A 144,179-nucleotide genomic window follows, 5' to 3' on the forward strand; every position below is an offset into this window, starting at 1 on the left:
TCATCTTTGCCATTTTTCTTTGTTAGATTTTTTTTTATTATTAGCCTTTCTGAGTCCAGAGTACTTTGATTCAACTTTCTGTTCTGAGCCTAAGCCTTCAGGGAGATTAGGGGGAGGGATGTTTGCTAGATTTTGTACCCATTTCTTCTTACCTAGTTCCAGAAGTCTCTGCAGTAGAGCTTCTAAATATAGTTTTTATTTCATCTTTTTGGGGGAGGTGGGTTCCTATTGTCTCCAACTGGTTTACTATATAGGATTTATGCTGTTGGGAATGTGAAAGTCTTTTGGGGGTGACTGCTCTCCCTTATTTATTTTTGGTAGAGGGACCACATACCTCAGTGCTCAGGGTTTCTTCTGGATCTGCACTCTGAAATTACTCCAAGCAGGCTCAGGGACCATATGGGATGCCAGAAATTGAACACAGCTTGGATGCATGCAAGAAAAAGCCCTACCCACTGTGCTCTGGCCCAGGCTTAACTTTGTTATTGGTTCACAACTTACAACTTGGTTGGTTCACAATTTACAAAAACTAAGGTCTTTTCTGATCTCTTTGTATCCAGCTTGTTTACAACTTGGTTTCACCCCAAACAGAAATTTCCGTACTTACTATCTTGTTTTTTAAGACTTAAGCTGGGCTGGCTTAGGATAGGCCTTTTATCCTTACTCCCCCACCTGGGAGTGTTCTCTGTGCTCAAGGAAAACTGCAGTTGCAGTTCTGGTAGGCAGCTCACTCTCTCATTCTACAAGGCAAAAAGTTACCTGACCATTTGTTTTCCACCACCTCAGTCTGGTTTTCATTATTTCCTGTGGCCACCTCTGCTCCTGCTCTTTTCAACTCTCTACACCCCACTCACTCCAGTATCAATAAGTATTTTCTAATTCATTTAGTCACTGATGATGTTTTAACAGTAGATTTCTAACACTGTCATCAGTGTTTTGTATTTTTCTTTCTCCTTCAGAACTTATTTGCTCTTTCTTTTCTATTAATTTTTGCTTCCAACTGTTAGTAACTGGGTTCAACTAGCTTGGCCCTACTTCTTATTAAGTGGCAAATTTGACTGAGGTACAAAACTAAGAAAAGACCATCACTGTAATATCAGGTAGAATGTGTGGTGGTGTGTGGTAGTGAAACAAAAGGGTAGGTTCTAACTGCATGAAAAATTGTTTCTGTAATGTCCTGGGAATCATGTTTTACAGGCAATTAAGAAGTTTTAAAAACAGAAAGTAATGAAATGTGTATCCTAAGCAATGTCAAGGAAAACTGTTTCTGCCTTAAAATAAAATATAAAACTATAAGTATGGAAAGAAAGCAAGATATTAAACTCCAGAATGCTTAGAGCTACAGAAGAAAAGTAGGATCTGAAAGACAAGGGAAAATATGAAGGTACAATTGAAGCAAAATAATAATGTATAGGTATGTAAACCAGGTACACAGCAGACATTTTTAATTATGATGTCATAGTTCAATTCTTTTATCATATCTGGATAAAAATAAAACACATGGTTCAGATAATAAAATGAAAATTATATATAAAAATAGGGGAGATTATATGCCCTTTCAAGATGAATAAAGTCAAGTACAAAAACCCTTTTTAGTACAAGTCTGGTATGGATGTGAACGGATGTCTCAGTAACATTTTCTCTCCCTCTGAAACTTTTTCTCATTTTCTTTAAGAAATTTCTGCTTCTCTTCCCCAGTACAATTTGTATATGTCTTCATTATAACACTCACCACCGGTCACTTCCATTTTAGTCAGACATGTGTCCTCAGTAGGTCAGCTCCATGGGGGCAGAAATAAATGTGATTAATATTGAGTAATTAGCATGTAGGCGGCACATGGCATGAAGGAGGTTCTTAACATAAAAATGTTAACTACATAAACTACTCGCTTCTGTAACATATTCACAATTGGTTGATTCCTTGCTTTTAGGAATGCTTCTAAAGATTGGGTTCTTTTAAGTACAAAATGACTCAGTATGGATAGACCTATTTTTTTTTTGTTTTTGGGCCACACCCATTTGACGCTCAGGGGTTACTCGTGGCTATGTGCTCAGAAATCGCCCCTGGCTTGGGGGGATCATATAGGACGCTGGGGGATTAAACTGCGGTCCATTCTATGCTAGCGCTTGCAAGGCAGACACCTTACCTCTAGTGCCACCTTCGCGGCTCCATGGATAGACTTTTTTAGAAGAAGGTACTGAAAAGACCTATTGGTTTTTGTTTGTTTGGGTGGGGGGCTGTTCACTCTGTGGTGCTTAAGGTGACTATTAGATCCTGACTATGTGATCAGTGATCATTTCTAACAGTGTTCAGAAGAGACCATATGGGAAATTGGAGATACAACCTAAGTTGGCCATGTGCAAGGCAAATACGCTAACATACTGTACTATTGTTCAGCCCCCTAAGAGACCTATATGTTTAACACAACATTTTCAACAGTTTTTATGCATGGCCATTGAAAACAAAACAGGTAACAAACACCCTTTCATTTTTACTTTCCTTATAGAAAAGTTTATTTTTTTATATATTTTTTAATTTATTTAAACAACTTAATTACATACATGATTGTGTTTGGGTTTCAGTCATGTAAAGAACACCACCCATCACCAGTGCAACATTCCCATCACCAATGTCCCAAGTCTCCCTTCGCCCCACCCGACCCCCGCCTGTACTCTAGAGAGGCTCTCCATTTTCCTCATACATTCTCATTATTAGGACAGTTCAAAATGTAGTTATTTCCCTAACTAAACTCATCACTCTTTGTGGTGAGCTTCCTGAGGTGAGCTGGAACTTCCAGCTCTTTTCTCTTTTGTGTCTGAAAATTATTATTACAAGGGTGTCTTTCCTTTTTCTTAAAACCCATAGATGAGTGAGACCATTCTGCGTTTTTCTCTCTCTCTCTGACTTATTTCACTCAGCATAATAGATTCCGTGTACATCCATGTATAGGAAAATTTCATGAATTCATCTCTCCTGACAGCTGCATAATATTCCATTGTGTATATGTACCACAGTTTCTTTAGCCATTCGTCTGTTGAAGGGCATCTTGGTTGTTTCCAGAGTCTTGCTATGGTAAATAGTGCTGCAATGAATATAGGTGTAAGGACGGGGTTTTTGTATTGTATTTTTGTGTTCCTAGGGTATATTCCTAGGAGTGGTATAGCTGGATCGTATGGGAGCTCGATTTCAAGTTTTTGGAGGAATCTCCATATCGCTTTCCATAAAGGTTGAACTAGACGGCATTCCCACCAGCAGTGGATAAGAGTTCCTTTCTCTCCACAACTCCGCCAACACTGTTTATTCTCATTCTTTGTGATGTGTGCCATTCTCTGGGGTGTGAGGTGGTATCTCATCGTTGTTTTGATTTGAACTCCCTGATGATTAGTGATGTGGAACATTTTTTCATGTGTCTTTTGGCCATTTGTATTTCTTCTTTGTCAAAGTGTCTGTTCATTTATTCTCCCCATTTTTTGATGGGGTTAGATGTTTTTTTCTTGTAAAGTTCTGTCAGTGCCTTGTATATTTTGGAGATTAGCCCCTTATCTGATGGGTATTGGGTGAATAGTTTCTCCCACTCAGTGGGTGTCTCTTGTATCCTGGGCACTATTTCCTTTGAGGTGCAGAAGCTTCTCAGCTTAATATATTCCCATCTGTTAATCTCTGCTTTCACTTGCTTGGAGAGTGCAGTTTCCTCCTTGAAGATGCCTGTAATGTCCTGGAGTGTTTTGCCTATGTGCTGTTCCACATAACTTATGGTTTTGGGGCTGATATCGAGGTCTTTAATCCATTTGGATTTTACCTTTGTACATGATGTTAGCTGGGGATCTAAGTTCAATTTTTTGCAAGTGGCTATACAATTGTGCCAACACCACTTGTTGAAGAGGCTTTCCCTGCTCCATTTAGGATTTCCTGCTCTTTAATCAAAAATTAGGTGGTTGTATGTCTGGGGAATATTTTCTGAGTATTCAAGCCTATTCCACTGATCTGAGGACATATCCTTATTCCAATACCATGCCGTTTGATAACTGTTGCTTTGTAGTACAGTTTAAAGTTGGGGAAAGTAATTCCTCCCATATTCTTTTTCCCAATGATTGCTTAAGCTATTCGAGGGTGTTTATTGTTCCAAATGAATTTCAAAAGTGCCTAATCCACTTCTTTGAAGAATGTCATGGGTATCTTTAGAGGGATGGCATTAAATCTGTATAATCCATGGGGAGTATTGCCATTTTGATGATGTTAATCCTGCCAATCCATGAGCAGGGTATGCATTTGCATTTCCGTGTGTCCTCTCTTATTTCTTGGAGCAGAGTTTTATAGTTTTCTTTGTATAGGTCCTTCACACATTTAGTCAAGTTGATTCCAAGATATTTGAGTTTGTGTGGCACTATTGTGAATGGGGTTGTTTTCTTAATGTCCATTTCATCCTTATTACTATTGGTGTATAGAAAGGCCATTGATTTTTGTGTGTTAATTTTGTAGCCTGCCACCTTGCTATATGAGTCTATTGATTCTAGAAGCTTTTTGATAGAGTCTTTAGGGTTTTCTAAGTAGAGTATCATGTCATCTGCAAACAGTGAGAGGTTGACTTCTTCCTTTCCTATCTGGATTCCCTTGATATCCTTTTCTTGCCTAATCGCTATAGCAAGTACTTCCAGTTCTATGTTGAATAGGAGTGGTGAGAGAGGACAGCCTTGTCTTGTGCCAGAATTTAGAGGGAAGGCTTTCAGTTTTTCTCCATTGAGGATAATATTTGCCACTGGCTTGTGGTAGATGGCCTTCACTATATTGAGAAAGGTTCCCTCCATTCCCATCTTGCTGAGAGTTTTGATCAAGAATGGGTGTTGGACCTTATCAAATGCTTTCTCTGCATCTATTGATATGATCATGTGGTTTTTATTTTTCTTGTTATTGATGTTGTGTATTGTGTTGATAGATTTACGGATGTTAAACCAGCCTTGCATTCCTGGGATGAAACATACTTGATCGTATTGGATGATCTTTTTAACGAGGCATTGAATCCTATTTGCCAGGATTTTGTTGAGGATCTTTGCATCTGCATTTATCAGTGATATTGGTCTGTAATTTTCTTTTTTGGTAGCGTCTCTGTCTGGTTTAGGTATCAAGGTGATGTTGGCTTCATAAAAGCTATTTGGAAGTGTTTCTGCTTGTTCAATTTCAAGAAAGAGTCTTGCCAAGATTGGCAGTAGTTCCTCTTGGAAAGTTTGTTAGAATTCATTAGTGAATCCATCTGGACCTGAGCTTTTGTTTTTCGGCAGACATTTGATTACTGTTTTAATTTCATCAATGGTGATGGGGGTGTTTAGATATGCTACATCCTCTTCCTTCAACCATGGAAGATTATAAGAGTCCAAGAATTTATCCATTTCTTCCAGGTTCTCATTTATAGTGGCGTAGAGTTTTTCAAAGTAGTTTCTGATTACCCTTTGAATCTCTGTCATATCAGTAGTGATCTCTCCTTTTTAATCATGATACGAGTTATCAAGTTTCTCTCTCTCTCTTTCTTTGTTAGGTTTGCCAGTGGTATATCAATCTTGTTTATTTTTTCAAAGAACCAACTTCTGCTTTCGTTGATCTTTCGGATTGTTTTTTGAGTTTCAACTTCGTTGATTTCTGCTCTCAGCTTTGTTATTTCCTTCTGTCTTCCTATTCTTGGGTCCTTTTGTTGAGCATTTTCTAGTTCTATTAGCTGTGTCATTACGCTACTCAGGTAAGCTCCTTCTTCCTTCCTGATGTGTGCTTGCAACGCTATAAATTTTCCTCTCAGTACTGCTTTTGCTGTGTCCCATAAGTTCTGATAGTTTGTGTCTTTATTGTCATTTGTTTCCAGGAACCTTTTGATTTCCTCCTTGATTTCATCTCGGACCCACTGGTTTTTGAGCATGAGGCTGTTTAACTTCCAGGTGTTAAAGTGTTTCTTCTGAGTCCCTTTGGAGTTCACAAATAATTTCAGAGCCTTGTGGTCAGCGAAGGTAGTCTGCAAAATTTCTATCCTCTTGATCTTATGGAGGTATGTTTTATGTGCCAGCATGTAGTCTATCCTGGAGAATGTCCCATGTACATTGGAGAAGAATGTGTATCCAGGTTTCTGGGGATGGAGTGTCCTATATATATCCACTAGGCCTCTTTCTTCCATTTCTCTCCTCAGGTCTAGTATATTCTTGTTGGGTTTCAGTCTGTTTGACCTATCCAGTGTTGACAAACCCGTGTTAAGGTCTCCCACAATTATTGTGTTTTTATTGATATTATTTTTCAAATTTGTCAACAGTTGTATTAAATATTTTGCTGGCCCCTCATTCAGTGCATATATGTTTAGGAGAGTGAATTCTTCCTGCTCTACGTACCCCTTGATTAATATATAATGTCCATCTTTGTCCCTTACAACCTTCCTGAGTATAAAGTTTGCATTATCTGATATTAGTATGGCCACTCCAGCTTTTTTATGGGTGTTGTTTGCTTGGATAATTTTTCTCCAGCCTTTTATTTTGAGTCTATGTTTGTTCTGACTATTCAGGTGCGTTTCTTGTAGGCAGCAGAAGGTTGGATTGAGTTTTTTGATCCATTTAGCCACTCTGTGTCTCTTAACTGGTGCATTTAGTCCATTGACGATGAGAGAAAGAATTGTCCTGAGATTTAACGCCATCTTTATTTCAAAATTTGGTGTGTCTTTTGGGTAGTCTTGTCTTAGATTAGGTCTTTCAGTTTTTCTCTTAAGACTGGTTTTGTGTCTGTGAAGTTTCTGAGCTGTTTTTTGTCTGTGAAGCCATGTATTCTTCCGTTAAACCGGAAAGTGAGTTTTGCTGGGTATAGTATTCTGGGTGAAGCATTCATTTCATTCAGTCTTGTCACAATATCCCACCACTGCTTTCTGGCATTGAGTGTTTCTGGTGATAGGTCTGCTGTAAATCTCAGGGAAGCTTGCTTGAATGTGATTTCCCCTTTTGATCTTGCTGTTTTCAGAATTCTGTCTCTATCTGTGGGATTTGTCATTGTGACTAGGATGTGTCTTGGGGTGGTTTTTCTGGGGTCTCTTTTGGTTGGTACTCTTCGGGCATGCAGGATTTGATCACATATATTCTTTAGCTCTGGAAGTTTCTCTTTAATGATGTTCTTGACCGTTGATTCTTCCTGGAAATATTCTTCCTTGGTCTCTGGGACTCCAATGATTCTTAAGTTGTTTCTATTGATCTTATCATAGACTTCTATTTTCATCTGTTCCCATTCTTTGACTAATTTTTCCATTGTCTGCTCATTTGCTTTAAGTTTTTTGTCCTATCTCTCCCGCTGTATGGAATTGTTATGCATTTCATCTTCCACAGCACCAAGTCTATTCTCAGCTTCTGATACCCTGTCCCAGAGCTTATCCATTTTGTCATTCACTTCGTTTACTGACTTTTTCAGTCCTGTTAGTTGACATGTTATTTCAGTTTGGAGTTTTGTGATTTCTGTCTTCATATTTTCTTGGTTCTTATTAGTGTTCTGTTCAACTCGATCCATGGTTTCTTGGAGTCCATTGAGCATCTTCCATATTGCTAGTCTAAAGTCCTTATCTGAGAGGTTGATTAGTTTGTTGGTCATTATCTGGTCCTCAGAATTGTCATCTTCATTCTCTATGTCTGATGCTGGCCTGCGTTGTTTCCCCATTGTCACACTTGTATTGTGGGTTTTTCTACGTGTTGTGGTGGTATTCATTGTCTATGTGATGCAGGCAGCACACTCCTCTGGCTCCTCCCTTTCTGGATGGGCTTACTTGCCTCTAAGGGAGGGGAGTCCTCCGTGGATGAAGCCTCACACTGGGTCAAATCTTAGGCCTGAGCATGCAACAGAGAATACAGTCCGGAGAGAAATGTTTGCTTCTGTGATATAGAACTGTTCTTATGTAATTTTTCCTTCTTGTTGCAATGGTGTTTTTTCCTTAGATAGAGTGCATGGCCGCATAGCGAAGCTGAGCGGCCGTGCTCCGCTGGAGCCTCTTTTTGCCCCACTCGCAAGAGTTTCACGCAAGAGGACAGTAGGCAGACATATACAGGTCACACTCAGTTTTTCACAGTTGGGCCCCACTGGGCCGGTGTACTTTCGTGGGTTTTCCCCGCCTGGTGTCACACACAGGGAGCCGGCTTTTGCAAAGTCTTGCTGGGTTTCATGCTCTGTAGTCCCTCCCTAAGAAGAAAAACTTTAACATTTGGAAATTAAACAACCAGTGGGTCCAAGATGAAATCAAAATGGAAATCAAAACTTTCCTGGAAACAAATGATAATGAAGACACAAACTGCCAGAATCTATGGGGCACAGCAAAAGTGGTCCCGAGAGGAAAATTTATAGCTCTACAAGCACATATCAGGAGGGAAGAAGGAGCATACCTGAATAACTTAATGGCGCAGCTTAAAAAATTAGAAAATGACCAACAAAAGGAACCAAACATAGGGAGACAAAAGGAAATAACAAAGCTGAAAGCAGAACTCAATGAAGTGGAAAACCAAAAAGCAGTCCGAAAGATCAATGAAAGCAGAAGCTGGTATTTTAAAAAAATAAACAAGATTGATAGACCATTGGCAAAACTCACAAAGAAAGAGAGAGAATGAGAGAGAGAGAGAAATCTGATAACACGTATTATAAATGAAAAGGAGGAGATCACGACAGAAATTGCAGAGATCCAAAGGGTAATCAGAGACTACTTTGAGAAACTTTATGCTACAAAACATGAGAACCTAGAAGAAATGGAAAAATTCTTGGACACTTATAACCTTCCACATTTAAGTAAGGAGGATGTATCATATCTAAACACCCCCATCACTACTGAGGAAATTGAAACTGTAATCAAACATCTGCCCAAAAAGAAAAGACCCGGCCCAGATGGTTTTCCTAATGAATTTTTTCAAATCTTTCAAGAGGAGCTCTTCCATGAAATTGAAAAAACGGGAATACTCCCAAACAGCTTTTATGAAGCCAACATCACCTTCATACAAAAAGCAGACAGAGACGCTGCCAAAAAAGGAAATTACAGACCAATATCCCTTATGAATGCTGATGCAAAGATCTTCAACAAAAGCCTGGCAAATAGGATCCAATGCATCATCAAGAAGATCATACAATACAACCAAGTAGGTTTCATCCCAGGAATGCAAGGATGGTTTAACATCCATAAATCTATTAACATCATACACAACATCAATAACAAGAAAAATAAAAATCACATGATCATATCAATAGATGCAGAAAAAGCATTTGATAAGGTCCAACACCCATTCTTGATCAAAACTCTCAGCAAGATGGGAATGGAAGGAACCTTTCTCAATCTAGTTGAAGCCATCTACCACAAGCCAATGGCAAATATTATCCTCAATGGAGAAAAACTAAAAGCCTTTCCTCTAAATGCTGCTACAATACAAGGCTGTTCGCTCTCACCACTCCTCTTCATCATAGTACTGGAAGTTCTTGTTATAGCAATCAGGCAAGAAAAAGATATCAAGGAAATCCAGATAGGAACGGAAGAAGTCAAGCTCTCATTGTTTGCAGATGACATGATACTATATAGCTAAGATGCCCTTCAACAGACGAATGGCTAAAGAAACTGTGGTACATATACACAATGGAATATTATGCAGCCCGTCAGGAGAGATGAAGTCATGAAATTTCTCTATACATAGATGTACATGGAATCTATCAAGCTGAGTGAAATAAGTCAAAAGGAGAGATAGAGACACAGAATAGTCTCACTCATCTATGGGTTTTAAGAAAAATAAAAGTCATTTTTGTAACAATCCTCAGAGACAATGGAGGAGGGCTGGAACATCAGCTCACTCCATGAAGCTCACCACAAAGAGTGGTGAGTACAGCTATAGAAATAACTACACAGAGAACTACCATAATCAAGTGAATGAATGAGGGAACTGGAAAGCCTGTCTGGAGTACAGGTGGGGGTGGTGTGGGATGGAGGGAGATTTGGGACATTGGTGTTGGGAATGTTGCACTGCTGAAGGGGGTGTTCTTTACATGACTGAAACCTAATCACAATCATTTATGTAATCAAGATATTCAAAAATAGAAAAAAAAATAATGTACATGGGACATTCTCCAGGATAGACTACATACTAGCACATAAAACATACCTCCATAATATCAAGAGGATAGATATTTTGCAGGCTACCTTCACTGACCCACGGCCCTGAAATTATACGTGAACTACAAAGGGACACAGAAGAAAAACTTTAATACCTGGAAGTTAAACATTCTCATACTGAATAACAAAATCAAAACCTTCCTATAAACAAATGATAATGGAGATACAAACTATCAGAACCTATGTGACACAGCAAAAGCGGTACTGAGAGGAAAATTTATAGCTTTGCAAGTACACATCAGGAAAGAAGAAGGGGCATACCTGAACAGCTTAATGATGCAGCTCATAGAATTAGAAAGTGTTCAACAAAAGGAACCAAAAATAGGGAGACAGAAGAAAATAACAAAGCTGAGAGCAGAAATCAATGAAGTGGAAACCCAAAAAACAATCTGAAAGATGAAAGAAAGCAGAAGTTGGTTCTTTGAAAAAATAAACAAGATTGATAGACCACTGGCAAAACTAACAAAGAAAGAGAGAGAGAAACTTGTTAACTCGTATTAGGAATGAAAAAGGAGAGATCACTACTGGTATGGCAGAGTTTCAAAGGGTAATCAGAAACTACTTTGAGAAATTCTATTCAACTAAATATGAGAACCTGGAAGAAATGGATAAATTATTGGACTCTTTTAATCTTCCACGGTTGAATGAAGAGAATGTAGCATATCTAAACACCCCCATCACTATTGAGGAAATTAAGACAGTAATCAAATGTCTGCCCAAAAACAAAAGCCCAGGCCCAGATGGATTCACTAATGAATTCTTTCAAACATTTCAAGAGGAACTACCTCCAAATAGCTTTCATGAAGCCAACATCACCTTGATACCTAAACCAGAGAGATGCTGTCAAAAAAGAAAATTACAGACCAATATCGCTGATGAACACAGATGCAAAGATCCTCAACAAAATCCTGGCAAATAGGATTCAATGCCTCATCAAGAAGATCATCCACTATGATCAAGTAGGTTTTATCCCAGGCATGCAAGAGTGGTTTAACATTTGTATATCTAGCAACATAATACACAACATCAACAAAAAGAAAAAGAAAAATCACATGATCATATCAATAGATGAATAGAAAGCATTTGATAAGGTCCAACACCCATTCTTGAAAAAAATTATCAGCAAGGTGGGACTGGAAGGAACCTTTCTCAATATAGTGAAGGCCATCTACCACAAGCCAGAGGCAAATATTGTCCTCAATGGAGAAAAACTGAAAGACTCTAAATTCTGGCACAAGACAAGGCTCTCCTCTCTCACCACTCCTATTCAGCATAGCACTGGAAGTCCTTGCTATACCAATTAGGAAGAAAAAGATATCAAGGGAATCTAGATAAGAAAGAAAGAAGTCAAGCTCTTGCTGTTTGCAGATGACATGATACTCTTCTTAGAAAACCCTGAAGATTCTGCCAAAAAGCTTCTAGAAATAATAAACTCATATAGCAAGGTGGCAGGTTACAAAATTAAAACACAAAAATCAATGGTCTTTCTATACACCAATAATAATAGGGAAGAAATGGACAATAAGAAAACAAACTTTTTCACAATAGTGCCACACAAACTCATATATCTTGGAAACAACTTCACTAAAATGTAAAGGACCTATAGAAATAAAATTATAAAACTCTGCTACAAGAAATAAAATAGGACACATAGATATGGAAACACATATCCTGCTCATCGATTGGTAGGATTAACATCATCAAAATGGCAATACTCCCCAAAGCATTGTACAGATTTAATGCGATACCTCTAAAGATACCCATAACATTCTTCAAAAAAGTGGATCAGGCATTTCTGAAATTCATTTGAAATAATAAACACCCTAGAATAGTAAAGCAATCATGGAGAAAAAGAATATGGGAGGAATTACTTTTTACAACTTTAAACTTTACTACACAGTGATAGTTCTCAAAACAGCATGGTTTTGGAATAAAGACAGGACCTCAGATCAGTGGAATAGGCTTAAATACTCCAAGAATGTTCCCCAGACATACATTCATCAAACTTTTGATAAAGGAGCAAGAAATCCTAAAAGGAGCAAAGAAAGCCTCTTCAACAAGTGGTGTTGGCACAACTGGCTAGCCACTTGCAAAAAATTGAACTTAGACCCCCAGTTAATATCATGTATGAAGATAAAATCCAATGGATAAAAGACCTCAATTTCAGACCCAAAACCACAAGATATATAGAACAACACGTAGGCAAAACAATCCAGGACATTGAGACCAAAGGCATCTTTAAGGAGATTAAGCAGAGATTAACAGGTGGAAATATATTAAACTGAGAAGCTTCTGCACCTCAAAGGAAATAATGCCCAGGATACAAGAGCACCCCACTGATTGGGAGAAACTATTCACCCAATATCCATCAGATAAGGGGCTAATCTGCAAAATATACAAGACACTGACAGAAATTTACAAGAAAAAAACATCTAATCTCATCAAAAATGGGGAGAAGAAATGGACAGACACTTTGACAAAGAAGAAATACAAATGGCCAAAAGACACATGAAAAAATGTTCCAGATCACTAATCATCAGGGAGATGCAAATCAAAACAACTATGAGGTACCACCTCACACCACAGAGATTAGCACACATCACAAAGAATGAGAACAAGCAGTGTTGGCAGGGATGTGGAGAGAAAGGAACTCTTATCCACTACTGGTGGGAATGCCATTTAGTTCAACTTTTATGAAAAGCAATGCAGAGATTCCTGCAAAACCTGGAAATCGAGCTCCCATACGATCGAATTTTACCACTCCTAGGAATATTTTCTAGGAACACAAAAATACAATACAAAAATCCCTTTTTACACCTATATTCATTGCAGCACTATTTACCATAGCAAGACTCTGATAACAGCCAAGGTACCCTTCAACAGACAAATGGCTAAAGAAACTGTAGTACATATACACAATGGAATATTATGCAGCTCTCAGGAAAGATGAAGTCATGAAATTCTCTTATACATGGATGTACATGGAATCTATTATGTTGAGTGAAATAAATCAGATAGAGAGAAAGATGCAGAATGGTCTTACTCATTTATGGGTTTTAAGATAAATGAAAGACATTCTTGCAATTATAATTTTCAGACACAAAAGAGAGGAGGGCTGGAAGTTACAGCCCACCTCATGAAGCTCGCCACAAAGAAGGATGAGTTTAGTTAGAGAAGTAACTACATTTTGAACTATCCTAACAATGAGAATTTATGAGGGAAATAGAAAGCCTGTCTAGAGTACAGGCGGGGGTTGGGTGGGGATGAGGGAGATTTGGGACATTGGAGATGGGAATGTTGCACCTGTTATGGGTGATGTTCTTTACATTGCTGAAACCAAAACACAATCATGTATGTAATCAAGTTGTTTAAATAAAATATATATTAAAAATAAAATTTGATTACCTATCTATTTATTTATTTTTGGTTTTTGGTCACACCTGTTGATGCTCAGTGGTTACTCCTGGCTAAGCGCTCAGAAATCGCCCCTGGTTTGGGGGGTTGTTATATGACTCCAGTTATCAAACTGAGATCCATCGTAGGTCAGCCACATTCAAGGCAAATGCCCTACTGCTGTGCTATTGCTTCAGCCCCTGATTATATATTTAAAACTTAAAATAGAAATAGAAGGAAACATGTAGAAAAAGAAAGCAAATATATAAAAAACAATAATAAAATCAAGTAAATATATGGAAAAAGCACTAATATAAACAGAATAAACATGAATTTTAACCCTGAGTTGTTGAGAAAAGCACAATGAGAAAAATAATTGGATGCATAATTCTCAATATTTATCAGACATGTGTAAAACCGTTCTTTAATTCATATATTTAGAATTAGATTCATATATTTAGAGTTCAGTCAATATAAAAAGGGCTGTAATGTGCCTATAAAGCATAGGAAATGCTAATAATTTTTTTAAAATTTGAAAAATAGAAATAAGTAAGGCACATGTAGGGGATAGTTAGGGACCGGTAGTGAATAGATAAGAGGTAACTTTAGGAATGAACATGAATTCCAACTGCTCACAGCTGGTGGTGTAGTATGGTAGTAACATGTATTAAAAATAATAGGTAGGGCCCGGAGAGATAGCACAGCGGTGTTTGCCTTGCAAGCAGCCAATCCAGGACCAAAGGTAGTTGGTTCAAATCCCGGTGTCCCATATGGTCCCCCGTGCCTGCCAGGAGCTATTTCTGAGCAGACAGCCAGGAGTAACCCCTGAGCAACACCAGGTGTGGCCCAAAAAAAAAAACAAAAAACAAAAATAATAATAATAATAATAATAATAAGTAGTTCAGTAGCTGGAGCAGACCTTAGTCATATATATTATTTTTTAAAATAATATCTTTTTTTTTTTTAATTTTTTTTTATTTAAACACCTTGATTACATACATGATTGTGTTTGGGTTTCAGTCATAAAAGGAACACCACCCATCACCAGTGCAACATTCCCATCACCCAAGTCCCAAATCACCCTCCTCCCCACCCAACCCCCGCCTGTACCCTAAACAGGCTCTACATTTCCCTCATACATTCTCAATATTAGGACAGTTCAAAATGTAGTTATTTCTCTAACTAAACTCATCACTCTTTGTGGTGAGCTTCCTGAGGTGAGCTGGAACTTCCAGCTCTTTTCTCTTTTGTGTCTGAAAATTATTATTACAAGGGTGTCTTTCATTTTTCTTAAAACCCATAGATGAGTGAGACCATTCTGCGTTTTTCTCTCTCTCTCTGACTTATTTCACTCAGCATAATAGATTCCATGTACATCCATGTATAGGAAAATTTCATGACTTCATCTCTCCTGACAGCTGCATAATATTCCATTGTGTATATGTACCACAGTTTCTTTAGCCATTCATCTGTTGAAGGGCATCTTGGTTGTTTCCAGAGTCTTGCTATGGTAAATAGAGCTGCAATGAATATAGGTGTAAGGAAGGGGTTTTTGTATTGTATTTTTGTGTTCCTAGGGTATATTCCTAGGAGTGGTATAGCTGGATCGTATGGGAGCTCGATTTCCAGTTTTTGGAGGAATCTCCATATCGCTTTCCATAAAGGTTGAACTAGACAGCATTCCCACCAGCAGTGGATAAGAGTTCCTTTCTCTCCACATCCCCGCCAACACTGTTTATTCTCATTCTTTGTGATGTGTGCCATTCTCTGGGGTGTGAGGTGGTATCTCATCGTTGTTTTGATTTGCATCTCCCTGATGATTAGTGATGTGGAACATTTTTTCATGTGTCTTTTGGCCATGCGTATTTCTTCTTTGTCAAAGTGTCTGTTCATTTCTTCTCCCCATTATTTGATGGGGTTAGATGTTTTTTTCTTGTAAAGTTCTGTCAGTGCCTTGTATATTTTGGAGATTAGCCCCTTATCTGATGGGTATTGGGTGAATAGTTTCTCCCACTCAGTGGGTGGCTCTTGTATCCTGGGCACTATTTCCTTTGAGGTGCAGAAGCTTCTCAGCTTAATATATTCCCATCTGTTAATCTCTGCTTTCACTTGCTTGGAGAGTGCAGTTTCCTCCTTGAAGATGCCTGTAATGTCCTGTAGTGTTTTGCCTATGTGCTGTTCTATATATCTTATGGTTTTGGGGCTGATATCGAGGTCTTTAATCCATTTGGATTTTACCTTTGTACATGATGTTAGCTGGGGGTCTAAGTTTAATTTTTTGCAAGTGGCTATCCAATTGTGCCAACACCACTTGTTGAAGAGGCTTTCCCTGCTCCATTTAGGATTTCCTGCTCCTTTATCAAAAATTAGATGGTTGTATCTCTGGGGAACATTTTCTGAGTATTCAAGCCTATTCCACTGATCTGAGGACCTATCCTTATTCCAATACCATGCTGTTTTGATAACTGTTGCTTTGTAGTACAGTTTAAAGTTGGGAAAAGTAATTCCTCCCATATTCTTTTTCCCAATGATTGCTTTAGCTATTCGAGGGTGTTTATTGTTCCAAATGAATTTCAAAAGTGTCTGATCCACTTCTTTGAAGAATGTCATGGGTATCTTTAGAGGGATGGCATTAAATCTGTATAATGCCTTGGGGAGTATTGACATTTTGATGATGTTAATCCTGCCAATCCATGAGCAGGGTATGTGTTTCCATTTCCGTGTGTCCTCTCTTATTTCTTGGAGCAGAGTTTTATAGTTTTCTTTGTATAGGTCCTTCACATATTTAGTCAAGTTGATTCCAAGATATTTGAGTTTGTGTGGTACTATTGTGAATGGGGTTGTTTTCTTAATGTCCATTTCTTCTTTATTACTGTTGGTGTATAGAAAGGCCATTGATTTTTGTGTGTTAATTTTGTAGCCTGCCACCTTGCTATATGAGTCTATTGTTTCTAGAAGCTTTTTGATAGAGTCTTTAGGGTTTTCTAAGTAGAGTATCATGTCATCTGCAAACAGTGAGAGCTTGACTTCTTCCTTTCCTATCTGGATTCCCTTGATATCCTTTTCTTGCCTAATCGCTATAGCAAGTACTTCCAGTGCTATGTTGAATAGGAGTGGTGAGAGAGGACAGCCTTGTCTTGTGCCAGAATTTAGAGGGAAGGCTTTCAGTTTTTCTCCATTGAGGATAATATTTGCCACTGGCTTGTGGTAGATGGCCTTCACTATATTGAGAAAGGTTCCCTCCATTCCCATCTTGCTGAGAGTTTTGATCAAGAATGGGTGTTGGACCTTATCAAATGCTTTCTCTGCATCTATTGATATGATCATGTGGTTTTTATTTTTCTTGTTATTGATGTTGTGTATTATGTTGATAGATTTACGGATGTTAAACCAGCCTTGCATTCCTGGGATGAAACCTACTTGATCGTAGTGGATGATCTTCTTAATGAGGCATTGAATCCTATTTGCCAGGATTTTGTTGAGGATCTTTGCATCTGCATTCATCAGTGATATTGGTCTGTAATTTTCTTTTTTGGTAGCGTCTCTGTCTGGTTTAGGTATCAAGGTGATGTTGGCTTCATAAAAGCTATTTGGAAGTGTTTCTGTTTGTTCAATTTCATGAAAGAGTCTTGCCAAGATTGGCAGTAGTTCCTCTTGGAAAGTTTGATAGAATTCATTAGTGAATCCATCTGGACCTGGGCTTTTGTTTTTCGGCAGACATTTGATTACTGTTTTAATTTCATCAATGGTGATGGGGGTGTTTAGATATGCTACATCCTCTTCCTTCAACCGTGGAAGATTATAAGAGTCCAAGAATTTATCCATTTCTTCCAGGTTCTCATTTTTAGTGGCGTAGAGTTTTTCAAAGTAGTTTCTGATTACCCTTTGAATCTCTGTCATATCAGTAGTGATCTCTCCTTTTTCATTCCTGATACGAGTTATCAAGTTTCTCTCTCTCTCTTTCTTTGTTAGGTTTGCCAGTGGTCTATCAATCTTGTTTATTTTTTCAAAGAACCAACTTCTCCTTTCGTTGATCTTTCGGATTGTTTTTTGAGTTTCCACTTCGTTGATTTCTGCTCTCAGCTTTGTTATTTCCTTCTGTCTTCCTGTTCTTGGGTCCTTTTGTTGAGCATTTTCTAGTTCTATCAGCTGTGTCATTAAGCTACTCAGGTAAGCTCCTTCTTCCTTCCTGATGTGTGCTTGCAAAGCTATAAATTTTCCTCTCAGTACTGCTTTTGCTGTGTCCCATAAGTTCTGAGAGTTTGTGTCTTTATTGTCATTTGTTTCCAGGAACCTTTTTATTTCCTCCTTGATTTCATCTCGGACCCACTGGTTATTGAGCATGAGGCTGTTTAACTTCCAGGTGTTAAAGTGTTTCTTCTGAGTCCCTTTGGAGTTCACAAATAATTTCAGAGCCTTGTGGTCAGCGAAGGTAGTCTGCAAAATTTCTATCCTCTTGATCTTATGGAGGTATGTTTTATGTGCCAGCATGTAGTCTATCCTGGAGAATGTCCCATGTACATTGGAGAAGAATGTGTATCCAGGTTTCTGGGGATGGAGTGTCCTATATATATCCACTAGGCCTCTTTCTTCCATTTCTCTCCTCAGGTCTAGTATATTCTTGTTGGGTTTCAGTCTGGTTGACCTGTCCAGTGTTGACAAAGCCGTGTTTAGGTCCCCCACAATTATTTTGTTGTTGTTGATATTATTTTTCAGATTTGTCAGCAGTTGTATTAAATATTTTGCTGGCCCCTCATTCGGTGCATATATGTTTAGGAGAGTGAATTCTTCCTGCTCTACGTACCCCTTGATTAATATAAAATGTCCGTCTTTGTCCCTTACAACCTTCCTGAGTATAAAGTTTGCATTATCTGATATTAGTATGGCCACTCCAGCTTTTTTATGGGTGTTGTTTGCTTGGATAACTTTTCTCCAGCCTTTTATTTTGAGTCTATGTTTGTTCTGACTATTCAGGTGCGTTTCTTGTAGGCAGCAGAAGGTTGGATTGAGTTTTTTGATCCATTTAGCCACTCTGTGTCTCTTAACTGGTGCATTTAGTCCATTGACGTTGAGAGAAAGAATTGTCCTGGGATTTAACGCCATCTTTATTTCAAAATTTGGTGTGTCTTTTGGGTAGTCTTGTCTTAGATTAGGTCTTTCAGTTTTTCTCTTAAGACTGGTTTTGTGTCTGTGAAGTTTCTGAGCTGTTTTTTGTCTGTGAAACCATGTATTCTTCCATCAAACCGGAAAGTGAGTTTTGCTGGGTATAGTATTCTGGGTGAAGCATTCATTTCATTCAGTCTTGTCACAATATCCCACCACTGCTTTCTGGCATTGAGCGTTTCTGGTGACAGGTCTGCTGTAAATCTCAGGGAAGCTTGCTTGAACATGATTTCCCCTTTTGATCTTGCTGTTTTCAGAATTCTGTCTCTATCTGTGGGATTTGTCATTGTGACTAGGATGTGTCTTGGGGTGGTTTTTCTGGGGTCTCTTTTGGTTGGTACTCTTCGGGCATGCAGGATTTGATCACATATATTCTTTAGCTCTGGGAGTTTCTCTTTAATGATGTTCTTGACCATTGATTCTTCCTGGAAATTTTCTTCCTGGGTCTCTGGGACTCCAATGATTCTTAAGTTGTTTCTGTTGATCTTATCATAGACTTCTATTTTCGTCTGTTCCCATTCTTTGACTAATTTTTCCATTGTCTGCTCATTTGCTTTAAGTTTTTTGTCCAATCTCTCCTGCTGTATGGAATTGTTATGTATCTCATCTTCCACAGCACCAAGTCTATTCTCAGCTTCTGATACCCTGTCCCAGAGCTTATCCATTTTGTCATTCACTTCGTTTACTGAGTTTTTCAGGCCTGTTAGTTGACATGTTATTTCAGTTTGGAGTTTTGTCATTTCTGCCTTCATATTTTCTTGGTTCTTATTAGTGTTCTGTTCAACTCGATCCATGGTTTCTTGGAGTCTGTTGAGCACCTTCCATATTGCTAGTCTAAAGTCCTTATCTGAGAGGTTGATTAGTTGTTCAGTCATTATCTGGTCCTCAGAATTGTCATCTTCATTCTCTATGTCTGATGCTGGCCTGCGCTGTTTCCCCATTTTCACATTTGTATTGTGGGTTTTTCTACGTGTTGTAGTGGTATTCATTGTCTATATGATGTAGGCAGCACACTCCTCTGGCTCCTCCCTTTCTGGATGGGCTGACTTGCCTCTAAGGGAGGGGAGTCCTCCGTGGATGAAGCCTCACACTGGGTCAAATCTTAGGCCCGAGCATGTAACAGAGAAGACAGTCCAGAGAGAAATGTTTGCTTCTGTGATATAGCGCCGTTCTTAGTGTGATTTTTCCTTCTTGTTGCAATGGAGTTCTTTCCTTAGAAAGAGTGCACGGCCGCGTAGCGAAGCGGAGCGGCCGTGCTCCTCTGAGCCTCTTTTTGCCCCACTCGCAAGAGTTTCACGCAAGAGGACAGTAGACAGACATAGACAGGTCACACTCACAGTCTTTCACAGCTGAGCCCCACTGGGCCGGTGTACTTTCGCGGATTTTCCCCGCCTGGTGTCACACACAGGGAGCCAGGTTTTGCAAAGGATAGCCGGTTTTTATGCTCTGAAGTCCCTCCCTGAAAATGGCGTCTGGGCGAGCGAGGTTTCTGGAGGCTCTTTTTGCCCCACTCGCAAGAGTTTCACGCAAGAGGACAGTAGACAGACATAGACAGGTCACACTCACAGTCTTTCACAGCTGAGCCCTACTGGGCCGGTGTACTTTCGCGGATTTTCCCCGCCTGGTGTCACACACAGGGAGCCAGCTTTTGCAAAGGATAGCCGGTTTTTATGCTCTGAAGTCCCTCCCTGAAAATGGCGTCTGGGCGAGCGAGGTTTCTGGAGGCTCTTTTTGCCCCACTCGCAAGAGTTTCACGCAAGAGGACAGTAGACAGACATAGACAGGTCACACTCACAGTCTTTCACAGCTGAGCCCCACTGGGCCGGTGTACTTTCGCGGATTTTCCCCGCCTGGTGTCACACACAGGGAGCCAGCTTTTGCAAAGGATAGCCGGTTTTTATGCTCTGAAGTCCCTCCCTGAAAATGGCGTCTGGGCGAGCGAGGTTTCTGGAGGCTCTTTTTGCCCCACTCGCAAGAGTTTCACGCAAGAGGACAGTAGACAGACATAGACAGGTCACACTCACAGTCTTTCACAGCTGAGCCCCACTGGGCCGGTGTACTTTCACGGATTTTCCCCGCCTGGTGTCACACACAGGGAGCCAGCTTTTGCAAAGGATAGCCGGCTTTTATGCTCTGAAGTCCCTCCCTGAAAATGGCGTCTGGGCGAGCGAGGTTTCTGGAGGCTCTTTTTGCCCCACTCGCAAGAGTTTCACGCAAGAGGACAGTAGACAGACATAGACAGGTCACACTCACAGTCTTTCACAGCTGAGCCCCACTGGGCCGGTGTACTTTCGCGGATTTTCCCCGCCTGGTGTCACACACAGGGAGCCAGCTTTTGCAAAGGATAGCCGGTTTTTATGCTCTGAAGTCCCTCCCTGAAAATGGCGTCTGGGCGAGCGAGGTTTCTGGAGGCTCTTTTTGCCCCACTCGCAAGAGTTTCACGCAAGAGGACAGTAGACAGACATAGACAGGTCACACTCACAGTCTTTCACAGCTGAGCCCCACTGGGCCGGTGTACTTTCGCGGATTTTCCCCGCCTGGTGTCACACACAGGGAGCCTTTAAAATAATATCTTTAAACACCGTGATGACGAACAGGATTGTAGTTGGGGTTTGGTCATAAATAGTATACCTCCCCCTTCATTAGTGTCAGGCATATATACTTTTTTTGTATAATCAAAGCTTGATTTGGGGAAACACATAGGAAAAAAGCTTAATAATTTTGGAGGGCACTACTAAAGTTATATCAGCTTCTTATGAGCCCAGACATTGGACGGGTCTATTTTAAAAACAATAGCTGATAATGGTACAGAGAAACAGTCACAAGCCTTAACTATGGCCAGAAGGTATTATCTGAGAACTTTCAGAAGATCACCCTCTACAAAAGAATTACCAAAATCTATCAAACGTCCAGGAAATTGTCTCATACAAAACAAATCCAATCTTCTTACACTGCCTACAGGGTTTTGTGAGGTATCCTACTTACCAGTTCAAATTACTATCATATCATCACAATTTCCACACTCGTGGAATATTTGGCTAAGATCAAGCATTACATCTTCTATCAAGGGACCATCTCCTGCCAGGAATGGTGGAGTGGGTGAAATAGAAAAATCTGGTCGGGTCTTTTCCAATTCCACTTCTGTGGTCTCCTTTAGTCTCTCATCACATCACATAAATTAAAACAATCTGGAGACATACACGTGGTCATATTTTACCAACACGACTTTTGTTTTTAGGGGTATTTTTTAAGTTAAAAAATCAGAAGACAAAGTCCTCCAAATAGATGCTGTTTGCTATAAAAGAACCAAGACAGAAGATAAGTTTTTACTCCTCTCCATATGGTAATGTGGCATTTTGTTTATATTCAACTATTTGAATAAGCATGGAAAACAAAAGGTATGTACATCTAAATTTTTGTAGCTTGAGATAATTGTTTATTTTTGTGTTATTTTCAAAGTCTACCATAAGCATCTCTTATTCTCTTTCTCATAAATATACCAAAATGCAGAACATTCCTCTAGGCTGCCCCACATCAAGTTATTTTTTTTAACTGCTTCTTCCCCTCTTTACTCGCCCTCTTTCAATAAACATTTGGGAGACCTAGTTCTGTGGCATGACAATTTGCAAAGACATTTTTTTGTTCTCACAAAGTCAAAACAAGATGGACGAGGCTAATGAAGGATATGAGTTATCTTGGATAATCAGTTGAAATATCCACATCTCTAATTCAAGGCTTCCTTTGATTTATCAATGTCATATTTCACATTAAAGGCCTCAACATCCATTTTCTTCATTTCCTTTCTAATTATTGCTTCCCAGCTCAATAATTTGCTGTTACATAGTTTCTGAAGTCATGCATCTAGTTTGTTCAGCATTTTGGAATGTGACGAGAAAAAGTGAACTCTGTTAGAAAAACCATCTGTACTTTTAATTTTATTTAATTTACTCTTTCTAACCTTCCTTGTCTGTAAACATATCCAGGCTCTTGGCTAGTGGTGCAGGAGACAAATAGTAAATAGTCTTTCTGAGATCTTCAGGGAAAGATAAGAAAGATGGCAACTTGGGGCAAAATGTTCATGAGTTCCTTAATCTACAAAAGTCAAAATTAACTAATTTTCCTAAATTTTAAATTCATAGAAAATGTGGAACTTGAGAGTTAAATTTAAGAATAACTTTGCTGATTTGTTAGCAGTATCTGAGAATGCAGCTCTTGCATTCTCAACCAATATCATCGCTTACCTTTCGAACACCCTACCCATTATTTTTTTAAATTTATTTTTATTATATATATAAATATATATATATAAATATATATATATTGTTTTGGGGTCACACCCAGCGGCTCTCAGGGGGGACCATATGGGATGCTGGGATTCGAACCACCGTCCTTCCGCATGCAAGGCAAACGCCCTACCGCTTTGCTATCTCTCCAGCCCCAGAACACCCTACCCATTCTTAATCTGCTCAGATATACTCTATGCAAATGCTGCAAAGGCTCTGCATCTGTCTTGTCACAGGTCAGATAATACCCACTTGCCTGAGACTGGGACTCCTACTCTTCTGAATTGCTTATTCTATTCAGCCACACTTACTTTTTAGAGCTTCTTAAATGCCTCTGGATACCGGCATATTTGTTTTTCTTGGAATAGTCAGCATCTGTTTTATGGCCATAGCACATCTGACTTCAAATTAGCTCTCATGGGCTATTCCATACAAGTAATCATGAACATAGTACTATGTGCCCTTGCTTGTCATGATTAAAGACAGAAAAGGCGATAGACTCTGAATGTGAACCCACACAGTATAACCAAATTATTTTCTTAATCATTGGGGCATAAATTTTGTTGAATACAAGCCTCCCATAGTGGTTGAGATTCTACTTGCATCTTATGTAGAATCGAAGCTCCAGAAGTGCACTAACATAAACAACTCTCTTATCCTTCTGTTGGCTTTTACTTACTTCTGTATCTCTTCTGTATGTCCCAAATTCTGCTTCCTTGGATTATCATTTAAATTCCCAAATGTCAAAGTTGTATTGATTATGACATTATGAGAATACCAGAAATAAATCTCTTGTTCCTCATTTCAGTTTGACTACCTGAGAGTCAAGGGAAAAAAGATGCTTCTATATATTTTAAAGGAAAAAAAGATACATTTCTCAAGGCTGCTAGTTCTAGTGCTAGATGCTCAATAATATTTTCATCAGGAGAAAATTTGGAGATAAAAATGATAGCTTGTTAAAAGATGTGTTTCTGAAAGTATGCCATCATTCCACGTGATGAAATTCAGCTGTCTCATCATAGGGTGAAAATAATCTGCATTCTTTTTGCTTATATATAACCATGTATAAAATTATGACATTATTAATTTATCAGCTTTTCCTATCTGTACACGTTTCCTGTTTATCATGCTATTACATGTAATTTTCAATTGTATTGTTGTTTGAAGTAATACCATCATATTCATGGATTTGAAAACTAGGTTTTAAGATTAAAATCAGAGACAAAAGTTAAACATATATTGGATTCCACTTTACATTAAGATGCCTCTCTTCCCTGAACTATTTCAGTCAAATCAACATCCTGGAGTTAAAAATCTCTGTACTAAGGTTCCTCCTTGCCTTCCAATGTTCTCTGAATTCACAGTTCACTCCTATGTCCTACAGTCATTACCACTATAGCCCTACACTCTCAAATACTGATCTGAAATCTGATCATGCAGTGTTTATATATTGTCACTATTTATAATCAAGACTAAGATTGATATGACTGTTCAGATCACTATTTCTACCAGAAAAGTAGTGAACAGAGAGTAATTAATTGAATGATTACACGCAAATGAACAAAAGCATTCCACACTGAGAATGTCACCTCTGCATATAATCGAAGATTGTATTAAGTCAAGTGCCTAAAATTTGGTCTTGCCTGAGCCTTAAACTATCTGTCCTATTTAAAAAAAAATGGACTGGATTACATAATTTCTGAAATGTCATTCAGGTCTAAAACTCTAAATCTAAGACTCACATTTTCCATGAAAGACACTCCTATAAATTTAGGCAAAATAAATCATTTCTGATTTTGCAATAATTTTTGGGAGGGTTAGGCCACACCCAGTGATGCTCAGGGGTTACTCCTGGCTATGCTTTCAGAAATCGCTCCTGCTTGGGGGACCATATGGGACTACAAGGGATCGAACCACGGTCTGTCCTAGGGTAGCATGTGCAAGGCAGTTGCCTTATGGCTTTCGCCACCGCTCTGTCCCCAAGCACTTTTGTTTTTAACTTATTTTTATTTTTTATTATCAATTTTTATAACAGTGTGATCTACCAAATTGTTCATAATAAGTTGCTTTAAGCAAAACATATTCAGATACTAATACTGCCAACAGTGTCCCTAGCCTCCCACCTATAATCATAGCCTACTGTGGATATCCTCTCCTCCAGCTTCCTGTTTATCTCACCTAGATTTTTAGACCCACCCACATTTGGGAGGGATCTGAGGTTTGAAATAAAAGTGTTGTCTAGGGGGAAGGAGAAGCAGACAAAGGAGCAAGGGATCATGGGAGACAGCAGGAAAGAGGCTGCATGAAAATCTTAGCTAAGAAGCCATGTGGAGAAATGCACATGAAGGTTAGGGCCGTGTAACAAAACTGTCTGTCTCCCGAACCTTCATCTGACTGCTTGTGAATCTCTCCACTGTTATTCTGCAACCTTCAGACCTGCCAGCCAAGGGGCTAAAGGCTCTGTGCCAAGAAAGGCATCATCCTAATACTAGGACTCTATATTTTATATTTATACAAAAGCCTACCTCCTTGCAGATTCAAATTTGCTTCAAGTTGGTTGTTATAACACAAGGGTCAGTCTGAGATCATTGTTCTATCTCTTCATGATGTTGCTAAAGTCAGTGGCTAAGAATATGTGTGTAAGGATCAGTGTCTAAGGGCCATGATAGGTGCTTGCTGAGTCTTCTTTGTTACTGTTTAAGCTCGCCAAGGTTGGTAGATTTCTACATAACTTTCCCATCAGAATTTCTGTGATGCTATTGGGTTGACACTACTATAAAATTTTGAGGTGTTGCACAGCTGCAAGTGGCTGTGTAGTCCAGGATTTATAGGTCTGAAATAAATGTGGTGGCTGGACAGTTTAACAGCGAAAATTTCACAACCTGGGAACTTAATCAGTCTTAAACAAGTCTAGATCAATCACTTTTTTTTTCTTTTTTACCAGACGTATGTATGCCAGGGTTCTCAAACTCGCGGCCCTCCGTACAAAATTTTGTGGCTCGCAGCCAGCCTTCAAATATCGCAGTATTCGCGATTATTTTCTTATTGAATTTGTTGCAATTTTTTGCGATTTTTTCTTACTAATGCGATTTTTATTGTGAATATTTGGTAAGTGAATAATCACAAATACTTTGCGCCTAGCGCAGATGTCATTATTGCTGCTCCTGCCCGCTGTCCCTTGCATTATCAGAGGCCTAAGTGAGAGAAGGGAGAGAAGTTTATTACAGAATTAGATTTTGTCATACCTTCATCATGACTTCATCAAAGCCTGCAGTGAAGAGAAAGATTGATGACGAGCACAGACAATTTCAGAAAAAGTGAGAGATGCAGTATTTCTTTGTTGAGCACAGGGGCATCCCCACATGTCTTATTTGCTCAGAGCAAGTTGCAGTGCACAAGGAATATAACTTGAAACGCCATTATTCAACTAAACATGCATAGCAATGTGCAAAATATCAAGGAAATGAGAGAGCCAAGCGGGTTGCCAGTCTTAAAGCATGTCTAATGAGGCAACAAGATTTCTTCAATAAAGCAACCAAAGAGAATGTTGCATCAGTCAAACTTAGTTACATGGTTAGTGGGATGATTTCTAAGGCAGGGAAACCACTCACAGAGGAGAGTTTGTTAAAAAATGCATGTGACAGGCTGCACGTATTATCTGTCCAGAAAAAAAGGTCAGTTTAGCAAAATTAGCCTTTCTTCCATCACTGTGGCAGAGTGCATTTCTGACATGTCAAGTGACATTTATCATCAACTGTGTGAGAAAACCAAATGTTTTGATGCATACTCAGTTGCTCTTGACGAGGGCACTGTGCAGCTCACAATTTATGTTCGTGGTGTTGATTGCAATTTTGAATTGACAGACGAGCTGCTCATGATAATTCCAATGCATGGCTAGACCACCGCTAATGAGATATTTCGCCATCTGTGTGATGCCATTGAGAATGCAGGTTTGCCATGGAAGAGGTTTGTTGGAATAATAACCAATGGAGCACCATTGATGACAGGGAGGAAAAATGGACTGGCAGCACTTGTTCAAAAAATACTTGAAGAGGAGGGTGTAGAGAAGGCCATTGCTCTTCACTGCATTATCCATCAGCAGGCCCTTTGCAGTAAATGCCTGCCGTGTGACAATGTGATGTCTGTTGTTGTGAAATGCATCAACCAAATCAGATCCAGTGGCTTAAAGCACAGAAGGTTCTGTTCCTTTTTTAGAGGAAATGGAGTCAGAATATGGAGATGTGCTCTATTTCACCGAGGTACATTGGCTCAGCAGGGAAAATGTCCTGAAAAGATTGTTTGAGTTGAGAGAAGAAGTGAAAGAATTCATGGAGAAGGATGGGAATGCTGTTTCTGAGTTGAGTGATCACAAATGGGTCGTGGACTTAGCTTTTCTTGTTGACATCACACATAAGCTGAATGTACTAAACAAGATGTTATAAGGCCCGGGGCAGCTTATCAGTGCTGCCTTTGACAACGTGAGAGCATTCTCCACAAAACTTGTGTTATAGAAATCCCAGGTCTCTCAGACAAATCTTTGCCATTTCCCAGCATGCAAGGAACTTGTGGATGCTAGCATTCCATTCAGTGGTGAGAAATATGTTGATGCTATTTTTAAGCTAGAGAAGGAATTTAATTACAGATTTGCAGACTTCAAAAAGCACAGAGCCACTTTCCAAATTTTTGTGGACCCCTTTTCCTTTGATGTGCAAGATGCCCCTCCTGAGCTTCAAATGGAGCTCATTGACCTGCAATGCAACTCTGATCTCAAAGCCAAGTTCAGGGAGATTAGTGGAAAAGCAGACATGCATGGGCAATTTTTGAGAGAATTGCCCCCCAGCTTCCCTGAGCTTTCCTGAATGTTCAAACGCACCATGTGCCTTTTTGGGAGCACATATTTGTGTGAAAAGTTATTCTCCACATTAAACTTCAATAAGTCAAAGTAAGTCTAGACTTAATGATGATCATTTTCAAGCCATACTGAGGGTCTCAACTGCTTCCTCTCTAAATCCAAATGTGGTTCAGATTTGTGAGAAGTGCTGTCAAGTTTCTGGCAGCAAGGAATAGGCAAAAGATGCCATGTTCAGAAGAACTGTTCATGATCTTCATTCAATGTTCTATTCATATTCAGAAGAAATAATTAAAACTGTTAATAATGACGTTTGAGGACTTTTTTTTTTGTGAAATCCCTTATGCGGCCCTGCCTCACCCTGACTTTGCCTTCTGCGGCCCCCAGGTAAATTGAGTTTGAGATCCCTGATGCATGCCAATAACCTTACTTTTTTTGTTATTGGTTAAATTTTTAATCTAGCTGCTCAGGGATGAATTCCATCAGTTTCCACTGTTCTGATCTGTTTAATATGCAGTCTCAAGCAGGGGATATCATGTGGATATAGTTCCATAAGACAGAAATCCCAAATCCAGTTTTAACATATAGAGCTAGGAAATTCATAGCTGGGTATATAACTTATCTATACTTTAGTTTGTTGTTAAAGATAGGGAGACACTGGTAATATATAAGGAGACATTAGCATCTGAAACCTAAATCAGCTCAAAGGCAGAAAAGACTTTTACCTATCAAAAGAATTATCTCGGGAGCTGCAAAGATGCAGAATTTTAGGTCTGGTGCAGGAGGTTTCCTGAAAAAAGAGGTGACTGGACCTAGTGGGCTGAGAAACTCCACAGCTGGAACAAAGACCAAGCAAGGAATAGCAAAAGACAACTCTTCCCAACTTCCTCCTGGAAAATCAACCTAAGAATGGACTGGTAAAAATGTATATAAACTAGTGAGGCAGAGGCAGAAGCCCACCCATGCATGCCATCTGTATCTCATCCTTGAGATGTGTACTTTGAGCACTTTCATTCTCAAGAAGTCCTTGTTCTCTCTTGAGCACATATCTTAACTTATTTTTTTAATCTCCTTTACTTACTAATAAGGTTCACTATTCCTCTCCTTCTGAAATTATTTTTCACAGAACGGTGAATACAAAAGGCCTTGAGTTAGCAGGAGAGGTGGATCTCTGTGTTGGTCCAAGATTCCAGGTTCCCATTTTCAAGAATGAAAATATTGATAATAAAAATATTGAGAAATGAACATGCTAGAACTCCCAGTTAGAAGGCAGAACATTTTATTGGCAAATAGAAGAGAAAAGGAGAAGGATTTTACCTTATGAGGAAGAACTTAGCATAGAACTAAGTTAATATGGCTCATTTTGTGGAGCTTTTTTGTAGGAAGCCTGAATCTTTGTATAGGAATTAAAGGCTCTTTGCATTTCTTATCAATTGATAATAATGTTAGAAGAATGCAAGGATCTCCAAGAGTGGTCTGGGTGGTTTAAGTCCTTTGGATTTGGCCATTTGCCTTAGGCATTGCATTTTATTTTAGTCTCTTAGTGAACCTTAAGCTTAGAGAATGAATGTTATGGCCTTGGGGAATATTTAAAAATGTAGATGGGCAATTAAAAATGGAACTGTTCACAACAGCTAGCAAAGGGGAAACTGCCTTCCTCTTTCATTAGATTGGACTTTCCTGCAAAGAGCAATTTCTCACTCCTGCTGATTTCTTGGTTCCCAGAAAAATTGGGTGGCAAAGATTATCCTATAAAAGATGACAATGGAAGGAACTCTAAGCATATTTAAACAATATGCATGAGTTTTATTATTGTGAGTTAAAATACTAAAATAATGATTAGTTTCTAAAAAAATCACATTGCATTTGGTATCATCCATTTTATAAATTGATAAACCAAGCATAGTCTTGTTATGAAGAGATATTAAATATTTTGCTTACCCAGGGCACTCACCTTTCAAGTCTAGTTTCTAACCTAGATCTTTATCACTATATCCTTAACACTATGTTCAACTCAACTCGTACTCTCCCCTCACAAATGTGCACAAGTAAATAATCCAAGAAAACTCAGACCAAATCACTTTTGCAATTTTACAACCCTCCCCATTTTTTGCCTAATTGCTAGCAACTACTGAGCAGATACAATTTCATGATTTCACTTCAAATGTCATGATTTCATGATTTCACAACAAATTCTACTCCACCGATCTTCAGTTCCAATACATCCATTCTCTCACAGTCTCATTTTAGATCTTTTCTCTCTTCTGGGGTTAAAGTGCCTCAGCGAAGATCCTCTCCCTGTTATCTATTTATTTTTATAAATAAATAATATTCTTCATACCAACAGTCAGAATCTTTTTCTGCAATCACCCTTCTCTATGTTTAAATCTCATTGCTGCTTGTCTTCAAGTTTTTTTCAGACAACTGAAGGGAAGCACCGTCCTAGGACAGTGCTTGAGCCTGAGGGGTTTTTTTTTGACAATGAGTGACACATTAGTTTGCAAAATTCCTTACTCTTATTTTCTAAAGAAAACATTTTCCAAATTTTCTGTCCTTCCCAAGGTTTTGTTTCCCATTTTCTATACCCAATGCTACTGAAGTACATTACAAAACAAACAAACAAAACAAAACAAAACATACTACTCTCATACTCAAATGGTATAATTAAATAGTTGTGATAAAGAGCACATGACACACAAAGCCTAAATAAAACCACTATCTGGCCATTTTGTAGAAGAAAAATACTGTGCCAAGCAAGATCTGGATAAAATGTTCATTACCTTTGTACTTGTATTTCACCAGTATTAGATATATTGATATGGCTTTTGAATTTATAATTGTTTTATTTATCATTCTTAAAAACAAAATTGAGATACTGAGTAATAAAAGCTATCTATCTTAAGGCAAATAAAGAAGAGTCAAAGTTGAGACTCAACAATAAGAGACAGGGGAATAATTGACATTGTTGATTAGGACTTTTGTAGAAAACTCCCTATTCCTCAGAGATAGAGAGAATCAAAGCAAGAAATAGCAACAAAGTTCTTTAGAGTCAGTGGACTGGTCAATGCCAACAAAAGAGCATTGGTAATTCCTTTAGGCCAGAGCAAAATGATTTGGTTGTTTATAATGAGATGCACTCAATAGCTGAACAAATCATTATGTGAGTACCCCCAGGCAATTCAGCATTTTAAAGGACAAGATAAGACACACACAATAAAGCAGCACATACTGACTTAAATCCCTGACTTAAACTAGACATTTACTGATTTTACTTTCATGCACGATTTCATGAGAAGGACTGGTTGGTGGCCCCATTTCCCTTATGGTCCAAGATTCATAGGTTCTGCTTTATAATCCTATCCAGTAGCTTCCAGGTTTTTGTTCCCAAATAGATGCCATCATTTCTGTTTTTGTATCCTATTTCCAATCTAAAAGAAGAGTATTCGCTGGCATAATAAAAAAGGTATTCCCAACAGAATAAATATATTTAAAGCAGTCTTCTAGGGAGTATGCCATTTATAAACAGCTTACATTTTATTGCACAAGACTTAGTTTCAAGGGAAGTTGGAAGCTACAGTCTTTGAGCAGGGTAACTGCATTTGTTGAAATTCTTCCAGTAGGATAAAAGCATTTGAAAATACCAGCCTCTTCCTCTTTTAGGTATTCTGAGCAGGATGTTAACTGCCTTAGATATACTTCTAAAAGTTTTCTTTGATTTTTATGTATCTCTATAGATAATTGAATAGATAAAAAATAATTTAAAAATAAAGTGTCTTTGTCACAAAACTTTTTCTTGGAATTTGGCCAACTGAGGGAATGTGATAAATAATAATGTCTGAACTTAGAAAAGAGTTCTTTGCCTTGTTTTCATGCTTTCGAGAAAGGACCGTCTATAAAAGCAAAAATACAAACATATATTTGAACATTTTTACCCATAAATTTTACAGTCTTATTTGAACTTTGTTCCCTCAAGGGAGAGTAAAAAGAATCCTTTATCAATGTCTTAGATATATTACTTGTATACAATAGCTGCTATAGACACACACACACACATACACAAACATATATATATATATTTGTGCCCAGAGGAAGAGAGCATTGGAGTTCTTCCCCTGAACTCTGCAGAGGGCCATTCCATGGCATCCTGGTTCCTGCTCATACTTGCATAAATAAGGAACTGAAATAGAGCCACTTATCAGGAAGAGGGGAATTACTAAGAGAGAAGCTGAGAGAAAGCTGCCTGTTTAAAAAAAAAGAAGGCACAGTATGTTGTCAGTTATCTGCATATGATTCCTAGTATAAGTAAAAAAAAATATCAACAGACCTGGTGATGCTCAGGGGTTACTCCTAACTACATGATCAGAAATCGCTCCTGGCTTGGGGGACCATATTGAAAGCCGGGGACCAAACAGAGGTCCTTCCTTGGTCAGCCACCTGCAACGCAAACACCCTACCACTGGGCTATTGCTTTGGCCCCTATAAGTAACATTTTATGCTACTCACCCTAAATTAAGACAAAAGTATGAACTATCCTATCATCAAAGTATGTAATGGGAAGCCAGAAGCTAGAGACCAGAAAAGACTTATTTTATTTTACTTTGCTACTTATCAATAGCACTGTAAACCAAAGAAGATCAATTTAAAATATGTTCTGCTTTGCTTTGTTTTGTTTTTTAAAGACTTGATTACTTCAAGAGTTTGCAATTTCTTGAATATAGGCATGAGCAGTCATGGCATGAAGACTGAATATCAGACTGATGGGAGGAATCATGGTGCCACCACAATCTTCCCCAAATCCTGTCTCTTAAACTCTCATATCTCTGATTAAGTCAGGGCCTTTCATGATTATATGAAGATCATCACTGATTATGTATTCTCTGTTTGACCAAAAGTACTGGAATAATCATCCCTGCAATCTTAAATCACACAATTTTTTGCTCAATTTTTACTTTGACTATTTAAAAGTTATTCTTTATTGCCTATCAAATAGGAATTTAGATAAAATGGCAGAAAGTTACCAAATACTTTCCTCAGAAATATCAATGTCACTTTTTCAGGAAAATGAGTGTTTTATCCTAAAAGACTACTGGATTGCAAGAAAACTGTTTTTCTCCAAATGGTGGTGCACTGAATTCTGAGTGCCCTCTAGCCAGGTTAAGGTTATGTCACAGCATGATAGCAGGAATGTTAAGGGCTTTCTGAATCCGCACTTCGAAATGTCTCTGTACTTAAACATTTTCATTATGTCTATAATTAGTTATCCTGCTTCCCCACCCTTCAAGTTTTTCTTCCACCTTTTCAGAACCATAGCACTGGTCTTCAGACTCTTTTACACAGCCTCCATGGAAATTACTCATCAGATATACTGAGCCCTGTTTTCAGAGCACCACACTATACACTCCAAGGACCAATATATTTGGACTGAAGGATCACAAAGATCAGATATGTACCATGGGTACTCTTAGCTGCAGATCCAATCCAACAGGAAGCAAGTAGTGTGGAACCACTCTCATCTGAACTGTTTTATTCTAATGATATGCTCTCACTTATAAAAGATCCTGAACCCTGAACAAGTCTCAACCCTACACTGATGATGTTGGTCATAGTTGGTTAGAACAGAGACAGACATCTGATGTTTGACTTCTCCTAAATATGAATCAAAAAAAACTGAACCTACACTAATTAAATTACCTACATTCAGATGATAATTGAACTGTTTTGCTGCAAGCATTGCACTTGGAAAATTATAGCTCTATTGCAGTAAGGAGTCAGGAAGGGTTAATTCACCTCCAAAGAAAGTATAATTCACTCCTTCCTCTGCGGAAGGATCAGATCAAGAGATAATTATAAATGACTGATAATCTTATTTGTGTTTTTATTGGGCTATAATTAAACAGTATAGCATTCATCTTCATTATAGTAATGATCCCACTTCGAATATATCCTCAGAAAGAATTTGGAAGTAAAAAAACCAATATTTTCCATTATGAACTTCTGAAATTCTGAGTTTTTAAGCATGAAAAGTTCTATTACTGAAGAGAAAAATTTCATTTCAATGTATAAGGTCTATTCTCAGATATAATGAAAGTGACAACCATTGCTTTTAGGAGGAGAATAAAGAAATAAAACAAAACCCTAAGAACTTACAGGTTTCAAAAGAGTGCCTTCAAATAAAGTCATCAGGGCCAGAGCAATAGCATAGCATGTAGTGCATTTGCCTTACATACAGTCAACCTGCAATCGATACTCAGCATCCCGTATAATCCCCTGAGCCCCTCTAGAAGTAATTATTGAGTACAGAGCCAGAAGTAACTATAATCATAACTGAATGTGACTCTTAAAACAAAAATTATTCAAAAATATAGAACAATAGTATATGGAAAATTATATTATACTATACACTATACTATATATACTATTACATATATACTGTATATAATATATCATATGTACTGTGCTATATATTATTGTACAAATATAACATATAGTACCTGGCAAAAATTGTATAAAGAGCCCTCAAAAATTGTAAATTACATTCCAACCAATATTTTTTTCTGGATATTTACTCAGAGAATAGGAAACTTGATAAATATATGTGTATCCATATACCCATATATATATATTTTTTGCTTTTTGGCCCACACCCAGTGACACTCAGGTGTTTCTCCTGGCTATGTGTTCAGAAATCGCTCCTGGCTTGTGGAGCATACGAAATGCTGGGGATCAAATGTTAGCGCGTGCAAGGCAAATGCTCTACAACTTGCACCACTGCTCTGGCCCCCCATATTCATTATTATAGTTGAACTGGAAGTTAACTTAGTATCCATAAATAGATGTGAGATAAGAAGATGTTAACTATATATCATGAAATATATGAAATACTCAATTGTAAAAAATAAGGAAATATTGCCATTTGTAACAACATGGGTAGCACTAGAGGGTAAATATGTCTATTGGAAAAAGATGAAAACCACATGATTTCACTGATATGTGGTACTTAAAGAAACAACCAGGGCCAGGCGGTGGCGCTGGAGGTAAGGTGCCTGCCTTGCCTGCGCTAGCCTAGGACGGACCGCGGTTCGATCCCCCCGCGTCCCATATGGTCCCCAAGAAGCCAGGAGCAACTTCTGAGCGCATAGCCAGGAGTAACCCCTGAGCGTCACAGGGTGTGGCCCAAAAACCAAAAAAAAAAAAAAAAAAAGAAACAACCAATAAAATAAATAAAATAAAAATGAACTTTTAGATTATATTATCAAATTTGTGGTTATCAGAAAGAAAAGAGATTCATCAATTAAATTATAATTGCATGATATAAGATATAATATTATTTCTACTGGTAAACATAGTACAGTAAAGACTAATTTATATTAGTACAGTAAAGCTAATTTATATTGGCACATGCTTGAAACCTATATAATATTCTACAAAACTGTTATTTGAATATTTTCAATTATATATATGTGTCAGGTGAAAAAAATGTTCACATTTAAGATCTTCTAATTCATAGGGTTCTGTGGGTAAATATTGAGCATTTCCTAGGACACAAAATAGCTATACTATTTTCCCAAGTTTAATCTACAATTTTGTGGGAAGAAGAGAATAAATGTTACTTTAAATTTTTCATAAGTTGTGATTTCTCTATTACTTGGCACAAGTGACTGAATACTGTATGAGAGGTTGTCTACAAAGGGATCCTTAATAAATGGTTTCTCTACTCAAGGGTCGTTTTTTTAGGAGATGCTCACAAATGCAGGCATAAGCACTGAAGGAATGGAAGAAAACCTCTGGGTGGGGAGAAGTAAGAGAAAAACCTTTGCAACTCCTGGACCATGTAATAATGAAAGAGAGCTCAGAAGTTGAAAATAGAGTTGATGGCAACTGGGTTGCAAGAGAATTAGGAAGCCCTCCCTCACACCTTGAATGTATTTGCTTGCAGGAAAGGGAAGGACAGAGACACTTACTGCCCCTGTGTTCAGAAGTGGCCTTCTAAAGCCCCATTCAATTGGGCCCCTTTAAAAAATAACCTACAGAACAAAAAGCTACTGAACTTATTCATATTATTTGTACATATCCTGCCTTGTTTCTTTGTTAACTAAAACTCTAGCTTGTCTCCTCCCAAGAAGTTAAACTATAAGTTTATAAGATAAGTTCAAATTTCCATTTCACTCAGTTTTGCTCTCTCAGCATAGTGTGCAGAAGCATACATTCCAGTTCAGGCTTTGTTTGCTCTTTATACAACATTCCCACCAGCTGTATCTAACTGTTCCCCAAAATGTTTACTCAGTTCTTCAATTATGAGATGGCACTAAAGAATTTACCTCACTTTCTTGCCATGTTCCTTACATAAGATAAGGATTTAGTTTCTGACAGTTCCATGGGACATATTGGACAAAGACACTCTATTTACTTAAAAACTAGCCAGATTAGATAAAACTCTGGAGGATGACCTGTAAGCATTATACATTATTTTTTGTTGCTAGATGTGTGCATGGGTAAATGGGAAGATATACTGTTGTGCTCAGGGCTCACTCCTGTTTACTGCACTCAGGGAATGCTCTGGGGATGGATGGGGAGCCAGAAATTAAATCCTGTTTGACTGTGAGCAACATAAACGCCGTACCCACTAAATGATCTCTTTCGCCTTATTATATGTTCTAAGGTGCTTGATCTTTTTGTAATCTGAAACATTTCCCTCATTTCTTCACCTATTTGTTTTGATGATTTTGCAATCTCTGAAATGTTAAAAATGTTAAATATTAAAACCTGAAATGTTACTGCCCTGGGTGTAGATGACTAGAGTGGGGGAGAGTGTAGCCCATAATTGATCATTTAGACTGTCCAATTTATTTCTCTCCTTATCTGCATAATACATCATAGGCATCATATATATTTATGTTATTTTCTAGTGTGTGTTCCATTATCCTTTATGCTTCTTAAAGTCAGAATCCTGCCTCTAACTGCGCATAAACTTTATTTTCAGTCTCACTGCTTAACAGTCAACAGATAATAAATGCTTGTGAGACTTTTAATTACTCAATAGAAAATTGAGGGCCGAGAGAGATAGCACAATGGTAGGGCATTTGCCTTACACGCAGCCAATCCAGGACTGATGGTGGTTCAAATTCTGACATTCCCATATAGTCCCCTGTGCTGCCAGGAGCGATTTCTGAGCACAGAGCCAATAGTTACCCCTGAGCACCGCCAGGTGTGACCCAAAAAAACAAACAAAAAAAACACAAAACAAACAAACAAAAACAAAAAAAATCACCTGTAGAAATAAAAAATCCTTGACTTTTTAGTTCTGGCCAGTGAAATGCCCAAGACCGTTTATTAGTTAGCTTCACCCAATAGTACTTAGATGAAAGGAAGCATGGACTTACCCGAATATAGTCTTACATTTGTAACTTTTTATATCTAACGTAAAATTTGTTGGTGTTTATGCTTAGCACATAGCATTTAATCTAGTAATAGTGAAAAATAAATTATGCCTTTTACTGCATATACCCAATCCTTAATGCATCCCTTATTTGTTAAATGTTGTGACTAGTTCATTATAAATCACATCCTGTAGTTATCTATCACACAGTTAATGTCAGTTTATGCTAGTTGTCACTATAATAATACATTTCCTCAATGTGTCATTGGTTGGGTCACAAAAGAGAAATTGAAGTTTCCTTTTTATTTAATTTTATAGAACATCAGAACTAGCTACTTCTCTTTTTTTTGAATTTTTTTATTTTTAATTATGAGAACAAAGATGCAAAGAAAGAGGACAATGTAAAGTTACAGTGGAAGGACAATCACCCATAACATAATTCTCAGAAGAAATCCCCTTGCTGATATCTTAACTTTGAACTTTCAGCCAAAGAACATTAAGATAAATAAAACAGAATCCATGTACAATTACTTTGTCCCTTAAGTCCCCAGATTGTAACACATTATAATATTTCTTAACAGCACACAAGGCAATCTAAAGCCATAAAACTTACATAACTTCTTAAACATTAGAGGCATAGTATTTTTTTACATTTCCATGTACATGCATATTAGCTTAAGTTAACCTCAAATTTTAAATGTTTTTTTTTTTTGTAAGGATTAAAATCAAAGGAGCACAGTAAAAACGGTGTTAGAGTGGCTATTGTTGTTTGCACGGGCCCACCAAAATATGATGGGAATGGAAAGGAATAACCTTGGCCTAAATACAAAGAGACCCGACCGCTGAAGTTTCCTGGCATAAGGCTAACTCTAGGCTCCAGGCAAGCTAGATCGTCCAATCCAAGACATTGTCTGTAGTGCCAACACACTTTTATTTTTCACACAGTCTCTGTTGTTGGTATCATGTTTCTGTATTAAATATCCTAGAATCTGCATATCCTACTTTGATGTCAGGATGTGGAGCGTCCTCTCGTTTCACCTCACCATTAAAGGGCAACGCAGAGAACCCTGTCCTGTAAGCAGGTCATTGTTGTTGTTAAGTTTTCTCAGAGTTAAGGGAAGTCTCTTTTGAGCAGGTCGATGTCTTAGCAGTGGTAGGGTCTTCCGTGGTAGAGGATTGCTTCCAGGTGATGTTATAGACAAACCTGGATGTTTTGTGGATGGCTTCCCTGGTTCAGGGGTGAATGGAAAATGCCCTTTCTTCTGAGGCCTGTGCCAGGTCGTTATGTCAATAGAACTAGCTACTTTTTAACATCAGATCTATACTTATACTTTTTATATTGAAACATAAAATATATTTCAAAATACAGATAGTGATTTTTTATTTTCCTTTCTCTTGCTATTGTTGCTATTGTGTTGACCAAGAGTTTCACTTTACACTGTAATGTTTGCACACATCATCACTAGGGAAATCATGTTCCTCCTGTGGTACTGCTCAAACACATTCTTGGTTAGTATTCATAAGTAAGTACTCAGTGCTCACATTCATGTTCACTTGGGTTCACACTAATGATTATAGTGCTGACATATTTTAATTATGATGCCTTACGAGGGCCTCCAACAATTTAACTAAGATATTTCACATCCCTGCCTGCAGTGTTTCAGAAGTCATAGACTCAGTTGCAACACCAAGGTTTCAGAGAACAAAGCTGCTGGAGTCATGCTTAATTCAGATGAGTAACCAGGAATTAAATTCAAAGTTCAGAATCCCATGTTTGTAAGTCAGAAGCCTTTACCACTGATTCATGTTCTGGATCTCTTAACAGTAATGTTTGCCTGTATGTATTTTTGAGGGAGTGATTTAAATTTCACCTAGAATTGCTCAGGGGCTACTTCTGGCTCTGTGTTCATGGACTACTGTTTGAAAGGAATTCTGAGAACCTGATAAAGTGTTGGTGATTGAATTTGGGTCGACTACATTTGAGATAAGTATCCTACTCTTGGTACCACAAAAAAAATGATGGCCATAATAAAAAGACATCTCACAGACTAGGAAAGAATATTTTTCTACCACCCAAAGAATAAAGGGTTGCTATCCAAATATATAAAGCACTAGAAGTACTCCAGGAAAACAAACAAATAAAACACCAACCCCATCAAAAATGGAAAGAAGAGATAAAGAGAAATATACTCAATGACAATCAGATGCCTAAAAAACATGAAGGGAAGCAAGATAAACAAATATACTCAAAGAAGACAATCAGATGACTAAAACTATATAAAAAACATTGCTCTGCACTACTTCTCAATAGGAACATCAATGTCCAAATAACAATAAAATATCTCATTCCAATGAGACTGCTGCACATCACAAAAACAAAACAAAACAATCCAACTAGTGAACTAGTGTCACTGATTTGTGGAGACACCCTTTATTCTCAGTGCAACTATTAAGTAGTCCAATCTATTTTTGGAAAACAATATGGACACTTCTCAAAGCAATAGCAATTTAGTTTCCATGTGACCTTTCATTTCTGCACCAAGCATATCTATTCAGAAAAGTATATCTTCACTTCTATGTTCATCGCAGTACTATTCAAAACAGCCAAAGCCTGGAACAGCCCAAATGTCCAAGGATAAAGAAACTATGGCATATATACTCAATGGAACACTACTTGACTGTAAGGGAAAATTCAATCATGAAACTTGCTATGTGGAAGGAGCTGTAAGAAAGGGAAAGATCTGGAACAATATCTCTCTAATATACAGAATATATGCATGATGCAATGAATCATAGGGGAACAATATATAGCCAAAGGCAACAGAAATTGAGACATGTTTTAAGTAAGAAGTTTATGACAGGAAAATGAATATGGGGGTAGGACAAAATGGAGGGAATCACTTAGTGGAGAGTGCATTACTGGAAACTTCATGTATGAAACTCAACTAGCGCTATGATATGATAAATTTATAATAAAATAAAATAAAAAACCTAATTTAAATTACCCAATTTTAATAATCCACCATTAGTAAATAACGAGTCATTAAATAAATAATTTTAATAAAATTTAAAAAACAATAAATTTAATAACGAATAAAAATAATAAAAATAATATATTAAGTTTATTATTTAATTGTAATTAATAAACAATAATTTATTAATTCAATAAAATATTTTATTTAACTATTAAAATTATTAATGATTTACACTTACATCATTATTAATTAACTTATTGTTAAATAATTATAATCACTTATTATTAAGCAATAAATATTTGTTTATTATATTTATAATATGCTATATAATACACATAATATAATCTATATTACAAATATGAAATAATATAATAAATAATAATATAGGAACATAATATAATCATACAAATAATAATATGATATGATAATTATATAATAAAATAATAAAATTAATATATTAATATATAATAGAATAGAATAAATACAGTACAATGCAATAATACAATATGACACACAAAATATAATATTACTAAATATATATTAACATGATATATAATTGTAATCTAATATATAATAAATGCTCATTATATCTATTATACTATTATATAAAATATAATTTATTAATATTATAATAATTAATTAAATAAATTAAAAGCCTACAGTAAATTAAAATTAAATAAATAAAGGAAAAAGCCTAAAATAAAAAGATCATGCTAAAAGAAATAAGTATAAAACACTAACTTCAGCATTCACTTCACATTATAGTAATATTAATGATGCTTGATATTTTGACATGTGTAGGATATTTTGTCTAAGATGATGGCATCATAGTTGCAAAAACGTGCATAATTGCTCTAATGTGAGATTATTTTTTTAATGTGAGATTATTTTTAATCACAATGCTAAAGCTTGATCTTGAACAGTTCATCACATCATTACCAAGAAAGAACTTATAAAACAGTAAATTGCCCTATGAGAACCTTCTCTATCCTTGATAATAGGCAATAAAAGTTGGACTTCAATTGAAGATTCATGAAAACTAGAAATTCTAGCTGTATTGAATTTCACATGCTTGATTATGGATTACAAAACACATGCATATCAAATAAAATGGTACTCAGTCTCTATTTTAAAATATGTTATCCACGGATTAAGCAAGAAAAGCTGTGGTAATGAAAAAAGTAGCTCCCTTTAAGAGCCGGAGTGGTGGCGTAACTGTTGGGAGTTTGCCTTGCACGCGGCTGACCTAGGACGGACCACAGTACAATCCCCTGGCGTCCCATATGGTCCCCCGAGCCAGGAGCGATTTCTGAGCGCATAGCCGGGAGTAACCCCTGGGCATCATTGGGTGTGGCCCAAACACACACACACACACACACACACACACACACACACACACACACACACACCATGTATTTCTCTTTAAAGGAGTATTTTCTAAGTATGCTCCTAAATTATTTTCTGGTGTGTGTGTTTTATGTATGTCTATTTTTTTTCATTATACTTTCTGTACTCTTGTCCATAGTTAAATATAATAGATTTGTGAGGCTGGAGAGAGTGTCTAGCAGGAAAGGCATTAGCCTTGTATTCAGATGACTCTGGTACAGACTCCAGCATTCTTTATGGTCCCCTGAACACTACCAGGAGTAATTCTTGAGCTCAGTGCCAGAAGTAAATCCTAAGCACCACCAGGTCTGGCTAAAAAATAAAAATAACATGATAAAATGAACATTTATTTTACTAATAGTGTACAGTTAAAATTAATTTATCAAATCTGTTAATTTTAAAGTTGAAAAGTTAATCATGATTGCATTCCAGCAGTACAATGTTTGAGCACCTGTCCATTTGCCAGTATCAGGTCCTTCCACCAATATCCCCAATTTCACCCTACCCACCAGCCTGGCTCTGTGGGGGCACTTTTATCCTTTTTTTCATTATTTTGTTTTATGCTCTATGTATCATAATTGACAACTTTTCTCATTGTTTTACAATTACTTATGTAGCAAATATTTTCTAATCATTTTTATTCTGATATTTTTCCAGAATAATATCCTGTCTTGAGTTTTATGATCTCTAATTTAAGCACAAGTTTTAAAAATGCTCCAGTATACATTATTTTCTCTGAGAAAAAATGTTTTTTATCTTAAGAAAGAAGATAGGGTGTCCAAAGCAACAGTGGAATTAGGGGTACATAACTTGAGTGGCCCTGAAGCTATTTTTATTCCTAATGCTACCCACTCCCACTTCCAGCACTGTTGTCTTCAGCACTAAGGTCTCTAGAACTACAGAGTAGTATCACATCCTTGGGCCCTTGCAGTTACCTGTCTGTCCTGTTAGCAGAGGATTTCTGGGAGTGGTGACCTACCTGCCAAAGTATGGCTGGATTCCCCTCAAGATGTAAAACGAAGAAGATCAAAAATCAGAATTGCTTTATTATTCATTCTGTCTGTCCCATTCTTACATTCTCAGGAAAAATTATAATTACTATAATTATGAAGGTGCATATAATCATTGCTGTTATTGATAACATGATAGAACATTTACATTGTCTCTCTTTTTGTATTTCTGTTTAATTTTCTAATTGCACCTACAACAATTATTTTTATTTGACTTAGTATTTATCTGACATGTTTTTTTCCAGCCATACCCGGTGACGCTCAGGGGTTACTCCCATCGATGCACTCAGAAATTACTCCTGGCTTGGGGGACCATAGGGGACGCCAGGGGATCAGGGATTGAACCAAGGTCCGTCCTTGGCTAGTGCAGGCAAGGCAGATACCTTACTGCTCTGCACCACTGCTCTGGCCCCATGTATTTATCTGACTTTTATATTTTTACTTACCTATTTTTAGAAGTTTTGTTTTGTTTATTGGTTGGTTACCATGTAACTTCAGAAGAGTTTATAGATTTACGAATGCTTATTTGATTAGTTTTTTCTATGGTAACTATTATAATTTAGAATTTTATTTTCCACAACTTAATAATAATCACATAAACCCTCTGTTTACTTTTTCATTCTTCCTATGAAGATTGTGTCCTATATATTCATTATTTCATGATCTTAAGTTTCTTTAAGTTGATGTTAGAAAGTAAAAATTAATTGCATATGGGGGCTGGAGAGATAGTACCATGAGTAAGGTGCTTGGCTTGCATGCATTTGACTTGGAAACTACATATGGTAAAGACCCAGAGTACCCCATATACTATGGTCCCCCAAACACTAGCAGGATTCTTAAATACAGAGCCAGGAGTAAGGCCTGAGCAAAGCTGACTGTGGCTCAAAAAATTTTTAAAACCTCAGTAACAAAAAAAGGACTTTTTGATTAATGGAAGATCCACCTAATCATTTTTACTGAGAACAATTTGATCAAAGATGATCTGACAGATTTTTGTGTTTTCTTTTTGCATACATATTTACCTGCTATCCACATTTAATGCTATTTCCATTATGTTTTTCTGACTGACACTTTTGATGGTCAATTCCCATAACTTTCTTCTTATTATTTCTTTGTCTGGCCCTTTTTTTATTATTGTTGATTTTCCCCAAATACATATCAAGAAAGGAAGAGTTTGATTAGATGAAAATTACCTAAGTTAAATGAGAAAGAAACTATATCATCATTTATTTGGTCAAGGCTTCATAATGTTAGATAAATCATTGAATAAGCTGGCAATTTCTTACTGTCTTTAAATCGACCTAACTTGCTTAATTAAGGTACCATCCAAACAAATATTAGTTTGTAGAAATCCTTCAAGTTCTAGCAAATCAAAAGACTGTATTTCTAAATCTCGACATTGTGGAAGCTATTGTTTCTTTCTTTTTTTTATTTAAACACCTTGATTACATACATGATTGTGTTTGGGTTTCACTCATGTGAAGAACACCCCCCATCACCAGTGCAACATTCCACTCATCAATGTCCAAAGTTTCCCTCCTCCCCACCCAACCCCTGCCTGTACTCTAAACAGGCTCTCCATTTCCCTCATATATTCTTATTATTAGGACAGTTCAAAATGTAGTTATTTCTCTAACTAAACTCATCATCTTTGTGGTGAGCTTCCTGAGGTGAGCTGGAACTTCCAGCTCTTTTCTCTTTTGTGTCTGAAAATTATTATTGCAAGAATGTCTTTCATTTTTCTTAAAACCCATAGATGAGTGAGACCATGCTGCGTTTTTCTCACTCTCTCTGACTTATTTCACTCAGCATAATAGATTCCGTGTACATCCATGTAAAGGAAAATTTCATGACTTCATCTCTCCTGACAGCTGCATAATATTCCATTGTGTATATGTACCACAGTTTCTTTAGCCATTCGTCTGTTGAAGGGCGTCTTGGTTGTTTCCATAGTCTTGCTATGGTAAATAGTGCTGCAATGAATATAGGTGTAAGGAAGGGATTTTTGTATTGTATTTTTGTGTTCCTAGGGTATATTCCTAGGAGTGGTATAGCTGGATCGTATAGGAGCTTGATGTCCAGTTTTTGGAGGACTCTCCATACTGCTTTCCATAAAAGTTGAACTAGACAGCATTCCCACCAGCAGTGGATAAGAGTTCCTTTCTCTCCACATCCCCGCCAACACTGTTTATTCTCATTCTTTGTGATGTGTGCCATTCTCTGGGGTGTGAGGTGGAATCTCATCGTTGTTTTGATTTGCATCTCCCTGATGATTAGTGATGTGGAGCATTTTTTCATGTGTCTTTTGGCCATTTGTATTTCTTCTTTGTCAAAGTGTCTGTTCATTTCTTCTCCTCATTTTTTTGATGAGATTAGATGTTTTTTCTTGTAAAGTTCTGTCAGTGCCTTGTATATTTTGGAGATTAGCCCCTTATCTGATGGGTATTGGGTGAATAGTTTCTCCCACTCAGTGGGGGGCTCTTGTATCCTGGGCACTATTTCCTTTGAGGTGCAGAAGCTTCTCAGTTTAATATATTCCCATCTGTTAATCTCTGCTTTCACTTGCTTGGAGAGTGCAGTTTCCTCCTTGAAGATGCCTGTAGTCTCAAGGTCCTGGAGTGTTTTGCCTATGTGTTGTTTTATATATCTTATGGTTTTGGGTCTGATATCGAGGTCTTTAATCCATTTGGACTTTACCTTCGTACATGATGTTAGCTGGGGGTCTAAATTCAATTTTTTGCAAGTGGCTATGCCAACACCACTTGTTGAAGAGGCTTTCCCTGTTCCATTTAGGATTTCCTGCTCCTTTATCAAAAATTAGGTGATTGTATGTCTGGGGAACATTTTCTGAATATTCAAGCCTATTCCACTGATCTGAATACCTGTCCTTATTCTAATACCATGCTGTTTTGATAACTATTGCTTTGTAGTAAAGTTTAAAGTTGGGGAAAGTTATTCCTCCCATATTCTTTTCCCCAATTATTGCTTTAGCTATTCTAGGGTGTTTATTGTTCCAAACGAATTTCAAAAGTGCCTGATCCACTTTGAAGAATGTCATGGGTATCTTTAGAAGGATAGCATTAAATCTGTATAATGCCTTGGGGAGTATTGCCATTCTGATTATGTTAATCCTGCCAATCCAGGAGCAGGGTATGCGTACCATTTCCATGTGTCCTCTCTTATTGCTTGGAGCAGAGTTTTATAGTTTTTTTGTATAGGTCCTTCACATGTATAGTCAAGTTGATTCCAAGATATTTGAGTTGTGTGGCACTATTGTGAATGGGGTTGTTTTCTTAATGTCCATTTCTTCCTTATTACTATTGGTGTATAGAAAGGCCATTGATTTTTGTGTGTTAATTTTGTAGCCTGCCACCTTGCTATATGAGTCTATTGTTTCTAGAAGCTTTTTGGTAGAGTCTTTAGGGTTTTCTAAGTAGAGTATCATGTCATCTGCAAACAGTGAGAGCTTGACTTCTTCCTTTCCTATCTGGATTCCCTTGATATCTTTTTCTTGCCTAATCGCTATAGCAAGTACTTCCAGTTCTATGTTGAATAGGAGTGGTGAGAGAGGACAGTCTTGTTTTGTGCCAGAATTTAGAGGGAAGGCTTTTAGTTTTTCTCCATTGAGGATAATGTTTGCCACTGGCTTATGGTACATGGCCTTAACTATATTGAGAAAGGTTCCTTCCATTCCCATCTTGCTGAGAGTTTTGATCAAGAATGGGTTTTGGAACTTATCAAATGCTTTCTCTGCGTCTATTGATATGACCATGTGGTTTTTATTTTCCTTGTTGTTTATGTTGTGTATTACATTGATAGATTTACGGATGTTAAACCAGCCTTGCATTCCTGGGATGAAACATACTTGATCATAGTGGATGATCTTCTTAATGATGCATTGAATCCTATTTGCCAGGATTTTGTTGAGGATTTTTGCATCTGCATTCATCAGCGATATTGGTCTGTAATTTTCTTTTTTCGTAGCATCTCTGTCTGGTTTAGGTATCAAGGTGATGTTGGCTTCATAAAAGCTATTTGGACGTGTTTCTGTTTGTTCCATTTCATGAAAGAGTCTTGCCAGGATTGGTAGTAGTTCCTCTTGGAAAGTTTGAAAGAATTCATTAGTGAATCCATCTGGGCCTGGGCTTTTCTTGTTCGGCAGACATTTGATTACCATTTTAATTTCATCGATGGAGATGGGGGTGTTTAGATATGCTACATCCTCTTCCTTCAACCATGGAAGTTTATAAGAGTCCAAGAATTTATCCATTTCTTCCAGGTTCTCATTTTTAGTGGCGTAGAGTTTCTCAAAGTAGTTTCTGATTACCCTTTGAATCTCTGTCATATCAGATGTGATCTCTCCTTTTTCATTCCTAATACGAGTTCTCAAGTTTCTCTCTCTTTCTTTGTTAGGTTTGCCAGTGGTCTATCAATCTTGTTTATTTTTTTCAAAGTACCAACTTCTGCTTTCCTTGATTTTTTGGATTGTTTTTTGGGTTTCCACTTCGTTGATTTCTGCTGTCAGCTTTGTTACTTCCTTCTGTCTCCCTATTTTTGGGTCCTTTTGTTGAGCACTATCTAGTTCTATTAGCTGTGTCATTAAGCTACTCAGGTAAGCTACTTTTTCCTTCCTGATGTGCGCTGGCAAAGCTATAAATTTTCCTCTAAGTACTGCTTTTGCTGTGTCCCATAAGTTCTGATAGTTTGTGTCTTTATTGTCATTTGTTTCCAGGAAACTTTTGTTTTCCTCCTTGATTTCACCTCAGACCCACTGGTTATTGAGTATAAGGCTGTTTAACTTCCAGGTGTTAAAGTTTTTCTTCTGAGTCCCTTTGGAATTCACAAATAATTGCAGAGCCTTGTGGTCAGCGAAGGTAGTCTGCAAAATTTCTATCCTCTTGATATTATGGAGGTATGTTTTATGTGCCAGCATGTAGTTTATCCTGGAGAATGTCCCATGTACATTGGAGAAGAATGTGTACCCAGGTTTCTGGGGATGGAGTGTCCTATATATATATCCACTAGGCCTCTTTCTTCCATTTCTCTCCTCAGGTCTAGTATATTCTTGTTGGGTTTCAGTCTGGTTGACCTATCCAGTGTTGACAAAGCCGTGTTGAGGTTCCCCACAATTATTGTGTTGTTATTGATATTATTTTTCAGATTTGTCAACAGTTGTATTAAATATTTTGCTGGTCCCTAATTCGGTGCATATATGTTTAGGAGAGTTATATCTTCCTGCTCTACATACCCCTTGATTAATATAAAATATCCATCTTTGTCCCTTACAACCTTCCTGACTATAAAGTTTGCATTATCTGATATTAGTATGGCCACTCCAGCTTTTTTATGGGTGTTGTTTGCTTGGATAATTTTTCTCCCGCCTTTATTTTGAGTCTATGTTTTTTCTTGCTATTCAGGTGCATTTCTTGTAGGCAGCAGAAGGTTGGATTGAGTTTTTTGATCCATTTAGCCACTCTGTGTCTTTTGACTGGTGTATTTAGTCCATTGACGTTGAGAGAAAGAATTGTCCTGGGATTTAATGCCATCTTTATATCAAAATTTGGTGTGTCTATTGATTAGTCTTTTCTTAAATTAGGTCTTTCAGTTTTTCTCTTAAGACTGGTTGTGAGTCTGTAAAGTTTCTGAGCTGTTTTTTGTCTGTGAAATCATGTATTCTTCCGTTAAACCAGAACGTGAGTTTTGCTGGGTACAGTATTCTAGGTGAAGCATTCATTTCATTTAGTCTTGTCACAATGTCCCACCACTGCTTTCTGGCATTGAGTGTTTCTGGTGACAGGTCTGCTGTAAATCTCAAGGATGCTTGCTTGAATGTAATTTCCCCTTTTGATCATGCTGTTTTCAGAATTTTGTCTCTATCTGTGGGATTTGTCATTGTGACTAGGATGTGTCTTGGGGTGGTTTTTCTGGGGTCTCTTTTGGTTGGTACTCTTTCAGCATGCAGGATTTGATCACATATATTCTTTAGCTCTGGAAGTTTCTCTTTAATGATGTTCTTGACCGTTGATTCTTCCTGGAAATTTTCTTCCTGGGTCTCTGGGACTCTAATGATTCTTAAGTTGTTTCTGTTGATCTTATTATAGACTTCTATTTTCATCTGTTCCCATTCTTTGATTAATTTTTCCATTGTCTGTTCATTTGCTTTAAGTTTTTTTTCCAATCTCTCCTGCTGTATGGAATTGTTATGTATCTCATCTTCCACAGCACCAAGTCTATTCTCAGCTTCTGATACCCTGTCCCAGAGCTTATCCATTTTGTCATTCACTTCGTTTACTGACTTTTTCAGACCTGTTAGTTGACATGTTATTTCAGTTTGGAGTTTTGTAATATCTGTCTTCATATTTTCTTGGTTCTTATTAGTGTTCTGTTCAACTCGATCCATGGTTTCTTTGAGTTCTTTGAGCATCTTCCATATTGCTAGTCTAAAGTCCTTATCTGAGAGGTTGATTAGTTGGTTGGCCATTATCTGGTCCTCAGAATTGTCATCTTCATTCTCTATGTCTGATGCTGGTCTGCGTTGTTTTCTCATTGTCACACTTGTATTGTGGGTTTTTCTACGCTTTGTGGTGGAATTCATTGGCTATATGATGCAGGCAGCACTCTCCTCTGGCTCCGCCCTTTCTGGATGGGCCGACTTGCCTCTAAGGGAGGGGAGTCCTCCGTGGATGAAGCCTCACAGAGGATCAAATCTTAGGCCCTAGCATTCAGGAAGAAGACAGTCCGGAGAGAAATGCTTGCTACTGTGATCCAGCACGGTTCTTAGTGTGATTTTTTTTTCTTGTTGCGATGGTTTTCTTTTCTTAGAAAGAGTTCAATGCAGCGTAGCAAAGCAGAGCTAAGTGCTCTGCTGGAGCCTCTTTTCAACCCACTCCCAAGAGTTTCATGCAAGAGGACAGTAGACAGACACACACAGGCAGCACTCACAGTTTTTCACAGTCGGGCCCCACTCAGTCAGCAATTTCTTACTCACTGTCTCGCTCATTGGGTAGCTTCAGAATTGGAAGCTGTTCTTTCTAAAATGGGTTTCTTTTATGTGAGACATTCATCCACATAAAAATTAAGCATTTTAATGGTAGCTGGGAGAAGGAATATTTATCTGACATCTTTTTTGTTTGTTTGTTTTTGTTTTGGGGCTATACCCGGTAACGCTCAGGGGTTACTCCTGGCTATGAGCTCAGAAGTCGCTCCTGGCTTGGGGGACCATATGGGATGCCTGGGGATTGAACCGAGGTCCGTCCTAGGCTAGCGCTGGAGACACCTTACCTCTAGTGCCACTACGCCCGGCCCCAATCTGACATCTTAAAGGGGAATATGTTCCTTGATTTTTTTGTAAGGTGGAAACAACATTTTAATGGTAGCTGGGAGAAGGAATATTTATCTGACATCTTTTTTGTTTGTTTTTGTTTTTGTTTTTGGGCTATACCTGGTAACGCTCAGGGGTTACTCCTGGCTATGAGCTCAGAAGTCGCTCCTGGCTTGGGGGACCATATGGGACGCCTTGGGATTGAACCGAGGTCCGTCCTAGGCTAGCACTGGAGACACCTTACCTCTAGTGCCACTACGCCCGGCCCCTAACCTGACATCTTAAAGGGGAATATGTTCCTTGATTTTTTTGTAAGGTGGAAACAACATGTAAAATTATAAAAAACAATATTAGGAAAAATAGAACAATGACTATAATCTTGCCCCTTCCTACATAGACCGTCAAAGTAGAAAAGGGCCAGGACCAAAAGGAAAGAAACAGTACAGTACCCTCAGTATTTTTCAGCAGAAGAACTACCAAAGTAGCAGCTAGCTGGTCTAATAAGCAAAGATCTATGAGCAAAGCAAAAGACTTGCTAGAAAGACATCCTATGTCATCTACCGCTAAAAAATGTTATAATGTGTACAATCTGGGGACTTGAGGGACAAATTAATTGTAAATGGGTTCTGTTTTATTTTTCTTAATGTCCTTTGACTGTAAATTTAAAATTAAGTTGACAGCAGGGGGATTTCTTCTGAGAACTCTGTTTTTGGGTGAGTGTTCTTCTACTGTAACTTTACCTTGTCCTCTTTCTTTGCATCATTGTTCACATAATTAAATAAAAAAATTAAAAAAAAAGGAAGACATCCTATGTCATCTAATACCTTGTTTCAAGTTCATCTTGATGAGCAGATTCACTGTATGTTTTTCTTGTAACATGTTTACATTTTTGGATATTTTTATATAAAGATAACACCTATCACAATGGGTAGCAATAAGAAAAAATGGCATTGTAGTCTTTGGATAACAATAATCAATCATTAATGTTAACAGTTTTCTTAAATGAGAAAGAAGGGGCACATGTTGTACCCTGATTTCATAAAGCAAATCCTTACATCAGAATATAGACTTGAAATAAAGGAAGAGTAAGAAAACTGAAAGAGTTACACATGAAAATTTATCTCTGAAATACAGAAAAAAAAAAAAGTAGCAGCTTGATAGTAAATAAATATAGAACCTCTGGTTGAGTCATGCCTAATAATATCTCAATCAATTATCAGCTGTTACTAGAAATGGAAATCAAATATGCAGATAATCTACATTTTTAATTAGTAGCTTGTTTGCTGATGCATTCAAAGGGACGATTGCCACAACAGTCAACTAGGAAGAACATGAATTTGGATATTGCTAAGTAATTACAAGGTAAGAGATGATAGACAACAAGGATGAGACTGTCACTATTATATATTAATTCACTGAAAATTAGAAGTCATATATTTAAAAAGAAATGCAACATGCTAATTGTTCAAGGAAATGTACACTGTGTGTTCTAAATTTATCACCTCATTTCTATCTTCCATAGGACCATCATTATAAGATTAAACTTTTTAGATGACTTGAGAAAGGCCAACACCTCAGCTACTTCTTGTGTCTGTAAAGTGAAGAATATTTGCATTTTGAAGGAAATTTTGTAACATGAAGACTTCTCTGGAAGTATTCTAAGAGGGTGAAAAGAAGGTGCCACCACCATCCTTTAAGTTTAAAACAATCCTTCTCCACACCGGATCTGCCATTTCCCAAAGACCAGGAATAAAAATCTATAAAGAACAATATTAATTCTGAAAGAGATAGATTTGCTATACTTTGGCTTAAATAGTCATCTATTCTCTAGAGAAACCAGAAGTTTCACTATCACTTCTCAAAATGGAGATATAACTTTTTTTTATTCTCTGGCCCCAGATGGACTCAGGGCTTTTTTTCCTGGTTCAATTCTCTCTCCACTCAGGGATCATTCCTTACAGGGTTTGCAGGACAATATGGAGTACTGAGGATTGAACTCAACTCAGTAGTGCACAAGACAATCATTCTTCCTGCTCTTACTGTTCTGCCCTAAAAGGGAGCCTTCTCACTGAAATGAAAGTCCCTGAAAGAGAAGTGATAGTGTCAATGGAAAGCCATGTTTGTAATATAATCCTCTTGTAGCATCTGCATGTTGATACAGTATTGTACTTTCAGGGAGAAAACCTCTTTACTTAGACTAGCCTTCACTTCCTTTCAGGAGGCGATATCCATAGGGACAGAGCTGTGATGCATATACCAGGGAACATGGACAGAGCTCTTTATCTCACCATTGATAACTGAGAATGGTGTGACATTATTTATTTGTTTACTTATTTATTTTGTTTGTTTTGTTGTTTTGGGGCCACACCCAGTGATGTTCAGGGATTACTCCTGGCTCTGGGCTCAGAAATTACATCTGCCAGGCTTGGGGCACCATATGGTATGTGGGGGATTGAACCCAAGTTGGCTGCAGGCAAGCAAGTGACTACCCACTGTGCCCCCAAAATGATGTGATATATATTTTTAGGGCATAGATTTGACTCTCAAGTCTACACCATGTAGAAAATGAGAACAAGATGATTTTTAAGGAATCAAAGAACCCAAAAGCAATTTTGTCGATTAATCTCAATGCCTTAAATGAAGCCTGAGTAAACTAGAGCAACCTGGAAACAGCATTTCACAAAGTTGGAATCTGAAGCAAAATTTTCCATAGCAATCAGCGATTACTAAAATCTATGGCCCATGGAGTCTTTGAACATCATAATTCAGGCCCCTAATCTCTCAGGGTCACACATACCAAATTGGAGACCTGGAGGCTCTCTCCATCAAGATTGCTCTAATAGCAACGTATGAAAAATAACAAAGACAATCAGTATGGAAAAAGGGGTGCACAGCAAAGAATTTGACCTTCAGAAAATATTCAAATGTGTTCAATATTCAACGATATCAGTAACAAACAAGTAATAGGCTTGAAGGAAAATTACATCTTCCACCCTCAGCTAGATGCTAGCCTGATTAAAATGGTGGAATGGTGAAGACAAAAAATAAAAAGTAGGAAAAACTGAATGAAATCTACCACAGCAGAAACTGTCTTTATTTTCTCATTTTATTTCCAGAATATAGAAAACAATACAAAAAGACTTCAAAATGAGAAGTCATTTAATTTAGTACAAGGTTCATTACCTCCTGCACTAATCTCCAACATCCCACCTACTGTGCTAAGGATCCCTGGAATATTATTCCAAATCCAACATGTGCCAAATGCCCCTAATTACAAGCTGTAGACCAGTAACTTAAATCAAGGGCTTCTGCCAAGTCCTTAGCTCCAGTCTCAGTTTTGTCTTCTCCAAATTTAAGGGGATTAGATTGTGAGACAACAGCAAAGGAAGCAACATTTGTTAAGTAACAATCACAGGGCCAGAACAATTAACTCACAGTTCTGGCAGGGCTAGAGAAATTATCTGCTACTCTAGCCTACCTTCTGGTGTGTTTCAGAGTTAAGTTTTCCTGGACCAGTAAAATAGCACAATGGTAGGGTGTTTTTCTTGCATGCAATGACCTAGGTCTCCCATACCCTACCAGGAGTGATTCATAAGTACAAAACCAAGAGTAACCCATGAATACTGTTGTGTGTGACTCTGCCTACCTGAAAAATAAAAAAGTTTCTGCTTTGGTTTAACTGGGATCTCCTAACTATATAACTAACAGTTCAAAGTGTTTTTAGAATACTTTAAAAAAAAAGATCATTTAATAATGAAAACTCGAAGTCACAGTTCACCTTGCTCCATCCATGAAACAGCAGTGCCCTACAGTATTGAACATGTATGTTCTTGTTAAATCTGCTATTTTTTTTTACTAAGACCTCAAGAGATTGTATTCTCCTTGAAGTCACTTCTTTGCTGTTCCAAGTCTGTATATCAAAGTAGAATAATATGAAGCTGGTATCTGAAAACTTTTTCCATAAAGGATCACAAAGCAAAGGCATTAGCCTATGATAGTGTTGTGACTGTTCAATTCTGTGACTGCAGCTCAAGTGTATAACCAATAGGTAAATATGTACATTTATTTGTACTTATTATAGGTTTATCTGTACTTATGAGTTTATTGAAACTTTAAGCCTTTTCAGAAAAAATTGATAATCTTAATAACCCACAGTTTGTCAAATTGCCAAACATAGGAATAAAGGCAAAAAAGGGGAGGGCTCTAAAACAGTTTCTTGTGTAAGCTTCAATGTTTATCTTTGCAATTCTAGACAAATCTTGAGATATAATCCTTATTAGCTTTTTCTTATAAAGTTTCACATTCATGTAGTTAAGGTGCCTGAGAAACTGTACATAAAATATAAATGCTAAACTACTGGAGCCATGTTATATTAGCTACAATTATAACAAAAATAATTATTTTAAAATAATTAAATGAAAGTGGTTGAGTGTTTTCAAATATGGAGTGAACCAAAAATGGATTACTTTTATTATAATCTTTTCAGAGAGTGACAATTCTGAATGTACTTTATAAACTGGCTACTTAGGGCGCAGAAATAGTTTCCTTTGCCTAAGACTGAATTTGCTTCACTCACTGAATATAGTGTCTGAGACTGGATTGTGAGCCTTAGCCCCTTCCCTGTAACAGAGTTTCACCCAGTACCCAAGTCCCACATTTTCTAGAGCTGCTACATGGTTCCTATTTGTTTTAAGTAATAGCCTCTGCGGTTTTGACAAGCTCAACAGGGACTGAGACGATGAAATTCTGATATCATCTTCTCATATTCATATTTGCTTTTAGTATTCTAAGATACTACATTTCCAAAAAGGAAAAATGCCTTGTTGGAAATTAAATATTGGGAATGCAGGCTTTAAAAAACAACCCCTTAGTATTTCTTTCCTACAAAATTTTAGTCCGTGGTATGCTAATTAACAAGGTTCATTTCTTTAAGAAAGAAAGCCAAGTATTTAGTAGTATTTTTCAAAATGTATTTCAATATATGACAATTGTCAAAGCAGTTGCACACAATCAAGACTCTAAAGGACACATTTTAAAAGATGCATTTGTGCGAAAAGAATCTGTTTGCTGAGTTGATTAATAGCGAATGTTAAGGGAATGCACATGGCCGAGAAATCATTAAAGTTCTTCCTGTTTGTTATGTGTCTTCATTTCTCATTGCAACTTGTTCAGCAATTTATACTGTGGGAGTCATTCGCCTGCCTGAGGATGTAGGTTTTCCAAGCCTGCAGACTCACTCCCTCTGTCTGCCAGACCAGCGGGATCTACAAAGAATTCCTTTAGTGAAATCCAATGCCCCTTCCTTCCTGAAGACACCCCAGTTCCTTCAATCTGTATCTTTCCAAATGTTCTCCTCTTTGACTTTTAAAAGGAGTTCAAAGTGGAACACAATTCATGTCAAAAGTTCTGGCCTGCAGTTTCCTAACTTGTCCCCATAGGCTCCTTTACAAAGCCATAGTTTTATTGGTTTTAGTCATCCCATCTCCTTAGGGGCCTTTACTGAACTCGGTGAACTTGTTTAAACATCCCTGGGGCCTTCTCTTATTTCCCTCAGCCCCCCTCTGTGTGCCTAGAGCCTGGTGGCAATGACCTGGAGAAGCAATGTGGAAATGCTAAATCTTTCTAGCAATTCCATGTTGCTATTTGCATTCTTCACCCCCTTCTGTGTCCACATATTTGTACAAGCACCCCTCCTATCAACCCTGCCTTCACACCACCAGTCCTTCTTGGTGAGAAAAAGTTTCTAACTTTGTCTGGAGAACCAAGAGGCTAAAATCTTTTATCTTAAAGGCCACCCACTCCTGCTGCTGGGCTAGTACTAATTCTCCTTTGCACTCCACATTTTATTACAAGTCAATGTTAAAAAGGGCTGACAATCCCACAAGGCCCGTAGAATACCTTGAAGTCTCTTGATGAAAGGTACCACCGAGGTACTACTATATGTATATGTATATTAAAGATGAGAAATATATATTATATATTAATATATATTAAAGATGGGATATATATATATATAAATATAAAAGATGGGAAATAATAGCTTGTTGCTTCATCTAATTCCCCTGAGTAAGCACAGGCTTTGTAATTATCTGGGTTATAAGACACTTGGTCAGAAAACCACATCCTCGAGCATAGGCAGAGCCAGGTTGTCTGCCCTGTTCTGCACATGCTTCTCGCACTCATGCAAGAGGCTGTTAGGAGGCCTACTTGCATGTAAGGGTAAAACCAAGCTTGTAGCTGTCAACCTTAACAGTAGAATCCATAAACCCATAAGGCACTTTTGTGCCAGCTCCTCCCTACAGCTCTGGCTCTCCTGCAGAGGAAACAGATGTCTGTTTTTCCCAAGTTCAGCTTTCCCCTGCAAAGATAGTCTGGGAGGGCATAAGGACTTCTTCCAACCCTGGGTCCAGGTTGGCCTCTAACATCTTTTATTCCCTCTTTTCTTGGCATAACTATTCTAGCCTCTGTATTTCTAAAATGACAGGATTGACGGAGTCAATCAGAATCTTTCTCCAAAGTATCAGTAGTTCTTCAGGAGGCATGCGTCAGATGAACACAGGCTCAGAGAAAAGAAACATTCAGGGGCCAGGAGTGTGGATCTGGTTGAAAAATTAGCTCAGCTGTACTAGGATCTATATATGGTTGACCCATAAGATTTTATCAGAGAGGGGAACTTTCTGATAATAAGGATAAAATAGTGCTAAGGCTCTTTTACTCTTAATAGCTTTTGATTCCCATTCTAAGTTCCTTTTATTCAGATGCATAATCCAAAGTCATCTTTTATTTCATGTTTATACTTAACTCATAGTGAAAATTAATGGAATGGGAAATTTTTAAAAGCAGATTTTTATCAAGAAAAATAATGACAATCAAGATACTTGATAAAAATAAAATTTGATTGTTTGTGTCTAGCTTGGGGCCTTCTAACTTTATGATCTGATACCTATCAACTCAGCAATGTTTGGAAATGGGGTTGAGCCATACCATATCCAGCTGTTGCTCAGGGATTATTCCTGGTTCAAAGTTAATACTGCAAAACTAGGGAAACTATCTGGGGCACTGGGGATTGAACCTAGGTCAGACAAAAGCAAGACAAGTGCCTAGCCAACTTACTGTATCTTTAGCCTCTCAGCAATGATTTTTTTTTCAGCAATGATTTTAACACTTTTCCACTATTGATGCATAAAATATCCTCATTCATAGAACTTTTATGCATGTACCTAAAGCTTAGGCTCTGTTTCAGTTTCCTAGTGGTTTACCTTTAAAGGGATTCCTTCTACACACAACTTTTGACAACACCCAGTCTAGTTTCACTCTCGTGCAAGTGCAGTCATCTAAAGAAACTCATCGATAATTTTATTTCTCTGAATCATCTTCTTTGCTTCCCCTTACTTAGGACTCTTCCTATACCTCTTTTATTCTAGTGCGTCATTAGTGCCTCTTTCTTTTCTTTGTTTCTTTGTGGGGGGACACCCAGCAATGCTCAGGTTTTACTCTTGGCTTTGCACTCAGGAACTATTCCTGACAGTGCTTGGGAGACCAAATAGGATGCTGGGGATCAAACCTAGCTTAGCTGCATACATGGCAAATGCCCCACCCACTTTACTCCAGCCCCAAAGTGCTTCTTTCTAAGCAAGAAACAAATCAAATACATCACTATCAAGTTTTCTCCCACTTTTTTCTTGACTGCCTTTTTATTTATTTATTTATTTGTTTATTTATTTTTGCAGATTAATTCCTCCGTTTCCATCAGAACTTCTGGATTATTTACTTCTACCTGACATGTGCTCAGTTTTCTCTTCCTACCTTAGTGTAGCAGAATCAGCACTACTTTAGTGATATTGAATCCCAAAGCAGTTTTAAAAAGGGCATCAAGAAGGACACTTTCATGGCAGCACCCTGCACATTTTTTTTCCTCTACTGGCAAAGGTGCTTGGACAGAGAGATACTGACCTTTCACAGAGCCAGAGTTTTTTCATCTTTAATTCAGGAATTCTCTGGATAGAAAATTGCTTGAATGTAACTTTGGTCTGAATTAACTCAGGGAGCAATAGGGAACATAGCAATTACCAGCCTTGTCAAGTCTATACACTCACAGCTCCAGGCTGCACACATCTGAGCCAGTAGACCACAGGATCAACCACTTTGTTAGTCTGAAGTCACTTGACCTCTCAAAGTGGAAGAAGCAATAACCTCAGTGGTGCTCAGGGGAAAGAGAAACTTGTTGAGAAGCTCTCTTCAGGCCTTTGTCTGTCACCTCACAGTACTGTGCCTTCCTGTTACTCTCCTATCCCCAAACATACCTTTCATCTTGATTGTCTGTTAGGTCACAGTTAATTCAGAACTTGGAAAATATATCCCATTCCAACATAAATATCACTGAGCCCAGGATCCCACTTGATCTTCCATCATAAGGCTGGTGTAAGAGGCTATTAGTAGAGCTGTTTTCAATGCTATGATCTGACCTCACGTTTCTTACTAGTGTCCTGTCTTTCCTGCAGCCCTAAGCCTCCCAGATATTAATGGATTCTAAGAGCAAAGTTTTCATCTCTCTGATTCCTTTTCTAGTGCCCATGGCTGCCTAGAATCTGAGCTACATCTGGTTGGGGCCAGTTTGTAGGATCGGGAATCTAAACAGTCTTTGAAGAGTTATGACTGCAGGAACTGCGGATGGCAAGTTTTCTATTATTAACAGTTCCAACTATCCCATCTGGCTGTTCTCAGAATGAAAGCCCGAGATTACTGTCAGCATTAATTACAATCAGGTGTACTTTTCTTCTATTCCATTTTGCCCAAGTGGTTTCTCACACAGCAAGAAATCCCGAAAATGCATGTCCTTGAAATGTGGTGCATAAATTCTGGCTGCTGGTGAGAGCTGCTGTTAGCTAGCTGGGCTCTCCTGGACTTAGGGTAACCTGCTGAAGTCCATCCACTCAATTCTCAGGTCTCCAGAGGTTAGCTGAATCCCATGATTCTTTAAGGCAGAATATTTCAAGAGAATTCATTTCCTCGCAAAGTGTTCTGGCACATCATGCTCTTAGAGGAACTAGAGCTACTTCTGAAAGACTGTGGAGTGTCCTATCTTTGGGACCCAGCTAAACCCAAAGCCACAAAGGAGGAAAAACAAGTAGTGTCCATATCCTACATCAAAATTCCTTCTGAACCTCTTTGCTTTTATATCATCTTTTACATCTTCTTCCCTGTTTCCTTGCCCTTCTTTCTTGCTAGTCATAATTTAAAATGAACTATCTAATTTTTAAATTATTTTATTTCTCATTTTTTCTAAATTCATATTTATATACATCTTGCTTTGCATATTTTGGAAAATATTACTCAGGCTTATTTTCTACACATTTTGCAAATACTAATATTCAAAGTCTATTGAACATCAAGACATTTTGCAAATTAGTAGTCAAAACAATTGACTTATAAATACTTTTGAATTTGGTTCAGAGAGACAGTTAAGCTTGCTCCTCTGTGTGTGTGTGTGTGTGTGTGTGTGTGCGCGCGCACGCGTTAAGACTCTACTATGAAAGCCAGAACTCTAGCATTCCTAATTGGGTAAACCTGGGTAAGCAGCTTAAATCTCCTGAGCTGCTGTTTTCTTGTCTGAAAAACAGGGTCCTATGTAAAGACATTCTGTATCTAAATGGATTAAGAAACAATGGAAACTCAGCACTGGTAAGTAGCAGGTGTTATAGGCTCACATGGATTCTGGAGTGTCCATGATTGAGGCCACTGAGAGAAATAAAAAGGCCCATTAGCCAAATGTCATAAAAAGACAAAATTCTCTTCCTCTTGTAGAATGGAAAGAGCTCTTTTTAAAGGCTTAAAAAAGGTTTTTTTGGTCATGGAGTCCAATTTCATGGATTCCTTATGTCACATTTGACTCATTTAATTTTCTAATGATGTACACACCTCACTAGTTCTGGCCTGTAATTTCAATCCTGGGTAATTGCAATTGGAAATTTCTTTGGTTAAAAAATTAACTTAGAGAATTCACCTCATATAAAAAATCTCCTGGCACACCACCCATAAAATAATGAACCTGGATAAAAGTGAGAAGTATGGTTGACAACTTTGAGGGAGCTACATTGACTGTAGCTTATTTCCTCAATAAAAACTGAATATAAATTATTTACCAGAAATTAGCAGGTTGTGCTCTTAACTTGATCTTGGCCATAATTTGCTTTAGCTCTACTTCCAAATTGCTTGAAGACAACTCTATAGTTGTGCTAGTGCTGCCTCATTCCATTCATGCCTGGTTTCATTACCTCAGCTACCTACACATCTTCTACGGTGGGTATAAACCACAGTCCCCTTTGAGTTACCACAGCCTTTTTTCAAATAAATTTACCAGCAGCACTCAAAATCTCAATAGATAAGCAAGAGCAGTAGTGCAAGTGGAAAGGCGTCTGCCTTGCCCACACTAGCCTAGAACACACCATGGTTCGACCCCCTGGTGTTTCATATGGTCCCCAAGCCAGGGACTCCTGAGCACATGGCCAGGAGTAATCCCTGAGCTTCACCAGATATGGCCCAAAAACCAAAAAAAAAGATTTCAATAGAATAAATTAAGTTTTTGATAGTTAATTTCTTTTTCTGGATGTATCTCATATGTCTCTTTAGAAAAAGCTTCATCTTATTCCTGTTGGTTATATGAGAACACTTCCTCACCACCTTTACTGAGATGTGCATTAATTGTATTTGCACACAGTCATAGAGTTCAATGACATTTGGAGCTTCTATATTTTCGACGTCCTTAAGCTCTATGTATGCTTTGGTTGATAAATTAGTCAGTTATAAATGTGGTCTCATCATGTTAGTTTGTTTAAAATTTATATTGCATCCCTATATTTATAAATTCAAAGAAGTTATTACTAGAAAAATTAATGGAATATATGAACAAATGGCTTGTTTAAGCATCCCTTTTTATATTTTAAAAGTTTTTAATATATTATTTTGACTGTTAAATTTGCAATTTCTATTTCTTTTCCAAAACTTTGAACTTCTGGAGTGCCTTCTACTTCTCCCTGTTTTCTAGACAAAGAATTAGCACAGTGGTCATAGTTATCTAAGGGACAGAGGGCTAAAAGGAAGAGAGTGGGATGAGTTGACAAAGTATCCTAGGTTTAAAAGTATAATTGTTATATTTTTTGATTATTAAACTATACAGTATGTGATTCATCCCCAGAGAATGCCAAAGACATCAGTGGGAAGTTGTTACTGATTGAGTCCATAGCAGCCCGAGTGCCACAACCACTTTGACTTCAAGGTGAATCCCTGTATGTGCCTGCATCAATAATTAGAGTATTTACTTTTGCAGTCAGAAAAATAATTTTCAATTCCATCTCTATTATTAATCCTGTGACATCAGAATATTGCCCATAAACTCTTGAGGCCTTGCTTTTTTATTGTTGGAACAAGTTAATTGCTATTTCATAGATTTACTAATCCTGGAGTTCATAAATCAGATGACTCACTCATATTTGGATACATTGACTCTTTTCAAACTCTTGTTTTATATTTATGTATTGTTTTTCTATACATAACAAATGACCAAAAATAAGATAGCTTAATTCCACCATAAATTTATTCTTTCACAAGAATATTGGCACAGATGTACCATATATTTTGTTTAATCTTATATATTCAAGATATCAGCTATCAGTTGATGTACATTCTCATTTGAAGGTTCACCTGGAAACGGATCTACTTCCATGATCATGAATCTACTTCCAAGATCAATAAGATGTTGGATGATGACAATTATGCTGCTGTAATACCCTGAAACTTACCTGTAGGACCCTCATTTCTTTGTGTGTGTCACAACAAAAGTCCTCTTTCACCTTCAAGAATCTACCTCCTTGTTGTGTGATTCTGTTATCCTCAGAACATACCAAAACTTGCTTCTTCAAGACTAGAAACAGAATAAAAGAGTGAACATGTTAACATAAAAAAAGTCTTAGAGAACAATTGCAAAAGTAGCATCTCATTGCTTTGTTTTAGATCAGGGGTCTCAAACTCGGGCAGCCCTCCCTACAACATTGTGGCCTGTGGGGCCGGCCTTCAAATATCGCAGTATTTGCGATTATTCACTTACCAAATAATCACAATAAAAATCGCATTAGTAAGAAAAAATCGCATTAAACATTCGCATACCCCGAGCAGTTCTGTTCGAGGTATGCAAATGTTTAATGCGATTTTTTGCGACTTTTTTCTTACTAATGCGATTTTTATTGCGAATATTCGGTAAGCAAAATCCCCTTATGCGGCCCTGCCACACCCCTACTTTGCCTCCTGTGGCCCCCAGGTAAGTTGAGTTTGAGACCCCTGTTTTAGATATATGCAATACATAGATTCTGTCCATACAAATGAGAGGAACAATTCAAGAGGACACCAGGAGGTGGGAATAATTACCCTAAAGCCTGTCTTCAAAACTAGAAAGGTAAAAGTTGAATTTCATATTAAGTTCCCAACATGTGATCCCCTGTCTGCAGAACCAATATGAATCATACTACTGATATATTGCTATTATAATAAAGTCCCCAAATATAGAGTTAAGTACTTTTTTTTAACATTTCTAAAATAAAACTTTATTGGCACATGATGACTTTTATTTGTTTATGAGTTATCTATGACTTCCCTCCAATTACAGCATGACATTTTATATTTGCATTAGAGACCAGGGAACCCATAAGTTTCCAATATTATTACTGCTCAAAAATAATAATTAACAAACATTCATAACATGTAAGTGTCCTTGATCTATTTTTGTAAGTGCATAAGCATATTTTCTTCTTTTTTTTTCAGTGAAAAGGGTTTTCTTTTTTATTTTTCCCCATTTTTATTAATATCTTTATTTAATCACCATGGTTACAAACATGTTTGTAATTGAGTTTCCGTCATAAAAAGTACACCCGCCCTTTACCAATGCAACCTTTTTTACCACCAATGCCACCCATTTCCCTCCTCTCCTGTTTTTCAAACAATCATTCTATTTCTCTGATTCACTACCATTGTCATGATAGTTGTTGGTGTGTTATTTCTTTTTTTTATTTTTTTCTCTTTATTTGAATATCTTGATTACATAAATGATTGTGATAAGGTTTTAGTCATATAAAGATCACCCCTCTTCACCAGTGCAACATTCCCGCCACCAAAGTCTCAAATCTCCCTCCATCCCACCTCACCCCCACCTGTACTCCAGACAGGCTTTCCAGTTCCCTCATTCATTCACTTGATTATGGTAGTTCTCAGTTTAGTTATTTCTATAACTGTGCTTACCACTCTTGTGGTGAGCTTCATGGAGTGAGCTGGTGTTCCAGCTCTCCTCTAATTGTCTCTGAGGATTGTTACAAAAATGACTTTTATTTTTCTTAAAACCCATAGATGAGTGAGACTTTTCTGCGTCTCTCTCTTTCCCTCTGACTTATTTCACTGAGCATGATAGATTCCATGTACATCCATGTATAGGAAAATTTCATGACTTCATCTCTCCTGACGGCTGCATAATATTCCATTGTGTATATGTACCACAGTTTCTTTAGCCATTCGTCTGTTGAAGGGCATCTTGGTTGTTTCCAGAGCCTGGCTATTGTGAATAGTGCTGCAATAAATATAGGTGTGAGGAAGGGGTTTTTGTATTGTATTCTTGTGCTCCTAGGGTATATCCCTAGGAGTGGAATAGCTGGGTCAAATGGGAGCTCAATTTCCAGTTTTTGAAGAAACCTCCATATCGCTTTCCATAGAGGCACTACTAGACGGCATTCCCACCAGCAGTGGATAAGAGTTCCTTTCTCTCCACATCCCCGCCAGCACTGATTGTTCTCATTCTTTGTGATGTGCGCCAATCTCTGTGGTGTGAGGTGGTATCTCATCGTTGTTTTGATTTGCATCTCTCTGATGATTAGTGACAAGGAGCATTTTTTCATGTGTCTTTTGGCCATTTGTATTTCTTTTTTATCAAAGTGTCTGTTCATTTCTTCTCCCCATTTTTTGATGGGATTAGATGTTTTTCTTTTTTTGTAAAGTTCTGTCAGTGCCCTGTATATTTTGGATATTAGCCCCTTATCTGAAGGATGTTGGGTGAATAGTTTCTCCCACTCAGTGGGTGACTCTTGTATCTTGGGCACTATTTCTTTTGAGGTGCAGAAGCTTCTCAGTTTAATGTATTCCCATCTGTTAATCTCTGCTTCCACTTGTTTGGAAAGTGCAGTTTCCTCCTTGAAGATACATTTAGTTTCAATGTCATGGAGTGTTTTACCGACGTGTTGTTCTATATACCTTATGGTATCTGGTCTGATATCAAGGTCTTTAATCCATTTGGATTTTACCTTCGTACATGATGTTAACTGGGGGGTCTATGTTCGCTTTTTTGCAAGTCACTAACTAGTTCTGCCAGCACCACTTGTTGAAGAGATTTTCTCTGCTCCACTTAGGATTTCTTGCTCCTTTGTCAAAAATTAGGTAATTGTATGCCTGGGGAATGTTCTCTGAGAACTCAAGCCTATTCCACTGATCTGAGGGTCTGTCTTTATTCCAATACCATGCTGTTTTAATAACTATTGCTTTGTAGTACAGTTTAAAGTTGGGGAAAGTAATGCCTCCCATTTTCCTTTTTCCTAGGAGTGCTTTAGCTATTCGAGGATGTTTATTGTTCCAGATGAACTTCATAAGTGTTTGATCCACTTCTTTGAAGAATGTCATGGGTATTTTTAAGGGGATCGCATTAAATCTGTATAATGCTTTGGGGAGTATTGCCATTTTAATTATGTTAATCCTGCCAAGCCATGAGCAGGGTAAGTGTTTCCATTTCCGTGTGTCCTCTCTTATTTCTTGGAGCAGGGCTTTATAATTTTCTTTGTATAGGTCCTTCATGTCTTTGGTCAAGTTGACTCCAAGATATTTGAGTTTGTGTGGCACTATTGTGAATGGGATTGCTTTCCTGACTTCCATCTCTTCCCTATTATTATTGGTGTATAGAAAGGCCATTGATTTCTGTAGGTTGATTTTGTAGCCTGCCACCTTGCTATATGAATCTATTGTTTCTAGAAGCTTTTTGGTAGAGTATTTAGGGTTTTCTAAGTAGAGTATCATGTCATCTGCAAACAATGAGAGCTTGACTTCTTCCTTTCCTATCTGAATTCCCTTGATATCTTTTTCTTGCTTGATCGCTATAGCAAGAACTTCCAGTACTATGATGAAGAGGAGTGGTGAGAGCGGACAGCCTTGTCTTGTACCCGAATTTAGAGGAAAGGCTATTAGTTTTTCTCCATTGAGGATAATATTTGCCATTGGCTTGTGGTAGATGGCTTCAACTAGATTGAGAAAGGTTCCTTCCATTCCCATCTTGCTGAGAGTTTTGATCAAGAATGGGTGTTGGACCTTATCAAATGCTTTCTCTGCATCTATTGATATGATCATGTGATTTTTATTTTTCTTGTTGTTGATGTTGTGTATGATGTTAATAGATTTACGGATGTTAAACCAACCTTGCATTCCTGGGATGAAGCCTACTTGGTCGTAGTGTATGATCTTCTTGATGATGCATTGGATCCTATTTGCCAGGATTTTGTTGAAGATCTTTGCATCAGCATTCATCAGGGATATTGGTCTGTAATTTTCTTTTTTGGCAGCGTCTCTGTCTGGTTTTGGTATCAAGGTAATGTTGGCTTCATAAAAGCTGTTTGGGAGAGTTCCCTTTTTTTCAATTTCATGGAAGAGTCTGTCTAGGATTGGTAGTAGCTCCTCTTGAAAGATTTGAAAAAATTCATTATGAAAACAATCTGGGCTTGGGCTTTTTCTTTTTTGGTAGATGTTTGATTAAAGTTTTAATTTCCTCAGTAGTGATGAAGGTGTTTAGATATGCTACATCCTCCTTACTTAAATGTGGAAGGTTATAAGTGTCCAAGAATTTTTCCATTTCTTCTAGGTTCTCATGTTTTGTAGCATAAAGTTTCTCAAAGTAGCCTCTGATTATCCTTTGGATCTCTGCAATTTCTGTTGTGATCTCCCCCTTTTCATTTCTAATACAGGTTATCAGATTTCTCTCTCTCTCTTTCTTTGTGAGTTTTGCCAATGGTCTATCAATCTTGTTTATTTTTTCAAAGAACCAGCTTCTGCTTTTGTTGATATTTCGGATTGCTTTTTGGTTTTCCACTTCATTGAGTTCCACTTTCAGCTTTATTATTTCCTTCTGTCTCCCTATTTTTGGTTCCTTCTGTTGGTCATTTTCTAATTGTTTAAGCTGCGCCATTAAGTTATTCAGGTATGCTCCTTCTTCCTTCCTGATGTGTGCTTGTAGAGCTATAAATTTTTCTCTCAGGACTGCTTTTGCTGTGTCCCATAGATTCTGGCAATTTGTGTCTTCATTATCATTTGTTTCCAGGAAAGTTTTGATTTCCTTTTTGATTTCATCTCGGACCCACTGGTTGTTCAGTAGCAGGGTGTTTAATTTCTAATTGTTAAAGTTTTTCTTTTGTGTGGCTTTGTAGTTCACATCTAATTTCAGAGCCTTGTGGTCAGCAAAGGTAGCCTGCAAGATTTCTATCCTCTTGATTTTATGGAGGTACGTTTTATGTGTCAGCATGTAGTCTATTCTGGAGAATGACCCATGTACATTGGAAAAGAATGTGTATCCAGGTTTTTTGGGATGGAGTTTCCTGTATATATCTACTAGTCCTCTTTCTTCCATAACTCTTTTCAGGGCTAGTATGTTTTTGTTGGGTTTCAGTCTGGTTGACCTATCAAGTGTTGATAGGGCTGTGTTGAAGTCTCCCACAATGATTGTGTTATTATTGATTTCTTCTTTCAGATTTGTCAGTAATTGTATTAGATAATTTGCTGGTCTCTCATTGGGTGCATATATGTTTAATAGTCTGATTTCTTCCTGTTGCACATATCCCTTGATTAGTACATAGTGTCCATCTTTGTCCCTTACCACTTTTCTGAGTATAAAGTTGGTGTCATCTGATATTAATATGGCCACCCCAGCTTTTTTCAGGGTGTTGTTTGCTTGGATAATTTTCTTCCAACCTTTGATTTTGAGTCTATGTTTGTTCTGACTATTCAGATGTGTTTCTTGTAGGCAGCAGAAGGTTGGATTCATCTTTTTGACCCATTTTGCCACTCTGTGTCTTTTAATTAGTGAATTTAGTCCATTGACATTGAGGGAGATGATTGTCATAGGATTTAATGTCATCTTTGTAGATAAGTTTGCTGTGTTTTTTGGTCTCTCTTGTCTTAAAGTAGACCTGTCAGTATTTCCTTTAAGGCTGGTTTATCATCTGTGAAGTTTCTGAGCTGTTGTTTATCCGTGAAGCTGTGTATTCTTCCTCCAAACCTGAATGTGAGTCGGGCTGGGTGCAGTATTCTTGGGGAGGCATTCATTTCATTCAATCTTGTCACAATATCCAACCACTGTCTTCTGGCCTTGAGAGTTTCTTGTGACATGTCTGCTGTAAGTCTTAGGGATGCTCCTTTAAATGTAATATACCTTTTTGATCTTGCTGCTTTCAGTATTCTATCCCTATCTATGGGATTTGTCATTGTAACGAGGATATGTCTTGGGGTGTTTTTCTTTGGGTCTCTTTTAGCTGGTATTCTTCGGGCATGCAGTATTTGATTGCATGTAGTCTTTAACTCTGGGAGTATCTCTTTGATGATGTCTTTGACAGTTGATTCTTCTTGGAGATCTCCTTTCTGGGTTTCTGGGACTCCAATGATTCTTATGTTGTTTCTGTTGAGTTTATCAAAGACTTCTATTTTCATCTGTTCGCATGCCTTGAGTACATTTTCCATTGCCTGTTCGTTTGTCTTAGGTTCTTTTCCAATTTCTTCTGTTGTATTGAGCTTTTCTGCATCTCATCTTCCAGTACTCCGATTCTCTCCTCAGCTGCTGATATCCTGTTGGCAAGGCTATCCATTGTGGTTTTCAGTTGAGCAACCGTATTTTTCAGATCTGTTATTTCAGTTTGGAGTTTTCTGATTTCTGTTTTTGTGTTCTCTTCAGATCGATCTATGCTCTTTTTGAGTTCTACAAACATATTCCATATTTCTATTCTAAACTCCTTATCTGAAAGGTTAATCAGGTGGTTGTAATTTATTAGATCAACTGAGCTTTCATCTTCATTCTCTATGGATGGTGTTTGCCTGCGAGTTTTCCCCATTGTCACGCTTGTAGTGTGGTTTTTCCTGCGTGTTGTGGTGGGATTCATTGATTAGGAAGAGTTCCCGACTGCAAAGGGAAGCAAAGCGGCTGAGCGCTTCTGCTGCCTCTAGTTGAAAGTCCTCAGAGTGAACAAAGGCAGGGCAGGGCAGAGCAATCCCGCAGCCCCAGAATGCAGCTGCTCACCAGCTTCAAAATGCAGTTTTTTAGGGGTGCACTCCCTAGGCCCCTGAGGATACCTTCGGAAGTTCAGAAGCACAGTTTCAGGCAGACAGAGATAGGAGTTTTCCTCGAAGTCCTCAGAGTGAACAAAGGCAGGGCAGGGCAGAGCGATCCTGCAGCCCCAGAATGCAGGCACTCACCAGCTTCAAAATGCAGTTTTTTGGGGGGTGCGCTCCCTAGGCCCCTGAGGAAACCTTCGGAAGTTCAGAAGCACAGTTTCAGGCAGACAGGGATAGGAGTTTCCTGAAGTCCTCAGAGTGAACAAAGGCAGGGCAGGGCAGAGCGATCCCGCAGCCCCAGAATGCAGGCACTCACCAGCTTCAAAATGCAGTTTTTTGGGGGATGCGCTCCCTAGGCCCCTGAGGAAACCTTCGGAAGTTCAGAAGCACAGATTCAGGCAGACAGGGATAGGAGTTTTCCCCGAAGTCCTCAGAGTGAACAAAGGCAGGGCAGGGCAGAGCGATCCCGCAGCCCCAGAATGCAGGCACTCACCAGCTTCAAAATGCAGTTTTTTGGGGGGTGCGCTCCCTAGGCCCCTGAGGAAACCTTCGGAAGTTCAGAAGCACAGTTTCAGGCAGACAGGGATAGGAGTTTTCCCCGAAGTCCTCAGAGTGAACAAAGGCAGGGCAGGGCAGAGCGATCCCGCAGCCCCAGAATGCAGGCACTCACCAGCTTCAAAATACAGTTTTTTGGGGGGTGCGCTCCCTAGGCCCCTGAGGAAACCTTCGGAAGTTCAGAAGCACAGATTCAGGCAGACAGGGATAGGAGTTTTCCCCGAAGTCCTCAGAGTGAACAAAGGCAGGGCAGGGCAGAGCGATCCCGCAGCCCCAGAATGCAGGCACTCACCAGCTTCAAAATACAGTTTTTTGGGGGGTGCGCTCCCTAGGCCCCTGAGGAAACCTTCGGAAGTTCAGAAGCACAGTTTCAGGCAGACAGGGATAGGAGTTTTCCCCGAAGTCCTCAGAGTGAACAAAGGCAGGGCAGGGCAGAGCGATCCCGCAGCCCCAGAATGCAGGCACTCACCAGCTTCAAAATGCAGTTTTTTGGGGGGTGCGCTCCCTAGGCCCCTGAGGAAACCTTCGGAAGTTCAGAAGCACAGTTTCAGGCAGACAGGGATAGGAGTTTTCCCCGAAGTCCTCAGAGTGAACAAAGGCAGGGCAGGGCAGAGCGATCCCGCAGCCCCAGAATGCAGGCACTCACCAGCTTCAAAATACAGTTTTTTGGGGGGTGCGCTCCCTAGGCCCCTGAGGAAACCTTCGGAAGTTCAGAAGCACAGTTTCAGGCAGACAGGGATAGGAGTTTCCTGAAGTCCTCAGAGTGAACAAAGGCAGGGCAGGGCAGAGCGATCCCGCAGCCCCAGAATGCAGGCACTCACCAGCTTCAAAATGCAGTTTTTTGGGGGGTGCGCTCCCTAGGCCCCTGAGGAAACCTTCGGAAGTTCAGAAGCACAGTTTCAGGCAGACAGGGATAGGAGTTTTCCCCGAAGTCCTCAGAGTGAACAAAGGCAGGGCAGGGCAGAGTGATCCCGCAGCCCCAGAATGCAGGCACTCACCAGCTTCAAAATGCAGTTTTTTGGGGGGTGCGCTCCCTAGGCCCCTGAGGAAACCTTCGGAAGTTCAGAAGCACAGTTTCAGGCAGACAGGGATAGGAGTTTTCCCCGAAGTCCTCAGAGTGAACAAAGGCAGGGCAGGGCAGAGCGATCCCGCAGCCCCAGAATGCAGGCACTCACCAGCTTCAAAATGCAGTTTTTTGGGGGGTGCGCTCCCTAGGCCCCTGAGGAAACCTTCGGAAGTTCAGAAGCACAGTTTCAGGCAGACAGGGATAGGAGTTTCCTGAAGTCCTCAGAGTGAACAAAGGCAGGGCAGGGCAGAGCGATCCCGCAGCCCCAGAATGCAGGCACTCACCAGCTTCAAAATGCAGTTTTTTGGGGGGTGCGCTCCCTAGGCCCCTGAGGAAACCTTCGGAAGTTCAGAAGCACAGTTTCAGGCAGACAGGGATAGGAGTTTCCTGAAGTCCTCAGAGTGAACAAAGGCAGGGCAGGAGAGTTAAGTACTTTTAATTATTACTGAACATTTCTTAATATGAAAACACAGGAAATAAAACCATCTCAAGTAGTTTTCACTGGGACAAGGTAAAGATATCATAAATGTGGTGGTCTTAGGAGAAAATTGGCTTTTGAGTTTTCAGTGGCTGCCCACAACCTTTGGCTCTTGACCAGATCATTATCCCTTCAAAGCCATGAAGATGTGGTTGATTTCTTCTATATATAGCACTATAACCTTTCATTCCGGTTTTCTATTTTTCTATTAATAAACTTTGTTATTAATTGGGACTGCCTGGATATTTTTATTTAATAGTCATGTAAGCTCATTAGAAAATGATTCTATCTGTAATCTTACTCCCCCTATTGCTGTGAAAATATCCTTATTTAACAAGTGTTCACATGTAGATATCAATGAAGACCATATTATATCTGTGACTATGTTGAATCAAATAATGTACCTAGTGTCTCCAGTTTAATAAGTTCTTTATATGATTCTGGTACACATTCAAGTTTGATAAACACTGTTCTACTGTAACAGGGTCTGAAACAATAACAAAGACATGAGTTCTCTTTCCTGGTCTTTGATAAAAGTTAGGAGGTATAGAGGTATTGTGATAAAATATTAAAGAATACATCAAGCATAAGAAGTAGAACTTTGGAGGTCTGGAACTATATAAAAAAGGTAGGGGCCAGGAAGGTGGCACTAGAGGTAAGGTGTCTGCCTTGCAAGTGCTAGTGTAGGACGGACAGCGGTTTGATCCCCTGGCGTCCCATATGGTCCCCCCAAGCCAGGGACGATTTCTGAGCGCATAGCCAGGAGTAACCCCTGAGCGTCAAATGGGTGTGGCCCAAAAACACACAAAAAAAAGAAAAGGTAGAACATTTGTCTTGCATGCTATCTACCCAGAATTTATACCCACATCCCATATAATTCCCAGTATACTGCCAGTATTGTTTCCTGAGCACAAAGTGAGGAATAATCCTTGAGCACAAATAATCCCTGTGGCCCCAAAAACATCAAAAAAATTTACCCTCCTGGTTAGAATTTCTGAAATACATCCTCTAAATACTAGAATATTTGTAGCAATAAGTCACTCCTTAAATAGACAGCATTGTGTGATAATACTTTCAGAGGATATAGAGTAGGGAACAGAATTATAATCACTAATGTTTTTCTATAAGGAAACAGAGGAATAAGGCACATCTTACCTTGTGCACCATGAAGGAGGAAATCTCACTACAGACACATGACCTCAAAATTCGTTTTACTTATAATAAATTACTACAGAAAGACTGATATTTTTGGTTTGTTTGGGGGCCACACCTTGCAGTGCTTAGAGGATACTCCTTCTGCTTTCATGTATTACTCATGGCAGTACTCAAAGGCCATATGGGATGCCAGGGATCAAACCCAGGCATTCATGTGCAAAGCAAATGCCCTTCCTGCTGTACTATTGTTCTACTCCCAGCATGACTATGTTTTAAATCCAAGCAGTATCAGCTGATTTAACATTTTTGTAAGACAGAGTGGCATGCATTGGAAAAAAATATTCAACTTAGCAGGTCTTGTAAAGTTATTACTTAGCGCATTTTGATAATGTGATTTGATTTGACCACATGGGTCATATTGGATGATATGTGTGGTTTGTTTCATATTATATGAGCAAAATTATAAGGAATAAATTGATTGTGCTTTCACACATGTTTTTCTTAATATTGTCTTAAAATAGCTTAGTAAAATTAGAAATGAGCAGGAAACAGAGAGAAATTAGGAATTATAACATAATGAATTTAAATTTTGAACTCTGGGCCTCAAACATGTAAGTGTTATTCAAGATAGTTCTATCTTTTCTTCAGACATGACAAGACCTAACCTTGTAAGATTGATAATAAATTTCTCTTTAAGAAGGAAACATCGTTATATACATTTCACTAAAGCCTAGTCATGATGGATGAAGGAAGAAGGAAGGCATGATTTACCTTAGGTACACTTAAAAACTAGTTGCATCAGAACCACTTTGAGAGCTTGTTGTCCCCTAGCCTTATCCCAAAAGGTAGTTCAGAGGTGTGAGGGCAATCTGGCCAAAGAATCTGTCAGCCCATTGATCGCCAGGGTTGATTCGGCTGATCGGCTTGGCTAGGTGGGTGTCCCCTTCCGCCCTCATCGGCCTTTGTGTATCCCCCCAACCCCAAGCTGCATGCTCGATCGGAAAAGACAGTCTTTCCTGAATAGAAATGGACTGATCTTTGGTTGAGTCACTGCATTTCCCTTCTAGAACCACCAAACAAGTTCACAAAAGCTAGTTCAGGACCTGAATTTTGCCTCTTTTTGCTGCTTGTTTGTTTTTTGTTTGTTTTGTTTGGGGGAGCTTACTCAGCAGTGCTCCAAAATATCTCTTGGCAGTTTCTGGGGACCATATGGGATGGGATGCCAGAGATGTCGACTATGTGCAAGGCAAACGCCTTATCACTGTGTTATCATTCCTGCCCTTGAACGATAATTCTTTACTTCCCTGCAATTTTTAGGAAGCAAGAGAAAGAGGGGGAAAGCATGATAGAGAGATTTCCCTCTTTTCCTCATTCCATTTTAACCAGAGGAACTAAAGTGATTAGATAAATTAGGTAATTCATAAGGAAGATGAAAGGGTATGGTCCATGAAATTTTCCATTCATGGTAGAGGAATGATTATACCAGGAGCATTGGACTACAATTAAGCAGTCACTTCAGATGTGGGTACTATTGGGGCAAGAATTGTCTAGATACAAAGAATATTGACCAATAAAGTGAAGAACTCTCCAAGACCTTCTACACAAACCTTCACACAGCCTCCTTCCCATAACACCCAGATATCCACTGGAGTCCAGCCACAGGAAGACTAAGAAAAATATCAATACTGATCATTGCCTTTTAAAATTATTGTAGTTTAGTACTATGGTTTTTGTAATAGTAGATCTGTTAGTTTAGACAAATGCATTTACATCACAAAAAAGTCCAAAGCCTCTGTCCCTTACACCTGTGTTACTTCAAGACCTTATCTTCTTATTTTTTGACTATATTAATCTCTGTCTTAGAACTTTTGATTTTGGAATCTAAAGCCAATGTTTTGCCTATTTTTATATTATCAAAATTATTTCATTATTTATTTAACATGCACCACATGATTTTCTATACATATTAGTGAGGATATCTGGTATGTGCCTATGTCCTTCTCTGACTTTTGCAATTCCATCCAAGGTGCAGTGAATTCTATGATTTCACCATTTCTTGCATCTACATTGTATTCCACTTCATTATCTACTTTTTGTTATTGGACATCTGGATTTTTTACATGTACTAAATTTTAAGGAGCACTTGACCTTTTAGTGAAGCACAAGAATGTTTTAACGAAGCATAAGTTCTCAGAATGTTATAGAAAAGGATCTGGTAATAATAATAATTTTGAAGACCATTGATATGAACTATTGAATGACCCAAATTATGAATCAAATGATGAGCTTTTAGAAGGAGTTAAATACATATTTGGGTCACATTCATTTATATTATCCATAATAGTTCTTACAAATAGCAAAAATGGGTGAAAATGCATTACTGAGAATTTTTAAAGCTTATATTTCACAATAATATTCAGATATTTTAAATATTGAATATATATTTTTTAAATGTAGTTTTCATAAAAATGTGAATATTTTGTGTATAGCTTAACTCTTAGTATGTGGAATTACAATGAGAACATCTTATGTTCTGTTTCTATAATTGTATCACTTACTAATGCAATTAGATGCTAATTTTTTTGAGATTTATAAAAAGTGTATGTGTATGAGCCTTGAAAACAAATTTGTTAATGATAAGGTGTATTTTTAAAATAAATAACACCAATAAATATCAAAAATATGTGTAAAATACAAAAATTAAGTTAATTGTGGTATCTAAGTTACTTTTTGTTGTATATTTTGGGTAATAGGTTATTTCTGATGGAGAACCTCTTTAGCTTATATATTTAATGATTTATTCTGGGAATTTAAATAAATATTATATAATTATGATTTGCACACTGAATGTTACACAGTAAAATTAGAAATCTATTTATTACTGTATAGAATCTTAGCCTGTTATAGTTCCATTTGTTTATATTCGCTTCCATTTGCCTTCATAATGGCATGCAAATTATGAAAAACTTCTAGATTGAGTATTTTAAAGTTTCTGCCTATGTTTTCTTCACCATAGTATATGAATTCAATTAGAATATCAGGGTATTTAATCTATCTTTTTATAATATCTTTATTTAAGCATTTTTGAAAACAAAAATGTTTGTTGGGTTTTAGTCATAAAATGTACACCCTCTTCACCAGTGCAACCTTCCCATCACCCAAACCACCCATCTTCCTCCTTTCTCTTCCCACTGCCTGTCTTTGAGACAGGCATTCTATTTCTCTTACTCACTACCATTGTCATGGTAATTGTTAGTGTAGTTATTTCTCTAACTCTGCTCACCACTCTTTTTGGTAAGCTTCATATCATGGGCTCATATCTACTGTCTCTGGGTATTATTACCATACTGTCTTTTATTTTTCTTAAAACCCATAGATGATTGAGACTATTCTGTATCTATATCTCTCCCTCTGACTTATTTTATTCAGCAAAATAGTTTCCATGTCCATCCATGTATGGAAAAAATTCATAACTTCATTCTTCCTGTCAGCTGCATAGTATTACATTGTGTAGATGTAACATAGTCTCTTTAGCCACTCATCTCTTGTTGGGCATCTGGTTTGTTTTCAGATTCTGGTTATTTTAAATAGTGATGCAATGAATATAGATGTGCAGAGAACATTTTTGTATTGTGTTTTTGTATTCCTGTGGTATATCCCTAAGAATGGTATTTCTGGATCATATGGAAGCTCAAATTTTAGTTCTTTGAGGAAACTTCATACTGTTTTCCAGAAAAGCTGGACTAGATGGCGTTCTTATCAGCAGTGAATGAAAGTTGCTTTCTCTCCATATCCTTCACCAGCACTGTTTGATCTTATTCTTTGTAATATGTACCAGTCTCTATGGCATGAGATGGTACCTCACTGTTGTTTTAATTTGCATTTTCCTAATGATTAGTGATGTGGAGGATTTTTTTCATGAGTCTTTTAGTCACTTGTATTTCTTCTTTGAGGCATTGTCTGTTCATTTCTTTTTTTTTTCTTTTTAAAGTTTAGTACTTTAATTTGTCTGCCAACAAGACCCCCACACTGGCAGCCGGGGCCACTTCCTAAAGGAGATGAGCCCTGCCCAAGGTCATGAGGAAGATTATATAGGGAAAGAATATAGGGAGGTTCAGCTTTCTGATAATCCATAAAAAGATTGGCTCTTGTCAAGGGGTATCTTCCTACTGTTCCTAAAGACAAAAGTTTTTAAGTGATACAACTTTGTCTTAATATAGATTAGATTTATTAGATTATTATATTATATTAGATTATTTCTAAAAATAAAATAATTTGATCAGCCACTTATGCACACAAATTCTAAATATTATTTTTTCTCTTCTTTCTACCACCTTCTCTAGACTTTTTAAATATAATTTTTATTTTAATTATAGTGGCTATCGTTCACAGTAATATTCCAGGTACATATTTACATTGAATCAGGGTAATTCCCACCATTGAATTGTGTCCTCCCACATCCGCTCCCATCCTATCTCCCATATCCCCCACTCTCCCCCCAGGGGCTGCTAGAATGCATGGTCCCTTCTGTGTCTAGTTTATTACTTAGTGGTCTTATGACTGTTTGGTCTTGGTGCCTCCATTACTGTCCCCTCTAATTGGGAGGCTGGACTAGAAAGTTCAAGTTATGTGATTTTGTTTGAGGAAGAGAAAAGTAATATAATGGGGTAAAAATCGACTACGCCAACTATGAGGAGAGTCATTCTAGAGGCTTTCATCCTTGGTTTGAGGGACAAAGGGAAAAGAAGAAGATGAAACACCACAACAGTTTAAAAAGAGGAATCAAAATAAGATATCCAGTGAGCACTGCAGCAATAAAAATATGCACCACATAGTTGCCATGGTCTTGAGATAGGAAATATGACAAGGCGCAAAGAGGAAGAAGAGAAAAGAAGAAAGAAAAAGTATATATATAAATAAAAAAAATGGACAACTACTTCAATATCTACCCCAAAACAAAGAAATTGACAAAAACTAGATAAAAAAATAAATAATAAAAAAGGATTATTTAGGACACCCAGTCAAACCCACACCTCGTCTCATGCAAGAAAAGGCAGCCAACTGCCCTGCGGATCCATGCTGCGCTGCCCTCCCCACCAACTCCCCCTAACGTGGACTGTTACCTGAAACCGGACTTAGGTCTAAAAGTATCCTCAATGCAAGAACCCTTCCAGGACCTCCCTGCCGCAAATCTTTTGCCACTCTGAAGAAGATCTGGGGATGGGATGGAAAGACGCCTGGGGACCCACACACCACAAGAAAAACCCAAAAGACAATGGGAAAACCTGTATTTCCAACATAAGCATAAGAACTGTATCACACCACCTCTTTACCTGCTTTTCCCCAAATGTAAGATAGTCATATGCATCACTTTGGCCCTTTAAATACTTTGCTACCTCATTAAAAAAAAAAAATCTGGCCTACATATACATATGTAAGCACATACATTTTTGTTACCTATTTTTTTTCTATTTATTATCTTTTCATCTTTTTTTGGGTATGTAACCTGTTTCTGTTTTCCCCTTTTGACCACCCCCAAATGCACCAACAATATAAGGTAGCATCATTTCCCCCTGCAAAGGCACACTAAAATAAAGGGGAATTCTTATATATATATATATATATTAAAAAAAAGAGAGCTCTTATCTATTAGAGATAGGAACTCATAGTTGTTTACAATAGAGGGATATCTCCTACCTTGAAAATATGTCATATGGAATTAACTTAGACCTCAGGTGTTTAGATACCATCAATCCAGCCTTGAACTCTGGATCCCAGACACAGGAATGGCACAGTTCTTCACAACTGCTACAGGAAACAAATCCCATCCGGGACAGCCGCAATACTGCGAGGTCACCAACAAATGCCAACTCTAATATGACATCCTGACAACGAAGAAAATGGGAACAACTTGACCTAAGTGAAGGTTATCCTACCTTTCTAGCTAACGACAAGACAAAATCAGAAGACTTGTCACCCTTTGGAAGGCCCAAAAACCAAGATTGCGAGTTACAGATGACTGCTGCTAGAACCATGACCAGACTGTATACAGCCTGGGACCAATAAAAAAGCCCTAACCTAGGGTTTGAACTACGATCTGCACAATGAACATGATCCCCAGTTTCAAAGGTCTGGCAGAGACCATTGTAACGGAACGGGGCTTCTGGAAGCACAAAGAAAGACACTGTCCTAGGTGCCATCCTAGCTTCAGTGCAAAGACCAAGATCACCAACCACAGAAGATGAATTAAAATGACACTGATGGAACAGAACTCCTAGAACCACAAAGACTGACTTCATCATAACTCCCACCGCAGGATCTGTGCAGATACTGAGATCCCTAGACACAGAGGCCTGATAGTATCACCCAGGACAGAGCAGAGGTCTTACAAACACCACAAAAGCACCTCCGGGAGAGTAAATGATCCTGAACAGAGTCTATAGTTGATCCCATGACAATACACTCCAAGGGCGGAGAAACCCCATATCTCTTAGGCCAAGTGAATTCCTTTTCGAATGACCCCAATATTTACTGTGCCTGGGCAGGAGGGAAAAAAAAAGCACAAAACATTATTTATTTTTATATATATATATATTATTTTATTTTCATTTATTTTTTTTTATTTACCTATCTATTTTTGGTCAATTTCTCTGTTTGGGTGTGATAATTGAAGTTGTCCCCAGTTATACTTATTCTTTCTCTTCCATTCTGTTCTTCCTTTGTATGCTATGCCATGTTTCCTATATCAAGACCATGGCATTTTTTGTTTGTTTGTTTGTTTGTTTTGTTTTGTGTTTGTTTTTGTGGTTTTTTTTTATTTTATATTATTATTTTTTTTTTTGGTGCTTGTGTTTATTGTTGGAGTCCTCACGGGATATTTGACACTTCTTTTTGTACTGGTGGAATGTTTCACCTTTTTTCTCTCCTTCATTTCTCAAACCGATGTTGAGAGCCTCTGGAAGAATTCCGATTATTTTCGGCGTATTAGACTTTTACCCCAGTTTATTACTTTTCTCTCCTTCAAACAAAACCACGTAACTTGAACTAGCTAGTCCTGCCCCCCCAATTAGAGGGGGAAACAAGGGAGACACCAGGACCAAACAGGTGCAAGACTACTATGCAGTAGGCTAGATACAGAGGAGACCACATATCCTAGCTACCCTGGGGGTGAGGGAACAGGATATGGGTGGTAGGACAAAAACGGAGGTGTAGGGAGGACAATTTGGTGATGGGAACCCCCCCTGATTTTATGTAAATATGTACCTAAAATATCATTGTCAACAATATGTAAGCCACTATGATCAAAAAAAAAAAAAAAAAGGATTATTTAGTGTTTTTTGTCTCCCTCACCCCGCATAGGCACAGTAAATATTGGGGTCATCCGAAATGAAAATCCCCTTGGCCTAAGAGATACAGAGTTTCTCTACCCTTGGAATATATTGTCATGGGATTGTCTATAGACTCCTTTCACGCTCATTTACTCTTCCCTTGGTGTTTTTGTGCTGTATGGAAGACTTCTGCTCCAATCTGGATGAAAAAAACAGACCTCTAAATCTAGAGGTCTCAGTCTGTGCACAGGTCAAGGAGTGGAACTTGTGATGAAGACTTTCTTTGTGATTTTAGAAGTTCTGTTTACTTGATGTCATTTTAATCTGTCTTCTATGGTTAGTGGTCTTGGCCATTGTGCTGAAACTCGGATGGAGCCTGGGTTATCGTCTTTCATTATGTTTCCAGAAGACCCGTTCAGTTGCAATTGCCTCAGTCAGGACTCTGGAATTAGAGGTCATGATAGTTGTGCAGGACGTAGACCAAACCCTAGACTAGGGCTTTCTTGTTGGTCCCAGAATACATACTGCCCGGTCATGGTTCTATCAGCCGGTCCTCTGTAGATCACGTTCTTGGCTTTTGCATGGCCCATAGTGTGGTAAGTCTTCTGATTTTGTTTTATCATTAGTTGGTAAAGTAGGATAACCTGTTCTTATGTCCATTTGTTCCCAATTTCCTCGTTGTCAGGATATCATATTAGAACTGACACATGTTGGAGTTCAAGTAGTACTCAGGATGTCCCAGATGGGCTTTGGTTTCTGTAGCTGTTGTGAAGAATTGTGTTGATTCTATGTCTGGGGTTCAGGATTCAAGTCTGGACGTCGGTGTCTAATCTTCTGGAGTCTAAGATGGATCCACATGACATATTTTCAAGGTGGGAGATTCCCCTGTATTGTAAATAAGTATAAGTTCTTATCCCTAGTAGATAAAAGCTTGTTTATATACGTGGTATTTTCCCCTTTTTACTGTGCCTTTGCAGGAAGAAATGGTGCTTCATTATATTGCCAGTGTATTTGAGGGTGAGAAGAACAGAGAAACAAGTCACATCCCAAAAAACATAAAAATAGAAATAAAAAAATATATTTGCCTACATATGTAGAGTACAAAATAATTTTAAGTAAAATGAAATAAAAAATAAAGAGGTAGTATTAACAGGACTTACACTTACGATGGAAGTATAGGTTTCCCTGTTGCCTTTTGAGATTTTCTTGTGTGGTGTGGGTTCCAGGCGCCTTTTCATTGCACACCCTGCCCTTCCTGAGATTGATAAAAGATTTGAGGGAGGGTCTTGCGTAAAGTTCTTGCATTGGAAGTCCTTTTAGGGCTAAGTCCAGTATCCAGCAACAGTCCACGTTAGGATAAGTTGGGCCACACAGCATGAGTCAGTAGGGGTGTTGGTTGTTTTTTCCTGCTGGGGAATGAGGTGTGGGTTTGAGTGGATGTCCTTTTGCTTGGGTGCTGGGTACTGGTTTGTTGGGGTAGGATGTCAGTCTTGATGCCTAATGGATTAAGAACTGAGGATGAAGAGTTTTAATAAATTGGAAAATCTGGATGGGATTGAGGGGTGAAGGGGTAGTCGGATTCCTGGAAGGGGGCTAGGGGAGAGTATTTGGAAGGGGCAGAAAGGAAGAAAGGGGAAAATAAGATTAAATAGTGGAAAAAAAGAAGAAGGAGTAGTGAGAAGAGAGGTGAAAAGAGTGGGTGCATGTCATTTTTCTTGAATATGTTCGATGAGTAGGCCCCATAGTATAATTCTGCAGATCACAGTTGCTGCTTCAGTGGTCTGGTTAGTTACATGTTTCAGGTTCTAAAAGAAGGTATGCCCTAGAGATAAAGGGTGTGTTAAAAAGTTTTATCGAGATAATTTTGTAATGCAACCTGGGTATGGTATCTAGTGTGGCTTAGCTCTGAGATGCCATCTTAGATTGTCCATCCTTCGTATCTAAGAACGCCTGTGGACAGAAAAGCTGAGAGGTTACTTTAAATATATTAAGCTTAAGGCATTAACACCTATTATTTTGAAATACTTCCGTTGGAGTCAATGATTTCCCATGGTATTCTTTACCTGTAACCTTGTATAAGATCTCTAAGAGATTATTATGAGCTTGCAGTATCAGGCTGATTACATACCTGTTCTCTCTACGCTGCTGTTTCTGCAGTTTTGGTTTCTTTGTGGTTTAATGTGTGGTCGAAAGTTTATGACGTTCCTCTTTCATGTGTTTTGGGCAGTTCTGCCCAGTATATGTGTGGTGTTACGGTGTTTGGGGTTTCTACTCTGTTAAATCCTATTATTTGATCTTTGAATATTAGTTGTATATATGATGTAGTTTCTAGGTGCTTCAGAATAGTGCTATCATTCTGTGTTTATCTTTCATTTTCTGGCTTACTTCGTTTAACATAATATTTTCTAGGTCCATCCATGTTGCTGCAAAGTCTGTGATTGAATCATTTTTTACTGCAATGTAGTATTCCATTTTGTATAGATACCACATCTTAATGATCCACTCATCTGTTGTTGGGCATCAAGGTTGGTTCCAAGACTTGGTTATTATACTGAGTGTTGTGATAAATAGTGGGGTGCACACATATTTTGAGATGAATGTCCTTCCAACTTGGGGGTAGATACCCAGGAGAGCAATTGCTGGATCAAATGGCAGCTCAATTTTGAGTTCCTTGAGCACACTCCAGACTGTTCTCCATAGGGGTTGGACTAGGGGGCATTCCCACCAGCAGTGGATGAGAATGCCTTTCATACCACAACCCCGCCAACAAAGATTGTTTCCATTATTTTTGATGTGACCATCCTCACTGGTGTAAGGTGGTACCTCATTGTAGTCTTGATTTGGATTTCCCTAATGATGAGTGAAGGTGAGCATGTTTTATGTGTTTGTTGGCCATCTTTCGATCTTCTTCAGTGAAGTATCTTTTCATTTCATCTCCCCATTTTTCTATGGCTTTATTTGGTTTTGTGGAGCTCATCTTTTTGAGTGCTTTGTATATTCTGTATATCAGCCCTTTATCAGACATATTGAGTGCAAAGGTTTTTTTCCCATTCAGTTAACTGTCTTCTTGTGTTGAGTATGTTTTCTTTTGCTATGCAGAAGCTTATTAGTTTGGTGTAGTCCCATTTGTTTATGTTTGATGCTAAAGTTCTTGCCATTGGCAATCTATCATCAAAGACTTTTTTGATATATAGGTCTTCGAGTGTTCTGCCTATTTTTTCTCAATAAACTTTACGGTTTTGGGTCTGATTTCGAGGTCTTTGATCCATTTTGAGTTGACTTTTGTATATGGGGTGAGGTATGGGTCAATTTTCAATTTCTTACAGGTGGTTTTCCAGTTGTACAAACACCATTTGTTGAAAAGACTTTCTTTGTCCCATTTTAAGTTCTTGGCTCTTTTGTCAAATATTAGTTGACTATATGTCTGGGGGCTTATGTCTGGAAATTCCGTTCTAACCCACTGGTCTGAAGCTCTGTCCTTGTACCAGTACCATGCCGTTTTGATCACTATGGCTTTATAGTATAGCTTCAGTTTAGGTAGCGAGATGACACCCAGCTTCCTGTTTTTTAGTATGTGTTTGACTATCCTGGGTCTTTTGTGGTTCCAGATGAATTTTATGATTGATTTTTTCTAAGTCTTTAAAGACTAATGTCTGAATTTGGATGGGGATTGCATTAAATCTATATAGGAGTTTGGGTAGGATAGTCATTTTGACTATATTGATTCTACCTACCCATGAGCATGGGATGTTCTTCTATTTCCTTATTCTCTTCAATTTCTTTCTGAAGTGTTTTGAAGTTTCCCTGGTATAAGTCCTTCACTTCCCTTGTAAGGTTGATTCCTATGTATTTAATGTTTTTGTTACTATTTTAAATGGGATTGAATTCTTAATCTCTCTCTCCTCTACTTAATTATTTGTGTAGAGAAATGCTACTCTCTTTTGTGTATTCACTTTGTAGCCAGCCACTTTGCTGTATTGGCTAATTATTTCTAGAAGTTTTACTGTGAACTCTTTAGGGTTTTCTATGTATATCATCATATCATGTGAAAAGAGGGATAGTTTGAGTTCCTCTTTCCTAATTTGAATTCCTTTGATTCCCTTCTCTTGTCGGATTGCTATTGCTAGGACTTCTAAGATTATATTGAATAAGAGTGGAGAGAGTGGACAGTCTCGCCTAGTTCCTGACCTTAGTGGGAATGCTTTCAGTTTTTCACCATTGAGGATAATGTTGGCTGTGGACTTTTCATAGATAGCTGTAAATATCTTGAGAAAGATTCCTTCTAACCCTATTTTGCTGAGTGTTTTCAACATGAATGGGTGTTGAATTTTGTCAAACACCTTCTCTGCATCGATTGATATGATCATGTGTTTTTTGTTTTTCTTGTTGTTGATGTGGTGTATAATGTTGATTGATTTACATATGTTGAACCAACCTTGCATCCCTGGAATGAAACCCACTTGGTCATGATGTATAATCTTTCTGATGTAGTACTGGATTTGGTTTGCTAAAATTTTGTTGAGAATTTTTGCATCTATGTTCACTAGTGAGATTGGTCTGTAGTTTTCTTTCTTGGTGCTGTCCTTGCCGTCTTTGTGAATGAGTGTGATATTAGCCTCATAAAAGGAGTTGGGGAGGGTTCCTGTCTTTTCGATGGTTTGGAAGAGCCTGTGGATTAATGGTAGTAAGTCTTCTCGGAATGTTTGATAGAATTCACCTGTAAAACCATCTCGACCTGGACTTTTGTTTTTAGGGAGTTTCTTAATTACATTCGATTTCCTCTGAAGTGATTGGCCTGTTTAGGTTTTCTAGATCTTCAGATTCCAGTCTTGGTAGCTAATATTTTTCCAAGAATCTGTCGATTTCTGCTGGGTTCTCTAGCCTAACTGAGTCTAGTTGTTCATAATATGACCTCATGATATGTTGTATTTCTTGGGGTTCTGTTGTAATCTCTCCCCTTTCATTTGTGATCCTATTAATTTGGGTGATTTTCCTCTTTTTTTGGTGAGTCTTGCCAGTGGTTTGTCTATCTTGTTTATTTTTTCAAAAAACCAACTCCTGGACTCATTTATTTTTTGTATTGTTTCCTTGGTTTCTATGTTGTTTATTCCTGCTCTGGTTTTTATTATTTCTTGACTTCTGGTTGTGTTTGGATTTCTTTGCTGCAGTTGTTCCAGTTTCTTAAGGTGATCCTTTAAATAGTTGATTTTGTCATTTTCCTCTTTTCTGATATAAGCCTGTATTGCTATGAGTTTCTCCTTGATTACTGCTTTTGCTATGTCCCACAAGTTTTGGCAAATTGTCTCTTTATTATTGTTTGTCTCAAGGAATCTTTTTATTTCTTCCTTGATTGCTCTTTGATCCAACTGTTGTTGAGTTGCATGTTGTTTAATCTTCAGGTGTTTGATTTTCACCATTGTTTCTTCTTCCAATCAATTTTGACCTCTGTTGCATAGTGATCTGATAGGGTGCTTCTGATGATCCTTACACTTGTGGTTTTATATAAGTTAGATTATATCCTAAGGCATGGTCTATTCTGGAGAAGGTTCCATGTGGCCTTGAGAAGAATGTGTATTCTGCTTTTTGGGGGTGGAGGGCCCTATATAATTCTACTAGCCCTAGATCATCTAATTTTTCATTTAGGGCTCTTATTACTTTGCTATTTTTCTTCCTGCTGTATCTATCCAGTGGTGATAGTGTAGTATTGAGATCCCCTACTACTATCACATTTCCTTTCATGTGTTTCTCCAGGTTTGTGAGTAATTGCCTCACATATTTTGCTAAGTCTACATTAGGTGCATAAATATTGACAAGGGTTAGTACTTCTTGATCTATTGTTCCCCTGATCAGTATATAGAGACCTTCCATGTCTCTGATCACTTTCTTGAGGTTGAATGCAATTTGGTCTGATATTAGGATGGCCATCCCTGCTCTTTTTTGTTTCCCATTGGCCTGAATAATTGATTTCCATCCTTTTATTCTAAGTCTGTGCCTGTCCTGCATTAGTAGATGTGTTTCTTGTAAGCAGCAGAAGTCCGCTTTATGTTTTCTAATCCAGTTCTCTAGTATATGTCTTTTAATGGGAGAGTTTAGACCATTAACATTTAGGGAGATTATTGACAGAGAGGACTGTTGTGTAGTTGTGTTGTGTAGGGTTGTTGTTGTTACAATCGGGGATTTGGATTGTGTAATTCGTCTCTGACTAGGTCATTTAAGAACGGTTCTGTTTGCGCAAATATTGCTAGATTGTTTTTATTTGAGGATGCTTTTAGTCTTTCTTCCTATATGAATGAAAGTTTTGCTGGGTATTGGACCCTAGGTTGAAATTTTTTTTGATTCAGTCGTTTAAATATGTCATTCTACTGTCTTCTTGCTTGCATTGTTTCAAATGGGAAATCTGGTTTGTTTCTTATGTCCCTTCCTTTGTACTTGAGGTTTTATCTCCCTTATGGCTTTTAAGAGTTCATCTTTTTGTTTTTTGCCATTTCAATTACTATATGTCTTGGTGTTGGCTTATTAGGGTCTATTTTATTAGGGACTCTTTTTACTTCCTGGAATTGCATTGAGGTCTCTTTCCAGATGGTTGGAAAATTTTCTGCTATTATTTCCCTGACCGCTTGTTCTTCCCCTTTCCCTATTTCCTCCCTTCTGGTATACCTACAATTCTTAGATTATTTCATTTGTCTTTGTTTATTTAAGTACTGGACTTTCTCTTCCAGTGCTTTTCTTTTTACTTCTTTGTTGGTTTCCTGGATGGTTTTTGATTGCAGTTTTTTTTTTTTGAGTTGTTCTATATACTTTTTCAACTGTGAGATTCTGCACGTATGGCTTTTTACATTATTTATTATTTCCTTAAATTCCATTTGTATGGGATTTCTCATATTCTGTAGCAGTTCTTCTCTTAGTTGGTTGATTTTTTCATCCATGGTTTTCTTGTACTCACTGGCTAGTGCTTTTTTCTTTTATTTTTTTTACCATGATTTGCATTTCTTTTTTCATGGCTGTTTTCAGATCTTCATCTCTTGGATCTGTTTGTTTTGGTGGACTTGGAAACTTGTTTGTGTTTCTTTCCATATCTCCAGATGTTACAGTCTTCCTTGGTTTACCCATATTTCTTTGCAATTCTTGGTGTTGCCTGGTTTGCAGGGCCTTTCAATTCGAGCTTCCTTTTGCCACCTGTCTTGTTTGATATAGGTATTTCTGGCTTGTTTGATATTTTGCTTCCAATTTTATGGGCTCTTAATTATTTAAGAAATTTTGGTGTTAGGTCTGAGCTGGCTAGACCTATATGTTGTGTTAGGCTACATTCACGCAAAAGCTATTGCGTTCTCGGGGTAGCATGGGTGGGTGGGGCTTCCCCACCTGGAGCAGGCAGGGGAAACCAAGCAGGAGGGGGTTGGCTCCATTTGTTCATGTGATTGACATGGGTGGGCGGGGCTTCCCTAACTGGAGCAGGCAGGGGAAACCAAGCAGGAGGGGATTGGTGCCATCGTGGTTGGTGTGAGCAGACGGGGCTTCTCTACCTGGAGCAGATGGGGAACACCAGGCAGAGGGGGCTGGCGCCTTTTGCGCAGTTGGCATGGGTGGGCGGGGCTTCCCTACCTGGAGCAAGCGGGGGGAAACCAAGCAGGAGGGGGTTGGTGCCGTTCGCGTAGTCTGTCTGCTCATTTCTTCTCTGCATTTTTTGATGGGATTAGATTTCTTTCTTGTTAAGTTCTGTCAGTACCTTTAGGATCTTAGATATTAGCCCCTTATCTAATGAGTATTTGATTTAATCTATTTTGAATTGACTGGAAGAAAATATTTTCCCACTACTCATCTGACTAATCTTTAATATCTAGTATACATAACACATACTAGATATATGTAATATACAATTATATTTATTCAGTATATATAAAGGACATTACAAGAAAAATTTAAAATAAATATAGGGGGTAAAGATGAACAGAAACTTTCTCAAGGAAGACATATAGATGGTCAACAGGAATATATAAAAACTGTTTAACTTCACAATAAAAGGAGACTATAAACCAAGACAACACTAAAGTGTTATCTCATATCTATGAGATTGGCACACATCATAAAGAACAAAAGCAACTAGTGCTCATGTGGACATTGGGGTAAAGGAAATCTCATTCACTTCCAATGGAAAATTTCCCAAAAATATCCAACAAAAATAACAACAACCACTTTTATAGTATGACACAGTGCTTCCAATTCTTGACATCTACCCTAAGTGCCACAAAACTACTCACAAAAGACACTTGAACTCCTAGAGTCATTGCAGTATTGTTCATAAAAGACAAATGTAGAGGCAATCTGGATTGTTCAGAAACAGACTCAATAAAGAAACTATGGTATTCATGTGCAATGGAATACTACTTGTTGATGGGAAAAGATAAAATTATGCAATTTATTATGAGTGAACCTAAAGAGTATAATGCTGAGTGATGTTAGAAGAGAGACAGACACAAACATTATTGTTATATCTGAAATATAAGGAACTATAGTGAGAAAATAACTAATGCCCAAAGGCAGCAGAAACTCAGAACTGGTCTTCATTAGGAAGCCTACCATGCCAGAAGGATAGGAGAGTCATAAGATGTAGAGATGGGCACTGGGACAATAGTGAAAGAAAGTAAACATTGGTAGAGGACGTGTATACATATTGTGTATAAAACTATACCATAAACAGCATCATAAATCATTGTACCTAAAATAAAATTTGAAAAATAAAATAACCTAATGACTAAAAAGTACTATATAGGAATTTAAATGCTTTGGAGTAAATGTTTTCTGTTCAATAAATTTCTAATTAACTCATTTTAATGCAAAATTATTTTAGACTTGTGAAGACCTTTTCTGAAATACCTTAATATTCATTTGTAGTTCTAATGTTGATAATAAGATATTAGATTTCAGGATTTCTATTAAGTGTTCAAAAATATTGGTCCTTTTGTTTTTATGAAAATTAGTCCTCTTATTCTCATTCACTGCTGGTAGGAATGTCAGCTAGTCCAACCTTTATGGAAAGTGATATGGAGATTCCTCCAAAACCTGGAAATTGAGCTCTCATACGAGCCAGCTATACCACTCCTAGGAATATACCCTAGGAACACAAAAATACAATACAAAAATCCCTTCTTCACACCAATATTTATTGCAGTGCTATTTACAAATGCTAGACTCTGGAAACAACCAAGATGACCTTCAACAGATGAATGGCTAAAGAAACTATGGTACATATACACAGTGGAATCTTATGCAGCCGTCAGGAGAGATGAAGTCATGAAATTTTCATATATATGGATGTACATGGAATCTATTATGCAGAGTGAAATAAGTCAGAGGGAGAGAAATAGACACAATAGTTTCAGTCATCTGTGGGATTTAAGAGAAACAAAAGACATTATTGTTATAATGCCCAGAGAGAACAGAGATGAGGGCTGGAAAGACTGGCTCTCAATGTGAAAATCAGCACATAGAGTGGTGCATTTAGAGAGATGGCTACACTAACTATCATGACAATGTTAATGAGTCAGAGAAGTAGAATGCCTGTCTCGAATACAGGCAGAAAGAGGTTGGGGAGAAAAGGTAAATAAAGGGCATTGGTGGTAGAAAGGTTGCTCTGGTAAAGCGGGGTTCGTTTTATGATTGAAACCCAATTACAGTCATATATGTAATAATGGTACTTAAAGAAAAAATACTGGCATCATCCACAAGCAAGGCAAGTGCTCTATTCACTGTATTGTCTCTACAGTCCAAGTGTAGAATGCATTAATGTATTAGTATAAAAAATAGGCTTTTCTTCTGGGAGCCAGCATGGGGTTTGGCAGCCCTCTGCCATGCCAAAGGCCTCTTTAACCAGCCTAGGAAGGGGTGCAGAACATGGGTCACCCCAGCACCCCTCTACCTTCTTCCTCCAGAACTCCAGGGCTTCCCCTGGGCCATGTGCCTGGGCAAGCCAGCGAGGTGGGTCCCTTGGAGGAGCTTACTGGTTTCCCTAGGCTTGCCCCATTTCCCTCCTGGCTCCAGAAGGAGTCTGGGTGAGGGCTTTGACCTTCCAGCTTTCCAGCTCTGGAAGGATCGCTTTTCTTCCCAGGAGCCAGGAGGTTCTGCCAGCTTGGGGTTTGGCAGCCCTCTGCCATGCCAAAGGCCTCTTTAACCAGGCCTAGGAAGGGGTGCGGGACATGGGTCAACCTAGCACCCCTCTACCTCCTTCCTCCAGAACTCCAGGGCTTCCCCTGGGCCACATGCCTGGGAAAGCCAGTGAGGTGGGAATAGCAGCACAATAGGTTCTGGCTTCAGGAATTACCAGGGAACATATTGATAAATATTTGGATATCATTGTGTTTAATCTGTTTCTCATAATCTGAAAGCTGCCCAGGAACTCATTTTATTCCTTTACTCCCTCACTCCCACCTCCTATCACCCCACATAAAACCATTTTTCTGTACTCATGATTTTTGTTTTGGCCAAGGTGCATTACATAGCTTTCACAGTAATTTTTTGGGTGGAGCCTGAAGCTTCAGCAGGCAACACGTGGATGGCATGGCTCCACGCTGTAGGCTTTTTGGCCAAGTTAAGGGGAAGATGCAGCCTCAACTGCCCCCCCAAAGCCTCTTCTCTCCTTCCTCCCGGTCCCCAAGGTTATTCCTGCACACCTGCTCAGGGTCCCAGCAAGTGGGTTCCAGCAAGGAACAATTTAAAGGAGACACGAGGCTTCCTCGTTGCAAGGGGCTAGGTGGGGACTGGTGAACTTCCGACTTCCAGCAATTAGGAAGCAAATGCCTCTCGGGGAGTTGGAAGCTTCAGCAGGTAACACGGGAAGGACATGGCTCCATGTGCTCTTCACTTGTCCAAATCACAGACCAAAGTGGTGTCTCGGAAACAACACCCTCCCTCTTGACTATTTCTAAAACAGAAAAGGGACACGTGTATCTCCTTTGTATATCTCAGATGTATTCCCTCAACATCTATAACTCTTTTTGAACATCCTCATACAGTGACAATTTTGCCCACTGGTTTTGTTATTTGATTATTTGATTTTCCCTCTTTGAGATCTGTTTTTATAAGCAATACTGGTAGAAGAGTATCTCTGCATAGATTTGTTGTTTGAACCAAGTTACGGGGGGGGGGGGGTGAGGGAATGTTGGACTTTATTCGTGGGCTCCAAGATGCACCAACAATATCTTGTGGCATGGCTTCTATTTTGCATAGGCACATTAAAATGGGAAAATAATACATATGCAAACAAGTTCTTATCTAATAGAGATGGGGAACACAAATTTGGTAATGCAACTAGGCCTTTTAACCTGAACATTGGCATAATGATTTGGCTTAGGCCTCAGAAGAATGGGTATTGCCCACACACACCTGAACAATGGATACCATCTATGGAAACAATCACAACTGTCTATAACATTACCAGGATCTAAGCCTCTGCCAGGGAAGACCCACCACTGCTTTGGCATTGACTTACTCCAAAGAGTGCTCTCAACACCCAGATGACTCAGCAACAGCCTGCTTGCAGGGCAGATCACTCTGCATTTAATGGTATGCTGAAACTAGAGGATGTTCCACATCAGTCTGACATTGATGAAAGAAATGCACAGAATCCAGAATCTTTAAATATAAGAATCTGATACCAACAATAGCTAAAATGTGAAAAAGTTTCACCGGGACTATGGAGAATGACTCAGGTTGGACAGACTGGTATGCCTGGAACCTAGATTCAATCTTATGCCAATAAACTTCTGGGGTGAGGCTTTTTTTGTAATCAGGCCAACAATATTTTTTCATTTTCCACATTTTTCTGGACCTATGCAAACAAGGCAATTGCCACTATCACACCTATACTATATCTTTTTACTCTTATTCTTTAAGAAAAAAATACAATTTACTGAACTTAAATAACTGTAGTAGAATGCCTGTCTCGAATACAAGCAGGAAATGGGGAGAAGGAAGGGGGGTGTTACACTGATGAAGGGGGGTGTTCTCTTTGTGACTGTAACCCAACTATGATCGTGTTACTTAAATAAAAAGTATATTTAAAAAATAAATAAAAATAATAAAATTAGTTCTCTAATTAGTTTCTAATCTCATCATGTGGTATAATCATTGCCTTGAGTTTTTAATATGCTTGTCTCCCTGTAACAAAATAATACAAAATATAGTAATATCAAATATTGAAAGCACTATTAACAAAATTGTGATCATGTGATCTTAGAAATAGTAATAAAAATTTTTAAAGTAAACTAAAAATAATATATACACACATGAGTAGGATTTCTAGTTCATGTGGCTTGACCTACCCTTTTTCCCAGGCCAAGTTTTCCATATTAGCTTCTTAGAAATCTCTTTAGACAATTAATCTCTGCATTTTTCTGCCTCTTCAGGGTGGGGTTGTTTTACTTAGCTGCTCCTTTTCCCACCGATGATTCTTCTGGATTCATGTCTCTTCTCCAATAATAACCTATTTCAATAGGATTTCAGAAAGGAACTGTACTTAATATTTTTGGAATGATTTTTTGAGATGATAGTGATGTCTCACTCTTAATAGATCACTCCTTATTTAGCCACATAACCTACAATTACTTTTTTATTTTCTTCATCCTAAAATCATTTTATATGATCCAGAAATATGCATCTTATAATGCAGAAAGGATTTTATTTCCTAAGACTTTACTGTAATTTGTCATAAGTTCTAGTAATTTTGTGTTCTTTGGGTTTGTTCATGTCATTAACAAGTTCTGTTTCCAATTTTTCCAATTAACATTTCCTTATATCCTTTACTTGCATAATTTCTTTGAATACTACTTTCCAATATTGGATTGAATAGTAGTTATTAGAGTGTATATATCTTTTTCTGGATGTTGCAAAGGAAGAAATTTATCCTTCCACTCGACTATAATGTTAATCATTGTCATATGATGCCTTTAATATGACAGATTTTTCTTTTTATTCCAATTCATCTCTTCCTTTTTCAGTTTTAAAATTTTATTTAATTGTAGAACTAGTTCTTTTTCCAGTTTATCCAATTGTTTGTCAAATATACATATAATATTCATAGTAGTTTCTTATATTCTATTACTATTGCTTCATTAAAATCTGTATTATATTAGAATCTGTATTAAAATATTGTATTTTTCAATTGACCCCTTAAATTAGATTTTAATATATTTTCTCCAATAATCAAAGTAATGATATACCAGTTCTATTTACGCTTTCAGAGAAAAACCTTGTTTTTTGGTTGATATAATATCATATATAACTTTTTTAGCTGTACTCTGCTTATTCTACTTTCTTTCATTGCATGTTGGTTTTATTTGCTTTTTTTTTTGTAGTTTCATTAGCTGTAATGTTATATGGCTTTTATGTGGCTTTTTAAGGTAGTTTATGTGGGCATATATATTGTTATTAGTTTCTCTCTTATGACAATTTTATTGTGCTCCATAGGATCCCTCAACTCATCTTATTTTTGATGGTGTCCAAATATGCTCTTTCTCCTTTGATTTTATTTACTCATTGATTTTTCAAATACATATAATTTAGTCTCCATATATCTGAGTATTTTTCCAAGTTTTCTTTTGGTAGTTGACTTCTTGTTTCAACAATTTGATTAGAAAAGATGATTAATATATTAAATTTTATATATTCAATAAAGCATGTTTTATAATCTATTGTTATAAAATTTTTATTTATACTTATGTGTAATGCATATTTACTTCTTTTAGTACATAAAATATGTTGTGTGTCTAAGTGTTTATAAATATATATGTTCTCATACAGCCCAACTTTTCATTTTAGTTTCTCTACTGTTTAGTTTTAACATTCAGTGTTGTTTACCTATCCATATATATAATATATATATCAGTGATGTTCAAGTACTCAATAATTAGTAAGTTATTGTTGTTGTCTTAATATAAATTAAAGAGTACTAGAGTTGGTGTGGAAATGGTGAGACTTTTTTGGGCTCAACTTGGCTCCCATAGCCCCTATGGTCTGCGGGTCTGAAGGTTGCAGGGTGAGGGCAGAGAGATTCACAAAGCTGTCATATGAAGTTTCAGGAGTCAGCCAGCTTTATTTCACAGTCTCTACCACCATGTACATCTTCTCCTCACATGGCCTCTTATACTAAGCATTTTCCTAGTAGCTACTTCTCTACTCCTTCTGGTTCTCTCGGCCTCTGTCTCCCTTTCAGCTGCTTTTTCCAGGCTTCCTAACTGACTTATAGGCTGACTAACTCCCTTTGGTGATGGCACTGCTGCTGCTTCTTTGATGATGCTCAATTGCTAATGCTGAATCTGATGCTGAATTGGTGATATTGAATCTGATGCTCAATCTTTGATGATGATGCCTCTCATACACTTCTCTCTAACTCTCCTTCTTATCCCTTCCCTCTCCCCCATGAGACTCCTCTATCCGCCCATTCCAGGTGTGGGGAGTTCTGATCATTCAGGAGGGATAAATAAGGAGTTAGGGGAGGGGATACCCACATTCGTCAGTGTTTCACTTTGGGACAATGTATTTAACTGCTTCAATTTTAAAGTCATATATATTAATTAATATTATTTCTTTATAATAAATTGTTCCTATGATCATTATATAGTATCTAGCCTCCATTTTATTTTTAAATGGAAGTCTCGCATTATGAGTTATGAGTGTAGCCAATACATTTTTATTTGTTTTGACTTGAAATATTATAATCTTTCATCATAAATCTGTGCTTGACTCAAGATGTGGCATGAGAAGTTGTAGAGACAGTACAACAGATCGGCACTCGCCTTGTATGTGACTGACCAGGATTTGATTCCAGGCACTTCATATTGTCCCTCAAATGATCCTTAAGAACAGAGTCAAGAGTAAGCCCAGAGTGCTGCCTAGTGTGACTCAAAACAAAAAGCAAAGTTTAATTAAACTTACCATGATAGGGGGATTGATGAAGGAGAGGGATTAAGGGGGGAATCTGATAGTGTACAGTATTGGAACACTGTATGAATTAAACTTTATTATTAACAGCATTACATAACACTGCATATGTAGAACATTGTATAACAGTGTCTAAAATGAAAATAAAATAAGAAGGTACAAACTTCTTACAAAAATGTTGAAATAAATTCTTATACAAATGACAAAATTTCAAAAGATCAAAAATCATGAGCAAAGGGATAAATAGTAATTTCATAACAGAAACAAAAACAACAGAGATTAAACATCAAAGATGGAGAAAGGAAAAGTTAAAATTATTGTAGTTAAATAATGATTAATCTAGCTTAGCACAAAAATACCATTTTAGATATCAAAATATAATACAATTTACATTGTAACCACAAAACATACATCTGGAGCAGAAATACTTAGGCAAGACAAGGCAAGGCAGACTCATTTTCTTATGAGTTCAGTGTATATTGCACAGTTCAAAATATGTATTATGTTAATGATTGAGTAAAATGCCATAGATTATAAACATATATAATTTATAACTTCTATAAGTGTCCTTAAATTATGTCAAAATTAATAAACATCAATTTATTTAATTATTAATTTACTCATTAAATATTAAAGTAATCAGCAACATCTAGAAATAAAATTACTAGCCATTGTTTTTTATTATATATATGCTGTAGAACTGAGTTTTTGTGTAAAAAATATTTTTAAATATATGACTATTATGGTTATTGTGAAAAAATTAAATTCTGTAAAAATATTAAACAGCAAAAAATATTAGACAGCAGTTAGCATATAACAAGTACTGTCTGTGTCAGTTACTCTTGGTAAATAAGATTGTAGAACTGGATTATGTGAAAGACTGGATTAATGTGATACTTTATTTTATGTGTCAAGTTGACTGGCCTAAGGGATATATCACTAAACATTATTTTTGTTTTAGAGTGTTTTCTGGAAGAGATCAGCATTTGATTTAGTAGAGTGAATAAAAGATTGCCCTTGACAGAGGTGTGCTGTATTCAAGCTGTTGATAGCTTGAATAAAACAAAGAGATGGCAAAAAACTTAATGCTTTTTGTCTATTTAAGTTAGAACATCTATCTTTTTCTGAGACCAATAGCTGTGCTCCTGGTTCTTAGACTTTTGGCCTTGAACTGTACTTATCAATATTTTCCTGATGCTCAGGCCTTAGGATTTGTCTTTCCTGGGCCTTGTATTGCAGAGAGTAGGATTTCTCAACTTCCATAATTGCATGAGCTGATCTCAAAATAAGTATCTATTGATTTATCTACATATATAACATAAAATCTTTTTCACTATGAATCCCTGACTATATTACTATGTTAGAATGAAGACTAAAGTAAATGAGCTTCGTTACTTCTCATTTGATATCTACTATGACCAAATCTCAATTTTCTCACATACAAATTGGCATCACATCTATTAATCTTAATTTATAAAGGTATCAATGACGAAACATTGGTGAAAGGATTGGTATTGGAATCTTGTATGCCTGACACTTATAATAAAAACTTTATAACTCTGTAATTCACAGTGATTATATTTTTTCAAGTTGTCAATAAGAACATGGAAAAAGTAAAAAATTATGCTAGTATAAACTAGTACTTGAGTTTGAACATGAGATCTGAGCTAGATAAACTATTTTCAGCATATTTTTCTTTTCTTTCTTCTTTTTTTGTTTGTTTGTTTTGGGGTCACACCCGGCAGTGCTCAGGGGTTACTCCTGGCTCTATGCTCAGAAATCGCCCCTGGCAGGCACGGGGGATCATATGGGATGCCGGGATTAGAACCACCGTCTTTCTGCATGGAAGGCAACCTTACCTCCATGCTATCTCGCCGGCCCCTTTTCAGCATATTTTTTTGTCTGTTATTATCAAAGACAGTGACAAGTCATGAAACTGAAGCAAAATATAGTACAGTGGTGCCTTGCATGCACTTGCTTTGCATGCAGCCAAACCAGGTTTGATACCCAGCACGTCATGGAGTCTGTCAAACCTGCTAAGAGTGACTATTGAAAGCAGAGCCAAAAGTGAGTGCTGAGAATTACCAAGTATTTCCCCCCAAACAAAAAATTATAAAAAGTTTTATTAATTAAATTGGAGATATATGATCATTATCTAGATACTATTATCTTATGTTTAATAATAATGGTGTATTTAAAAAGACCTTTTCGGGCCCGGAGAGATAGCACAGCAGCGTTTGCCTTGCAAACAGCCAATCCTGGACCAAAGGTGGTTGGTTCGAATCCCGGTGTCCCATATGGTCCCCCGTGCCTGCCAGGAGCTATTTCTGAGCAGACAGCCAGGAGTAACCCCTGAGCACCGCCGGGTGTGGCTCAAAAACCAAAAAAAAAAAAAAAAAAAAAATAATAAAAATAAAAAAAAATAAAAAGACCTTTTCTTGATATCAATTTCAAAATTATTCTTTATAGCTTAAAAACTTAAGGTGGGAAATAGAAACAAAAATGTCCATATATTATAAAAATGACTCTTAAATTAGGTTTAACTAGTCCTAAAGTTTAAAAAATTAAGGTAAGGGTACAATGTTCTCTCAACCTGCAGTTGAGACTTACAGAAGTTCCTAGGGCTAGAGCAATAATACAGCAGATAGGATGCTTGCCTACACTTGGCCAAACTGGGTTCACTCCCTAGCATCCCATATGACTCTTTGAGTCTACCAGTAGTGATTTCAGAGCACTGAGCCAAAAATAACAACTGAGAACAGCCTTGTGTAACCTAAAAACCAAAACAAAGAAAAAAGAAATTACAGGTTTCCCTACCCATTCTGCTCACAAAGGAACTGGCACAATGAAAAGAGCATATAGTCACTCCCCTTCACTTCATGGATGCATATTTCTTCTGGTTAATGAACACCAGCACCAGGTCACAATGGGGAAATGACGCAGAACTACCATGCTTAGAACATGAAGATGGTAGATATGAATATCTAACAAGTAACAGCTACCTATATAGCATCTCTGATAAAGAATTTAGACAAGAAATATAGAAGATACTCAAGGAACTCAAAGAAACAGTGGAAAGAACTGAACAAACCACAAATAAGTCTCAAGAAAATATGAAAGTAGAAATGAAAAAATCTAAACAGAAATAACAGGACTGAAAAACTTGGTAGGGGAAAATAAAAACTCATGGAAAGCCTTGTCAACAGAGTAATAGCTGATATTGACAGAATTAATGAGCTATATGATGAGCTGAATAAAAGCTCTATACAACAGAAGAGGTTGAAACAATCCTTAAAAATAAATAAACAGAAAATTTTAAAAAATCTTCAAAGTAAGTTAAAGAAAAACAAATAGAATTGAAATAAACTTAACAGAAACAACATAAGAATCATTGGACTAAAGAAATAAATCCCCCAAAAAAGCAACAGCTGGGGCCAGAGAGAGAGCACAGCGATAAGACTTTTGCCTTGCATGCAGCCGATCTAGGACAGACAGTGGTTCAAATACCGACATCCCCTATGGTCCTCTGTGCTTTCCAGGAGAGATTTCTCAGTGCAGAGCCAGAAGTAACCCCTGAGTGCTGCTGGTTGTGCCCCCCCCCCCCAAAAAAAAAGAAGAAGTAACAGTTAAAGACATCACTCAAAAATTTCAGATCTTAAAAGTGTTTTCACCCACATTTGGGAAGCCCAAAGAGTACCAGCTTAAAAGAGATCCAAATAAAAGCACCATAAGGCATATTCTAATCTTAATGGTAAAAATGACAGACAGATAATGTAAAAGCAGCAAAATCAAAAGGGGAAATTATGTATAAAGAAGCATTCTTAAGATTTGCAGCATATTTACTACAAGCAACATTCCAAGTCTGGAAGCAAAGATGGTATATAGTGAAAATATTCACTAAATGAATGCCTTGCCACAAATATTTAGCAGAGAGACATTAATTTAGTTTCAAGAAAGAATACACATCTTCACAGATAAACAGCAGAACAGAAACTTTACAGACTCAAAACCAATATTAAGAGAGGAACTGTAGGTTCTATTTTAAGACAAGGCAGACCCCAAACCACACTAAATGTCTATAAAAAAGATAGCACTTAATCCCATGACAATCATCTCAATGTCAGTGGACTAAATGCATGAGTTAAGAGACATATAGTGACAAAATGGATAAGAAAATTGAAACCAATATTTTTCTGCCTGCAAGAAACACAGCTAAATAATCAGAGAAAATATAAACTCAATGCCAAAGGTTGTAGGGAAAGCTTTTAAGCAAAAACTTCCCTTATAAATCTGTGGTGGTCATACTAATATCATATGACACAGACTTTAACCTTAAAAAGGTTATCAGAGAGAGAAATGGGTATTTCATAATAATTAAGGGAGGTGTACAACAGGAATAAATCACACTTATATAATATACATGCACTCAATTACAGGACAGAAAAATACTTAAAATAATTATTAATATATTTAAAGAAAAACTTCAACAGCAAAACAATTATAGTAGGAGAATTCAACACCACTTTGTCTCTCCTTGACAGGTCAAAAAGGCCTTGAAAGATTAAAAGAATATACCGGCTCATAAGAAAGAAATGTATCATAATAGCTTAATTAAAATACATAAGGATACTATCCCAGGAAGCTAGGTGCCTAGTCTTCTCCAATGTATATAGAACTTTCTCCAAGATAGACCACATGTTGGGCCATATGAAATATTTACCCTCCAAATAATTAAGAGTATAGAAACTGTTTCTATATCTTTTCAGACCAAATGCACTTAATATTTAAGTGAATCAAAAATAGACACAGAGAAAAAAGTTTAACACATGGAAATTAAATAGTTCACTATGGAAGTCAAAGATGAAATTAAGGAGAAAATCAAAGGCTCCTGAAAACAAATAAGAATGAAGATATAAAATATAAAAATTTTGGCACACAGCAAAATCAGTATTAGGGGAATATTTATAGCTTTGCAAGCATTCTTCAGGAAGGAAGAAAGGACTTACCTAAATAACTTAATGACACAGCCTAAGAAATTAGAAAAGAATCAACAAAATTAACAAAAAAGACAGACAGAAGTAAATAATAAAATTTACAGGAGAAATTAATAAAATAAAATCCCCAAAACAATGCATTAATCAATTAAATCAATTGATCAATTAAAGAAGAGTTAGTTCTTTGGAAAAATAAATAAGAGATAAATAATTAGCATGACTCAGAAAGAAAAAGAAAGAAAAATTTATAAACTGAATCAGAATATAAAAGAGGGAGATCACTGTATATAGTGATTACCCTTTGATAATCAGAGATCACTTTGAGAAATGTTTTATCACAATACAAAAGAATATGGAAGAAATGGATAAATTCTTGGGCTCCTATAACTTCTCAAGTTGAATAATGATGATCTGGAATATCTGAACAGACCTATTAATATTGAGGAATTAAAATGGTTAATGAAAAGTCTTCCAAAAAACAAAAGTCCAGGCCCAGATCAGCTGCTGACACCAAGAACCACTCTGCCCAAAGAGCACATGGAACACATATCAACAGAAGTAAGCTGATCCTGTCCACGAATAGTGGAGATAATTCGCACATTGCGAGCTTCAATGTGGGTGCCATCCCAACCTTTTATTGGCACCGGATCTTACCCAATCCTGAATAGCCCACAAAACACACATCAAAGAAAGGACCTTTCATTCAACAAAATTCTTTTAACAAAAATGAATGCTTCACCAAGAAAACTTCACATTTAAATGTAAAAAAGGACTACATTGCTTCACAGCTCAGAAGCTTTACAAACTCAAAATCAGCCTTAAAAGACAAACTTTAAGACAAGAGAAAGGCTAAGAACAAAATTATTGAGCTGAAAGATGAAATGCATAACAACTTCATACAACAGAAGATATTGGAAAAGAGCCTTAAAACAAATGATCAGACAATGGAAAAAAGATCCTCAAAGTATGTGAACAGATGAAAATAGAAGTCTTTGATAAGAACAAGAGAAACAACTTAAGAATCATTGGAGTCCTAGAGACCCAGGGAAAAAAATCCCCATGGATTATCAACAGTCAAAAACATCATTGCACAGAAACTCCCAGAGCTAAAGAATGAATGCAACCAAATCCTGCATTCACAAAGAGTACCAGCTAAAAAAAGATCAGAAGAAAAGCACCCCAAGACACATCCTATTCCAGTGATGAATCCCACAGATAGGGCTAGAATACTGAAAGCAGCAAGATTAATAAAGGAAATTACATTCAAAGGAGCATCCTTAAGATTTACAGTAGAAATGGGGTGGGGCACTCTTGGATGGGGCTTGGGTAATCTGGGAGGCCACAGTCCCAGCGGGGTGCTATGGGGAGGGATGGCTTTAATTAGGTGTCTCATCCTATGGAGACGTACCTGGCGGGGTCACAGCCCCCAACTACCAGTCCCCCAGCGCACCCTGGGCAAGTGCAAAGGTCTTGGCAGAGTCATGGACCCTAGGCTGCTTGGGCTATGCACTCTGGCCTCACTTCCTGGGACCAAGGGGAAGCGCCCTGGGTTGGGCTGCTACTCCCAGACTGGCCATTTCTCATGGAGCTGCCCAGCCCCAGCACACACCAGGCTGGGGCTCCCTCTGCTTCATTCGGGCTGTTCTATGCGGGCTCCGGGATTTCATTGGGCCCAGTGGGCCAGGTCATCCTTGACATGCGGGCAGGACACATAGCGGGTTTGCTGGACAGATAGGCCCAGCCTGAAGGGCAACCCCCTGGATACTCGGTTGGGAAAGAGCAGGCCGGTAGGGCTTGGATGTCCTCAGGATTCCTGTGACCTCCATTCCCAGCCAGGCCTTGCGCCTTCCAGGGACTCCCAAGTTTCTCCAGAGATGACATACTGGCTGGATCTGGGGGCAGTTCTCTGGGTAGCAGGACTATCCTGGCCTCTCTCCCCAGGACGCTGCTGTGGCTGTGGCTGCTTCTGCGCTTTGCCTGCTTTTTGCGGCTCCACCCTTGAGCCACTCAGTGGTCTACTGACATTTGAGCCTGGAGACCTGTCATCAGCAGAGTAGTCAATGTGAGGTTAAGGACCCCAGTTAAAGACCTTGTTTCCTATGAACGAGTTACTTGGGGCCTTGAACCTTGCATTTTGTGACCACTGTCAAACACTGGTTAACTCTTACTAATGCGTTTTCCAAACTCCCTAGTCCTTGATGGCTAGATCCATTGCATTTGGATGAAGCCCCTTTTGCCTGCGGTGGTGCTCCTTGCTGTTTAAAGTATCATTTCCTGCTCGGTTTTATAAAACTGTATCTCGTCTTCATGGGACCCTGCTCAGATCCTGGTGGGATTCTGGAGTGATGAAGCATTTGTGGGGCCATATTCCAACAGCCTTATCTTTTAGTCCTGCCGCCTACCATTATAGTGTTCCCATGTGCAGAGGCAGTATCTGTGGTAGACATCGCTTCTGCCTTGATGCACTTTCAGAAGGGCCTTGACACAGGAGCGAGCTATCTTGACTGAGTTTGTGGTATATGGGGCAGGGGTGCTACCATGTAGAGAAGGCTAGTGGGTCCCTGAGTCCTTAGAGGGAGTCACCCTGATATGCCAGACCTAATCTAATATGGCCATTGATCTGGAAAGATGATCAAGTACTCAGGGTAGAGAATATCAAAACTTCCTGAAGTGGTAGTCTTTAATGAGCTTAAACTGCAGAGTTTTCTTGGTCTGGGTTGGGAAGCTGAACTATTGATGAAAAGGTTCCCTGATTTTTGGGGGTCAGGGACTTTTGAAATTCATTTGGAAAAATAAACACCCTAGAATAGCTAAAGCAATCATTGGGAAAAAGAATATGAGAGCAATTACTTTCCCCAACTATAAACTGTACTACAAAGCAATAGTTATCAAAACAGCATGGTATTGGAATAAAGACAGGCCCTCAGATCAGTGGAATAGGCTTGAATACTCAGAGAATGTTCCCCAGACATACAGGCACCTAATTTTTGACAAGGGAGAAAGAAATCCTAAGTGAAGCAGGGAAAACCTTTTCAACAAGTGGTACTGGCAGAACTGGTTAGCCACTTGCAAAAAAGCAAGCATAGACCCCCAGTTAACATCATGTATGAAGGTTAAATCCAAATGGATGAAAGACCTTAATATAACATCCGAAACCATAAGATATATAGAACAACACGTAGGTAAAACACTCCAGGACATTGAGACTAAAGGCATCTTCAAGGAGGAAACTGCACTCTCCAAGCAAGTGAAAGCAGAGATTAACAGATGGGAATATATTAAACTGAGAAGCTTCTGCACCTCAAAAAATAGCGCCCAGGATACAAGAGCCCCCCACTGAGTGGGAGAAACTATTCACCCAATACCCATCAGGTAAGGGGCTAATCTCCAAAATATACAAGGCACTGACAGAACTTTACAAGAAAAAAAAATCTAATCTCATAAAAAAAATGGGGAGAAGAAATTGATAGACACTTTGACAAAGAAGAAATACAAATGGCCAAAAAACACATGAAAAATGAGAATGTATGAGGGAAATAGAAATCCTGTCTAGAGTACAGGCAGGGGTTGGGTGGGGAGGAGGGAGATTTGGGACATTGGTGATGGGAATGTTGCACTGGTGATGGGTGGTGTACTTTACATGACTGAAACCCAAACACAATCATGTATGTAATAAATTTGTTTAAATAAAAAAACCATAAGAAAGAAACATAAGCATAACCCCTCCCTCTCAAGAGGAGATAACCAGAAATCCATTTTTTATCCTCTTTTATCCAAATTGGAATATTTGTTGTTTCTTGTCTCTGAATATCTTCCTTAAAATGTCTTTCCCCTGCTGTGTAGCTCTCCCCTTGGGGTAAATTTAGGTAATTTAGTGTGGTAAGAGTCAAAGATAACAGCTCAGCTGGTGTTAAACCTCTTTTTCTATTCTTGTGTAATTGAGTTTTTAGCGTTCTGTAAGCTCTTTCCACAATGGCCTGTCCTTGACAATTGTGGGGAATTCCTTTAAGATGTTTTATCTGACATTTTTTACAAAAAAAGTTCAAAAGTTTTGCTTATATAGGCGGGCCCATTATCAGTTTTAATGGAATATGAAATACCCATAACAGAAAAACATTGTAAAAGTAAAGTGCAAACCACCTTAGATTTTTGGGAAGACATAGGGATTGCCCAAATAAACTGAGAATAGTTATCCACCACCACATAAAGATAAGGTTTTTTGGAAATAAGGCTCTTTGAATTACATCCATTTGCCACAATTTGTTAGACTGTAAGCCTCTTGGATTTGCTCCTGCTATGTGAGTCTTATTTTATTTTTTTTTTTTTTTTGCTATCGGGGCACATATGTTGCATCTTTCTATAATTTTTTTAGCTTGCCGCCATGGGATTTGGTAATTTACATGTAAATGGTGGGCATTCGTGTGTAGTGCTGTATGTTCCTCTACAGGTGATTTAAATATAGGCATTGCCAACCAGTCAGCAGTTTTATTTTCTTGAGCCATTGGCCCTGGAAGACCTGAGTGGGCTCTAATATGTGTGATGAAGATGGGTTCAGTTCATTTTTGAATAAGTTGTTGTAATTTTTAGTAAGTTCTGTATAATTGGACTATGAGAATTGAGGGAGGCGGTGACTATCACCGGGCATAAATTTACAACATATAAAGAATCAGAAACAACATTCATGGCTTCAGATACATTTTCTAATAGGTAAATTAACGTTGCTAATTCAACTTTCTGTGCAGACTTATACTTAGTATCTATCGATATATTCATATTTTCTCTGTTTATTCCTCCTCTTTCTCTGCTGGATCCATCTACATAAAAAAAACTTTTGCATTGAGAATATGAGAATCCCGTACAATTGAAGAGATAACAAACTGAGTCTTTTTCAAAAAGTCCCAGGTTTTTCCTGCTGGATAATGAAATCTCCTGTGAAATTTGAGAGGGCCCTTTATAGAGATTCATTAAGAGGCAATATTAACTCCATTTCCTTTTTTGGTACTATTTTGGCAGTACTATTATATCTGGATCAAAACCTAATAAAGATATTGATCTGAGTCTTGCTTTGATAATCAATTCTGAGATTAGTTGCAGGTAAGGTATCACAGACTGAGGCTGTTTGTTATGTAAATACACCCATTCCAAAGGAGCAGCCTGTTGCATCAAAGCCACCGTGTTTTTTTGTGTTTTATTTTATTTTATTTTTTTTGTAGAGAAGATTAATAAAAATCCTTCTCTCCTGGGATAAATCTTAAGAAAAATGATTTTTGCTGTCTGTTCAAGAAAATGTCCAATTCAGTTTTGGTGGCTTGTGTTAAATTCTGGGGCTATCTAACGGAGGATTACCTTGCAAAGTTTTAAACAGATTAAATAGCTCTGCATTTGAGATTCCTAGTGCCGGGTGGAGCCAATTTACATCACCTAAAAGTTTCTGAAAGTCATTAAGTGTTTTAAGGTTTTCTTTTTTGATAGAAATTTTTTTGTGGATGTATTGCTGTTTGGTCTAAAATAATACCCAAGTATTTATACGGTGGCATGGTTTATATTTTTTCTCAAGTTATTTTTAGTCCTGCCATTTGTAAACAATTAATCACATAGGAGTATAATTTTCTAAAATCTGTTTCATTGTTCATTGTAATGAAGATGTCATCTGTATAATGACAAATTATGGCTTGGAGAAATCTTTCACGAGCAGTGCTCAAAATCTTGTCAACAAAAAATTGACACATAGTTGGTGAATTTAGCATGCCCTGGGGAGGAACGGTCCATTGTAAATGCCTGCAGGGGTGGGTATTATTGATAGAAGAAACTGAGAATGCAAAACGGTGTTTATCATCTGGGTTAATAGGAATATGGTAGAAGCAGTTTTTCAAATCAATTATAATTAGTGGCCATTCCTTAAGGATTACTACAAGTAATGGTAAGCCTGCCGGTAATTTTTTCATAGGTACCATAGATAAATTCACAGCTATAAGATCCATCAGCAGTCTCCATTTTCCCGATTTCTTTTTTATAGTAAATATAGGCAAATTCCATTGGGAAAATGAAGGCTCAATATGTCCTAATTTTAGCTGTTCTTCTGCTAATTCTGTTAGCACCTTTAATTTCTCCGTTTTAAGGGGCCACTGACCTGTCCATATTGGTTCATTAGATTTTCATATTATTTTTATTGGTGCTGGTTTTTTTTTCTTTTTGGCAGTGGCCCCTACCAAAAATTTTTGGTTTTTAATTCAGGAGAAAGTTCAGGTTCACCTTGAGCTAATAGGATATGGAATTCTGCCTTCCATTGTTTATGCAGGTCACAGCCCCACAAGGATGGTGGAATGGGCCCACATGAGGTCTGATTATAGCTTTTTGATTTTCTGGGCCATAAAACACAATGGTCCTTATGCTTAACAAACAAGAACTCAGGCCTCCCACTCCTTTTATAAAATATGGAATTTCTTGAAGAGGCCAATTTTCTGGCCATTCTTTATCAGAAATTACAGTAACTTGAGCACCTGTGTCAATCATGCCATTGAAGGTTGCCCTTCTATATTAAGTTTAAACATCGAATTTTCATCATTAAATTTAGTAATCAGAGCCACAAGTGGGTTTTTGACAGCCCCCAGATCTGTGCTTCCAAAACCTCTTTTCTGGAGTTCCAAATTTAACATAAGGTATTATTACTATCTGGGCAATCATCTCCCCTTTTTTGAATGTCTAAGTAGCTGATACGTTAATGACTGCAATAATTTCTCCCTTTGAATCTGAATCAATTACACCTGTGGTTACTGATATACCTTTTATATTGAGGGAACTTCTGCCCAGAATCAAACCCATAGTATCTGGGGGTGGCAGTCCCACTGTACCTGTGTGTAACATATAAAGGCATTCTCCTAGATAAATTGTAATATCCTCCAGGCAAGCTATGTCAAGCCCAGCGCTGCCCACTGTAGCATGTGTTAATTCGCTAATTGAGATAAATCTTGGGCTGGGATAGGAAGAATTACAGTTTGATGATTTTGCCCCTAATTTGAAAGGGCCTGGGGATTGGCCCTGTAGGCATTTCCCTGTTTCATGAATGTAGGTCCCAGAAGAGCTGAATTAAAAAAAAAAAAGACGGCAATTCATTTTAATATGCTCCTGTTTTCCACAATGGTAACAGGCATATTGTCTCCTACAGTATGTGTTAAAACCTCTCCCTATGTTACTATTAGGGAGATTTCTAGATCTACAATCTTTCACCCAATGGTGACCTTTTTACATTTTGGGCAGAGACCTAGCTTTCAGGTGACTTTTTGTCCCTGGAGATAAAGAGGTATTGTTCTTTTAGTAATTGCAAAGGTTTGTACCGTATCCAAGTTTGCTAATGAATGGGGCATATCATAAACATTCCTATATGCACATAAAAATTCATTTAAATCAGCTTTTTCCTGCAACAGAGCCAATACCAATTTTCAAACCAAATTTGCATTAGGATAAGCCAAACATTTTTCTAGAATTTTCCTCACCTCCTCATTGTTAATTTGTATTTTCAAAGCATATTTGAGCTTAGCCACAAATTTTACATAAGGCTCATGGGGACCTTGGATAATTCTTAAACAAAGGTTCCCTCACCACTACTGTTAGCAACAAATTTTTCCCATGAAGACAATGTAATGTCTTTAATTATCTTTGAGATTTTCTTAGGTAAAGTCGCTTGTTTCTAAACATCTGCTAATTGATTTTCTTCCATTAATGCTTTATATGAGAGATTAACTCCTGCCACTCATATTTTTGTTCCATCTGGGCAATATAGTTTGGATTTCACACCCTCTGCATATAACATTTCCCATTCAGTTTGCTGTTTAGATGGCAGGCATATTTCAGCAAGTTTCTTTAAAGTCATACAAAGTCCAAATTGTTTTTTGGCACCAAATTCTTAGTATCTCCAGGCAGTATGGAGAGGTTGCCCCAAAATCTTTACATGCTTTTTTAAACCGTTCCACATCCTCCATTTTGAGAGGTTGATAAGTTAAAACATATACTATGTGCAATGGAGTTAAGGCTGTATTAGCGGAAGTACCCTGCAAAGGGCTCTGATGCCTGAGGAGTGGAGTAGTAGAATGTGGTTCATTGTCAGAGTTGGCACTATCATGTGAGTCCACACTGTGAACAGAATCAGGACTCCCTTTTGAACTTAGCACTGGACGTTGGTCATCAGTGTCAAGATTTTGATTTAGATCGTGATTGTCTAAATTACATGTCCAGATTGATTTTTGCCAGCAAAAATGCCTATATTCTTGATGTTAGTGCTAGATTTATCAGCCTGTACCTTAGTCTGGATTTTCGTAAGATAAATTTTCTTATTGTCCATACTGGTCATCACTTTATAATTTCCACACTATTTCCTAACCACCAGCTAATGCCTATGCACACCATAGCCATATTAGCCAAGACAGAAATCCCACAAACTATAACTAATGGAGACCACAAAAATGATGCAAATATTGAAGTAAAAATTTTTGTTTGAAATGTAAACAGCAACACACCCGCTCAATGATTCCCGACTGTGAGTGTTGCCTGTGCATGTTTTTCACAGTCCTGTCTCTGAAACCACTTGGAAGTGGGCCGAAAAGGGCCCAGAAAAATAGCTCTCACAGAGGTTCATCCAGGGGCCAGACACCAAGAAATTGTGTCCAACCATAAAAACTGGCTATCCGCAATATTCTGCAAAAAGGAAGGTCCCCTGTTTGTGATGTCAGGCTGGGAAAATTTACGATCGCCCAGTGATTCCCGACTGTGAGTGTTGCCTGTGCATGTTTTTCTACTGTTCTGAAACCTCTTAGGTATGGACCGAAAAGGGCCCAGAAAAATAGTTCTCCCAGAGGCTCATCCTAGGGTGGAACACCAAGGAAAACTGTGTTCCCCTATGAAAATAGGCTATCCACAGTATTCTGCAAAAGGAAGGTCCTCTGTTTGTGACGTCAGGCTGGAAAAATCTACGCCTGCCCAATGATTCCCGACTGTGAGTGTTCCCTGTGCGTGTTTCTCCACTGTGCTCTCTCAGAAACCTCTGGGAGTGGGCCAAAAGGGTCCAGAAAATAGCTCTCCAAGAGGCTCTTCCAAGGGCCCGAACACCAAGGAACTGTGTCCAACCATGAAAACTGGCTATCTGCAATATTCTGCAGGAAGGAAGGTCCCTTGTTTGTGATGTCAGGCTGGAAAAATTTACGATCGCCCAGTGATTCCCGACTGTGAGTGTTGCCTGTGCATGTTTTTCCACTGTTCTGTCTCTGAAACCTCTTGGGTGTGGGCTGAAAAGGGCCCAGAAAAATAGCTCTCCCAGAGGTTCATCCTAGGGTGGAACACCAAGGAACTGTGTCTGCCTATGAAAACCGGCTATCCTCAGTATTCTGCAGAAAGGAAGGTCCCCTGTTTGTGACATCAGGCTGGAAAAATCTATGCCCCGCCCAGTGATTCCCCACTGTGAGTGTTGCCTGTGCGTGTTTTTCCACTGTCCTCTCTCCAAAACCTCTTGGGAGTCGGCCATAAGGGACCATGAAAATAGCACTCCCAGAGGCTCTTCCAAGTGCCAGAGCACCAAGCTACTGTGTCTGACCATGAAAACCAGCTATCCGCAGTATTCTGCAGAAAGGAAGGTCCCCTGTTTATGACATCTGGTTGGAAAATCTACGCCTGCCCAGTCATTCCCGACTGAGAGCATTGCCTGTGCATGTTTTTCCACTGTCCTGTCTGAAACCTCCTGGGAGTGGGCCAAAAATGGCCCAGAAAAATAGCTCTCCCTAAGGCTCTTCCAAAGGCTGGATTGCCAAGGTACTGTGTCTGACCATGAAAACTGGCTATGCGTAGTATTCTGCAGAAAGGAAGGTCCCCTGTTTGTGACATCAGGCTGGGAAAATCTAAGCCCGCCCAGTGATTCCCAACTGTGAGTGTTTCCTGTGCGTGTTTCTCCACTGTGCTCTCTCAGAAACCTCTGGAAGTGGGCCGAAAAGGGCCCAGAAAATAGCTCTCCAAGAGGCTCTTCCAAGGGCTCGAACACCAAGGAACTGTGTCCAAACATGAAAACCGGCTATCCACAATACTCTGCAGAAAGGAAGGTCCCCTGTTTGTGATGTCAGGCTGGGAAAATTTATGATCGCCCAGTGATTCCCGACTGTGAGTGTTGCGTGTTTTTCCACTGTCCTGTCTCCAAAACCTCTTGAGAGTGGACCAAAAATGGCCCAAAAAATAGCTCTCCAAGAGGCTCATCCAAAAGCCAGAACACCAAGGAACTGTGTCCACCTATGAAAACTGGCTATCCGCAGTACTCTGCAGAAAGGAAGGTTCCCTGTTTGTGATGGGAAAAATCTATGCCCGCCCAGTGATTCCCGACTGTGAGTGTTGCCTGTGCATGTCTTTCTACTGTCCTGTCTCCGAAACCTCTTGAGAGTTGGCCTGAAAGGGCCCAGATATATAGCTCTTCCAGTGGCTCCAGAAAAGCATGGCCATTCTGCTTCGCTTCATGGCCTCTGGGACTCCAATGATCTCCAGGAAGAATTAACTGTCAAAGACATTATAAAAGATACACTCCCATAGTTAAAGACTACATGTAATCAAATCCTGCATGCCCAAAGAGTACCATCTAAAAAACACCCAAAGAAAAACACCCCAAACACCCAAAGAAAAACACCTCATTATAATGACAAATCCCACAGATAGAGATAGAATACTGAAAGCAGCAAGATCAAAAAAAATTTCATTCAAAGGAGGATCCCTAAGACCTACAGCAGACATGTCACAAGAAATTCTCAAGGCCAGAAGACAGTGGTGGGATATTGTGACAAGACTGAATGAAATGGATGCCTCACTGAGAATACTGCACCCAGCCCGACTCACGTTCAGATTTGAAGGAAGATTACATAGCTCCATAGAAACTTCACAGATGAAAAACCAGCCTTAAAGGAAAAACTGAAAGGTCTACTTTAACACAAGAGAGACCAACAAACATAGCAAAATTATCTACAAAGATGATATTAAATCCTATGACAATCATCTCCCTCAATGTCAATGGACTAAATTTACCAATTAAAAGACACAGAGTGGCAAAATGGGTCAAAAAGATGAATCCAACCTTCTGCTGCCTACAAGAAACACACCTGAATAGTCAGAACAAACATAGATACAAAATCAAAGGCTAGAGGAAAATCATACAAGCAAACACCCTTAAAAAACCTGGGGTGGCCATATTAATATCTGATGACACCAACTTTATACTCAAAAAATTTGTAAGGGACAAAGATGTACACTATGTACTATCAAGAAATATATGCAACGGGAAGAAATCAAACTATTAAACATATATGCACCCAATGAGAGACCAGCAAATTATCTAATACAATTACTGAAAAATCTGAAAGTACGTCCATAATAACACAATAATTGTGGAAACCTCAACACGGCCCTGTAACACTTTATAAGTCAACCAGACTGAAACCCAACAAAAATATACTAGCCCTGAAAAGAGTAATGGAAGAAAGAGGAGTAGTAGATATATATAGGACACTCAAACTCAAAAAACCTGGACACGCATTCTTCTCCAAGGTACTTGGGTCATTCTCCAGGACAGACCACATGTTGGCACATAAAACATACCTTCATAAAATCAAGAGGATAGTAATCTTGCAGACTACCTTTGCTGACCACAAGTCTCTGAAATTCGATGAGAATTACAAAGCCACATAGAATAAAAACTTTAACAATTGAAAATTAAACACCCTGCTACTGAACTACCAGTGGGTCCTAGATGAAATCAAAGAGGAAATCAAAACTTTCCTGGAAACAAATAATAATGAAGACACAAACTGCCAAATCTATGGACACAGCAAAAGCGGTCCTGAGAGCAAAGTTTATAGCTTTGCAAGCACACAACAGGAAGGAAGAAGGGGCATACCTGAATAACTTAATGACGCAGCTCATAAAATTAGAAAATGACCAATAAAAGGAACCAAAAAATAGGGAGATAGAAGAAAATAACAAAGCTGAAAGCAGAACTCAATGAAGTGGAAAACCAAAAAACAATTTGAAAGATAAACAAAAGTAGAAGGTGGTTCTTTGAAAAAATAAACAAGATTGATAGAACAATGGCAAAACTCACAAAGAAAGAGAGAGAAAAACCTGATAACTTGTATTAAAATTAAAAGGGGGAGATCACAACATATACTGCAGAAATAAAAAGGGTAATCAGAGATTAATTGAGAAACTTAATCTACTAAACATGAGAACCAAGAAGAAATGAATAAATTCTTCGTAACATAACCTTCAACTATTAAGTAAGGAGGATATAGCATATCTAAAAACCCCATTGCTATTGAGAAAATTGAAACTGTAATCAAACATATGCCCCCCAAAAGAAGCCCAGGCCCAGATGGATTTACTAATGAATTCTTTCAAACTTTTTAAGAGGAGCTACTACCAATACTAGCCAGGCTCTTCTATAAAATTGAAAAAAACGGGAACTCTCCCAAACACCTTTTATGAAGCCAACATCATCTTGATACCAAAACCAGACAGAGATGCTGCCAAAAAAGAAAATTACAAACCAATATCCCTGATAAATGCTGATGCAAAGATCTTCAAAAAAAACCTGGCAAATAGGATACAATGCATCATCAAGAAGATCATACACTATGACCAAGTAGGTTTCATCCCAGGAATGCAAGGCTGGTTTAACATCCATAAATCTATCAACATCATACACAACATCATCAACAAGAAAAATAAAAATCACATGATCATATCAATAGATGCAAAGAAAGCATTTGATCACGTCCAACACCCATTCTTGATCAAAACTCTCAGCAAGATGGGAATGGAAAGAACCTTTTTAAATCTAGTTAAAGCTATCTACCACAAGCCAATGGCAAATATTATCCTCAATGGAGAAAAACTAAAAGACTTTCCTCAAATTCTGGTACAAGACAAGGCTATCCTCTCTCACCACTACTTTTCAACATAGTACTGAATGTGCTTGCTACAGCAATCAGGCAAGAAAAAGATATCAAGGGAATCCAGATAAGAAAGGAAGAAGTCAAGCTCTCACTGTTTGCAGATGACATGATACTCTACTTAAAAAACTCTATCGACTCTATGAAAAAGCTTCTCGAAACAATAGACTCATATAGAAAGGTGGCAGGCTACAAAAGTAACAAATAGAAATCAATGGCCTTTTAATACACCAATAATGATAGGGAGAGATGGACGTCAAGAAGGCAATCCCATTCACAATAGTGCCACACAAAATCAAATATCTTGGAGTCAACTTGACCAAAGATGTGAAGGACCTATACAAAGAAAACTATAAAGCCCTGCTCCAAATAATAAGAGAGGATACACGGAAATGAAAAAACATGCCCTGCTCATGGATTGGCAGGATTAACATCATTAAAATGGCAATACTCCCCAAAGCATTGTACAGATTTAATGCAATTCCTCTAAATATACCCATGACATTCTTCAAAGAAGTGGATCAAACTCTTATGAAGCTCATCTGGAACAAAAAACACCCTCGAATAGCTAAAGCACTTCTAGGGAAAAAGAAAATGGGAGGCATTACTTTCCCCAAATTTAAACTGTACTACAAAGCAATAGTTATCAAAACAGCATGGTATTGAAATAAAGACAGACCCTCAGATCAGTGGAATAAGCTTGAGTTCTCAGACAATGTTCCCCAGACATACAATCACCTAATTTTTGACAAGGAAGCAAGAAATCCTAAGTGGAGCAGGGAAAACTTCTTCAACAAGTGATGCTGGCAGAACTGGTTAGCCACTTGCAAAAAACATAGACCCCCAGTTAACATCATGTACAAAGCTAAAATCCAAATGGACTAAAAACCTTGATATCAGACCTGATAACATAAGGTATATAGAACAACATGTAGGTAAAACACTGAGACTAAAGGCATCTTCAAGGAGGTAACTGCATTTTCCAAACAAGTGAAAGCAGAGATAAACAGAAGAAAATACATTATGCTGAGAAGCTTCTGCACCTCAAAAGAAATAGTGCCCAGGATTCAAGAGCCAACCATCATGTGGGAGAAACTATTCACCCAATACCCATCAGATAAAGGGCTAATATCCAAAATATAATGGGCACAGACAGAACTGTACAAGAAAAAAATCTAATCCCATCAAAAAATAGGGCGAAGAAATGAACAGACACTTTGATAAAGAAGAAATACAAATGGCCAAAAGGCAGATTAAATAATGCTCCTCATCACTGATTATCAGGGAGGTGCAAATAAAAACAACGATGAGATACCATCTCACACCACAGAGATTGGCACGCATCACAAAGAATGAGAACAGTCAGTGCCGGCGGGGGTGTGAAGAGAAAGGAACTCCTATCCACTGCTGGTGGGAATGCCATCTAGTCCAACCTCCATGGAAAGCGAAATGGAGGCTCCTCCAAATACTGGAAATTGAGCTCCCATTCGAGTCAGCTATTCCACTCCTAGGGATATACCGTAGGAACACAAGAATACAATACAAAAACTCCTTTCTCCCACCTATATTTATTGCAGCACTATTCACAATAGCCAGGCTCTGGAAACAACCAAGATGCCCTTCAACAGATAAATGGCTAAAGAAACTGTGGTACATATACACAATGGAATATTATGCAGCCATCAGGAGAGATGAAGTCATGAAATTTTCCTATACATGGATGTACACGTAGTCTATCATGCTGAGTGAAATAAGTCAGAGGGGGAGAGAGATGCAGAGTAGTCTCACTCATCTATGGATTTTAAGAAAAATAAAAGTCATTTTTGCAACAATCCTCAGAGAATGAGAGGAGGGCTGAAACTTCCAGCTCACTTCATGAAGCTCACCACAAAGATTGGTGAGTGCAGTTATAGAAATAACTACACTGTTAACTACCATAATCATATGAATGAGTGAGGGAACTGGAAAGGCTGTCTAGAGTACAGGTGGGGGTGGGGTGGGATGGAGGGAGATTTGGGACATTGGTGGTGGGAATGTTGCACTGGTGAAGGGGGAGTTCTTTACATGACTGAAACCTAATCACAATCATATTTATAATCAAGATGTTTAAATGAAGAAAAATGCAAAAAAAAAAAGAAATGTAAACAGCAATAATCCAACAACAATGATATTTGCTAGTGCCAAACCAAGTGGTTTACATCCAAACAGAATAATGCATTTGAATAATGCCAAACCGACGTGTTTAATAAAAGATGGCATAATGAGTGTGAGTATCCATAGAAACCAACTAAGGACCTCCAGAAGTAATTTTCAATAAAACATGTCACTTATAGTTACAGAGGGCCCAGATTCACCTGTTTCGGGCGCCATTTTTTGGTGGAAACTGAACCCTTTATTAATTGTTTCTGAGTCCACAAATAGCTCCCAGAAAGATGTATTAATTCCCATTATTTTGACCCCCCCCTTTTGAGGGAGACCTTGGTAATAATATCTGGAGTAAACATTCCACACAGACAAAAGATTAGGAGAAAAAATGTTCGGCGAAGAGAGATCTTTGTCAGTCTGAAGCCAGCTCCCAAAAGCCACTCTAACCAGCTGTTATCTCTGCCAAAAAGCTTCTTACGCCTCCCCGACAAGCTATTTATTTCCTCCTTTATCACCCCCACCTGGAAGATCCAGGTGGGACTATTTCAGTAAAACATTCCTATAGCATACACTGCAATTGGCATACAAGTGACATACACTACAGTGGAGAATTTGTTTCTGACACTGTTATTACTAATTTCCATAGGAACTATCCCTTGTGGGGGAAGTGGGTTCATTGCACACTTTCTAAAAGGCTGAGGTAGAGGATGGGCGGGTGAGAATTCTATAGATCTGCCTTCTGATTTGGGCCATTTCAATATCATCTGATTCGCTTTGTAACAGACTCGTCAAGAAAAACCGCAAGACTCTTTATTGACCTAGCACCAGTAGCGGGCAGGAGGCCATCAATTTTAGGGCTTTGGGCTTGACTACATGTGATCACAGGAAATAAATTTTTCTTGATTTTTTTTTTGCCACACACAATGACTCTCAACGGTTACTCCTGACTATATACTCATAAATACTCCAACTCAGGGGACCATATGGGATGCCTGGGATTAAACACAGGTATGTCCTGGGTCAGCCATGTGCAAAGCAAATGCCCTACCATTATGCCATCACTTTGGTCCCAGGAAATGACTTTCTAATATTTGGCTTTACAAACATTTCAGAACTATTAGAAAGTGCTCCAGAAACTTTCAAAGCAATAATCAGCCTGTGTCTCATCAAATTTTAACATGAGGTTAGAGGATTCAGCATGAATCTTTTGATTCTCAAGATACATATAAAATGAAATAAAAAAAAAAAACAAAGAAATCCACCACAAATGCAATTTTCATGAGAAGCCAGGGTCCTTCAACCAAAAGCCCCAACAAATGACATCACATTGAACCAAAGAGTCATAAACCTCATAGCCCCAAATGGCAAATCCACCTGAGAAGCAACGGATTGAACATCTCACCAGTCAGCAACAGAGTCCCTGTCATATTTCCTTTTACAGTTTCAGGTCCAAGTTTGGGAGACATCTCTATCCACAGTGCCTTGCTCCAAAAAGAGGATGTGGTAATAAGACCCAGGTCTGGAAGCAAATGTTGATGCAGGAAACAATCCACAGAGTAAAAAATATACAAGAACAGCACTCAAGCAAATAATCCTACCACACAAGCTTTCTGCTCCTAAGAAAGAACACGACTTAGTGGAAGAAGACTGAAATATGAGTGCCTGCCTTTCTCTGACCCCTATTTTTATTGACAAGAACCAAGTCACACCTAGAGTGGGAGAGGAATGCCAAGTTGGAAATAATCCAATAATCCCATCACCAGATTACATCCTAAAGCGGTGTATGAATATTGATTAGGGTGTGATCAATAATCAAATAGTACACCAGCCCTGACCTGGCCTTGTCATGGCCAGCCTGTGTTTGCAGTGGAGGAATGCTGTGCCTCCATGAAAACTGCTGTGCTCTGCCCTACCATGCCCTGTGGCCTGGGTGGAGGCCCTTCCAGCAGCAGGCTGTTTCTCCTGCCTCTTCTTTGGGGTGCTTGTAGAGGGTCCCGCTTGTCTTGCTCATTCTCCCCAGGCAACACTTGCTGGGGAGTATTTAGCCAGAACTAGCACCTCAGCAGGCCCATTGCCACTGCAAGCACCTCCTTTGGCATGCAGAAAGGCTTGTCATGTTGGGGTCTAGACAGTCTACTGGTTGACTTGACCATTAGTGCACCTGGTTTGTGTGAGCCGGGTTGTTCTGTTATTGGTGAGTCCTACCGCTGCTGTTCGCTCTACCATTGGGTCATCTGGCCCTGAACATGGCTCATTCATGGGCTCATCATATGCAGAAAAGGAGCTGAAGAATTCCCAGGGCAGTGTGTGCCTCAGGTTCAGGTGGCTCCAGAAGAAACACACTCTGGCTTCTGACACATGTGGTCCTGACACAGCCGCCAGCTGCTTCAATTCCTGCTGGAACCAAATCAGCCTCAGGTCCATGGAGTCGGTGTGAGTACGAGGGTCCTGTCTCAGCAGAACCATGGCAGTACCTGCTTGTGCTCCTTCTGCCCTCGCCACAGCTCTGCAGCCAGGTAATCCTCTGGCTACCCCAAGCAAGGTCAGTGGGGGTGACCTCCTGGCCCAGAGGATGTGAGCATTCCATGAATCCTCCCAAGATGTGCACGTAGTTGTACATTCTCTCATACTTTAACCAGGTGTGCAGAGCTCAGAGCTGGTCAAGGCCAGACACCCCGCCCTGGACAGGGACTGGCTAGCAGGACAATCTCCTTCCATCTGGAGCCAGACATTTCTCCTCCCCCTGACTGGGGACTATTCCTGAATTTTATCTCTCCCCAACCCCCTAGACTTACCTCCTCCCTCACTGGAACCCAGCTAGGCTAGGCCAAGCCAGTCTGTCAGGGCTCTGGTTGTGTTCGAGAAAAGCTCACTTAAATTATGAACATTACCTTTCCTCCCCCTATTTTGTCCTTGTAAATATGTATATCCACTGACCAGATTAGAGGGAGCATTTTTATAAAAAAAAAAGTCACATCAAGTCACATAAGTCTGACTTTACTATGTAGATGAACTGAGGGGGCAGCATGGGAAGAGCCTGCCCCCAGCCTCGAACCTACATCACTCCTGGGTCAGCTGTATGCGAGGCAAACGCCTTACCACTGTGCTACCACTCTGCCCCCCTTTTTATGGAGTTCTCAAGTTTTTAAGTCACACAAAGAAAGGATATAAAAGAATGGATTAAATGAAACATTTATTTCATATATGAAAAAATCTGAGTTCCATGTGATTGCCAAAATCAAATCATTGCTGACAGATTTTGCTTAAAAAAAAGCAATTTGTTCATAAATTGAATACTCTCAATCAGGTAGTCAGTTTTCCATCTGAGCCCTCAGGCACTGAGGGGGTCAGTAGTCCAGACTTGGAAAACATGGAAAAAGGGGTCACAGCCAGCCAGTGTACCAGACAGACTCACTCATTGTATTGCAAGACAGGGTTCTTGGGTACATTCTTTCACACACTCCCCTCACTAGGGCCAGGACTGGTTCTGGGGGGCTTCTTGGAAGGGATGCTAGAGTCAGCCAGGACCCCTATGCTGTGTTGGATTGGCCTGTCTGGGGAGAGGGGGCCTTTGCCTCACTTCCTCTGGACCACCAAGGACTCTCCTTCCTGCCAAAAACTTCCATTCCCTCTTTCCCCACCCCATTTTGCCATTCACTGCTTGGGAAACTGCCATTCTCCTGACCCTTCCAGGGGGATTCCTGGGCACAAGTGAATGAGTGTGTGGATGTTTGGATGGGGAGTATTTCTGAGTGTTCTATGTTCACTTGTAAGTGTGAAGTATGACTGTTCAGTATGGGTAGGTGCATATACGTGTATATATGCATGTTGTGTGTTAAGCATAGGTGTGTTGAGTATGTATGTGGAGGTATGTGAGTGTGTTATGTATATATGTGCCTCTAGTGTGGTATGTACTTGTTAAGTGTGTATAGTTGTCTGGAGTGTTCATGTAAATGTGAATGTGGGAAAGGGAGCTCTAAACACCCAGGCAAGGCCACTGTGATGTGTCAGCACCTTCACACTTGCTCGCCAAACTCAGGGTGCCTCTAGCCCTTGTTCCTGATAGTAGTACTTGCCAGGATCTGGCCCTGTGTCTCCCAAAGCCCTGTAATTTGGGTGTGGGGGGACTCAGCAAACAGGCTTCACCATTTTTGGAAATTTTATCTTTGATGCCACGGGTCCTACTGAGATCACCAATGTTGTCGAGTTTGCCGAGGCAACCCATGTCACTTGGTCTGCTGAGGTCACCCAAACCTCTGGGTCTGCAGAAGCCACCCATGCCGCTGGGTTCACCAAGGCTACTCTGCCACTTGACCCGGAGACCACTGATGCTGTTGTCCTTGCTGATAAGATTGATTGTTATGGGCAGGCTAAGACTAGCTATGCTGCCGGTCCTACTGATGCTCTAGATATCACTGTGGTGGTTGCTACCACTGGTATCACCACTGAAATTGCCTCTGCTTCTGCCTCTTCCTTTGCCTCTGATGATGCTTCCTCTGATATTGCCATAGCCATCACCAATGCCCCTGAATCCACCGAGACCTCTAAGACCACTGGGTGGTATGCCGAAACTTCCAAGGGCACAGGTTCCTCTGAGGCTACCCAAGTCACTGGGTCAGCTAAGGCCACCTAAGCCGCTGGGTCCACTGGGTCCACCTGTACCACTGGGTCCAGTGGATCTGCTGAGGCCACCCCAGAAACTGGGTCCTCTAAGGCCACCCAAGCTGTTGTCCTTGCTGATAAGATCAATGGTTATGAGCAGGATGAGACTATGCCATGCTGCCTGCCATGCTGCTGCTGCTGCCCTGTCTCTGCTGCCACTATCACCTTCACTGCCACTGCCTCTAATACTGCCATTGCTGTCAATGATGCTGCCTTTGTTGCCATAGCCACTGTACCTGATGCTGCCACTGTCTTCAAAGTCCCACCATGCCTGCCATATTTGCTGTTCTTACTGTCACTACTGATGCCGGGGCCAACATGTGTGGAGGACAGGGAAGAGTGACAGGCTTTGGGTACATGTGCGGTTCTTGAGTTGCATCTTCCAGCTTCCTATGAACGGGCATTTGGCCATTCTCTGGCAGCAAATATGTAAATAGTGCCTCCTAGCCATGAGGACTGGTGTAGACATCCTGGTATGGGCTTGCCAGCCAGACTGACAATGGACCTGCTCATACCTGTAGGCACTCTCTCCTCAGGGTTACAGCTAGACCCAGGGACATGGGTGGGTGCATAGAGGCAATACGACCGGAGCTGAAGGAGTTTGAAGTAATGAAAGTTGAAAGAGGCAGAGTGAGAGAGCCTGAGAGATAGGTGCCTGCCATGGGCTGGTCTCACTGGGCTGTTTGGGTCTGAAAGGACTCTCGGGTGCTCCAACGAGAAAGACACACAAGCACTCTTGGGGGTGCATAGCAGTTCAGAAAGTAGGGAGAAGCAAACCACTGCACCGGCTGTGGCTGTCTGGGCTGGCATCAGTGGGCATGGAGTGGGGATGGGCTGGGGTGCAGAATGGCCACACATGTCTGGTTCCTATGGAGAGGGAAGGGGGAGGCTAGGAATCCAGAACACGTCTCTCTGTGTCTGTGTGATTGTGTGTCTATGCACAGTCTGGGTCTGACTATGTGTGTATCTACTTACTCTCCAATCACATGTATCTGTGTGTATTTGTGTATATGTAGGTGAGGCTATGTGTCTTCACATGAAATCTGTGTGTCTGTGTGTCTGTCGCCCATGTGTCTTTTTCTTCCTGTTACCTGTTCAGCACATAGGAGCTGACCTCTCTGGCCTTGCTGGTACCCAAGTCTCAGTTTCTGGTGAAACAGGGAAGGGAGGTGGGTTGTCGACCTTGTGTTAGGAGCAGAGTGCCCAAGAAGGACAAGGCATGGCCATGGAGTGGAAAGATCAGCAGCAAGAAGGTGTGATGTGGTCGCCCATGAGCCCCGTGGGACTCTGAATGTGCTTCGTGCTCAGGAGGAATACACTGGGAATCTGAGTTCCAGGAAATGCCCAGGTGACAGCTGGGCCCAGAGTGACTATTGTCTTGGAGCCAGTACTGGGCACTGCTGTCGATTGAGAGCCTCCCTCTGACTCCTCTGGGTGATCTGGTGGGAGGATGGAGAATGCCTGGGTGCTCTGCTCTTCTCTCTGGAGCAAAGAACTGGGAAGGGAGTCCTACCTGGCACGAAATTCCATTCTCTATGAGGAAGACAATCACATTATGACAGAAAAATGAGCTGCCCCACGTTTGTGGTGGACATGCTTCAACTGAAACTCCTGTTTTAACCACAGAAACAACAATGGCTCGTCAACCTTCAGAACAAGGAGACCTGAAGGCGTCCTGCTCTATGAGGTCATCCAATGACATCATAATACCAATCAGGGGCAGGACATGCTGGTGAGGCCTGTCGGGTCACATAGGCTCTTCCATGAGGGTTGCCTTGATTATCTGGTACTTCTTCATTTCTTTTGAAACAGCCCCATTCAAAAGTTCCCCACTTTAAGGCTATGAAGTATTTATGAACTGTCTAAGCTGTTGCTTGTACATGAAGCTCTGTAACATTCCTTTAAATCAGAACAAAAACCTCACTGGATGGAATATTTTCGGTGACTAGTTCACTCCATTGAGTTCCATGGTGTTTTTTCTGTATCCCTCCATTTCTGTATCTCATTTCTGTAACCCTCCACTGGTTCAAAATACAATTTTATTTATCCATGAATCTTCTGGGACTCCTTTTGTATGTGAGTTTATTCTGAGTTTCAATATTCTGCCTTGGGTTTTGGAATTTGGGGTACAATGTGTCTTGGAGTTTTTCTAGTTGGGTCTATTTTTGCTGTGACCCTTGAGAGTTCTTGGATAGGGGTGCCTGTACTCAACTCTGGAAAATTCTTACCAGTTTGTTGCTTCAATATAAAATAAAAATTCTAAAGTCCTAAAATAATTTACAGCAGACCTATCACAAGAAACTCTCAAGGCCTAAAGGCAGTGGTAGGATATAGTGACAAAACTCAACAAAATGAATGCTTTGCAAAAATACTACACCTCTTCATATTCACATTCAGGTTTTTAAAAAAAGAATACAAAACTTAATGAATTAACAACTCAAAAACTGTATAGTCTCAAAATCAATCTTAAAAGGTTAAAAGAAGGATACAAAACTTAATGACTAAACAACACAAAAACTGTATAGACTCAAAATCAGTCTTAAAATATAAAATAAAAGATATCCTTTAAGACAGACCAACAGACACACCAAACTGCCACATAACTATTATACTAAATACCATGACAATTATCTCAATATCAATGAACTAAATGTACCAATTAAGAGACAGAGAGTGGCAAAATGGAACAAAAAGCTAAATGCAACGTTCTGTTGCCTAAAAGAAACACATCTAAATAGCCAGAACAAACATAGACTTAAAATAGAAAGTTGGAGGACAATCATCCAAGCAAACAACTTCCCTAAAGGAGCTTGAGAGACCTCACTAGTATCAGATAACACAAATATTAGACTTAAAAATGTTACAGGATACATCACTCTCCAAACAAGTGGAAGAAAAGATAAACAGATGGGACTATATTAAGCTGAGAAGCTTCTGTACCTCAAAGGAAATAGTGCTGAGAATACAAAGGTCACCCACAAAATGGGAGAAATAGTCACTTAATACCCATCAGATAAGGTGCTAATATCTAAGATATAAAAGGTACTGACAGAACTTAACAAGAAAAAAATCTAACCCCATCAAATACAGGGAGAATATATAAATAAACACTTCTTCAAAGAAGAAATACAAATAGCCAAAAGACACATAAAAAATTGTTCCACATCATTAATCATCAGGAAATGCAAATAAAATCAACAATGAGGTACCATCTCATGCCACAAAAACTGACACACATCACAAAGAATAAGAACAATCAATGCTGGCAGGGTTGTGGAGAGAAAGGAACTTTTTTTTTTTTTTGGGGGGGGGGGGCCACACCCGGCGGTGCTCAGGAGTTACTCCTGGCTATCTGCTCAGAAATAGCTCCTGGCAGGCACAGGGGACCATAGGGACACCAGGATTCGAACCAACCACCTTTGGTCCTGGATCGGCTGCTTGCAAGGCAAACACCGCTGTGCCATCTCTCTGGGCCCGAGAAAGGAACTTTTTATTGTTTTGGGGAAGACTTGGGGGAAGAGAAATTTACTGCTGTTGGGAATGCTGTCTAGTCCAGACTTTATGGAAAACAATATGAAGATTCCTCAAAAAGCTAGAAATTGAGCTCTCAGATGATCCACCTACACCACTCCTAGGGATATACTCTAGGAACACAAAAGCACAATACAAAAATGCCTTCTGCACACCAATATTCATTGTGGCACTATTTACAATCGCCAGAATCTGGAAACAACCAAGATGCCCTTCAACAGATGAATGGCTAAAGAAACTGTGGTACATATACACAATAAAATATTATGCAGCCACCAGGAGAGATAAAATCAGCTTTCCTATATTGGATGGACATGAAAACTATTATGCTGAGTGAAATAAGTCAGAAAGAGAGAGAGACACACACAGAATAGTCTCACTCATATTTGGGTTTTAAGAAAAATAAAATGCATTAGTGTAATAATGATCAGAGGTGAGGGCTGGAAGGATTGGTCCACGATATAAAGCTTAGCACAAAGCGTGGTGAGTAGAGTTAGAGAAATAACTACAGTATAACTATCATGGGAATGTTAATGAGTGTAAGAAGTAGAATGCCTGACTTGTATATTAATAGGTGGTGGTGAAGGAAGCTGATAAGGACATTGATGGTGGGAATGTTACACTGGTGAAGTGTGTTTTGTTTTTTTTTTTTATGACAAAAACCCAACTACAAACATGTTTTTAATCATGGTGCTTAAATATATGATTAAAATACAGTTATAAGGGACAAAGTAGACATTTCATAATAATCAAGATATATATAAGAGAAAAATCATACTTCTAACATATATGCACCTAAGGAGGGATCAGCAAAATATTTAAAACAATTGTTAATGAATAGTGGGAGACCTCAACACCACTCTGTCAGTCCTTTATAGGTCAACCAGATGGAAATTTAATAAGAATATATTACCTCTGAATGAAGAAATGGAAAAACGTGACCTAGTAGATATATAAGGCTCTCTGTCCCCAGAAAACTGGATACACATTCTTCTCCAATGTATATGGGTCATTCTTATGCTGGCCAATAAAACATTCTTTATGCTGGCCCATAAAACATGCCTCCATAAAATCAAGAGGATAGAAATTGTACAAACTACCTTCTCAGACATGATGCATTGAAATTAGGAATAAATTACAAACAGGCACAGAGGAAAAATCTTAAAATCTGGAAATTAAACAGCTCAATACTGAATTACTGCTGGATCAGAGACAAAATCAAAAGGGAAATATAAAGATACCTGAAAACAAAAGAGATTGAAGACACAAATTACCAGAATTTGTGGGACACAGAAAAAGTGGTACTAAAAAGAATATTTATAGCTTTTCAAGCATTCATTCAAGAATGCTTGAAATGAATACATTCATTCTTGAATGAATGCTTGAAAAGTCCTCTCTATAAACAACTCAATAACACAGCTTATAAAATTAGTAAGTGATCAACAAAATAAAACAAAAATGGGCAGGCAGAAGGAAATAATATGTTAGAGCAGAAATTAATTAATTAATTAATTGGAAATTCAAGAAATAATCTGAAAGATCAATGAAAGCGAGAGTTGGTTCTTTGAAAAATAATAAATAGGATTGATAAACCACTAGCAAAATTCACAAAGAAAGAAAGGGAACTTACTAAACTGATAGAAAAGAAAAGGGAGAGATCACTACAGAAATCCAAAGGGTAACCAGAGACTAATTTGAGAAACATCATGCTACAAAACAAGAGAACCTGGAAGAAATGGATATATTCTTGGATTTTTATAATCTATGGATGAAGCAAGATGCTCTAGCATAGCTAAGCAGATCCATCACTCTTGAGAAAATTAAAATAGTAATGAAAAGTCTTCTCCAAAACAAAAGCCCAGGCCCAGATGGATTCACAAATGAATTCTTTCAAGAGGACCAATCTTCTTGAAGCTCTTCTATGAAATTGAAGAAACTTCATGATGGATAAAAGACTTGACGCTCAGAAATAAAACCATAAAATATGTAGAATAAAATACTGCAGAGTCATTTTACAATCTTTATTTTTTTACAGCATCTCTGTCTGCTTTTGGTATCAGATTGATGTTAGCTTCTCTTTTAAGAATGTGCTTCACTTTTTGAAAAATATCCATATATATTTTTTTGCTTTGAGAAGCTTGTTTTATTTTTTGATTTAATAAAAATTATTTTGATTAAACTATTTTTGAGTTGTTTTATTTGGGTTTATTTTTCTGACATTCTTTGGTATTCTTGAATGAGACTCCTACTAACACTCAAAATAGGTATCAGTTATTTTCTCTTCCGCCAGCCAGTATTCCCTCTTTCGTCTCATTTTGGAATTCCTAAGAATGCTCCATGCATAATCTAACCCCAGCAGCTTTTATTTAGCAAATTTTACACTCACCAATGAGAATTTGTCTAAAAACTGGAATATCTTTCCCCCTGATTTGCCAGCCTCATATTTTTTAAGTTCTCTGACCCATCCCACAAGGTTCAGTTCTTCAATTCAAACCTGCCAATAGATCTTCAATGTCCATCTATGTGGATGTGAGCGAATGTGTATGTGGTGGACACATCTGTGTCTGTTTACTCTGATTTGTACATAATGTATATATTGTATAGTCCCTGTTATATATAACCCCTGCTTTCCTCCATTCCCTGCTAACTACCTTACAAATCATCCTCTATCCTCTCAACCCTGTTCCATTCTTCTCCTATTTAACTCTCTATACCCTCAGTTCTTAATGCATCAGGAACCAGAATCTTCACCCTGTCCCAGCAAGCTGTCAGTCAACTTCCAAAGTAAAAGGACAGCCTCCTAATGCACCTTATCTCGATCTGGGAAGAAACTGTTGCCACTATTCCTGCTGATTCATCCTATACAACCCCTTTTATCTTCCCTCCCCTCATTGTAGATTGTTGCTCACTAACAGATTTGTCTCTAAAGAGACCCTCAGCTTGAGGACACTACCTGATTCCTGACTTGTACGAATCATTTTCTCAGCCTTCACAAGACCATGGTGTGGAAAAAAACTGTGCTCTAGATTTTATCCTCTCAGACTATTTCAAAAGACTTACACAGGATACCTATATTTTCTTTGTATATTTTTAGATGCATTTCCTTAATAGTTATAATTCTTAGTATATATTTCTTAATGTAGAGGTTGCTTTCCCATTTCATTTATGGTTCTTCTTAGTAGAAAATTCTTGTAGATAAGTCTTGCTTTTGAATTGAGTTCAGGTTAGAATTAAGTGATAGAGATTATTTAGCTTATTATTTATTCTCCCATATACACCAGTAGTATAATGTGGCATTGTTTCTTTCTTTATAGGCACATTAAAATGGGTAAATCTTATGTATAGAAAGTTCTTATCTAATAGATAGGGTGCCTTTCACTCTAAATGTTTGTCATAGTGACTTGACTTAGGCCTCAGCTGATGAACATCGACCATTTAACCTAGACTCCCTTCCTTGTAACTAGCACAGTTTTTGCACCAACACCAAAAATTAAACCTCCATTTGGGGAGGTCCTAATGCCACCCTACCACTGACTTGCTCCAGGGTGGGTTCATACGACACCCTGATGACGACAAAACAGCAACAATTTGCCTTCAGGGGCAGGTTTCCCTGCCTTAGCATCTAACATTGAGATGAAATCAGAAGAAGCTTCATAACTTCGGTGCAAAAACAAACATCTCTTATTACAGAAGCTTGGCTGCAACAACTACAGTGAGTAGAACTTTTCCTGGGACTATGAAGAAAAATCAGGGTTGGACAATCAGTATGTCTGAACTGTAGCCAGTTTTATGACAGGATGCTTCTGTTTTTTTAGGTCAAGCTTATTTTCCTTCAAATTTTTCCAAAATTTGCTGTGCCTATGCAAAAATAACAACAGCAACAAAAAAGAAAGGAAAAAAAGAAAGAAAGAAAGAAAGAAAGAAAGAAAGAAAAGAAAGAAGAAAGAAAGAAAGGGAGGAAAGAAGGAAGGTAAAAGAAAGAAAGAAGAAAGAAAGAAAGAAAGAAAAAGAAAGGAAGGAAGGAAGGAAGGAAGGAAGGAAGGAAGGAAGGAAGGAAGGAAGGAAGGAAGGAAGGAAGGAAGGAAGGAAGGAAGGAAGGAAGGAAAGAAAGAAAGAAAGAAAGAAAGAAAGAAAGAAAGAAAGAAAGAAAGAAAGAAAGAAAGAAAGAAAGAAAGAAAGAAAGAGAGGGAGGAAGAAAGAAAGGAAGAGAGGGAGGAAGAAAGAAAGGAAGAAAGAAAGAAGAGAGAAAGAAAGAAATGCCTCCCTTTAATTTTTAATTCTATTTGAATCTTGTAGATAGGTCTCTCACCTTTTTAATAGACCCTTTGAGCATGAATTACTTTGTTTTACCTTATATTTCTGCATTTTTTACATATTGAGTAAAGAAAAAAAAGAGAAAGAGAATGAGACCTAGGACCAAGTGGTATCAGATGTATTGGTGAGGAAAAAAAGAAAAAATGAGAACACTACAGATAGTACAAAAACTCAAAGGATAATCAGAAGCTATTTTGTGTGTGTGTGTGTGTGTGTGTGGTTTTTTTTTTTTATTTTTTGGCCACACTTGGTGACACTTAGCGTTACTCCTGGCTATGTGCTCAGAAATAGCCCTACTGCCTGCACCACTGCTTTGGCCACAATCAGAAACTATTCTGAGAAATTTTATGCCACAAAACATAAGAACATGAAATAAATGGATAATTAGTGAATTCTTACAATCTTCCATGGTTGAACCAAGATAATCTAGTATATCTAAACAGACCCATCACTATTGAAGAAATAAATTAAAATGATAATAAAAAGTCTTTCCAAGAACAATAGCCTCGGACCATATAAATTCACTAATTCTTTCCATCTGTTCAAGAGAACCTATTCCCAATACTTTTCAGGCTCTTCCAGAAAATTTAAAAAAATAGAAACACTCCCAAATAGTTTTTACAAAGCAAATATCACCTTGATACCAAAAGGGAACAGAGATACTGCAGAAAATAAAACAAAAACCAATATCCCTGATAAACACAGATAAAAAGATCCTCAACAAAATCCTAGCAAATAGTATCCAATGCCTTATCAAAAAAGTCATACACCCATGACTAGTAGGTTTCATTTTAGAGATGCAAAGATGTTATAACACACACAACACAATCAATGTAATACATCATCTCAACAACAACAACAACAACAAAACCCCATCTGATTATATCAATAGATTCAAAGAAAACATTTGATAAGGCCCAACACCCACTCATGATAAAAATTCTGGTAATGGAAGAAACTTGTCTCAATATAGTCAAACCTAATTATCACAAGCCCCATGGCGAATATTATACTCACTGGAAATAAACTAAAAGCCTTTTCTCTAAAATATGGTACAAACAAGGCTACCACCTCTTGCCACTCATACTAACATAGTACTGGAAGTACTTGCCATAGCAATTAGACAAGAAAAAGAAATCAAGGATGTTCAAATAGAAAAGGAAGAAATCAAGCTCTCACTGTTTGCAGATGGCACGATACTATATTTACTATATACTATATTTAGAAAACCCTAATGACTCTACCAAAATGCCTTGAGAAACAAAACATATGTATAGCAAACTGGCAGGCTACAAAATTTATAGGCACCTATCAATGGTCTTCTGATGTGCTCTGCCCCATTTTTTTAATATCAATACCATGGCTTTTATATGGTGCTTACCCTTTTTTTTTTTTGGAATGCTCACTGGATATTTTATTTGACAGCTCTTTATGTACTGATGTGGTTTTTCACCTTCTTTTTCCCCTTCATCTCTCAAACCAAGGATGAAAGCCTCTAGAAGAACTCCACCCATTTCCGAAGTATCTGATTCTGTTTTTCTTTTTTTTTCTCCAGGTTATTACTTTTCTCTTCTTCAAACAAAACCGCATAACTTGATCTAGTCCCACCTCCCAATTGGGGGAGGAATAAGGGAGGTACCAGACCAAATAGGTGTAAGACCACTAAGTAGTAAGCTAGGCACAGAGAGGACCACTTATTCTAGCAGCCCTGGGGATAAGGGAAGAGGTTATGGGAAGAAGGATGGGAAAGGAGTTGGAGGGAGGACAATTTGGTGATGGGAATTCCCCTGATTTTATGTTAAAATGTACCTAAAATATTATTGTCAATGATATGTAAGCCACTATATTAAAATAAAAATTATATTTAATAAAAAAGAATATCTATGAAATTCTTCAAAGAAGTGGATCAAACATTTCTGAAATTCATTTGGAACAATAAATGCCCATGAATAGCTAGAGCAATTTAGGAAAAGATGGGAGGCATTACTGTCCCCAATTTTACATTCTGCTACAAAGCAATAATCATTAAAACATCATGGTATTGGAACAAAGACAAACCCTCAGATCAATGAAATAGACTTGCGTATTCAGAGAATGACAAAGCATACAATCAATTTTTGATAAAGGTTCAAGAAACACAAAGTAAACAAGAACAGTCTCCCCAACAAATGGTGTTGGAGCAACTGGTCAGTCACATAAAAAAAACAAACAAACAAAAAAAAAAAACCTTAGAACTCTATTTACCACTATGCACAAAGGTCAAATCAAAATGGATTTAAGACCTTGATATCAGACCTTTTAGGCTGTACAGTTTTTTTTGTATGATTACATTAAGTTCATATTTATCATATAAATATAATGAATATCTTGTACAGAAAAAGATCAATTTTTATTTCTTCCTTCATTTGGTCATTCTGTACACTTTTTTCAATTATTTTAAGTCACAGACATTGAGAAACTATTAGTATAAGTGCTACATAGTATAGTTTTTTATACACTTTTCTCAGGGTTTTTTGCCTTTGTTTTTATTATATTTTCTATTATACTTTGATATCTATTTATAGAATGATCAGATTCTATTTGTCTCTACTTGTTTCTTCTAAGTTTAGATCTACATTTCTAGGCTTCTATACAACTTTAAATTTAAGCATATGGCAATTTTTATTCTGGGGGAATCATTGCTTTCCTTTATTCCCTCATTTTATGATTTTTAAGTGTCTTACTATTTTAAATAGATGTTTCTTTTCTTTTTATAGCATATAACAGTCACTTTACTATTCATAAATTCCTTTAATTATCTGTCTAAAATTTTTTTATCATTCTTAAAAATATAAATTATAACCTTGTTAAATAGAGTATTCTTAGTTGAAATTTTTTCATACAGTGCATTGGTTTTATTATTTTATATATGTCTAACCTGTAACTTTTTATTGAGTAGATTTGTGAATCTTGTAGGGGTTCCTTAGATGTAGGTCTGTGATTTTTCTTTTGCTGTTAAAATAATTTTGTTTGATCTCAACTTTGTCTCTTGATTTCCTAATCACAATACACTGTATGCTGTGGTGTGTGTCTCTTTCTGTTTATTTCATTTAGTACTCTCATCTTTCTGGATCTGGAAAGTATATCTCCTTGTTCAAATTTTGGAACAATTGTCATTTCCTCAACCAATAATTTTCATCCTTTATTTTATAGAACCCCTATGATGCAATTATTACTCTTTTAAAAGCACTTGTTTTACTTCATTCTGTAAATTTTTGTTTCATTCTTATTTCCTCTACATTTTCTTTGAGCTTATTTACTCAATAGCTTGTCCGACTTTTTTTTTTTTGTGAAGCTCATGTATTGTGTTTTTTTTTTAGTTCAAGTTCTCTATCCTTAGCTCAATTTTTTTAATATGCTTTCATGATTTCTTTTTTATTAAAATTGTATTTCATTTATTTTTCTATTTCAGTGAGATTTACAAGTCTGACTGAAACATTTTCATTGGGGAATTTAGAAATCTTTGATATGCTTGGAATATTCATAGGGCCTTTGAATTCATCAACCAATGTGGGATAATTCCACCATTTTTCTAATAGGGTTTCTTCTATGTCATGGTCGAAGTTGATGGTCCTGTCCTAGTTTAAGCTGACCTGGTAAGTTTGTGATCATATTTCACAATCACAAATACCTTAAATGATTATGGCTTTAAATTTGTGTGAACCTGGTGAGTGCTAGATACTTGTAGTCATTAAAATCCTATAGCACAATAACATAGAAGTTTATTAGACTTCAACAGAGACCCAGGTTTCACAGTTGTTAATCACCAGCCCTGGCTGTTGTGTGAAAATCTAGTGGGTTTGGGGAAGGACGTGAGTCACAGTCCGAAATAAGCAGTAGCAGTTGTAGTACAAAACTGGCCTGTATCACTACTGAATTTTGCATTTGCTAGTATCTAGGGGTAATTGAAATGTCAAAGTAAATCAAGCAGACTTGAGTAACATACTATAGTAACTTGGCCAATATTTTACAAAGGATGTGGCACCAAGCTTGATTTGGTCTGTGCTTCTGGTAGTTTAGTGAATTTTCCAGTGCAACTAAGTGCTATATTTGGAGTAAGCCTTGATAGTAACCTTGGTCACAGCCACAATTGCCCAGTGAACAACCCTGTGCTACAAACTGAGGCAAGGCTGAATACCTGGTGGCATGAAAAGGCTGGGTAGTAATGTTCAGGGTCTTAGACTTGGCTAGTGTGAGTGCCCAAAGACAGCTGTGTGCTGTGTTTCCTTACCTGGGAAATTACCTGGCTTCAAGATCTCAAATGTCATGAAATAACTGCAAACCAATATGGACAAGAAATTCAAGTTTTCCATTTTTCCAGTCAAAGGCTGCCTAACATGTTATGTTCACCTAGATCTGTGTATGGTTAATAATCTCCACAACTTTAAGGGAGAAGCTCAGACCTCAGTTACAGAGCTTCATATGGGAGAGGAGTAGGCAAGGAGACCCATGTGGCAGGTAAGGCCTACTAAGTAGAGTCATTTGTTGACTCAAAGGAGCTAAATCTGTTCCAAGGTTCACCAATTCTTTATGTTTCTCTGCTATTATCTGTTAGGTTGTTATTATTTAGTAGCCTTTTGTCCCAATTTAGGATGCATAAAATAATATTTAATGATTGAGGAGCCAAGAGATCAGCATTTATCCACTTACCCCTATTTCTCAGAGTCTGTTCAGTGTCTTTGTGTTCTCTTTCAAAATAGGGTTCCATACTAGGGCTCCATACTTCATACTTCACAGACTCTGCTTCCTCTCTGAAAATTCTCCTGCTCCTGAATGATGAGATTTCAAGCAAAATTCTTTAATTAATCTAAATTTTGCTGTAAATCCTATAGTATAATTTGAATATTTCAGCATCTATTATTTTTCATAAATTAAATGCTATGGTGGTTCTACTTGATGAGAAATAAAATTTCCAAGCCCCAGTAGTGTAAAAATGTAGTTTAGTTTCTTAGATATCACTACATGCTTGTTATAGAATAATTTAAGTTTTATTTGACTGAGATATTTTTTATTTATTTTTATTTTTTAATTTGGCTGAGATATTGGTTATAACTTTTTTCAGTTGAAACCCTAAATTTATTTTCTTTGTTGGGGAGTAACATCCGAAAGCACTGAGGGGTTACTTCTAGCTCTGCCATCAGAAATCACACCTGGCAGGCTCGGGGACCATATGGGATGCCAGGAATTGAACCCGGGTTGCTGTTTACAAGGCAAATGTCCTACCTGCTGTATGTTGCTCTGGCCCCTAAGTTATATTTTCATTCTTTCAAAACAGAAGACTGTACATCCCATATGTTTGAGTAATTCCTGAGTGCACAGCCAGGAGTAAATCTTAAGTACTCTTGGGTGTGTTCTCAAAACAAAACAAAAACACCACCCACTTTCCCTCACTCCCCCAAAACTTAGGCAACTGGAGCAATATTACTACATCAGGTATGGTGTTTGCTTTGCATGCAGCAGACCTGGGTTTAATCCTTGCCACCCTATATAATCCCCCAAACACATCAGGAGTGACCCCTAAGAGTAGAGCCATGAGTAAACCCTGAGGAAGAAAGGGAGGGAGGGAAGAAAGAAGGAATGAAGGGAGAAAGAGAGACAAGGAGGAAGGAAGGAAGTGAGGGAGGGAGAGAGGGAGAGAGAAAGGAAGGAAGAAAGAGGAAGGGATGGAAGAAGGAAGGAAAGGAGGAAGGGAAGGAGGGAGGGAAGGGAAGGAGGGAGGGAAGGAAGGAAAGAAATGAGGGATGAAGAAAGAAGGAAAGGAGGAGGGAAGGGAAGAAAGGAAAGAAGGGAGGTAGGGTGAGTTTTCTGTTGGAGTTGTGGATTGTGCTGGTTTCTTTGCTTGGCAGACACTTGGGGGCCTCCCCAGGCATCCCCTGACGGCTTGCCTCGGCTGAGGCGTGTCTCGCTGGGGCTGTGAGTTTTCTGTTGGAGTTGTGGATTGTGCTGGTTTCTTTGCTTGGCAGACACTTGGGGGCCTCCCCAGGCATCCCCTGACGGCTTGCCTCGGCTGAGGCGTGTCTCGCTGGGGCTGTGAGTTTTCTGTTGGAGTTGTGGATTGTGCTGGTTTCTTTGCTTGGCAGACACTTGGGGGCCTCCCCAGGCATCCCCTGACGGCTTGCCTCGGCTGAGGCGTGTCTCGCTGGGGCTGTGAGTTTTCTGTTGGAGTTGTGGATTGGGCTGGTTTCTTTGCTTGGCAGACACTTGGGGGCCTCCCCAGGCATCCCCTGACGGCTTGCCTCGGCTGAGGCGTGTCTCGCTGGGGCTGTGAGTTTTCTGTTGGAGTTGTGGATTGTGCTGGTTTCTTTGCTTGGCAGACACTTGGGGGCCTCCCCAGGCATCCCCTGACGGCTTGCCTCGGCTGAGGCGTGTCTCGCTGGGGCTGTGAGTTTTCTGTTGGAGTTGTGGATTGTGCTGGTTTCTTTGCTTGGCAGACACTTGGGGGCCTCCCCAGGCATCCCCTGACGGCTTGCCTCGGCTGAGGCGTGTCTCGCTGGGGCTGTGAGTTTTCTGTTGGAGTTGTGGATTGTGCTGGTTTCTTTGCTTGGCAGACACTTGGGGGGCCTCCCCAGGCATCCCCTGACGGCTTGCCTCGGCTGAGGCGTGTCTCGCTGGGGCTGTGAGTTTTCTGTTGGAGTTGTGGATTGTGCTGGTTTCTTTGCTTGGCAGACACTTGGGGGCCTCCCCAGGCATCCCCTGACGGCTTGCCTCGGCTGAGGCGTGTCTCGCTGGGGCTGTGAGTTTTCTGTTGGAGTTGTGGATTGTGCTGGTTTCTTTGCTTGGCAGACACTTGGGGGCCTCCCCAGGCATCCCCTGACGGCTTGCCTCGGCTGAGGCGTGTCTCGCTGGGGCTGTGAGTTTTCTGTTGGAGTTGTGGATTGTGCTGGTTTCTTTGCTTGGCAGACACTTGGGGGCCTCCCCAGGCATCCCCTGACGGCTTGCCTCGGCTGAGGCGTGTCTCGCTGGGGCTGTGAGTTTTCTGTTGGAGTTGTGGATTGTGCTGGTTTCTTTGCTTGGCAGACACTTGGGGGCCTCCCCAGGCATCCCCTGACGGCTTGCCTCGGCTGAGGCGTGTCTCGCTGGGGCTGTGAGTTTTCTGTTGGAGTTGTGGATTGTGCTGGTTTCTTTGCTTGGCAGACACTTGGGGGCCTCCCCAGGCATCCCCTGACGGCTTGCCTCGGCTGAGGCGTGTCTCGCTGGGGCTGTGAGTTTTCTGTTGGAGTTGTGGATTGTGCTGGTTTCTTTGCTTGGCAGACACTTGGGGGCCTCCCCAGGCATCCCCTGACGGCTTGCCTCGGCTGAGGCGTGTCTCGCTGGGGCTGTGAGTTTTCTGTTGGAGTTGTGGATTGTGCTGGTTTCTTTGCTTGGCAGACACTTGGGGGCCTCCCCAGGCATCCCCTGACGGCTTGCCTCGGCTGAGGCGTGTCTCGCTGGGGCTGTGAGTTTTCTGTTGGAGTTGTGGATTGTGCTGGTTTCTTTGCTTGGCAGACACTTGGGGGCCTCCCCAGGCATCCCCTGACGGCTTGCCTCGGCTGAGGCGTGTCTCGCTGGGGCTGTGAGTTTTCTGTTGGAGTTGTGGATTGTGCTGGTTTCTTTGCTTGGCAGACACTTGGGGGCCTCCCCAGGCATCCCCTGACGGCTTGCCTCGGCTGAGGCGTGTCTCGCTGGGGCTGTGAGTTTTCTGTTGGAGTTGTGGATTGTGCTGGTTTCTTTGCTTGGCAGACACTTGGGGGCCTCCCCAGGCATCCCCTGACGGCTTGCCTCGGCTGAGGTGAGTGTTTGGGGGCCGGAGTTGCAGATCAGGCTGACTGCTGGACCCCTAGGCCCGGCAGACATTTTGGGACCTCCCCCAGCCTGCATCAACCTGGGAACTTTGACCTGATTCAGCATTAATCTCTTCAAGGCGTGTCTCGCTGGGGCTGTGAGTTTTCTGTTGGAGTTGTGGATTGTGCTGGTTTCTTTGCTTGGCAGACACTTGGGGGCCTCCCCAGGCATCCCCTGACGGCTTGCCTCGGCTGAGGTGAGTGTTTGGGGGCCGGAGTTGCAGATCAGGCTGACTGCTGGACCCCTAGGCCCGGCAGACATTTTGGGACCTGTCCCCCAGCCTGCATCAACCTGGGAACTTTGACCTGATTCAGCATTAATCTCTTCAAGGCGTGTCTCGCTGGGGCTGTGAGTTTTCTGTTGGAGTTGTGGATTGTGCTGGTTTCTTTGCTTGGCAGACACTTGGGGGCCTCCCCAGGCATCCCCTGACGGCTTGCCTCGGCTGAGGTGAGTGTTTGGGGGCCGGAGTTGCAGATCAGGCTGACTGCTGGACCCCTAGGCCCGGCAGACATTTTGGGACCTCCCCCCAGCCTGCATCAACCTGGGAACTTTGACCTGATTCAGCATTAATCTCTTCAAGGCGTGTCTCGCTGGGGCTGTGAGTTTTCTGTTGGAGTTGTGGATTGTGCTGGTTTCTTTGCTTGGCAGACACTTGGGGGCCTCCCCAGGCATCCCCTGACGGCTTGCCTCGGCTGAGGCGTGTCTCGCTGGGGCTGTGAGTTTTCTGTTGGAGTTGTGGATTGTGCTGGTTTCTTTGCTTGGCAGACACTTGGGGGCCTCCCCAGGCATCCCCTGACGGCTTGCCTCGGCTGAGGCGTGTCTCGCTGGGGCTGTGAGTTTTCTGTTGGAGTTGTGGATTGTGCTGGTTTCTTTGCTTGGCAGACACTTGGGGGCCTCCCCAGGCATCCCCTGACGGCTTGCCTCGGCTGAGGCGTGTCTCGCTGGGGCTGTGAGTTTTCGGTTGGAGTTGTGGATTGTGCTGGTTTCTTTGCTTGGCAGACACTTGGGGGCCTCCCCAGGCATCCCCTGACGGCTTGCCTCGGCTGAGGCGTGTCTCGCTGGGGCTGTGAGTTTTCTGTTGGAGTTGTGGATTGTGCTGGTTTCTTTGCTTGGCAGACACTTGGGGGCCTCCCCAGGCATCCCCTGACGGCTTGCCTCGGCTGAGGCGTGTCTCGCTGGGGCTGTGAGTTTTCTGTTGGAGTTGTGGATTGTGCTGGTTTCTTTGCTTGGCAGACACTTGGGGGCCTCCCCAGGCATCCCCTGACGGCTTGCCTCGGCTGAGGCGTGTCTCGCTGGGGCTGTGAGTTTTCTGTTGGAGTTGTGGATTGTGCTGGTTTCTTTGCTTGGCAGACACTTGGGGGCCTCCCCAGGCATCCCCTGACGGCTTGCCTCGGCTGAGGCGTGTCTCGCTGGGGCTGTGAGTTTTCTGTTGGAGTTGTGGATTGTGCTGGTTTCTTTGCTTGGCAGACACTTGGGGGCCTCCCCAGGCATCCCCTGACGGCTTGCCTCGGCTGAGGTGAGTGTTTGGGGGCCGGAGTTGCAGATCAGGCTGACTGCTGGACCCCTAGGCCCGGCAGACATTTTGGGACCTCCCCCAGCCTGCATCAACCTGGGAACTTTGACCTGATTCAGCATTAATCTCTTCAAGGCGTGTCTCGCTGGGGCTGTGAGTTTTCTGTTGGAGTTGTGGATTGTGCTGGTTTCTTTGCTTGGCAGACACTTGGGGGCCTCCCCAGGCATCCCCTGACGGCTTGCCTCGGCTGAGGTGAGTGTTTGGGGGCCGGAGTTGCAGATCAGGCTGACTGCTGGACCCCTAGGCCCGGCAGACATTTTGGGACCTCCCCCAGCCTGCATCAACCTGGGAACTTTGACCTGATTCAGCATTAATCTCTTCAAGGCGTGTCTCGCTGGGGCTGTGAGTTTTCTGTTGGAGTTGTGGATTGTGCTGGTTTCTTTGCTTGGCAGACACTTGGGGGCCTCCCCAGGCATCCCCTGACGGCTTGCCTCGGCTGAGGTGAGTGTTTGGGGGCCGGAGTTGCAGATCAGGCTGACTGCTGGACCCCTAGGCCCGGCAGACATTTTGGGACCTCCCCCCAGCCTGCATCAACCTGGGAACTTTGACCTGATTCAGCATTAATCTCTTCAAGGCGTGTCTCGCTGGGGCTGTGAGTTTTCTGTTGGAGTTGTGGATTGTGCTGGTTTCTTTGCTTGGCAGACACTTGGGGGCCTCCCCAGGCATCCCCTGACGGCTTGCCTCGGCTGAGGTGAGTGTTTGGGGGCCGGAGTTGCAGATCAGGCTGACTGCTGGACCCCTAGGCCCGGCAGACATTTTGGGACCTCCCCCCAGCCTGCATCAACCTGGGAACTTTGACCTGATTCAGCATTAATCTCTTCAAGGCGTGTCTCGCTGGGGCTGTGAGTTTTCTGTTGGAGTTGTGGATTGTGCTGGTTTCTTTGCTTGGCAGACACTTGGGGGCCTCCCCAGGCATCCCCTGACGGCTTGCCTCGGCTGAGGCGTGTCTCGCTGGGGCTGTGAGTTTTCTGTTGGAGTTGTGGATTGTGCTGGTTTCTTTGCTTGGCAGACACTTGGGGGCCTCCCCAGGCATCCCCTGACGGCTTGCCTCGGCTGAGGCGTGTCTCGCTGGGGCTGTGAGTTTTCTGTTGGAGTTGTGGATTGTGCTGGTTTCTTTGCTTGGCAGACACTTGGGGGCCTCCCCAGGCATCCCCTGACGGCTTGCCTCGGCTGAGGCGTGTCTCGCTGGGGCTGTGAGTTTTCTGTTGGAGTTGTGGATTGTGCTGGTTTCTTTGCTTGGCAGACACTTGGGGGCCTCCCCAGGCATCCCCTGACGGCTTGCCTCGGCTGAGGCGTGTCTCGCTGGGGCTGTGAGTTTTCTGTTGGAGTTGTGGATTGTGCTGGTTTCTTTGCTTGGCAGACACTTGGGGGCCTCCCCAGGCATCCCCTGACGGCTTGCCTCGGCTGAGGCGTGTCTCGCTGGGGCTGTGAGTTTTCTGTTGGAGTTGTGGATTGTGCTGGTTTCTTTGCTTGGCAGACACTTGGGGGCCTCCCCAGGCATCCCCTGACGGCTTGCCTCGGCTGAGGTGAGTGTTTGGGGGCCGGAGTTGCAGATCAGGCTGACTGCTGGACCCCTAGGCCCGGCAGACATTTTGGGACCTCCCCCAGCCTGCATCAACCTGGGAACTTTGACCTGATTCAGCATTAATCTCTTCAAGGCGTGTCTCGCTGGGGCTGTGAGTTTTCTGTTGGAGTTGTGGATTGTGCTGGTTTCTTTGCTTGGCAGACACTTGGGGGCCTCCCCAGGCATCCCCTGACGGCTTGCCTCGGCTGAGGTGAGTGTTTGGGGGCCGGAGTTGCAGATCAGGCTGACTGCTGGACCCCTAGGCCCGGCAGACATTTTGGGACCTCCCCCAGCCTGCATCAACCTGGGAACTTTGACCTGATTCAGCATTAATCTCTTCAAGGCGTGTCTCGCTGGGGCTGTGAGTTTTCTGTTGGAGTTGTGGATTGTGCTGGTTTCTTTGCTTGGCAGACACTTGGGGGCCTCCCCAGGCATCCCCTGACGGCTTGCCTCGGCTGAGGTGAGTGTTTGGGGGCCGGAGTTGCAGATCAGGCTGACTGCTGGACCCCTAGGCCCGGCAGACATTTTGGGACCTCCCCCAGCCTGCATCAACCTGGGAACTTTGACCTGATTCAGCATTAATCTCTTCAAGGCGTGTCTCGCTGGGGCTGTGAGTTTTCTGTTGGAGTTGTGGATTGTGCTGGTTTCTTTGCTTGGCAGACACTTGGGGGCCTCCCCAGGCATCCCCTGACGGCTTGCCTCGGCTGAGGCGTGTCTCGCTGGGGCTGTGAGTTTTCTGTTGGAGTTGTGGATTGTGCTGGTTTCTTTGCTTGGCAGACACTTGGGGGCCTCCCCAGGCATCCCCTGACGGCTTGCCTCGGCTGAGGCGTGTCTCGCTGGGGCTGTGAGTTTTCTGTTGGAGTTGTGGATTGTGCTGGTTTCTTTGCTTGGCAGACACTTGGGGGCCTCCCCAGGCATCCCCTGACGGCTTGCCTCGGCTGAGGCGTGTCTCGCTGGGGCTGTGAGTTTTCTGTTGGAGTTGTGGATTGTGCTGGTTTCTTTGCTTGGCAGACACTTGGGGGCCTCCCCAGGCATCCCCTGACGGCTTGCCTCGGCTGAGGCGTGTCTCGCTGGGGCTGTGAGTTTTCTGTTGGAGTTGTGGATTGTGCTGGTTTCTTTGCTTGGCAGACACTTGGGGGCCTCCCCAGGCATCCCCTGACGGCTTGCCTCGGCTGAGGCGTGTCTCGCTGGGGCTGTGAGTTTTCTGTTGGAGTTGTGGATTGTGCTGGTTTCTTTGCTTGGCAGACACTTGGGGGCCTCCCCAGGCATCCCCTGACGGCTTGCCTCGGCTGAGGCGTGTCTCGCTGGGGCTGTGAGTTTTCTGTTGGAGTTGTGGATTGTGCTGGTTTCTTTGCTTGGCAGACACTTGGGGGCCTCCCCAGGCATCCCCTGACGGCTTGCCTCGGCTGAGGCGTGTCTCGCTGGGGCTGTGAGTTTTCTGTTGGAGTTGTGGATTGTGCTGGTTTCTTTGCTTGGCAGACACTTGGGGGCCTCCCCAGGCATCCCCTGACGGCTTGCCTCGGCTGAGGTGAGTGTTTGGGGGCCGGAGTTGCAGATCAGGCTGACTGCTGGACCCCTAGGCCCGGCAGACATTTTGGGACCTCCCCCAGCCTGCATCAACCTGGGAACTTTGACCTGATTCAGCATTAATCTCTTCAAGGCGTGTCTCGCTGGGGCTGTGAGTTTTCTGTTGGAGTTGTGGATTGTGCTGGTTTCTTTGCTTGGCAGACACTTGGGGGCCTCCCCAGGCATCCCCTGACGGCTTGCCTCGGCTGAGGTGAGTGTTTGGGGGCCGGAGTTGCAGATCAGGCTGACTGCTGGACCCCTAGGCCCGGCAGACATTTTGGGACCTCCCCCAGCCTGCATCAACCTGGGAACTTTGACCTGATTCAGCATTAATCTCTTCAAGGCGTGTCTCGCTGGGGCTGTGAGTTTTCTGTTGGAGTTGTGGATTGTGCTGGTTTCTTTGCTTGGCAGACACTTGGGGGCCTCCCCAGGCATCCCCTGACGGCTTGCCTCGGCTGAGGTGAGTGTTTGGGGGCCGGAGTTGCAGATCAGGCTGACTGCTGGACCCCTAGGCCCGGCAGACATTTTGGGACCTCCCCCAGCCTGCATCAACCTGGGAACTTTGACCTGATTCAGCATTAATCTCTTCAAGGCGTGTCTCGCTGGGGCTGTGAGTTTTCTGTTGGAGTTGTGGATTGTGCTGGTTTCTTTGCTTGGCAGACACTTGGGGGCCTCCCCAGGCATCCCCTGACGGCTTGCCTCGGCTGAGGTGAGTGTTTGGGGGCCGGAGCGCGGCCGCTCCGCTGCGCTTCGCGGCCGCGCACTCCACCTCGCCAATGAGTACCACCACAACACGTAGAAAAACCCACAGCGTAAGCGAGACAATGGGGAGACTACGCAGACCAACTTCAACCATAGAGAATGAAGATGGAAACTCTGATGACCCAACAACGACCAACTACCTAAGCAGTCTTTCAGAAATGGAGTTTAGAGACGAAATATGGAGGTTGCTATCAGATATCAAAGAAAGTATAAATCAGAGCACTAATAAAAATCAAGAGAATATGAAGACAGAAATCAGAAAACTCCAAACTGAAATATCAGATCAGATAACAGGTCTGAAAAACTCAATAGACGAATTGAAGAACATAATGGATGAGTTTTCCAACAGGTTAACAGCAGCTGAGGATAGAATTAGTGCTTTAGAAGATGAGATGCATAACAACTTTACACAGCAGAAGAGATTAGAAAAAAACCTCAAATCAAATGATCAGACAATGGAAAATTTACTCAAAGAATATGAGAAGATGAAAATAGAAGTCTTTGATAAGCTCAACAGAAACAACTTCAGAATCATTGGAGTTCCAGAGACCCAAGAAGAAAATCTTCAGGAAGAATCAATGGTTAAGAACATCATCACTGAGAAACTACCAGAGCTAAAGAAAACATGTGACCAAATCCTGCATGCCCGAAGAGTACCAGCTAAAAAAGACCCCAGTAGAAACACCCCAAGACACATCCTAGTCACCATGATGAAACCCACCGATAGAGATAGAATACTGCAAGCAGCAAGATCGAAAAGGGAAATTACATTCCACGGAGCATCCTTGAAATTTACAGCAGACCTGTCACCAGAAACACTCAAGGCCAGAAGGCAGTGGTGGGACGTAGTGGCAAAACTCAATGAAATAAATGCTTCGCCAAGAATATTGCACCCAGCAAAACTAAGTTTCAGGTTTGACGGATGTATACACGGCTTCACAGATAAACAACAGCTCAAAATCTTTGCAGACTCAAAACCAGCCTTAAAAGAAAAACTGAAAGATCTACTCTAAAAACAAGACAGAACAAAAAACACACCAAACTTCTACACAAAGATGGCAATAAATCCCATGACAATTATTTCTCTCAATGTCAATGGACTAAATGCACCAGTTAAGAGGCACAGAGTGGCGAAATGGATCAAAAAACTGAAGCCAACCTTCTGCTGTCTACAAGAAACACACCTGAATAGTCAGAATAAACATAGACTCAAAATCAAAGGCTGGAGGAAAATCATTCAAGCAAACAACACCCTTAAAAAAGCGGGGGTGGCCATACTAATATCAGATGACACAAACTTTATACTCAGAAAAATTGTAAGGGACAAAGATGGATATTATGTACTAATCAAGGGATTTGTACAGCAAGAAGAAATCACTCTCCTAAACATATACGCACCGAATGAGGGTCCAGCAAAGTATTTAATACAATTGTTGACAAATCTGAAGAAGGATATCAATAATAACACAATAATTGTGGGAGACCTCAACACAGGCTTGTCAACACTTGATAGGTCAACCAAATGGAAACCCAACAAAAATATACTAGACCTGCAAAAAGAAATGGATGAAAGAGGCCTAGTAGATATATATAGGGCACTCTATCCTCAGAAACCTGGATACACATTCTTTTCCAATGTACATGGATCATTCTCCAGGATAGATCATGTGCTGGCACATAAAACATACCTCCATAAAATAAAAAAGATAGACATTTTGCAGGCTGCCTTTGCTGACCACAAGGCTCTGAAGTTAGATGTGAACTGCAAAGGGACACAGAAGAAAAAATTTAACACCTGGAAGTTAAACAGCCTCATACTCAATAACCAGTGGGTCCGAGATGAAATCAAGGAGGAAATCAAAAGGTTCCTGGAAACAAATGACAATAAAGACACAAACTATCAGAACTTATGGGACACAGCAAAAGCAGTACTGAGAGGAAAATTTATAGCTTTGCAAGCACACATCAGGAAGGAAGAAGGAGCTTACCTGAGTAGCTTAATGACACAGCTAATAGAACTAGAAAGTGCTCAACAAAAGGACCCAAAAATAGGGAGACAGAAGGAAATAACAAAGCTGAGAGCAGAAATCAACGAAGTGGAAACCCAAAAAACAATCCGAAAGATCAACGAAAGCAGAAGTTGGTTCTTTGAAAAAATAAACAAGATTGATAGACCATTGGCAAAACTCACAAAGCAAAAGAAAGAGAGAAACTTGATAACGCGTATTAGAAATGAGAAGGGGGAGATCACTACAGATACTGCAGAGATTCAAAGGGTATTCAGAGAATACTTTGAGAAACTCTATGCCACTAAATATGAGAACCTGGAAGAAATGGATAAATTTCTGAACTCATATAACCTTCCACGGTTGAATAAAGAAGAGGTAGCATATCTAAACACCCCCATCACTATTGAGGAAATTAAAACTGTAATCAAAAATTTACCCAAAAACAAAAGCCCAGGCCCTGATGGATTCACGAATGAATTCTTTCAAACCTTTCAAGAGGAACTACTACCAATTCTGGCCAGGCTCTTTTATGAAATCGAAAAAACAGGAATACTTCCAAATAGCTTTTATGAAGCCAACATCACCTTAATACCAAAACCTGATAGAGATGCTGCCAAAAAAGAAAATTACAGACCAATATCCCTGATGAACACAGATGCAAAGATCCTCAACAAAATCCTGGCGAACAGGATCCAGTGCCTCATCAAGAAGATCATTCACTTTGATCAAGTAGGTTTCATCCCAGGAATGCAAGGATGGTTTAACATCCGTAAATCTATTAATATAATACACAACATAAACAACAACAAAAATAAAAATCACATGGTCATATCAATAGATGCAGAAAAAGCATTTGATAAGGTTCAACACCCATTCTTGATTAAAACTCTCAGCAAGATAGGAATAAAAGGAACCTTTCTCAATATAGTCAAAGCCATCTACCAGAAGCCAGTGGCAAATATTATCCTCAATGGAGAAAAACTAAAATCCTTTCCTCTAAATTCTGGTACAAGACAAGGCTGTCCTCTCTCACCACTCCTATTCAACATAGCACTGGAAGTACTTGCTATAGCGATTAGGCAAGAAAAAGATATCAAGGGAATTCAGATAGGAAAGGAAGAAGTCAAGCTCTCACTGTTTGCAGATGACATGATACTCTACTTAGAAAACCCTAAAGACTCTACCAAAAAGCTTCTAGAAATAATAGATTTGTATAGCAAAGTGGCAGGATACAAAATTAACACACAAAAATCAATGGCCTTTTTATACACGAATAATGATAGGGAAGAAATGGACATTAAGAGAACAATCCCATTCACATTAGTTCCACACAAACTCAAATATCTTGGAGTCAACCTGACTAAAGATGTGAAGGATCTATACAAAGAAAACTACAAAACACTGCTCCAAGAAATAAGAGAGGACACGCGGAAATGGAAACACATACCATGCTCATGGATTGGCAGGATCAACATCATTAAAATGGCAATACTTCCAAAAGCATTGTACAGATTTAACGCGATTCCTCTAAAGATACCCATGACATTTTTCAAAGAAGTGGATCAAATACTTCTGAAATTCATCTGGAACAACAAACAACCTCGAATAGCTAAAGCACTCCTTGGGAAAAGGAATATGGGAGGCATTACTTTCCCCAATTTTAAGTTGTATTACAAAGCAACAGTTATAAAAACAGCATGGTATTGGAATAAAAACAGACCCTCAGATCAGTGGAATAGGCTTGAGTACTCAGAGAAGGTTCCTCAGACATATAACCACCTTGTTTTTGATAAAGGAGCAAAAAATCCTAAATGGAGCAGGGAAAGCCTATTCAACAAGTGGTGTTGGCACAACTGGTTAACCACTTGCAAAAAAGCGAACTCAGACCCCCAGCTAACACCATATACAAAGGTAAAATCCAAATGGATTAAAGACCTTGATATCAGAACTGAAACTATAAGGTATATAGAACAACATGTAGGTGAAACACTCCAGGACATTGAGACTAAAGGCATCTTTAAGGAGGAGACAGCACTTTCCAAGCAAGTGGAAGCAGAGATAAACAGATGGGACTATATTAAGCTGAAAAGCTTCTGCATCTCAAAGGAAATAGCGCCCAGAATACAAAGGCCACCCACTGAGTGGGAGAAATTATTCACCCAATACACATCAGATAAAGGGCTAATATCCAAAATTTACAAGGTACTGACAGAACTATACAAGAAAAAAACAACTAACCCCATCAAAAAATGGGGAGAAGAAATGAACAGACACTTTGAAAAAGAAGAAAGGCAAATGGCCAAAAGGCACATGAAAAGATGTTCAACATCACTAATCGTCAGGGAGATGCAAATCAAAACTACTATGAGGTACCACCTCACGCCACTGAGATTGGCACACATCACAAGAAAGGAAAACAAGCAGTGCTGG

The sequence above is a fragment of the Suncus etruscus genome, chromosome 10, assembly GCF_024139225.1.
Source record: "Suncus etruscus isolate mSunEtr1 chromosome 10, mSunEtr1.pri.cur, whole genome shotgun sequence".
NCBI lineage: Eukaryota > Metazoa > Chordata > Mammalia > Eulipotyphla > Soricidae > Suncus > Suncus etruscus.